This window comes from Melanotaenia boesemani, chromosome 21 (genome assembly GCF_017639745.1).
Source record: "Melanotaenia boesemani isolate fMelBoe1 chromosome 21, fMelBoe1.pri, whole genome shotgun sequence".
Taxonomy (NCBI): Eukaryota; Metazoa; Chordata; class Actinopteri; order Atheriniformes; family Melanotaeniidae; genus Melanotaenia; species Melanotaenia boesemani.
Genome location: NC_055702.1, coordinates 17,278,159 through 17,404,747, shown reverse-complemented (window position 1 = coordinate 17,404,747; position 126,589 = coordinate 17,278,159). Strand labels below are relative to the sequence as shown.

The 126,589-nt window shown below is 38.5% G+C and overlaps 7 protein-coding genes across 15 annotated transcripts; 5 read left to right on the top strand and 2 right to left on the bottom strand.

Moving 5' to 3' along the window:
- Positions 1-33,080: 33,080 nt before the first annotated feature.
- Positions 33,081-48,419, bottom strand: sbk1 (SH3 domain binding kinase 1). Of its 2 annotated transcripts, none has more exons than XM_041973835.1 (4): positions 47,713-48,419; positions 38,262-38,503; positions 37,487-37,689; positions 33,081-37,017 (listed from the first exon to the last, which is right to left on the bottom strand). In XM_041973835.1, exons 1-4 carry the CDS (start codon positions 47,748-47,750, stop codon positions 36,190-36,192), a joined length of 1,311 nt encoding a protein of 436 aa, XP_041829769.1. In that variant the 5' UTR covers positions 47,751-48,419; the 3' UTR covers positions 33,081-36,189. The 2 variants fall into 2 exon arrangements, with proteins under 2 accessions (XP_041829769.1, XP_041829767.1); XM_041973833.1 differs by lacking the exon at positions 47,713-48,419 and adding an exon at positions 41,045-41,107.
- A 2,062-nt stretch (positions 48,420-50,481) lies between these two features.
- Positions 50,482-56,112, top strand: LOC121632380 (retinol dehydrogenase 13-like). 2 transcript variants are annotated; one of them, XM_041973837.1, is made up of 8 exons: positions 50,482-50,643; positions 52,801-52,919; positions 53,011-53,166; positions 53,257-53,361; positions 53,505-53,717; positions 53,836-53,937; positions 54,973-55,160; positions 55,904-56,112. In XM_041973837.1, the coding sequence occupies exons 1-8, from the start codon at positions 50,579-50,581 to the stop codon at positions 55,928-55,930; spliced, it is 975 nt and encodes a 324-aa protein (XP_041829771.1). In that variant the 5' UTR covers positions 50,482-50,578; the 3' UTR covers positions 55,931-56,112. The 2 variants fall into 2 exon arrangements, with proteins under 2 accessions (XP_041829771.1, XP_041829770.1); XM_041973836.1 differs by lacking the exon at positions 55,904-56,112 and adding an exon at positions 55,340-55,768 and having other exon boundaries at positions 54,973-55,293.
- Positions 56,113-58,726: 2,614 nt separating this feature from the next.
- Positions 58,727-62,584, top strand: decr2 (2,4-dienoyl CoA reductase 2, peroxisomal). Of its 4 annotated transcripts, none has more exons than XM_041973841.1 (10): positions 58,727-58,903; positions 59,366-59,477; positions 59,582-59,650; positions 60,021-60,072; positions 60,166-60,301; positions 60,644-60,768; positions 61,425-61,518; positions 61,598-61,702; positions 61,860-62,112; positions 62,283-62,584. In XM_041973841.1, exons 2-9 carry the CDS (start codon positions 59,377-59,379, stop codon positions 62,078-62,080), a joined length of 903 nt encoding a protein of 300 aa, XP_041829775.1. In that variant the 5' UTR covers positions 58,727-58,903; positions 59,366-59,376; the 3' UTR covers positions 62,081-62,112; positions 62,283-62,584. The 4 variants fall into 4 exon arrangements, with proteins under 4 accessions (XP_041829775.1, XP_041829774.1, XP_041829773.1 ...); XM_041973840.1 differs by having other exon boundaries at positions 58,891-59,029; XM_041973839.1 differs by lacking the exon at positions 58,727-58,903 and adding an exon at positions 59,061-59,205 and having other exon boundaries at positions 61,860-62,048.
- A 2,582-nt stretch (positions 62,585-65,166) lies between these two features.
- rab11fip3 (RAB11 family interacting protein 3 (class II)) lies at positions 65,167-90,133 on the top strand. Of its 3 annotated transcripts, XM_041973418.1 has the most exons (15): positions 65,167-65,591; positions 65,628-66,307; positions 72,289-72,382; positions 75,166-75,242; positions 77,870-78,042; positions 81,180-81,380; positions 83,488-83,625; positions 84,588-84,623; positions 84,800-84,893; positions 84,990-85,234; positions 85,464-85,545; positions 85,671-85,808; positions 85,969-86,124; positions 86,243-86,383; positions 86,516-90,133. In XM_041973418.1, the coding sequence occupies exons 2-15, from the start codon at positions 65,831-65,833 to the stop codon at positions 86,627-86,629; spliced, it is 2,166 nt and encodes a 721-aa protein (XP_041829352.1). In that variant the 5' UTR covers positions 65,167-65,591; positions 65,628-65,830; the 3' UTR covers positions 86,630-90,133. The 3 variants fall into 3 exon arrangements, with proteins under 3 accessions (XP_041829352.1, XP_041829351.1, XP_041829353.1); XM_041973417.1 differs by having other exon boundaries at positions 65,167-66,307; XM_041973419.1 differs by lacking the exon at positions 83,488-83,625 and having other exon boundaries at positions 65,169-66,307.
- A 2,197-nt stretch (positions 90,134-92,330) lies between these two features.
- telo2 (TEL2, telomere maintenance 2, homolog (S. cerevisiae)) lies at positions 92,331-99,853 on the top strand. Its single transcript, XM_041974612.1, has 21 exons — positions 92,331-92,403; positions 92,661-93,031; positions 93,114-93,391; positions 93,495-93,563; positions 93,819-93,966; positions 94,074-94,176; positions 94,259-94,327; positions 94,421-94,562; positions 94,950-95,086; positions 95,221-95,312; positions 96,492-96,602; positions 96,722-96,810; positions 96,905-96,996; positions 97,093-97,209; positions 97,343-97,414; positions 97,510-97,680; positions 97,771-97,862; positions 97,941-98,040; positions 98,223-98,287; positions 98,467-98,582; positions 99,027-99,853. Exons 2-21 carry the CDS (start codon positions 92,691-92,693, stop codon positions 99,146-99,148), a joined length of 2,526 nt encoding a protein of 841 aa, XP_041830546.1. The 5' UTR covers positions 92,331-92,403; positions 92,661-92,690; the 3' UTR covers positions 99,149-99,853.
- A 1,030-nt stretch (positions 99,854-100,883) lies between these two features.
- ift140 (intraflagellar transport 140 homolog (Chlamydomonas)) lies at positions 100,884-126,331 on the top strand. Of its 2 annotated transcripts, none has more exons than XM_041973764.1 (30): positions 100,884-100,942; positions 101,479-101,640; positions 101,758-101,979; positions 102,179-102,300; positions 102,743-102,873; positions 103,293-103,468; positions 103,918-104,009; positions 104,132-104,238; positions 104,424-104,563; positions 105,707-105,910; positions 105,994-106,066; positions 106,170-106,261; positions 106,382-106,509; positions 106,627-106,744; positions 106,854-106,975; positions 107,100-107,235; positions 107,531-107,662; positions 108,306-108,517; positions 121,442-121,619; positions 122,002-122,192; positions 122,298-122,393; positions 122,474-122,606; positions 122,810-122,953; positions 123,038-123,166; positions 123,343-123,525; positions 123,618-123,821; positions 124,094-124,306; positions 124,608-124,774; positions 125,532-125,673; positions 125,873-126,331. In XM_041973764.1, exons 2-30 carry the CDS (start codon positions 101,494-101,496, stop codon positions 126,050-126,052), a joined length of 4,314 nt encoding a protein of 1,437 aa, XP_041829698.1. In that variant the 5' UTR covers positions 100,884-100,942; positions 101,479-101,493; the 3' UTR covers positions 126,053-126,331. The 2 variants fall into 2 exon arrangements, with proteins under 2 accessions (XP_041829698.1, XP_041829697.1); XM_041973763.1 differs by having other exon boundaries at positions 100,889-101,012.
- On the bottom strand, positions 113,180-120,676 carry tmem204 (transmembrane protein 204). The gene is made up of 3 exons (XM_041973765.1): positions 119,440-120,676; positions 118,516-118,671; positions 113,180-114,410 (listed from the first exon to the last, which is right to left on the bottom strand). The coding sequence occupies exons 1-3, from the start codon at positions 119,717-119,719 to the stop codon at positions 114,166-114,168; spliced, it is 681 nt and encodes a 226-aa protein (XP_041829699.1). The 5' UTR covers positions 119,720-120,676; the 3' UTR covers positions 113,180-114,165.
- Positions 126,332-126,589: the final 258 nt, after the last annotated feature.

Below are 126,589 nucleotides of genomic sequence, written 5' to 3'. Positions count from 1 at the left end.
CACTGATAAAATCAAACAGCCCACATCCTAATGTGCTTTCATCTTGGAGATGGGAATTTTCATTATATCATGCCATTAGTGATGTTTATAATATATCTTGCATGTAAAGAAAATCTCTTGTATGAGCAGATAGTGCACTCTAAAAAATGTCTCTGAAAAAAAAGGGTCAAATGTGCTGTAGAAAATTTAAAGAATTTTTCATTGTAATTTTTTTTTTTTTTTTTTTTTACAATAGTTTTATTTGTATTTTTTATTTATTATTTTTTGCACTGCATCTTGGGAACAATAACTCTTCTCAAATGCTGTGGAAGTACAGAATTTTCCATTTTAATTAATGGACGTATCTGTACAGTTAACAGTAAAATGTCCTGGTAATTTTCTGCCAGGCCTTGACACAGTTTTCAGTGGACATTTTTGCTAGAGTGTGTTTTCTGGAAACATCTGTGTTCTTTGGTGAAAACTGCCAGCAGTGGCGGTAAGTGTTTTGATGCTGGGCGTAGTAAGCCAAACAGATAAAGCTATTGGCCAACAACCCTCTCTGTGGCAGAAGACATTGCCATTTTTGTCTAGAACCCAAGATTATGTGTAATGTGTACATTTTGTACCACTACATGACCAGGCACCTGAATACATCAGGGATCTCCTACAGCTCTACATGCCCAGCAGGTCCCTGAGATCGAGTCATCAAGATCTGCTGGTTGTTAAGCCAACACGGCTGAAAACTAAGGGTGACAGAGCCTTTGCAGCAGTGGCTCCTGCCCTCTGGAACTCCCTTCCTCTAAGCCTGAGATCTGTGGACTCCATGATCTCTTTTAAAAAGCAGCTAAAAACACATCTTTTTAAACTTGCTTTTTCTTAGTTTTATTTGTTTTTATTCTCTCTGTATTACTGTTATTTAGTGTTTTGTCTCATTGTTAAGCACTTTGTGATTTTTATCTTGAAAGGTGCTATATAAATAAACATTTACTTACTTACTTACATTAAATATGTAGGTATTTTACATTTTTAACTAATGTAGATTGTGTACACACATTTCCGTGTGACCATAGTTATTGGTAATCATGTACAAAATAAAAAACAAAGAAAAAAAGATCATACATAAAACATGAGGACTTTGTGCATATGTAAAAATAAAAAAAAACAAAAAAAAAAACAAACAAACAAACAAACAAACAAAAACAAAACAAAACAAAGGTAAACTGCCTGCACTTGGAATAGCTCAAAAGATTCATATTACCTGTATGCATTGGCCTGGTATACATATAATACTTATACTTATAATACGTATCAAAAATGCACATATTGCACAAATGGTTTCTGATAATATGAAATCTAAAATGTCAACTACTTCTCAACAAACATAGCCATAGAGATATTTTTCACCAGTCAAAATGCATGGTGTTCGGTGGCATCCTCTGCTGATTTTGCAGCTGATAAGTACAAATGAGAGAAGACCTAAAAATATTCACAAAAGTTTCTTGGTTTGGATTTACCTTCAAGGAGACAGATGGCATTGAATTGCCGATGTGTGCCACATGTATTGCACTAAGAGCTTTTTTTTTAAATAAACTAGTCACATTTTTAAAGGATGTGACTCTACAAATGATTGGGATGCACCACATGGCACCACATGCTACATGGAGCCACTCGTTGACACAAGTGTTGAATTGTAAGATGTCATGGACTCGGTCATCAAAGGTGTCAGTAGAGTCAAGAAGAGTGCTTTGCAAATGAGTCTCTTCTGAAATGTTTGCTGAGAGAGAAAAAGACACTGTCCTACTGTACCACTCTGAGGTTTGATAGCTTCGTGTGAAACATCTCATGAGTGTAGGAATTGTGCATATCTATCTGGAAGTTTTTACTTTTTACAGAGCTGCTGCATAGTGACAATGCCTAACTCACCAAACTCACAAATTGCAACAACATTTTCACTGAGCTAAACAAACTTAACAGCAGTGTTGTGCTAGTTACTGAAAAAAAGTAACTAGTTACAGTTACTAGTTGGTCCATTCAAACAGTAACTCAATTACTTTGTTGATTACTTACACCAAAAAGTTATGTGTTACTGTTAAAAGTAACTTTTTGGTTACTTTTATGAAAGAACATTCTTAAAAATTTGCCCATTAATGTCCTTATAACTTAAAAATATTGTACGAAATATAAAACAAACTGAAACACAAAGTAATTTTTCAACACCAACTTATTTACGTCAGGACAGAAAATTATTTGAAAAAAAGGATGAAAAAAATAAATAAAAAGTTGCTCAAAAGTTAAATCTATGCTGCATGTTTAGCCTTCCAATGCACAATGCATATTTCTCCTACTCTTTACTATATCTACATGTTTTTGTTTACATATTTCCTTAGTTATTTGCTGGGATTGTCAGAAAGATGCTGCTGGATTGTCACTGTCCCTCTGTCAAGTGAAGTTGTGTATGTGTGTGTGGGTAGGGGTGTGCTGGTGTTACACCAAAATCTATGACTTTACTGTGCCTGCATTATAGTGAACCCAAAGAAATACAGATTGCAAATCCAGTCTTCAACCATAATAAATTAACCAGAACAACAGATGTATTATTGATGTTCTGACATCAATTGGTGAGCAAGCTCCACCCTCTGACAGCAGTGTGTAAATGTGTGTTTGCTTTGGGACACCATATTCCAGACTTACAAGGTTAAAAAATCACCCCTCTTATAGTCTGGACTCTTCTAACTTAATATGTGACAATCACATAGCCAGGATCACAGAGGTCACTATTTCTGACAGCTATCACAATGTATGACTTTACTGTACCTTCATTATAATGAACTCAGGCTTAAATACAAATGTTTTTAGGACTTTGCAGAAAAATGTACACTGTTGCTCCCTGTGGTCACAGACTCTGATGGGTCACAGATTTTGGTGTAACAACGGACCTTTGGAGTTACGTTATTTAAAGAGCAATGCTTTAGAGTATTAGTCACTGAGTAAAGTAACGGTGTTACAGTAACGTTACTAGTTACTTGTGTTAGTGCTGCACTGCTTAACAGTTGTATGCAAGGTCGCAGTATGCTAATTAGCTGGATAATAGTCCTTGTGCCTTTTGTTTAGTAGCTATCAGAAGTCCTTTATCCACAGACTTTCAGATAAACATATTACCACGATTAAGTGATATGACAGAGCTTTCAGGATACTTATTACTATTATGGTTTTGACGATTTGTAACAGTGCTACATTGTGCCACAAATAAACTGGTCACATAACGTTAGTTACATGTAGTTAGCTTGTTTTATAGAAGCTTAGCATTTAACTTCATATTGACTGAAAGTCTTTGCAGCTTTTTCATTTAAATATGAGCTGACATGCATGTATGAGAAAACCTGATGCAAATAAATCTCTACCACACTATCTTATCACTGACTTTGATTTCTGCCCGACTTTAGCAATAATTTCCCCTTGGCAGTGGTGGTTAAAACTACTGCTAAGACCAAATACTGTTTCGTAAGGTCATTAAAGTGAATTTTTTTGCTGTTGCTTTGATCAAACATCACTTGAGGCACAAATTACATGCAGTACATTTAAATGAAACAGTCTACATTTGCTCTAACTGCTTGTATGTACAGCTTATCCTGTTGGCAATAAGCACTCTAAAAATAATAAAACAAAATACACTGAACATAATAAAATAAATAATATACAAGCTTGAAAACTACTGTGATGGTTCTGTTTAAGTTTCTGGAGGCCATTTGTTGTTCATGAGCTACATGGTTAAGAGAACTTGTGACCATCTGTCTTCTTGATTGTTCCTCTTCTCTTTTCCCTGCATTTTCCTCACAAAATGTTCTCACTCCCACTGGGTGCACTGTAATCCAAAATAGCTGTTTCCCCTCTTCTTCATCATGCTCTTTTCCTCCTCTCTTTCTTCAATGTTTCATTGATTCTGCCTAGACAGGGCATGGGACAGTGTTTCCCCTGTGGGGCATTCTGGGTAATAAATCTAATTCCTGTCTACATCTGGAGGCTCATGGGAAGGTTCTGGCCTACTTTTCACCCAGACAAATATATCCACAAATGCAGGAAAGTGGGCCGAAAGAAAAAAGTAGCAAAAAAGTGCAACTAAATATATGAGTTTGCTTAAAACCATCCAAGTCCTTGGCCTGAGCTTCGACTCTACCAACAGCTGAACTTTGTGACTGTCTAACTTTCTAAAACTAAGAGCTTAGTCTAATTATATGGGTGTTGTTTTCACACTTATTTAAGATATTTTACTGCTCCTCCTCAAAACTGTGCTCTCACAATCAGTAAGGCCTGCATGCAAGTAAATTTGTTTTTCCCACCTAATAAAAAACCTAATTGTGTTTCTGCACTCAGATACTGTTGCGTGTCCAAATGTTTTGTTCCTGTTCCAGTTTGAGCCATTCTCCTTGCACTCAGGTTTCTTTCTGTGTGCTCACAAACTTTTACTCTTGGATTATTGCTTTCTTGTTCTTCGACTGCTGTGACACAACTCTGTCCACAATCCTGAAACCAATAAAAGGAGAGCCCTCAAAGTCCCCTCAGATCCCAATTTCCTTATTACTCTTATTACTCATGTTTTTGCCATGAAAACCAACTCATGAACTTCAATTCTTTCTTCATTTGGTGAGCTCTACTCACCAGCCTCTTTCAACTCTGCAAATTGCACTGTGCCATGTTCATATTGTAAACATCAAACAGCAATAAAACAATGATCAGGGCTTCAAACACTTACTCATTGAGCTCCAAAATCATGGTTTGATTGTATAGATCAATTATCTGCCCAGTTAAGAAACATGGTCTGGCCGCTAGCAACCCAGGAGCCACTCAGGTATCAGTAGCTACACATGTTTAGGTTGCAAGTCGATGTGCAGTTGCTTCTCCCAGATAAAACCCTCTTCCCTGTATTTTGCTGCTCCTTGTGCCATAGACACCATGTTTTTCCTGGCCTGGAAACATAGATGGTTTGTGGCTGGCTTCCAGTGGCACTGCTTGGGGCCTTTTCCCTTGCGGCATGAGTTGAGAATCAGTTGGGAACAGAGAAAACATGCCCTCTCATAATTGCAGTGTCTCTCAGATAAATGGCTGGGATAGTTAAAGTCTTTATAAGAGGTTTAATGGCAAACTCGCCTGTTTTATGGGTCGAATTCAGGTCTGGTGGAGAGAGGAGTCACTGCCCCACAAGAGAGCCATCTCTTCAAGGGGGGTAGACCATTTTGCATTGCTTTTACCTGGTCAATCAGACACAGGAACTCCGGTAAGTTGCATCTAGAAACAATGAATAAAAGTGGTTAATACCTATGTGGAAAGGCCTATGATTCTTGCACTTAGTGAATGAAAGTAAGCAGTCCTCATTATTTTATTAATGTTTGGTAGTTTTGGTGGACCCAGCAGCTACAACAGAATATCAGCAGGTCAAGGGGTATAAAAGATGTTTTCTTGATAGAAAACACATGAAAAGAAACAGACTTTTCAGACATGGCTGCTTGTGCTTGCATCTCAGATAAAAGATGGAAAAATACCTCACTATATAATTAGTTTAGTGGCAAAATCAAGTTATTTGTAAGTAAAATTAATGTAACAGCTAGCTTTATGAAACATGCAAACATGTGTCCTCTGGTCTTTTTGATGGGACACTACATGTCTCCAAATTAATTGAATGTATGTCTGTCATTGTTTAGCATGATTTGATAAAACATAAAAGCAAGTATCTGATTTGTGCCATCATAGGCATGAAAGCAACATGTCATCTCTGCCACTCTAACAACCAGAAGGAAACACACCAACTTGATTCTCCAACTACTTTGTAGGTGGAAAAATAAATATTTGCCAGCGCCCCACCTGCTGGGGATTAGTTGGTGCTGGTTCTTTCAGATATTTTACAAAGAAGATAGGCTGCCTGAATCAGGCTGAAGGTGGTGCTCAGCAGATACAAACCAGAAGTAGCCCTTTCAGTTCCCCTTCACAAAAATCTTCCAGCCTCATAAAACTATAGGATTAATAACTTTAAGAGTGCTGAATAATAAAAAGAAGAAAGAAAAATTCTAAAAGTGAGCTCATGTCTGGGCCTGGTCTGTCTTGTGTGACTTGTGTTTTCAGAGACCCCCTTCACCTCCTTCATTTTTATTCTTCATTAAAATAGAAAGTAAATGAGCCCTGTGCGCATTTCCTGGGAAAAAAAGAAAAATACAAAAAAACTAAATTTGCACATTTGTGCAGCTGTTGAGCTGCAATTAGGTCATGAGAATAAAGCCATGAAAATAATCGTGTCTTGTCACAGATTTGACGAACCGGATCTATTTGTGCAGCACTTACATGATCATGTGCAGCAGAACAACTCGTTTCTGTACAAATTATGTTGAACTGGTTGTAAAATCAGAGTGAAATGGAAGTGTATTTTTGTAAAGATGGGGGTAAAGACAAACCTCTGTCATATTCAGTTTAGTTTAAATAAAATGGTTGTTATATTTCTATTAAATCAGGGCTTTTGAAAAGGATTTTTCTTCATCTTATAGAATTATAGTTCACAAAAAACTGTCATAACAATTTACAGTATGTGTTGTCATATGTGTTGTTGTGGTTTTAGGCCATAATTTCTCATCTTCACCTTCACTGTCCCCTCTTCCAGGAACTGATTTAACATCTCATGCAGCTAAGCTGTGTGCAGTCCAGGGAATTTTTCTGCCTGACTGTGTCATCATAATTAAAGAAGGAATTTATAGTCACGAAGGCAACCATTTCTAAGGGTTCATTAAGTTTTAATGGTTTTCCTGAGTGGGAATTGGGGAGAAAATTACGTAAGATAAGACAGCGCATGGCACAAACAATGTTAGGTGACACTTGCAAAAAAGAAGGCTGTTCAGTTTCTAAGATTTTTTCATGTTATTTTCAAAAAATAAAATGCTGAGCACAAACTCTCCCTTGTTTTCATTTTATACACAGTTCACTTCCTCACAGCTGCCCACAGAGACAGTTTCTTCTGGCACAAAGTCTACAGATGCAGCAGAGTGCGTGCTGTTACACTATATATGGGAAGGGACCACAATCAGCCTGGAAAGCCTTCTTTCTCCCCAAAATCTCTTTGTTTTCATTCTTTCATCTTGTCATTTGCAAAATGAGCGAGTTATTTTTGACCTCCTCACTAATGATGACTACTTCTGGCTAAACAAATGAAGACAACCTTCTTTGTAGGAGTCTTTTGTTACCCTGAGCTGAAGGCAAGCTGCACCTGGATTAATTACAGTGGAACGCCTCCTTCCATTTGGAAAGATTTTTGCCTCATTGTTTCTCTACACTGTTGTTATTGTTTTCATCCAAAGAAATTGTGACAGTCAAGGCAACATGCAACCTACTTAAAAGTACAATGTGATTAATAGATATCATTATGTGGAGGGATTTCTGCATGCATAAATAGAGGCTTTTTAGAGAAATATGGCTGCAAATACAAAATATTGTCATAATCCTCAGAAGCATATAAATTGTTTATTTCTTTTAAAGTCACCATTTGTTATGGAAGAATCTAGCAGAAGCATTTCTTCTGTTATAATTATGTTCTGAACATGAAGAGAGTTTTGGTTTCTCTGCACTGTACTCAAATATCCACTAACACACAATACTGTCACAATCCTTTATTTAGTGACATCTGTGAGCATACAAAACACAAGAGAAGGCTAACCAAGGAGACTACAGAGAAATTATTTATGGATTTGTCACTGGCAAAGAAAGGAGGAAAAAAAAAACTAAACACAACTATCTTTACTTTAGCTTAATGTTGCAATAATGTTTTATTTTTTATTTGTTTTTGTCTTTGTTTTTTGTTTTTTTTATAAAAAAAAAAGAAAAAACTCAACCACCATAGAAATATATATCATACATTTGATACAAAAACTTACAATGGCATTCCTTCAACAGGACTTTTGCCCTAGGCTTTCAGACTGTCAGCAAAAGTGAATTGATTGTTAAGCCCAACGCTGCTGCTCTGATGACAGGAGTCCTGATTGGTCACCACTCTGGGAAATTGTTCACAGCTGCAGTTAGAACTGGCCGCCAGCTGTGCTGATAATGATCACAGTGGGTTCGGGATTATTGAAGGATGCTTTTTCTGAGTACGAAGCTCTCTGTCTGCAAGGTCACAGGCTCATAAGTCTCACTGTTTACCCGGCTGCATATTCAATAGCTGCTGCCTAATGAGTTGTATGAGTTTAATTTTGTTGAAGGTTGCTTAGTGTGCCATCAGGTCCTCATTAGTTTGAGGATGGGTCAACTCAATAAAGACACAAAGATTTAACCAAGCTAAAAAAGAAATTAGCTTGTGGATTAGGATAAACACAGGCATATGAATCACACACATCTCTTTGATTGCCATGTTTGTCGTTCCTTCGTCTGTGTGCATCCCTCTCCCTCCTGTCATGGGGTTTTAAGTTGCTTTTATGCAGCTGTGCATCTAAAGATGTAGAAGGAAATGGGTTCATATGTTTGTTTCACTACCAACAATAAAGGCTGAACCCCATTTTTATATTGTTCATGTTTAACCCAAACCTTTTCACAAATCTTACTGCATGGTGGTGCTGATTTCTTATTTAAAGGTTTGCTAAAAAAAAAAAAAAATTAAAAATTAATAAATAAAAAAATAATAAAAAAAAACAACAACAAAAGAAAACAAGCATTTATGACTGAGCACATGCAGTGTGCTGCATGAGTACCTATGAAGGGTAGCATTAAGAAAAAAACAACAAAAATGTCTAGTGTTGTTTGACAAATATGTGTTTTTCAATGCCAAAAACAGCAGTGATATTTACATTTGGGTTAACCAAAGTTTTCTGTTTGCATTTCATTATTTTCATTTATTTATTTTCCAGTTTGTGCTAGCATGAACCAGATTGTTAATTCCAAAGACACATACAAGCGCCTCCAAATCAAAATAGACATAATTCTCCACTCTTTCCTTCAAGAAGCCACAAAATATTAATGGTGGAGACATGGTGGTTGGCACAACAGAGTACAGCACTTTGAGTAAAGCAGAAGAAATCTTAATTTTTTGTCACATCACAGACAAATGTGTTCTTAACCACCTAGGCAAAAATGAATGATTAAAAAAAAATTAACAAGTAGATCAAATTAGGTCTCAAAATCAGGAAAATGATCAGTTCTCACTGCTCTGTCTCAATGTGACAATGACGATGAACAAGAACAACACATACATATTGAGTTGGTTAGTGGTGTAAAACTCCTGATCTCTGAGCTCCTGAGTGAGAACTCACTGGATCAAATCCTCTTCTGTACCACTCTTGACTTTTCGGATTGTGAAACTTTTATACTGTATGTGGACAAATGTTTCTGGTGAGACTGGGCTGAATTTTCAGGAGTTGAGCCATCTGGTGAATTAAAGTCTTGCCAAAACCAGTGAGAAGAAGAATGAAAACATGAAGAAATGTTCCCGTTTTTCTTCTGAACCTGACTGAGACTGACTTGTCTTTGTCAGTGGTTCTCAAATGTTTTTCAGTATTGTACCCCCTGTGGAGTAATTTCTCTGCTAAGTATCCCCTAAGCCAATCGTTTCCAACCTGGGGTCCGGGATCCCCCCAAGGGGGTCCCCCAAAGAGCCCAGGGGGTCCCTGAGGCTTTGAAAATTAAGAGTCATTCTGATTAATGTTCACACACTGACCCTATTTTAATAAAAAGAAAAAAATGTTAGTGTTAATTTAATTAACTTATTTGAACTTTTTCTTTATTGGAGGTTGACTACATTATTTATGGTGAGAATCTCACTTTTGAAAGGAAAATAGGTTTCAGCACGGTTGGGGCAGGGGGTCTGTAGCTTTTTAGTATATGCATGAAGGTCCCTGAGGAAAATAGGTTAGGAACCACTGCTCTAAGCAATGCAGAGCTTTTTGGGTTGGAAACACAGGTAAGTAATACTGTGCCATCAGTCACTAATATGCTGTCTAAATTCTCATCCCTAAAAGCGCAGACCATTTTCATAGAAAAGTGTGTTAACAACATTAAAGATTTCCCCTCCTGCTGTTTTCCCTTCAAGACTTTTGCAGAATAGAATATGTGTTAGTAAATATTGTCACTGTGAACATATCTAACAAAAGCCACAAGTTATGAATTTCCACTCACACCTATGGATTCATCTGGTTGGAGTGAAAATTAGTGTCCAAGTTTTCCCACAACTTGTTCAACAATGTCTGCTCTCATTTTATCTATCCTGGAGCAATTGTGACAAAGCACAGGTTTGAATTTTCCTGCCACATCATTTTGTCCAGAATCGCTTCTGCCAGAATATCTGCAGCAGGCAAGAGGTCTTTTTTTTTTGGCCATGAGCTAAAAACCCACATAAGAAGCCTCCAGGGAATTTAGTGATGTGGTGGAGACTTTTGATGTTGTGTCTTGTGAAGACTTAAATTCAGAAAATTTCCTCCTAAAAAAAATGCAAGCGTCTTACCAACAAGATTGGTGCACTTTCATGAAAAAATGCTGCTGAAGATGCATTGGTTTCTGCTGTTAGCTAGTTTCTCCCAACATAAGAAACATAATGTCTTAGGTGGGTTGTAGTTCATGCATGTAATTCCCAATAAAACATTTTCACCTTAAATACTGACAGAATTTTTCTGGCTCTATTTTTCTGCTTCTTTGGCACTTGCCTGAGTTTTCAGCAGCAACGCTACTACTCTTCAGCCATATTTCAAGTTTTTGGGCTGACATATGATTGAAAGGTGATGTTATTTGGCAAAGGTGCAGATGTGTCGGTAATCCTGGTATGTGGGGGATCTGGAGGTGTTACAAGGAATTAAACTAGTTACTGAATATAAATTTTAGTTTATAAGCTTACATTTATATTTTCTTGAAATATTTATCCTATTATTATTACATTTTACATGAACAATATTCTTGTTATTTTACTATTTATACTATTTATATAGAAGAAAAACTTGTAAAAGTCCAGCTTTCTTAAAGGCAATGGTGAGAATCTTGCAGAGGAGCAAATGTACAAAATTTTCACCATTTACCCTCAGATGGCTTTGTGACATAAAGAAAAGCATTAAATGTTTAAAATTTCAGTAGTTTAAGAGAATAAACCTAAAAAATCATACTCCACCCAGAGAAGCTTATCCTGGCTTAATATATATCTGCTCTGAACATGTAGAATCTCTAAGTAAATGGCAAAATATTGGGCTTGGGACGTTTTCTATTTTCTTTTTGTAATATATTTGTGGTCTGAGTAACTCTGACCAATCAATCATAAAAGGTTTTTGGCTGCATCAAAATAATCAAATAGATTGTCTGTTCATATCTCTAAATATGACCCATACAAGCATCCTCTAAACTAAAGTACCACCCTCATGTGTTGCAGGAGGAAAATACAAATCCTCTAAACTTCTACAGGTCAAAGCAAATATCCTTCTCAATTGTTTCCTATAACAAGCCACCTCTTAAGGAGAGAAGTGATGGTGGATTTTGTATTGTGCTTTTAATTGCGTCACATGAGTTTAACACCAGATGTGAAACCCGTTTTCACTTTTAAATAACATATTGTCTCCTTTTGGTTAGGGTTAGAGAATAACATTACTTAATGGTTAGTAAGTTGTCATGGTTTCCTTGGCAACATGTCAACTTGGTTTGGTTTAGGCATTGACATCACTTGCTTAGTGACAGAAATTAAAACTACATGGTTAGGGTTGAAAAAAAAAATAACATAATTGTTTAGAGTAAAATGTGTTCTATGTACAACACAGCCATTACCTTAATAGATGAATGAAACTTCACATGCAGCTGCTCCCCATGACCATTAAAGATTGTATATTCTTTGAACATAATTATAGGTCATTATTGCTGACATGAACGATTAAACCAGAGGGTTTTCTTTTAAGCAACTTGGGCAAACAAATGACTGAAATCTTTCTTTTTAAAAAGGTTTATTTTAGAGGTTTTTTCTTTGGTTTTATAAGTGTAATAACCTCAGGGGAAAAATGATGTTGCTCTACTGGAAGTACATTTATTTAACCTTGCAGCCTTTGGCAGCACATGACCATTCAGCTTTTCAAAAACAAGGCTTGATCTCCAGTGTTGATTCTTAAAACTTCTATTTCATTACTAACTTCTGCAGATGCTATCATACAAGGGTATATGAATGATGTGCACATCTACTCAACTCTTCCACCTAAATGGTAACCTCACTACAGATCTTGGTCTATCCACTCCTGGTCACATCTGGTTTATTCACTGTCTCAACAGAAATTGGGTCAGAGCAGGATGGAGAAGATAAACAGGGACGCTAAAAGACACAGCTGGCTCCAGTTTGCTGCTCAGACATGTAGATACACACACTCCTGCACTGAGGGATGAAGCTGCTCAGTGCATCAGGGGAATCAATTGTCCAGAACACTGAGCTGTAGATGAAGATCTGATCCTGACTGAGGAGTAGCGTGTGTCTCTGTGTGTTTTCATGTTAGCAAAAAGCTTAATGTTTAATGGGTACACAGCTCTGCTTTGAGGAGAAGTACAGTCCATTATAGCTAGCTCATCTTCTGGATTAAGTCTTAATCATCATCCTCTTTAGCTTCTCAATTAAGTTAATTCATCTGACTTCTCACAAGCTTCATTTGCATATGGTTCTTAAAATGTGCAGTCAATATTGACATTATTAGATTTGAAATGATACACAGTCACGTCATCCTTTTTAGTGTCTACAGACGTGTGTGTTTCCATCACATATGTCTTGATCATATTTATAGCAGCTTATCAGAATCGATGCCAGTGAGTCTGCCCATGACAGATGGCACTTCCTCAGTGAGCCACAGCTTTTTAGTAACAAACATGACATAAAGAGCACCGACTGTGAATGAAAGACACAAAGCTCAAATAAAAACATGGGATATAGAATATACAAACATTCTATAGAACCTAATAAAACACAATATTGTGAAAACAGAAAGAAAAAATGTCTCCTCTGAGCTTTATTTCCGCATATCTTCTGAATGAATCCTTTTTAAACCAGGCTCAACTGAATTTCCAATTCCCAGTTTAGATGTCTTGGCGAGTGTTCAGGGAGTATTTTTGGTTGTCTTTTAATAACTGATAGTAAAAATAAGATCCATAATTGGCAGAATGGGCCGACTGGGGCATCTCTGACGCTAATTATGATGTAATAGCTTCAGTGGCCTATGAGTGTGAGAGACCCAGCATCCTGACATTATTTATTTTTTTTTGTTTTATTATTCATTCATTCATTCATTCTCTGTACCGCTTGGTCCATTATGGGTCGCTGGTAAGCTGGAGCCTGTCTCAGCATTAACAGGTGAGAGGCAGGGTACACCCTGGACAGGTCGCCTGTCCATCGCAGGGCCAACAGATAGGGGAAAAAGAACCATTCACACTCGCAGGGAGAATTTTTTAGAGTAATCAATTAACCTAACATGCATGTCTTTGGACAGTGGGAGGAAGCTGGAGTTCTTGGAGAGAACCCACGCATACACGGGAAGAACATGCAAACTCCACACAGAAAGCCCACCACCCTCAAGGTTTGAATCTCCCCAGCCGAGATTTGAACCAGCGACCTTCTTGCTGTGAGGCTGCGGGGCTAACCACTATACCACCGTGTGGTTAAAACAAATAATTATGAAAAGAATAATTTTTGTTTGTTTGTTTTTGTTTTGTTTTTCTTTTCAGTGATAGGAAGGAAAAAACATTCAACTCCAGAAACGCATATATGGATGATCAGTGACAGATTTCCACAACATGCATCCCAATCCCATCTTTCATCTTTCACATTACAGAAAGATGGCAGAAAAATTATCAAGAGTATAACTTGCTTGAGGTCTTTGCATTATGACAAGTTAAATTACCTCAACATTTAGAGGCTACAGCTCCTCTGCTTTCTCTATTGCTTTCATTTTCCAATGAAGATAAGAGAGAGGCAATTAATAAGCGGTAAGTCCCACGGCAATAATAACAGACCATCTTTCTAAGTCAGTGCTAAGCTTCGCCTCTGCAAAAGGCCGCTTATGTGATGTCCTCCTAATGTCATCAGCTTCTGGGAACTGTGTAATGTTTTGCAACCTATTCATTTGAAGCATATTGCTTTAGGCAAGCATTAATGCAAATGCAGTCTGATAGACCATGCCTCCCCCTTTACCTTGGATTTGGATGTCTTGCTTGATTTTATCATAAATAACATACACATTAGGGACTCACCCAGATATGTCAATCTATTTACTCCTTACCAATGTTTGGACATCTAGTCAGGATCCACGGCATCAGTTTATTTGTGTTGGAGGCTCTGATGAGTAATGTTTCCCTAAACATAACCAAGTATTTTTATTTTTTACTTTTATTTTAAACATAACAAAACAGCAGATTTCTAGTAGGGCCTGACCAGTTCATCTATTTACCGATAGTATTAGCTAATATTGGTTATACATGTGTATCAGTATTATGAGCTTCTTGTGCAGAACAATAAGTTGAAAAAGTAACTTCATGAAATTTAGAAAACTTATCACAAATTTGTCCAAATTAGAGCCTCTGACTTCCTTAAAATTCTCCCTCTCAGCAAAGTTAATAGTCAGTGTAGTTGGTGTTTGCAGATGGTGTTTCGGAGTCAAGTGGCATCTTCATGTAGAGTAGAAAGTAGCTAGCTGGCTTTATGGTGTGATAGTTAGCACTGTTGTCTTCTGATCTGAACTTTGGCTTGGACTTGTGTGGATTCTCTCAGGGTACTCTAGCTTCCTTCCACCACCAAAAAGCAAACATATAAGGTTATTTGGTTATTCTATATTAACCTTGGGACTCAATGTGAGCATGTGTATGATTGTTTGAGATTAGGGCCTACAAAGGAAAGGGGACTTGTTCAAGGTTAAGTCCCATGTCATGCACCGTAATTGGAAGGTCAAAGATGCGCCCCATTGAATGGAAATTTATTATTTATATAAATACTACTGCACTTTCTACTGTAAAAAATGAAACTGTATTTTGCTTTATAAAAGTTGCAGATAGGCATCATAATAAGTGTTGACAGATGCACAATGTTGGATGACTGGTTAAAAAAAATAAAAGAAACAGTCTTGACAACCTTTCTTGATAGGGGCTGCACTATTTCCCAGAACAAAATAGAATAGATGTACAAATGTTGCAAGACATAAATCATGTTTACACACTTCATAAATATCATGCAACATTTTCAAGCCTTGGCTAAAACTCTCCATCTTTTTCCAGTTTCTACCTCCTTCTTAAAGGTTTCTCTTGCAGATTCTCTTCTCAACACAGTACATACCCATCCTGATGCATGAGAATGCATTACAAAAAAAATAATCTCCCCCCATACCCCCCCGGGATACTTAAGTAGGCCTGACGTAGCTGCATGGGAAGAATGACGCAGATGCGTTCATGTGAGTAGGTGGTGTATTCCTCGGGAGAGAAGCAGAGGGGGGATGTGGCAAAAGGGAACCGGGACTAAGGAAGGGAGCAGAGAGAGGAGCAAGAAATGAAGGAGGGCAAGAAAATGAGAGTGAAAAGAAGACGACAGTTGGAAACAGATGAAGAGGGGAATGTGACAGGGGGCTGATTGATGAACGCATGTTTGTGCATGCCACAGTGAGGCAAATGCCAATTTGCTATACCAAGCAAGTGTTTCAAATTGAAGTGATGTTTAAAAAGTGGCTTGAAGCGATTCATTTCTCCCTCCTTATTATCAGCTTCAAGTCCTGGTGCGTCTCAGAAACATCTAAATAAACCTTAACAATTAATTTAATCATTATCAAAGCCTGATTATGTGCATGATGCAAAACACAGGGTGTTAAGCTGTGTCAGTATAACAGCAATACAGCAATGAGCTTATGCATTAGCAGTTATACTTAGTGAGGGTGTTGGAGCTGAATAGCAGTCTCCTGCATACTGAAAGCTTTTGAGGTCTGCATTGATGAGGGATCTTTGTTGAAATGCATTATTTATTTATCTTTGTATTATGTTTATTTAATACAGAACTAACTGAAAGAACAGACTAAACTTCAAAGATAAAATTGGCTAAATACCATTTATTTAAGGTTTATCCAGGAACTAATTGTTTAATTAATTCACTTCTACCAAGTCTTCAAAAAGTTTAGATATCTGATCTCAGGGTCTTTAGTGGTAGCTAAAGCACTGAGTTTAAAAATGTTTTTTTTTAATATTGTGACAGAAAACATAACTTATCCTGCTTTACTTCCTCCAAAGTCATGCTGTTCTTACCCAATAGTGTTTGAAATATGCTCTTTGACAGTGTCCTGTATACGCATTTAGAAACACACATACAAGTGTGAATTTACTAGAACTCAGTTAGTCTCTTTTGATACCACAAAAGGTGACATTATAATATAGCTGGAAATCAACTACTGTCTGCTAAATTTTCTGTCATGCAACCACTACTTAAAAGGTTTAGGTGATAATGGAGAGCTTGATGTCACCGGAACACAGCAGCTTCACTCTTTCCTCAAAATGAGCCCACGGACTCTCATCAGGACAGCATGAAAACACAATTATCACATTTTCTGAAGTGTTCCAACTAAACAAGGCTAATCAGTGAAGCGGGAAACGACAAAAGGTTGTGTTTATGCACACTGCCACATGACTCACATGATGTTGTGCCATTTTAGATTGACAGTTGGGATTAAAAACTTAAGGCATGTGAAGGAAGGAGATAAGGAAAAATTTATGAAGATGGGGGTGTAGAGAATGCTAATGTGATCTTGCAGCTTTGGTGTGCTTCCTGCAGCTTTAGCAAGTTTTTTTTTGGTAAAGTCCTTTCTTTTCCCATGTGAAAATAAAGGGAAATTATCTAAATTGGAAGGGAAACAATACCTACTCAAAGTGAAAGGTATAAGGCTGGTATCTAACAACGCACATTAAATGAGAAAAACAATACAGAACATTACAGTGATTAATGAGATATGCTAATTCAATTTATCTTATCTGCAGAGTGTTTATTTATGAACTGAGCAACTTAAAACACACAAATCCAGAAGTTTAAGAGTTTACGTTTAAGAGTTCAACTGTAACAACTGTGGGACACTTGATAAGAAAATCTGGAGAAAGCACACAGATGCTATTAGTACAACAGGCTGCACTGTGGTTAGGATTAAAGTTGTGTGACTTGTACTGTCTGTGCAGTAGTGTTCTCTGGATTATCATTAGGGAAATGAATAGACATGAGAAGGACAGAGAGGTGTCTGCTCAAAGCAGACAATACTTTTGATCGTACTCACCATTTTCATCTTTACAAAACAGCGATGCCCACAGCAGCACAGCAGAGGGTTTTCTTAGGAGAACAGAGAGGAAGCCTATAGGCTACCTTTTGTGTGCTGCTAGGCAACCTTAACAGTAAAGCTGCTAATGGATGGTGTGTGTGCTTTGGGAGTGTGTTCACCCTTTCCCTCTTTTGGTGTTTCATAATGCCTAAAATGCACCTTCTGTCCAAACTATAAAAGCCATAAATGTTTACAGTCTAGCATGCTTTTCTCCTTGAAATTGCTCCCCTACATTGCTCCATCTGTTCAGATGCGGGCCAGCCTCGCCAGGACTCAGCAAGTGCGGCCAGACAGGCCAAAGTACTTTAAGAACGATTAAATTTTAAACTCTTACCCTGTTGCTTGCCACATTAGAACAGGCTACAACCCAGCTTTGACAATATGTGACTAAATTTAATTAAACACTAAGTGTATTGCATAACAAGCTAAAAGCAGCATTTCAAATCATATTTTGATTTTTATCTAGGGGATCTGATCCTGACATAAAAGACGTAATAAGTCGTTCCCTGAAATGGCTGAGGTTAAAGATTTTATTTTTATTGCACTCACTGAGTTTTTTTTTCCTCCTCCTGAGAACTGCAAACATACAGCTCTGGTCAGGTTGGTGTAGGAGGAGCTGCATCTTTTCCATAATGTCTGATGTAACTGGAAGCATTGAGATCTTATAAAATCAAGAGGTGTTTGAACCAGAAAATGTGTGTTATGGTAACCCTCTGCTTGTATACAGGTGTATTGATTATCTGGCGCATATAATCCATGTGTCTTTGCTGACAAATGGTGCACAAGAAGCAGAGAACAAATAAGATTTAGCAGCACAAACAGAATACCAAAGTCCAGCATTTGTGTTGTTGTTGTGCTGTTCAAGGGTGTAAACAGGGCTCAAGTGTACAAATGCAAGATGTCCTGATTGTGGCCAGAAGGGCCCAATTCACATTTATACAGACAGGATTTGCCTTGAGTTTCAAGAAAATTAAATTCTGGGGCCTATTTTCAAACCTGCATGGTTTCGTCTACCCAAAACTCTGTTACTGTGTAAACAAGAGGCCAGAACAAAAAAACTTTTATGTTTTACCATCTCAGCATCTCGTGTGAACAAGGCCTTATTTAGCATCTCTGACTTTGTCTCCATAACATCTAATATGTGCCGTTTCTATGATGTACTTATCCTTTCTATTCGTGTCCCTCCCAAAGAGAACTTCAACATTTTAATCTTCTACTTGCAGTTCTGCCTCCTGACTTTTCTTCAGGGCCACTGTCTCCAAACCATACAGCATCACTGATCTCACCACCGAATGTTACTGATATTCTTTTATCACACGTCACACCTGGAAACCACATATCTCATTATATTAGCATAATATTAAGAGAAACAGTGCAGCTTCCAGCTTTGTGGAGAAGTTTTCGGTTCTTAAATACTGTTTTTGCTCTTTTCTAACACAAAACTGAGTGTGGTCAACAAAAGCTGATATTTCTTATTTCAAAAGCAATTTACAAAGTGACTTTCAAATGCTTCTTACTGTAAAGCTGTATGCTGTTAATGATTGTTAAGGATTTAGACATTTAAGCATATTTTGGGTAGCTTCACTTAATTTTAAGATTATTCGCATTGATGTGACCTCAGGTTAGCTTCTCTATTGAAAGTAAACCTATACACTGATGAAAGTGAAAGTAAATCCTCTCGTGGAACAAAGTAACAGACTGGACACACTCTAACTTAGATTTTTAGCAATAACAAGCTTACTTAATCTCTTCTACAATTATATACACCTTTCAAATCAAGGGCAGCAAGTGAGACATGGTAAATGTTGTCATGAAGAGGAGGAGGAATTACTTTCCTTTCCTATTTAGCCAGAATAGCACAGATATGAAAGGATGAACCTTTTTTAAGGCACAAAATAAATCTGTATTTTTAGTGTTTGCAATCAGATTAACTTTTTTGACAGATGCATATATATATATATATATATATATATATATATATATATATATATATATATATATATATATATAGAATAGAATAGAATAAAAATACTTTATTAATCCCTTCAGAGAGCCCTCAGGGAAATTTGGGAAATATATATATATATATATATATATTCATAAAAATGAGTTTGCAGTTATCTTGACCTCCTGTTGCTTGGTATCTTCATCCATCCAGCTGTATTGTCCATGATCTCAGCAAACTCCCAGCTTGCTATGGTGTATGTGTTGGTAATTAACAAGTGGCCTTTGAACCCCCTTTAATTTTGGTGACAATACAGTTAATTGGAGGCTTTTTTGTTTGTTTTATTTTGCTCTGCTGATTTTGTGAGTGTGTCGTCAATCCATTTCCTTTTCTATTCTAAACACTAAATACTGAGATTGGCACTCTGAGGCAAAAAAAGAAGAAGAAGAAGAAAGAAAAAAAAACCTCCAAGCTGCTGCTTCTCCAAAGGATCTCATCTTTTTTCATGATGCATTATGACAAGGAATAGATGGCTCTCTCAGCAGGCATCCTGCTTGTTTCTTAAAAGCAGTTTCTCTGCTCTGCCGTTTTAACGACAAACAACACACATCCAGTCATATCCTGTCACCAACCATGCTGATTAATTGAGATTATCCTGGCAACAGAAGCGCATGTGTTTACACCAGATGCAAATCAGCCACTTCAGACTGCACTGAACTTGTTTTAATCACTTCTTTGAAACCAGCGCTGTATGCTGTCACCCCTGTCAAACTTTGCCTCTGCCTCACAGAATTAACACTGAGCTCGCAGGTTGTAACAAGAAGTGGTGTGAAGCTGTCGGAGGTGAAATCAGGGACTGTTTCATTTCTTTTCATTTCATTCACAGAGGTGAGCAGCACATGAGTCACACTGGGCTCCGAACATAACATATGTGTCTGACTTTTTTAAGCACCTTTTCTATTTTCAGCCACATGAACATCTGAATTCACCACAACTTCCACTCAGTGCTGCATGCACCAGTTTATAATGGTGAAGTCAATTGAAAAACGATGTATGTTGTGCTTTAATATGTATGATCATTAGAATTGGCTCACAAGCAATTATAACAACATGCAAGGAGACTGGGTTAACTTTCAGGCGAATTGTTATTTAACGGTTGCCACTCGTAAGGCAAACAATAACCATATGAAGTTACAGCTCACTAGAATTTAGTAAGAAAATATGATGAAATTAAAATACTGCCAGCATTTCTCTTTATTATTTCCAAATTATTAAAGCCATCAGTTGCTAAAATAATTTAAAATTATCATTATTATCATTAGAAGTATAACTAGAGACAAAGAGAAGCTAAAAAAAATCCTGCTCCATTAAGCTAAATATTCTTCTTTTTTTTTTTTTTTTTTATCTAGACTGCGTGACCACCTTTAGCTTTGATTATGGCCTGCATTCACCATCATCTCATTAAGCTTATGCATTATCATTAAGCTGCATTCATTTCTGTCTAATGCTGTAGTTTCTTGTATTGATAGGAGAGTCAAAATCATCTCCAGCACATCCCAAACATTCTCAGTGGGGTTAAAGTCTAGACCCTATCCATTTGTGAAAATTATGTCTCTTGATCCCTGAACCACTTTTTCACAGTTCAAACTAAATTAATCTCAGTATTTTTTTATTTTGGATTACATCCGTGTCATCACATAGGAAAAACATTACAGACTAAAAGAAAGAATCACATATATATCATATATATATATATATATCCAAAGGTTCAGTTTTCGAACCTAAGTCTTCAGCAGTTTGAAAATCATTTGATTCCAGCACCATCCCTCCTGGCTGTAATCGTCTTCCATAAGTGTGTCACACGGTAGCTGAAGTAGATTCATCCTCCCTCTGGCAGGAAGCAGGTGCTATCCTGGGCCATTGCTGGCTGAATTTCTGCTACAGATGGGAGGGGGCATATTCCCACAGCATCTCTGTTGCACACTCATCCATGGCTGATGGTGGGTGCTGATAGTGTGTGACGTCAAAGCTGAAATTTCTTCAATAACATTGCAGCAGAGGGAAGCTTCACAAACTAGCCACCAACATGCACCAGGAACGGACATTCGGTAGGAGTTAGTTAAATAATTTAGGAAAGAAGAAGGAAGCCAGCTGGATATATGAGTATACATTGTGGTGGCAGACCTTCTTTGTAGTTCTAAATCACTGCAGCTACATATATTGATTCAATGCAGCCTCAGGCAACACAAACAACAAGATAAAGAATATGTGTGCTGTTTTTCAGTTTGCTTTAGCATGCTGGGTTCCAGGTTCAGGAAAGAGAAAATCAATTACTTTTTTCAGGTGAAAAAAGTATATATAAAGGGGTCAAGAAAAGTGCATGTGGGGTCTCAGGACACAACATCGTATTATGGTGTGAGGATCCTTGCAACACAGATTTTATGTGGTGTATTGACATGATTTCATGTCCATTCTTGTATTTTCTTTGTCCATAGATTTCCATTCAGGGTTTCCATGTTGTGGTTCAGTAATATGAAGATTTGAAGAAGATTTTTTCTATAGCCTATAGATCTTAAACACTCAGTGGAGCCTCTGTCCTGCTCATCCTGCTGTTTATCTACACCTGAAGAATTGTTGGTGTTTCCTTCAAAAGCAGAGTTTGTACTGAACCCAATAAACTGGTACTGATGCTGGTACTCACTCTGGGTTACTGTAATCATATCAGCATCTTTAAAAATCATGAACTGTATATGGCACTAATGTATCTGCTGTAATGGTTGGTTGCCAAACACCAGTAATATTGTGTTCAGTTCTTAAACCTGATGAAATATAAAAAACACAAAGAAAGGACTAATGTGAGAGAAGCTGATTCTAGCTAATATTTCTTATTCTTGTTTGAAAATTAAAACAATGACAGAGAAAATAATGAATAATAACCACAACAATATTTGTCACCTGTAAAGTTTCCACCAACCATGTGCGAATAATAAAGTGAAAATTGGGAGCATCTTGTTTTTCTCTCCAGGGAGTGAAAGGAGCCCTGCAGAGGTCATCCAGACAGGATTTTGCTTGTTTAGTTAGAACCAGCAAGTAATAAGCAGCTATGCTGCAGCACTACAGACTTTCTTTTAATTTGTTTGTATTGAGTTTTTTCATCTCTGTTTGCCATTTTTGTTTTGTTTTTTTAACCACTTGTTTGAAATAAAGATATATTGATCAATTAAAAAAAAGATTAGACACTGGAATTATGTATAACCAATGTCAAGGTTACACAATGAAATAGTCCAAATCAGGGATGTTTGCAACTGTATTATCAGATCTGGCAAGGCATAAATGTAGAAAATATATGTTCGGTTTCTTTTTATATCATTGCAATGCAGTGAGGGGACTTTACTAAAGGCCCATTATGCTCGACGCAGAGGACGGATACGGAGACAGACAGACGGTTTTGTCCGTCTTCTGCGTCGGTTACGTGGTGCGTTTACAGGAAGCGTAGCTATCCGTCGCTTGATGCAGATGATAGAGCAATACTATCAAAAATCGCCGGGGGCGTGCTTAACAAACATGGCAATGCAAAACATGCATGGAGGTTTGAGGACGGCGACGCATGACAACATTTGAAAAGAAACACGCACAAAATTTAGCTTAAATGGGTCTTTTTAAGAGGGTCAGTTTACCCTGATCAACTGTATTCTAAAAAAATCTATAATCCTTCCTGGCAGGTGTTTGAATCTAGCTTCACAACAATCAGAAGACGGACTGGAGTTACCACACTGAACATGACTGTAAATGAAACCATTGGTGGGAATTGTTTCTTACTTTTTAGCTAGTTGTTAAATGTCAAAGCTATTATGTAGGGTAGCTTGAGCACTGGCTCCCTCAAGGAAGAAAAATCTTGCAAGGTTCTATTTATAATCTTTGGAAAGGATTCATCTCTGCTTGTCTCAGCTAAATAAGGAACCATTTAAATTATGCAGTTAAGGCAATGTAGGAAATCACCTCCTATGTCCAGCCAGAGATACAGGTCTGCTTTCTAGCTACCACGGGTATTTGTGGTACACATTAATTACCTCTACAGAGCCACTTGTTCTTGTGTCACAACTGCAGTTCTTATTCCTCCACTTTTTACAAAGACTCATTAGTGCATAATTGAAAGTAACGACACTGATAATGAGAAGCGCTTGAATTGCATCCTAGGGGTCTTTGCTATTTATGAGCAGGCAACAACATGCAAATGATGATCTTTACCACAATCCAACAGGAAGCTGTGCTGCTTACAGGCAGGACCTGGGTTTCTACATGTTTACTGCCATATCATCATTACACCAGCCTATAAGATGAGCAAATGATGAGTAAATCCTTCTCGCTTATCTAGCTTCTTTTTAACCTTACACAAAGTCTACACAAAGTGCTTTTCACTGTGTTTCAAACGCACACATACACACAAAAAGAAACAGATAGAAACAGGCAGGAAGTTAAACAACATGGACCATCATGGACAAAAACATAGAAGGTCTACAGAATGTAGAGAAGTGGAAAAATGTCCACTCACCAGCTGACAAGATATCAGTTTGCCGCAAGCAAAAATTTTGCTTGTTTTTGTTGGTGATGTAATAGATTAACCCAAAAAGGTCCAGTAATAACAAGGCAAAAGGGGCATACTACAAATATTGATGCATGTATAAGCAGATTTGGAAAAGCTTCAAGTAAAATTAGTTGCCACAGCTATACCAACATGAACAACTTTGAGTGCATCGTACAATAAAAAAATCAATGACATGGAACTAAATTATATATTTTGGTCTAAACTGTCAATTTTGTTTAGCTATTGATGCATGTATGAATTAATGAATTAATGTTTATCTGTTGATGATCTATTAAGTCTGATGTAATCACATGAATCCACATTGAGATCAACATTAGTTCATGATGAGCAACAAGAATTCACGATAGATCCTAACAATAATTAATGCATGAGTTATGCATTAGTTAAGTATAGGATTTGTACAATTATTGTAAAGTGTTACAAAATTAGTAAACAGACTTTCTTCTCATGCTTGTCCACTATAACAAGGAGAGCAGTTCAGTTGAATGATATGGTTAACCTGTAACTGTAACTAAATGTAACAGCACATGTACAATGTCTTGCCTAAAGGCACTTCTGCAGGTTTAGGGTCTTGAGATTAAACCTCCACTCCTTTAAATGGAAGTTAATTGCTCCACAACATGAACCATGACCACCAAGTGGATTTTGTTTTTTCACCTTGTTGTTTAATGGTGCCCTCACAAATTACCCAGGTTAAGTCAGTCTATGGCGGCATTATCATGCCAAAATCCCGCGAGAGTAAACGAGATCCCGCGCGAGAGGAATTGAGATCCGCGCGCGAGTTCCACGGGGCGTTGTGGAGATACGCGCGCGAATGAAGCAGTCCGAGCGCGCGTGCGCGCGCGATTTCTCCGCGCGCGCGGGCAGTATCTCCCCTCGCCTGAGTTTGCTTGCTTGCAGGGAATATCGGAGCCCTCGCGCGGACAATGTCTGCTCGCTGGCTCGTGCTGCTCACTCGCGGTAAAGTTTATTGGCAGTAGGTGGGCGGGGCCAGCAGGTTTTCTGTCATTACACACGATTGGCTACAGTCCCTGTCCTCTGTGATTGGCTGACTCACTTGGAAAAGAGGAAGACGAGGAAGCGGGAGTCGTCTCGGTGTCTCGGCCACATGGCAGATCATCGGGAGGTAAGTTATGCTGCATATTTTGCAACACTAATATTATTTTTGAAAAAGCTTATCATTTCTATAGCTCTTTATTTCGTTAAAATATACGAGGAACTTAATTTACATGGCGGCTGCTTTCTGCCAACAGCTTATAGTTGTAAAGTTGATGTAAGCTAATGCTAGCTGCCTTACCAGTCCTTGATTTGGTTTCGTCTGTTTGGTAGGAACAGTTGCAAGTCGCTGCCAAGCGGATTGTAGAATTACTTAAAACTGCCCTGGCTAACGAAGCAGACCCATCGTCACAAAATCGTAAGTGTATTGTCAATATTGTGTAAGATTATTTAGTAATGTCAGTCCATAAAGATTCCGTTTCATTGTTTTTAATGGTTTCACATTAAGCAGTCACTAATGCCTACTATCAGCCTGAAGAGCATCTCAAAAATAAAAGATCTGATGTCTCAGCAAAATCAGGAAAAAGTAGCCAATGCATTCATTTCCATGCTTCATTATTACAACAGTTTCTTTACTGGCTTCCCTAAAAAAAAAAGAAAAAACAGACAGCTGCAACTCATTCAGAATTCTGCTGCCTGACTTCTCACAAGGCCCAGAAGCCAGTTCTGAGGTCTGTCGCAGTCTGTCAGAGGATAGACTTTAAAGTTCTGTTGCTGGCCTATAAAGCACTGAAGGATTTAAGCTCTAAATACATCAATGACCTCCTGATCCAGTAGGAACCCACTAGACTCCATAGGTCATCTGGATCTGGTCTTTTCTTTTATCAGTTCCTGGAGTCAGAAACAGACATGAAATTGCGTTCAGCTTCTATGCCCCAAAGATCTGGAACTTTAGGGCTGGGTTTAAAAAATCAATCAATCAATTTAAGAATAAAAAAAAAAAATCAATCGATTCTGAAAATACCAAAATTGATTTTATTTTTTTTTTAAAGAAAGAGCATTCTTTTATTTGGCCATTCTTTTACTGTAGTGTTTCTGTTAACACTGTATTCTGTTTAACATGTGACGTTGATTATTTTCACAAATAAATGTTATGTATGTGACATGCCAGTGCTTCTGTACATGTTTTAATGGAAACCTGACTTACACACTGTTGAAAGGTTGCTTCAGCGTTTCATAAAAATTGCTATCTTCAAATGTCTAATATTCCAAGAAATATTGATGTGAAATGATTATCTGAAGATGAATTGATATTGAATCGAATCGAAATTAATCTAAGTCAAATAAATTTTTGCTCTTGTGAATCAAATTGATTCAGGAAATTTGGAGTGATCCCAGAAAGCCTCAGATCAGCTAAAACACTATTTAAATCCAGGTTATAGACCGCCTGTTCTAAGCTGCATTTACATAGATTTCATGTACTTGTTAAGATTTTAAATCATGCATTTTATTCTTTTACTTTTCATCATCCACTCCGCACAGAAGGAAACCGGAGTCCAGAGCAGATGTGGCAGATTGGACTGATGAACACAAATGTTGTTCAGCCTGACATACCAGAGGTATTGCTTAAACCTTTCACTACATGATAAGTTTGCTTGTGATTGTCTTTTAAGGTAGTTTAAAAAAAACAAACATGTACTGTTATTTGACTGAAATGTATTTATAAAGCACTTTTCATGCATACATAGCAAAAAGTGCTTTACATATTAAATTCAACAATGTTTTAATTAATTAAAAAATCTCTCACACAGTTATAAAAAAATAGTTGTGTATGTGTGAGTATCTTTTGGCTGTACAGGGGCAATTAAAGTACTGTTACCTTTACACTATAGAGGCTTTGCACTGAGAATGGAAAAAGAAAATAAAATTTTCTTTTATACAGTGGTAGGATATTAAAATTATTTAAACATTATAAAAAAAAACACTTCACTTTTTTGGCTTTCTAATTTCCAGTATTAAAACATGAATGTATTGTACTTCATATGTGCATGTTGCAGTCTATTTGCGCCTACACTGAGAGAGAATGGAAATTAAAAATAAACAACTCCTTGTTTAGGAGCCCGATGTTGACTGGGAAATGGCGGCAGACTACAATGGAGAAGATGAGGATGCAGGAATAGTTGTCCCTGAATTTGAGTGCCCTTTGACTCCAGAAGACCTGTCTGAAATTCAATCATTACTTGAGGAAACTGATCCAGAAACTCCAGTCAGGGAACTTTACCTTCTTTGTCGTGAGTATGTAGCTGCAAGATGTAGCTCTTAACAAGTCGACATGGAGGCAGTCAGCCTGTGACCTTGTTAAGGCATTATGGAAGTCTGTTTCTTTCTCTTAAAACTGCACAGAGGAACTGGTTTGCTAATTTGAAAGACATTCACACAACTGTATGTGAAAGGTAAATATGGCATTCAAGACTGATATTCTTGTTTGTTTTAAATCAGTTTGATTGTAATTCTTTCATGCTTTTTATGCTTGATGTTTTTTGTAAAGCACTTTCAATTGCTTAAACTGTGTGATTTGTAAGTAAATACTGGATTAAAATGAAACAGCTTAATACATCTTTGTTCAACTGCAATATTTAAATTTACATTTTTTTAACGTGGCATCAAAATCAGGTTTTAAAAGAATTAAGAACTTTGACATCTGCGGTCCTCCTTCATCTCTACTGCTGGTAACTGACTGCAGGTAATGTTGGAGTGGCTGATTTGTCTCAGCCATCAGTTTTTTCTTCCCAGTACAATGGCCAAACGCAGTATATGGGCTGTAGCTAATCAAAAGTAGACATGGAGGAAGCCAGTTTGTGGCAATGGAGCATTGTGGAGGTTCCTGTTGCTGCAAAAGCAGTAAAGTAAAAATATTCCATCACACTGATCATCAAATTAAAAATATTTATTACAAAGGGAAATTTAACAATAATGAGTGTAACACCACTTTTTTGTATACAAAAGATCTAAATTGGGCCATATTATGAATTAACTGCATTAGAAGCAAGGCCAAAGAGAAGACAGTTGAGTAAGAAATTGTTCAAAAACATAAAAACAAATGTACACACAATTCTTGTAACTTTCATTAACCTGCTACTGTATTGGACTTGTTAAACAATGATCAAACTGGGTGGTTTTTAAACTTTTAAACTTTAATGACGTTTTCCTTGTGGCATCTCCAACAAGTTATGAAAATGTCATCAAGACCTATCCATAACTCTTTGAGTCATGTTGCTTATTAACAAACGAAAACAAAGGTTGGGTAAAACTTCCTTCATGGAGAAAATAAATAACAAGGGGCGCATTGGAAGCCGCTGGTTTCTGGGCAGCAGCTTCTCTTTTTAAGTGAGAGCCAATCACAGAGGACGGGGACTGTAGCCAATCGTGTGTAATGACAGAAAACCCGCGGGCCCCGCCCACTTACTGCCAATAAACTTTACCGCGAGTGAGCAGCATGAGCCAGCGAGCAGACATTCTCCGCGCGAGGGCTCCGATATTCCCTGCAAGCAAGCAAACTCAGGCGAGGGGAGATACTGCCCGCGCGCGGAGAAATCGCGCGCGCACGCGCGCTCGGACTGCTTCATTCGCGCGCGTATCTCCACAACGCCCCGTGGAACTCGCGCGCGGATCTCAATTCCTCTCGCGCGGGATCTCGTTTACTCGCGGGATTTTGGCATGATAATGCCGCCATATCAGTCACTCAGTCAATGTCTGGTTTTAATCGCAAAGTATGCTGACACACACTTTTGTTTTTTGGAATTGGATATAGTGTTAATGACATATTGTAATTTAGAGAATTGGATCGTTAAATTCTTTACAAGTTATATTTATATGCATTGAGTTTTCAGGATTATTAAAGCAGCACTATTGAATTTTAGCAGATTTGGCTTAAAAACTTTAAAATTTCTGGCACCTAAAAGGTTAAAGTTCAGAAACTTATTTAGTGTTGCTTAATATTTTAAAAATATTTCCCCAGCTGTTCATGGAGTGGTCAAACCCTACCCTTTTCATCCTTCAAGACTGTCTCTGGGATGCTGTTTAAAGCTTGCATGATGAAATGTTCAGATGTACATGGAGACGTATTACACGGCTTCTGAAATCTTTTAAAAAATAAAATATTTCAAACCAGTGTCTTTGAATTATTTGTTCATTTTGGTTATTGTTTTTTGTCTCATTGATGTTCAGCTTAAATTTTATACATGATATAATCTGCGGACAGCTTAGGAAAGTATCAGTAATCTTTGGTATAAGCTGAAAATCGCAGATTGGTAATACACCCAAACATGGATTAGTCCTTTAAGCTGGGTGATAAGAGAGGAAATAACCACTGCATAAGATGACAGATGTTGGTGGGCAGCACTTGCAAATCTCATAACGGTACACAATCAGGTTTCAAAATTTGAGGAAGATTTCTGTCTTGAATAATAAAGATACAAATGTGAATGAAAAGGGAAAATCGAGGCTTGCAGGGTGCATCAACAAAGTTCTACAGCATGAATAAAAATGAAGTCTTCAAGACAGACAAACATTGCATTCAAGCAGAGAAACAGGAAACATATGGACAACATGAGTCCTGATTTGGTAAATTCACATGAACAGGACATTTTCTTAGAGTTATGTGTTCATTTTACCATGTTTTGTCTCTTGATTACATTAAACACCAGCTGTTTGCGCTTTGATTTTAAGATGTGTACATTCTAGGATCCATTAAACTGCATTGCAGCATGTTTCTATGGTTTATCTAAGAATAATCTGGAAATTATATTTAACACAGACAATTTGCTTTTGGGCTTTTAGATTTTGATAGATTATGGGTATGTTAAGGCCTCAGGGTGGCATTAGAATAACATTTGCTGTAGATGGCGGATGATGATGAAAGGTGTGATGTTTTCAACTTTGAACATACATGAATAATAACTTGACCTTCTAATTAGATTTAATATTTTATTTGCATACTTGGCCAGGAGCACAAATTTGATCCATATCTGTGGTGCTACAGGGAACACAAGTGGGTTATGTTAAATACTTACCAGACTCTGAGGTTCAGAATAAATTTTACGCAGAAACTTCTGCAGTAAAGTGTGATTCACAACTATTGGCACCCGGTATGTATTATATTTTGCAAAAAGACCGTGCTTGGTGCTTGACTGTGCAGAGGAGGCAAGTAATGTATATGCAGCACAAGCAGCAGACACCTTCCTGTTCAATGATCCCTCCACGCTGGAGACAATACACCCACTCCAACAAAGAGAACAAAATGTTTCCGTTTTGTAGACAAAAACAAAAATAGCCTACATAATAAGGCATTCAGTGAGTGCTCATACACATTCTCCACAGTAAAACTGTGAGGTTGGATTCTAAAACTAGGAGAAAATTTCACAGCTCTTCTAAATTGGGAACATCTCAGTTGCTATAGCAATAGTGGCAGACAACCATACAGAGTTTATGTCTTGCACCAACAACATTTTGTAAAATACATCAGTGAGTCTGCAAACAAATAGGTTTATGGTGACCTAAAAACATCCCAACAAATGTAGTACAGCCATAACCATGTTATATTAAAGATGACTAGATGAACACTGTCCTTATGTGACTTTCTCAAGCACACACAAGCACATTTGCCCCAGTTGACACATCCCCTCCTGCTTGTACTACAGGCTTCTCTCTGTTCTGACATTCTTTTCCTCCCTTGTCTTTTGTCTTCCACATCTGAGGGAGCAAGGAACATCACTTCCTTTTCAACTCCTGCTGACCGACTTTTCCAACTCACAAATTTTCTGCTGCTTTTCCAAAAGAAAGCCTGTGGCTGTTTTGTAATAAAAGGTATCAGGGACAAATGAACAGTTCTGCAACCAGTACTGCAGGAGTGATTCATCTGTAAGTGCAGAGGCAAGAAGCTGAGGTGACGCAGGAGGTTTAATATTGGACGATGCATGTGTATGTATATATATATATATACATATATAGTAACAAAGGATATGATCAAAGACCAGGTAAATCATCAGTAAGAAGATGACGATGGAGATAAAAACAGACGCCCTCCAGTAACAGGGTAATGACACTGAACACACCTTAAAAGCCATAAAACATTTCCTTAAAAGGACTGAGCTGAAGCTTTTGTAAACAGCTGACATAGTCCTCCCAATCTAAACATTACTGAAACTCTGTGGAAAGACTTGCAGAAATTTCCCAGAACTAGAAGCTTTTGCAGGAAGAATAAACAAAAATCTTTCAAATTAGAACAGAAAGACACAACAGAAGTTTCCAAGAAGATATTTACATCAGTTTTATGCACACTCCTTTTTGGTTACCAAAGGTTTGTACTGATTAATTGCCTTAAGGAAGAAGCTGGAATTAACTGGATTGTCTTCATGAGTTAATCTTTGTTTTTCATGATTTCGACTTTTCTGTTGATACAATTCACTTTAGTTTTTGCTTTGTGTTTTATCCCTGTAATTTGTTGATCCTCATGGAGTTCTTTTAATTTACTGGACTTAGTCGTTTGCTCATACTTCACCTGTTGTGATTGCACTAGCACTGCATGTTTTCTCTCGGTTGCTGATTAAACTTTGAATCTGTCTGGGTCCCACACCTCTTCACATCATCAAAAAAGGGTATTATCAAGTATGGATCAATCACCTCTGGACATTTTCCCTTATTCAAATTATGTGGAAACTATTATAAGAAAATGGAGGATTAAAAATCTTCCCAATAATAAAGCAATTAGTCTTTTACTGCTCTGGTTCACTAAAATTCACTAAGATATTCACAGAAACAAAAATATTTGAAATAATTTGTCAAATCATTGAAGGTTGTTCTCAAGAAGACGCATCAGCTGCACCTTGTTATTGTTCATCAGCAAGACAGTAATTATATGCCCATGGCCTCTATTAGTACAAGTGTGTCCTCATTTTCATCTGAGGAGGATACTTTATTTCAAGATTTTATGGGCTGTAAATGCATGATATGAGCAACTACCTGTATAATGTACCTTTAAATAGTGTTAAACCTTTCAGGTATACTTGGTGAAAAAGCCTTGGTGATTAATCAAGGATTTCTAGCTCCCAAACATGTCATGTCATCATAGCTAAAAAAAACAAATAAATAAATAAAATAAAAATAAAAAGGATATGAGACGGGTTTTTTTTTTTGTGATATGCTGACATGAATCACGCAAATCAGGACAGAGCGTGGTCTCCCCATCAGTCACAGTCACCTCCTGTTAGCAGCATCAGCCGTCGCTGAAAGAGCATAACTGAAGAGGATTTAACACTTGATCTCACAGAGACAGCTGCATCCAGAGAGATCACTTTCCAAGCGGTGCACTCTCATGGACCACCAACTGTAGGCTTAACATTCTGATTTCTCCAGTCCTGGGAAGCAATTTGGTTTAGTGGACAGAATTTTAAAAGCTTCAGCTAAGGAGTAATCCAGGACTGCAGAACCTTTAAAATGTCAGTTTAGACCAGCGAGAGAAATATTTTATTTTCCTGCTAAAACTTGTTGGTATATAGCCTTGCCGATGATTGTGGGGATTCTGATTTATTCTTTGTCAGGGAAAACCAGTGATAGGCAATTTGCTATTGAATAAAATTTCCTATGTTGTGAAACCTGCTTCATTGTTTTTGGCTCAGCCTGACCATTGCAGCCAGCACAAGGAGGACACTTTTGCCACCAGGCAATTGTAGCACTTTAAGGGCAGATAACAGGCTATCACAAAGGACAATCTTCCACTCTCTACACAAACATGGTGTGTCATGGTTGACCTTTCCTTTCTCTGGCACTGTCTGAACTGATTAGCTTTTCTCTGTGGCAGATTCACCACCGCTTGCTGCCACAGTCTAAACTCAACCAAAGCTCACTCTTCCTCTCTGACACATCAGCTGTGCCGCAGCATGAAAGTGTAGCATGGTGATAACTGTTCTCATTCTCAGTGCCATACTCCAACCGTCCTTGAACTCTTTTGCTCTTTGAGGACAGCAGATAGCTCCTATCTACTGATGTGTTAATTGGGCTCTTCAGACAGAAGCCGGGACATTAAAGTAGTCTGGGGGCTTGCTGGCAATCCAGACGAAAGGGAAATCACATGTGTTTCAAGCTGACCTTCATCTAATAGTCTGGGGACAGTCCAAAGCTGGACTGTATAAGCTGGGAAAAAAAAGTCAAACATGACTTTGAAAAACCACCCAGAAGCCATAAACTGTGGCGCATAAATTTATTTCAACATATATTCAAATTTTGTTTATTCATTTTTCATTTTGTTAAAGACACAGTACATACAATATTTACAATTAGGATCTAAAAGGACATTTGCTGGAAGGAAAAATGTTTATCATTGGATCAGGATAAAGTGTGTAAGAGGAAGGCTACGCTCTCTGGAGCTTAAATAAAACTTGATGCAATTTGACATCTAAACTTTACAATTCCCATCATAACAGTCTGTAAGAGACAAGAGTTCACATCTCAGCTGTTGACAGCAGACTAATGCTGGATTAATACTCGTGCATTGTCTGCATAAGGTTGGTTACAGCGTCACCAACGTATGCTCTGTGTAGGTCCGCAGATGCCTGATGCGCACCTCTTCCAGACCTGACATGCACCCATACTTGGAGCATGGTTACTCGGAAGTACTCCCTTCTGATTAGTCGGTATGTGATTAAGTGTTTCCAGATCTCTGCAGGTTCTTGCTGAATTTGTGCACTTACCCCGAAAGAGAAACCACAACACGACGCCAAACCCTACGCTCAAGTGCAAGTCCAGATTCAAATGGCTATGTAGAACAAAGCAGCAGCTGCTGAAGTTGTACCACATGATACAAAGTAAATTTTCAGTATATTATCTAAAACATTTTAGTTCTTACTGTAAATGATGTTGCATTTAGCTGCTGATAATATAATGCACTCAGGTGAGACACTACATGTAAATATATGTACATATGTAATTTCGGGTTATTTGGCTTCTATTCTAGGCCATTTTTCAGTTGGTAGAAAGAAAATCTATAGTTTAGACACATTCAGAAATCAGGCAACATAGTTGAATAATATCTCATTTTCATATAAACATTTTGAAAAACTGGTATCACAGACAAAATAACAACAATTGCCAAAATTCTGTACTGCATTAGTCAAACCGGCACATAGCAGTTTCCAACAATAAGGTTCCAATTGCACAAAACTTTCCACTTTTATTCTTACCTCCTCTGTATTCTTGAGGTTTTTGCAATATAGTTACTTATATAATCTTATTTATGGAATATTTAATTGCTTAAAACTTGAAAACTTGATGAAAACTGTTTTTATCTGGTTGTTGACAGAATTTTGAACCTGACTTTACCTAATGTATGTATTTTTGCTACAGAGATGTGTCCAAAATAAGTAATTTATTGGTAACATAGTGTCACAAAAACTTAAATAATTATGTAAGTATATGGGCTATGTGCGCATCATCTGAAGTTTGATCTTAGGAGTGTCCAGTTCTGTCACTATAGCAACAGAGGAGATGGGGTGTCAAGGTAAGAGAGGGGAAACAAGAATGACTAATGCAGATGCAAATGCACACACACATAACAGATTGAGATAGGACTAATACAAGAGAAAAACATTACAGCAACGAGCACACAGAGGAGCATTCACACCAAATATGCCTTCATAAGCAGCAGTACCTTAATAAAAGGCAAAGCTGTAGCTGTGCCCTGGTCATAATCAATCAGCATCTTTAAAAAACAAAATCTGCAGCTCACACAGCAGTCATCTTTCCACACAATAAGCACCTGGACCCTGCTATTCGAGATATACCTTTGGACGGAGGCTGTGTGATCAAATTAAAGTGAGCAAAGAGGTTGCAATAACACTTTCTGTTTAACTGGGATTATAAGGTGTTAACCTGCAAAGCACTCCTCATTAGCTTTAAGTGACTGATGAAGCTCTACTAATTGAAAAGCAGGGAGCATGGAGATTTTACACAGGGGAATAGATGTTCCTTATGATAAGGTTAGGCTCACAGGTCATTGCAGGAATTCTACTCAATGATTTGTATGTCATGACTGAGCAAAAAGACTTGATTTGGTTCAGATAACCCAAAACAGCAAAAGAAAAAAGGAAGGCATTAGCAGCTGCTACAATGTTTTACAATGTGACTAGCTTCAGATTGCACATCTATACATTTAATTTGTTGTGATAAACTGTACATAGTGTAATCTTCCTTTGCTACATACGGTGCATTGTCCCACCAGCAAGTGTAAAACCCTAACCACCCATTACCCGTTGTAGAAAATCAGTACAGCTACATAGTTAAACTACCTGATACTGTGGTGCACTCCTAGAAATATCAAGTAATGTACAACATAGTCATATTTTCCTAAGAGTTATCCTCCTATACAAAAATCTTGTGCTTTAGCATTTTAAACATAGTTACAGACACACACACTCACACCTGTGCACTCACACACAAGGGGTAGAAAAGTAACTGTAAAGAGAACATGATTTTGCCTCTTTGTTTTTTAACCTTTTTCAGTCAGAAAATGCACAACCCCATGTATCCTGTTGTGTTTCGCCATGAATTAATCTCACTGAGAGCTCTTCAGAAGGGCCAGATGTGTCTTCCAGTCAATATGTGGATTTCCATTAATGATTAAACAGGAAGAGATCCAGTGTAGTGTCCTGAGTTGATGCCTATCAGGAAGAATCTGTCTCCCAGTCTAGACACCTAAATGAAATTATGTCTCATAGAAACTGCTACATAGTTTTTTTCTTCTCTTTTTCCCTTCGTAATACTTTATCTCAGATAAGTCTTATACTGTTTTTATGCATTGTAAGTAGGCAAAAAGTCTAAGAAATGGCAGTTGAGGAAGTTGTCCTCTGATTGCCGGCCAACATCGCCTTGTGGGAGGAAGGTTTGGTGTTCCTGGAGCTAAAACTGAGATAAACACCGAAGCACAGAGACATAGAGTGAATCTAAGTATAGAATCATTAGCACCACCACAGTGTATGGGCAGAAAACACAAATGTTAGTTTAGCAGGAAGAGCAGCTTAAAGAAGCATCAAGCTAACTCTTAAACACTGCCTGCATGGCTTCTCTGCTTGGGAAGCAGTCTTTGGTCACAAATCAAAACTTAACTGGCATTGAATATTAGTAACAGGCTGTCCAAGTGTGTACCACTGATTGATGATGTCCATTTCCACAGCTTGGGATGGGATCCCAAGCTCCTCTTTCATTGTTTAAGTATGTCTCCTTTTTCCCTGGACTTTCTGTGGAAGTCACTGACACCTCTTCACTGCTTGTTTTTGCTGTGAAATGCCATCTTGTTTTCAGTGCTAACATCAGTGTGTTCACACACAGATTTCTATTGCAGTCGCCATCATCATCTGGCTTTTGTTCTTCTCTCGACCAGGAGACTGGTGCTGTCCAGACTCTTCTCTGGGTGATAGCGGGTCAGAAAGAACACTACGCTTGAGTGGTGCTGGACGCAGGCAGGATGTTCCTGGAGGGGTGGATGGCTCAGGGTGTCTGTGGGAGGAACGCGAAACAGTGGATGTTGAGGAGGAAGTGCAACTGCCAGTGCACACTCCTGAGCTTGACCTCTCACCTCTCTTTGCTCGGTAAGATGCCCTGCGCCTGAGCTCACTGACCAGCTCATACTTGATAAAGCAGAACACATCCTTGACTCCACAGCGTTTTTCTGGATCAGCAGCGAGCAGCCTCTGAAACATGCGCAAGGCATCATCAGTAAAGCGGCGCCACTGAGATGGGTACGTTCCCACTGGACACCCTGCTTTCTGCCAGCGGCGAAACTCTTCGTAGAAGGCATCAGTCTGCAACGCTGCCTCCCAGGGGAAATTGCCCGTCAACATGCAGAAGACTAGAACACCAAACGCCCACACATCCAGGCTGGTGGTCACAAGAAAGCCTTCTGCACGGTTAGCGCGGCACACCTCTGGTGCTGTGTAGGGGATGGTGCCACTCACCCGCTTCACACGGCAGCCCACGCGTCGGGTCATGCCAAAGTCAGCCAGCTTGATGCGGCGGCACTCACGGTCAAACAACAGCACATTCTCCGGTTTGACATCTCGATGCACTAGGCTCTTACTATGCATAAAGTCCAGGGCCAAGCCTAGTTGTTGCATGCAGCGTTTGACCATTTCCTCTGGCAGACCAACCTAAGAAAAGGGATAAAAACAAAAAGAGAACATTTCTACACTGTCTCAGGCATATCAGTGTGTAGAGAGGTGACAGTAAAGAGTTTTTGTTTTTGGACTAGGTTACAGTAGGCTACCATTAAAAAAAAACCAAAAAAAAAAAAAAACGTGTGGAGGTTTCAAAGTGCAGGATGAAAAATTATTTGCACCAAAATGGAAAACTAATATAGGAGACACAGCTCTAAATTCCACTGCAATCTTTTTTTAATGAGCCTGTGGAACATCCTTGAAGTCAAGCATCCTCAGCATCCCAGCTGGAATAACACAAAAGCAAAGTGAGAGCTTTGTGAAAAAAGAAAGGCTGGACAAGGACAAGACTCCAGTCCCTGGAGAACTTGTTAAAACGACCATATCTGAACATTTTGATAGACCAAAGTGACTCGGGTTGGGTGAGCATAGTGACTGACAGAGGAAAAGATGATGACTCTACCTGTGGTGGTATAATGTCGAAAAGGTCTCCAGCAGGGGCATATTCTTGCCCAAACACATAGCTGTCCTCTGTCTCAAAAAGCACATCCAGGACTTTGATGATGAAAGGGCTGCAGCTAAGTGAGCCTGTTAGACTGTATTCTCGCAGGAAACTTTTGAGCTTTGTCTTGTTCTTGGTAACAAACTTCAGCGCCAGTTTGGTGCCTAAAGAAATCAGATATTAGCATGAACAGGAAATGAGCAACTGGACATAATCTTGATTCTGGTAAGCTAAAGTAATAAACTGGATAAACACAGCAAGCATTTTACTGTCCAAATCCTCCCCAAAAAAAGAAAATCCCATAACATGAATTTAGAGGTGTTGCCTCAGCCTATTTGTGACAGCTGGCATGTTCACTCATATATGAATGTACTGTGAATAAATCTCACACAACCAGCTGTTCGCATTCACAGCTGGAGAGGCCCTGTCAGCCCCTTCTACCACTCAGTATCACTTTAGAGTGCTTATACCTTGTTAAATTACATTTTTTTATAGCAAAAATAAATGCTAAATCTAAAAAAATAATTTACAAATTCTTCAAACTGTGCTAAAATTAATTTCTCATTGAGGCTTTGAACAACACAGCATGCTGATCAGCCTCAGCTTGTTATACTCAACTCTGAGGCACCCTGGTGCAACATGGATGCTGAGATCACAACAATCTGCCTCAATTTTTCAGATTTATGCTTTATTAGATGGTTAAAAGTCAAGCCCAAAAACGCATTAGCTGGCTCACCCTGTGTCCTGTGGGCCACGAGGTCCACCTTGCCATACGTGCCCTTCCCCAGCTCACGGATGTGCTCGTACTGCTTGGCTACATCTGCTGCAGATAGAGAGGTGATGGCCAATGCCTGCATGTCTTCCACAGGCACCCCTCCACAGTAATCAATTTTGGATGTCGGGGAGTTTCCACCGCTACCTGCCCGTCCTGGCCCAGACGGAGAAAGAGACAGGCTCGCCTTGACACTGTGTGGCAGACTGATGAGAGAGGAGGATATGGTTAGAGCCTGGCTACTATAATGGCAGCAAGCAAAATAAGCAAAATCCAGGTTTTTAATTAAAAGCTTTTTAGTTTCAAAACATGATATAAAATAATCTCATTTTGCATTTTGTCATAATTTATTCACGCCAAAATGTAGATGTATTGTGTGGAAGTCTGGACACCCCATAATTAATATGTTTGACCTTTAGCAGCAAGAAGTAATTGTTTTCTGTATGAAGTTATACATCACATTGCTGTGGAGGAAACGTTGTCCACTATTCTTTACAATGTTAATCCCTGCAAGACCAAATCACCACCCTTCCACCACTGTGCTAGACAACCTGGTTTCAGGTGTGCATGCAGATATGCTGTGTTTGTTTTTGGGCCTATCTGTCCAAAATATATTGTTCCAGAAGACTTTTTGTTTGTTAAAAAAACACAAAAAAAACACCTTTGCAAAGATTTTAGTGAAGAGTTTTCAAGCCTTTCAAAGCCTTCTGAAAAGGCTTTTTAGAGAAGAAAAAAGAACTCTTCTGTTGTGAACTTTAACATATAACATATTGATTGAGGCCTGTAGAGTTTGAGATGTAACACTCGTTTCTTTGTTACTTGTCATGAATTGTTTATCTGAGGTTTTGTACACCTACTTTTAACACCTTTTACTTCATAATGTCCTAATATGGAAAACTTTAGATATGAAAGAGAGTGTACTTTCTTTTTCGCACGACTATACATTCTTGTCTGTATAGTGTGTCCCAAAGGATGGTTAAATCAGGAATTCTTTAATGGACCCTCATTTTCATCCAATCAATTCTGGGAAAGCATCAACAGGAGGAGAACTTTCAGTAAATGTATTGGACTTCCTGCTGCCTCTAGATCACTAAGAACAGCTCTCAGATGTGGCAGACCTCAGACAGCACTTACTGGCAGACAGCTATAGGAAAATCAATAGGTAAAGAGATTTACAAACAGCAACAAACTAAAAGCTGAGTCCTTTAAATGTTTCACATGTTGCTAAGACATGCCATACTGTAGATATACTGTGACCTATCTGAACTATGCATATATACATTTCTCACACAACAGAAATAGTGGAGCAACTAAGACGAGAGCTAATTTGTTGCCTTAAAATACATTTAGTTGGGCAGCTGGTTTCTCTGAGTATTTTGATCAGTTTGTTAAAGTACTGCAACACAAAGTTTGTTGAAAGTTTTAAATAGGTCAAATTTATTTAAAGAGGGTAAGAATGTTGTTTGTTTAATGACAAACACACACTCATTCAGGGATCTGTGTCTGGATGTCTATGTTAGTGTTTAAAGAAATAGCAGAAATGACAGAAAACGAACTACTGGAAAAAAAAATAAAGATTTATTAATAAATCATACTATTGATTTTACCCATGGTCTCTGTTTATCTTCAACTCCTCCTCCCTACACATGCAATCACATCAAGTCACGCATAACATGCAAGCACACACACACACACACATAATACCAACAGGCACCAAATAAGTACAAACCATTTTGCTAATGACCTTTTTCATCCATCATTCAAAGCCTAATGCTTTGCTCTTTGTCCTACTTCTTTCCCTGCAGCCAGTTTTATAGCACTGCCGCTATAAACCAGGTTCAAAGCATCTAAACAAGTGTATCATAAATATGTCTGTCACCTGCTGAACACATAAAAAAGCGAATTGATGCAGCATACAGCACGGTTCAGGAAGTTCTATTCAGACATTTGGAAGTGGGTGATTTGTGGGAAGAGTGTGATAAATATATCTATAAAATCTAAAACAAGATGCAGGCCTTTGCAGGCTTGTGTTCTTGGCTCAGCACAATTTTCTTTGGAAGAAAAAGAAATGGGACTGAAAATAAAGTCTCCTGTGCACCATATGTATCTCTGCAGATAACACTTTGTCTTTGATTTTATCATAACCACTTAGAATATTATATAAGACACTATGAATTTTGTAGCCAACTCATGCTGAGCCTGCTCACTGTAGCAGCCTTCAGCAAATCAACACAAAACTTGATCAATGTCCAGGCCAGTCAGTAGTCCAAGTTTGGTGATTAAACATTTAAAGAGGACAGGCAGATGAACTGGTTGCACATTTCTTCTGACTGCCCACCCTGCATGGCCCCAGAGCTCTGATCGGTGAGAACCGAGCACAGCACAGGGAACTCTTGTTTACTGGCAGGCACTCTTCCAGTCTGCTCCACCAGCAGAATGCACAGCACTCATGCACGGATCCTAATCACATTACTCAGCTCCTACATAGACAGCCCCCCTTCCTCCATTTCCTTTGCAGAACTGGATTAACAACCCTAAAATGTGGTAAGTGGTTGGTACTCTGAGAGGCCGCAATGTGAACTAGACAGTTCAGCATAGCACCTCGTAGGTGTGCTGATGAACTTAGGTGGTATCTGGGAGATGATTGTGTGCAATTGTTTCTATTAGTATTTGGGAGGGGAGGCAAGGGTGGTCTGGAATATCAGTGGCACAAGGACACTCTTATCAACAGTCCTTTGTGGTCTTACCTCTGAGAGGGAGCAGCTGTGAGCCTCAGCAGAGCTACAGGATTCATTCTCAACTGCACTGCCTCATGCCCCACTGATCTGCCACACTGCCCTCAGCTCCTCTTTTGTCCTCTCAGGCAGCAAAAAGACATGGTTACATTCACATGTTGCACATGCAGATGAGGATCTGGCTTGAAACACATTTTAATAAATCTTGTACTAATTTTCTGCTGGTCTTTGAAAATAAAATAGACCCTGGGCTTCAGCGTTATGTTATATGTTTGTGGGAAGAGCAAATAATCATCAGTAATTTTCATTTTGTTTCGTTTCATCAGAAAAGCTTGCTACATTTCAGAGACTGAAAATAAGCCAATTTTCCTGATTCCCAAAAAGGCGAGAAAAAGGCTTTCGCTCCAAAGCAACAATCTGACACTAATTTCCCCACATAAACACAAGGACAATCTCAGTCCATTTAGCAATAATTTCAACAGAAGGGATCATTTCAGTATTACCTAAAACATTACCTACAAAAGGCTGTTTCAACAAAAAGGAATATTTAATTTGCACATTATATGGGTCCCCTCACAACGAACTGTTTGAACCTGAGCCTTAAACAGTTCTACACTTCACAAGATGACACTTTTTTAAATAGTATCCTTTTCTGTCAGCAAACTGAGAGAAAGCAGTAACATATAGCTTTATTATCGTCAGCATACATTTGAACTCAAAGCATCACTGTGTATAGTTACGGTTAAAAAAGGCAATAATTAGTTCATAATATATATATATGTATATGTATATATACATATATATATATATATATATATATATATATACTTCATATATTTCTGTTGCAACATACATAGTTCACTATTCATAAGTTATTGGCCCTGCTTTTTTTTGCTTTTTTTTAAAGCAAAATAGCACTGTTTTTTAAAGCTGGTGGGAAACTGCCTGTTTTCCCACCAGTTTTGAGAGGAACAGCTGTAATCTGTGTTTTTCAGCAAAATCACTTCCCATCCTGTTGCTTCAAACTGTGCAATATGACAATGATGTTGTCAGAGTTAAAACAAATAAGACATTAAATCATTTGGTAGCAGATGAGATCCAGCTTTCCTGGCTCCAAACCAATTTATTTCTTTTTGACATGAGCCCCATGTAAATTATTCCATGTTGGTGGAGAAGGGGAGTGAGCATGGGATACAGTTAAGTTGGATTGTGACAGATGCATGGTTTAAGTTCCACATGCTCAGATAAAAGGCAATTAGACTTATTTTCCTGCTTCCTGAAGACGCTTCAACTCTCATTTGAAAAAATATTTGTCACTTCTGTGTGCTGGAAAGTTTCAGGTTTATAAACTGTTGCTCAGACATTCACACTTGTCACATGTGTGTCACTGACCCACCCACCATGTGGGTGGTTTGGTTTGTGGTGGTTGTTTATTCACCTGACCAACATGTGAGATGTTTCGTCACGCAGTTTGAGATGTGAATGGCTGTGAAACTACCTACGGAGGACAATTACAGCTGCACTTTAAGCATTAGACAGGTGATGTCTGAGGCCATCTATTAGTCTGAGGCTATTTAACGTTTTTCTTTCTTTTTTTTTCAATTTAAGATTTCTTTCATTCTTCTTTCTTTCACTGTCCTTGAAATATAGTTGAGCCACTGAGTCTTGATCTGAATAGCTGGATTTCCTATGTTGTATTGTTTTCTTATAAAGTGGTTCCTGAATTTGCACCATATTAAGTTCTCTGCACTGAACTGCATTTACCATAACACCACTCACACCATGTTTGTATGGTTCTCCTTTATTTAAGTTTATCAGACACTCGTGCCACATATGTAAGAGCATTTTATTTCTTTAATTTTAGAAGAACAAGATCAAGAATATTGGATGAAAAGCAAAACATCTTCAAGGACCAATAAGTCCAGTTGCCTTCTTTCTTAAAGCATGTAGCTTTACGAGGACATGGATGACAGAGAATCTATAACATTCATTCAGTGCTGAATTTGCACACTTTGGCAACAGGAGTTTTTATCAGTCATATGTTAATATACACAAAGAGGTGAGGTTGAATCAAAAGCTTTACATACTTCTCATTTCTCCTCTTTTCTTTCTCTTCTGTCTGTTCCTGCAAATGTAAACAAGAGACTAAAGAAAGAAATAAACAGACTGCAGAGCTTACCCCTTATCTTTACCTCTCACTATACTAATGGACTAGTTGCTTTGCTCTCTGCAAAAGAGTCATTATGGATTAGGACGGATCTCTTGTGTCCAATTTACTGACAAAATGCCTAACATGCCTTGCCTCTGGGTCACCGTGAAACAACTGAGTGAAATTAAATGTGACTGAAGCTGTTTCTTGCACTGTCTGTATGAAAACAGGATAACCGCATGCAATGGAAAAACATAACGACATAATATTTTTCTGTCTGCTTGTATTTGATCCCTTGTTGTTTTGGCCTGAATGAGTGGAATAAAAACACACGATTCAATCAAATGTAAATGGAATTAATCGTGACAATCGGTAGTAGATAAAACAGGGGAAAAAAATAAGAATCCCCTTCCTTAGAGGACATCAGACTTGTGGTCCTCAACACGTGGATGAAGAAATCTCCTGCTGTGTTGTGATAGGTGAAACATAGGCCAAGGCCACAGACTCTTACTTTGACAAATCACCTGCTCCCAGCTCTGCCGAGTTGCCCATATGGCCCCCTGCTGATCCCGAGTACTGTGTAACGTGCTCCTGACTCACCTTACCGCTACTCTGCTTCTCACATCTTTCTCACTACTGCTTGTCGTGAACCCAATGGTGCGACCTCAGCCTCACCACTGAAAGACTGGCAGAAATGTAGGCAGCCAGCTGCCTCCTGCTGGGATGACCTACAACCCAGAGAGGGACAACCTTGATGAAGTGTTCCCAAATTGAACTGAAAGTGGAGATAAACCATGTGCGATGACGCTTCAAGGACATTTAGCTTAAAGCTGACAATGAAAAACTACCAGCTTTGTGACAAAAAAAAAAACATCACCTGCACAATAATGACCTTCACAGAGAAGAATGGCGTAAACTTGTCTTGTGATGTCACAAAAAAGTCACAAAAATCAGACGTTTCCAAATACCATCCAAGCAAGCCCAACACATTTTGACAAGCCCTGACAAGACCCGTAGAGTAAATTGTTATTTGGTGTGTTTTATGGAAATAACACTTTTCTAACTGCTAAGGAATATAAGCTGAAGATATTTCCATGTGTAGTCACACAATTAAACATAATTTAAAAAACAAATGGCTCAAACTCAGCAGAAGACAGCATGCAAGCCTTTTGGGAAAAGAAGTGACAAAAACATCCCAAACAGGACCCCAAAGACTTTCAGCTGCTATAATGAATGTGCTACCTGCCACAGGCATCCAAACATTTGCCTAAAAACATTTTTTGAAAGAATAATAACTGAAATAAAAATTATAATAATATGGCTTAAAATGTTCAAGAAACAAAATTTGTAGCATTGTTTGATGTAAATAAAAACAGGATGCTATGATTTGCACATTTTATAAAACAATATTTAATTCATGGAACAGAAAACAACGCTGAAAGTGAAATATTTTAGATTACTAAATAGTTGGTATGGGGCAACAAAAGGCTTGAAAAGTATGTTATTCCGAAAAGATACAGCTAAGGAAAAATTTAAATTAATTATGTTAACTGGCAACAAATCAGTAACATGATTGGGTCTGAAAAAAGAGCACCTCAGAAAATCCCGGAGTAATTTTAGAAAGATGTGTCTCAACATAAAACTGTGAAGATTTTGAAATTGTCATCAGATACAGTACATGCTATCATGTAAAGATTCAGAGAACATAAGCACACCTCAGTGTGCAAGGGATATGAATCAATATTAGACGCCTGTAAACGGTGGGCCTTCAGGCAGCACTGCATTAAAAACAGAGACAGCCGTGTCATGGAAATCACTGCATGGGCTCAGAAACAATTCTAGAAATCAGTGTCTGTGAACACAGTTCACTGTGCCATCCACAAATGTAGGCTAAAGCTCAATCATGCAAACAAAGTGCCATAACATGATCAGAAACCCCTCTCCTGTCTACTCTGAACCAAAGCTCATTTAGAATTGATTTTAAAAAATATTTTGTTGTCAGACAATTGAATTTTAAATTTCTTTTTGGAAATCACGGACTCTGCATCCTCTGGTCTAAAGAAGAGAAAGACCATCTAGCCTATCATCGACATATTTGATGTATGGGGCTTCAGTCATATCTAGTGGAAGACTCAATGCTGAAAGATATGCACAGGTTTTAGAGCAACATATGCTCCATCCAGACCATATTTCAAAATTCAGCAAGACTATTTTAAACTGCATCAACTGCAACAGCATAGCTTTATAATAGAAGAGTCCAGCAGCTAGACTAGCCTGTCTGCAACACTGATCTTCAACAAAATAAAAATATTTGGTGCATCATGAAACATAAAAAAACAAAAAAGAAGCCTCAGGACTCTTGAGAGGCTAGAATCCTGTATCAGGCAAGAATGGAGCATCATTTCTTTCCCAAAGGTCCGATAACTGGTCCCCTTAGTTCCCAGATTGTTTATGGACTGTTGTTAAAAGAGGAGAGGAACAAGTGGTAAACATATAACCTATTGCTAACTTTTTGTTGTCAAGATGAGCTAATAATTTTTTATCAAATAGTAAAATGTGTAACTTTGAACATTCGATGTTTTCTATGTGCTACTGTGAAAAAAAATAGTTGGCTTATGAGTCACAAATCATTGAATTTTGTTTTTATTTACATTTCACACTGCATCCCAACATTTTGGGATATCGGTTTATACCTGCTTAGCTATTCAGAGTTACAGAGAATATTCCTGCGGTGTCCAATCCATTGCGTGCCACTGTTTATCCTCTAGCAGATTCCAGATTAAGGCTTTTGATGCAAACACCACCCTAGGCATCTGATTATGATTGCCAATCATAATCAATGTCACCATCACCCTCAGTGTGTTCTGCTGTAATGCAAAAAGCTACCCGTAGAACATACTGTACCTAACCCCCACTCCATTAAAATCTCACAACCCAGTAACCTCTAGTTATAATAAGGAGGCTTTGTGTGATAAAGATAAGAGGGAGAAAGAAGAACAAGGGAAATCCAGTGAGACAGAAACTAATACATCCCCTCTTTATGCCGCATAGACTATGTCCCTTTGATGTCAAATACATGGGGAAATCTGACTGTAATATGAGCTCAGTAAATGGGTGTAGCTAAATGATGCAACAGCAATAATTATGCTGCTCATGCACAATAGCCTCTAACCATAAAGTGACAAATGTTTATTGCTTAGACTGCATTCACCAAACCTCTATGTCCTTCTCTCAGACTAAACACCAGCTATGCTCTGACTTTAATTGTGTGTGTGTGTTTGTGTGTGTCTATAAATATGCAGGCTAGGTTTTCCACTGACAATCAACACGGAGCAAAACTGCCTGTAAAATGTCCCTTATGCAAAGGTCCAAATTCTAATTTCGGTTTGTCAGTGATCATCACAAACCTACATTTAATCATAACCATTTCTCTGTGTTTTGTGGCTTATATGTGAGGGGCAGATATTGTGTTTGGTCATGGCAGCTGGAGTGCATAATTTTCTCTCTCCGTTGTTTGATAAAGACTTATTTGCAGCTATCTAATTTGAAATGGAGATAGCTCTGAAATTGGGGCAGTTGTGTAAGGGTTTTCCAGAAAATGTGAGTGAATTCCAACATTTTTGTTACATTCAAGGCTACGAACTTCAGGCAAAGCACTGTTAGTTTATGAAGTAAGGTTATTTACTAGCTGAATGTTGTAGAATCTTGACAAGAATGTATAGATTCTTTTAATCATGGTGAAATAAACACACACAATAAACTTAATTATTTCTAAAGAATCTAGCAAATGGAGCCTTCTTTAAAAAAAGAACAGTCCTAAATTGTATTTAATTTATTTATTCGTTTACAAAACAGTTGTGCCAAACCCAAAATATCACTGCAACTCCCCAATAATGCTTATAACAAATGCAAACCCGTGCCTGCTGGTATTGTCTTTTTTGTTTAGAGTCCATTACTATTCTCTAGGTTTTGGGTTTTACAGGATTTGCAAACCAGTGGTTCATTTTAATGCATTAGGTAGCAATTTAGTATGACATATCACCGATCCACCCCAGCCAAAGTATTACTGGGCTATTAAAAAAGTGTAGTCTACCCTTGATGCCCTCACATCCATCAAGCCTAGACAGGATAACAAAAGCAGAGTGGGACTATGCTGAATTGAGGACAAACAATATCTCAACTGAATCAGCTACACTAGTTAGGATTAATCCCAGAATGATGCAAATTAATACTGCATAGTAATGACTTACACTGAGGATGCTTTGCTGTCTAATTTGAAAACAATTGTAGGTGAAAGTTCAGACCGCAAATGGTTACTGAGGAACCAGGGTTAATCAAAACATAAGAATTAGAATAAGAATATTTGATGGAAATTGTTAAGTTCCCAAAGAAATAAAAAATTATTTTAAAATTTAGATCCTCTCTATCAATCTTTCTTTCTCTCTCTCTCTCTCGCTCTCTCTCTCTCAGTATCATGTACACTGACCCAGTTTCGGGCACCTTGGGGTGCATCAAGGTGTTACTCACTCACCTGCTGGCGACCTGTCTCTCTCCCCCATGGTCCTGCATCCGATCGGTGAGCAGAGCTGCTGCGCTCTGCTCCGCACCGATGCTTCTGGTTCTGGGGGAATCTGACAGATGGATGTCCTCGCTGTTGTAGATCAAATTATTGACGTTTAAAGAACCGATCAGTTTTTTTTTTTTTTAATAAAATAAAATACAAGAGAGAAAAAAACCTTGCAGTTTCACGCTTGAATAGATTGGATTTGTTTTTGTGCTCTGCCTGCCGCTTGCCCAAGGCGACGCTCGCCCTGTTTCTGGAAAAGCTCTTCAGTTTGAGACTTTTTGTAGGTGGATGAAATCAAAGCCACATGTGAGATGAGGACACTGGATGGGGTCCCTCCTCTGAGCGCTCACCGTCTCAACCAGCCAAGCAGCGGCAGGAGGCTGCGTGTTTATCTTTTGCTCCTCCAGTAGTCCGCATGACCCATTTCAGTACCACACGCACTGAAAACCATCCCATTCATTCACATCCACGCTCAGCGGGAAGGCGCAGCAAAGCTCTGATCTCTGCAGCATGCATAAGCAAATCTTCATGCTCCCACACCGTCTGAACTAATCTCAGCCGTCAACGTCGGTCTGTGCGGTCCGTCGGTCCATTGGGACTCTGTAGAGTTGGGGATGGGAGTGTTTCAGATGTTGTATACCTCTGCTGGTCCTACCAGTCTGCTCCTTCATTGTTCACCGTCTCCACCCTCTGGCAAACTAAATACGCTCACGTGTCCTAGGTCCTAGCGCCGGGGTGCTCACATCCAACTAATATCCAACCAAAATGTGTCCTTTTATATTCAGGTTTTGAATCTTCAAGCTACCCCAGTCTTTAGATGTTCACCATCTTACAGCTACTAGCGTGCCCACGTAATATGATGAGTTTGCTAATTGTCATTATTAGGCAACAACAAGGTACATTTTCAATTAATTCACTGCCCTGGCGGCTCCTCCTTTACTGTACATGTTATCCACAGGCCTCCTGTCAGACATATTTGCCAACCAGAGCAGACTGGACTAAGCAAACAGCCTTGACATAACAGGGATAGTGTCAGTGCATCATCATTACCAACACACTGCTCATCAGATGGGTTAATTGTGTGTATTTTTAGAGCAGGGAAATATTATTTCCATAGAAAACCGACCTGATTGTGCCGATCAAGTTTTGATGCACTGATTCTTCTATATATCTTACTACAGACCTCACGTCAAAACAATGTAAAGCAATCTTATTCCATATTCATTTCGTCTTGCTTTTTTTATGTAGGCAAGCCAAGCAATGGTATGCAAGTCAGGCTTACAGGCTGGAGGATCAGAGCAAGGTTAGCAAGAGAGAAAAAGGGAAGCCCAGATGAAAGGCAGTAGAGGGTAATATGATCTCTGAGCTTCCTGAAACTAAATGATTTGACCTGGAGTGCTATCCTTGCAGAGGAGATGGGTGGATAGTGAATCACTGCATTCAGCTTTCCCACACCACAAACCAACATGTGATGAGGTGAAAGGGTTTCCTCCGGGTTTTTGCAGAAACAGATGTGTCATAATATATCATAGTGAAAGTCAGATGTTGCAGAGAGCACAAAAGATTGAACACATGGACAGACATACACACATATACACTTACACACACACACAGACACTTATGAACAAATAGAGCAGGACTGCACTCTCCCAGTCTTTTCTTTACTTAGAAACCAGATTCTTGTCCTAGATTCAACTTTTTGTGTCACCTTAAGTTTTCTACCTCTTGCAGAGGGATGGCCTTGTTTTTGCATTCTCAAATTTATCTTCGTGTTCTGTGTAACTTTGTGTCCCACCTACACTAAACTTTGGTGTCAAATATTGAAGGTATACTCACCCAGTGCATAGACTGAGGCCGAGTTTAAAAAGTGTTGACATGACAAATCAAAAGTGGATTTTCTTGTTGAAAATGATAGACACAGCAACCTCTGAGCTAAAGAAGAGGGGCACATCCAGTTTGGATGGATGGATGCATGGATGGATGGATGGATGGATGGATGGATGGATGGATGGATGGATGGATGGATGGGATTCATTTCCAGAAAAAGGCTTTGCTTATTTCAGCAAGACAATACAAAACCACAACCTGCTCACAATACAACTGCATGCCCAAACCTGTCTGTGTGGAAAATATTTGGGGCAATATGGAAAGAAAAACATCACTACATCTATTATTAGTTGTTAATCAGCTTAGATCAGAGGCAATAATTTAAAGATTTTTATTTTTTTACACTACTACAGCAGCGAGTTTTCCTTAATTGCAACTTTTTACTGGTTATTGTTTAATCTTGTGACTAAGCTTCCTTATTCCCTGGTCTTTGAGAGTTGACAAAACAGTAAAACTGCTCACATTGTGTGTAACAACTGCTTGTAACGAAAACCAGTCTAACAAATAAATTTATTATTATTATTATTATTATTATTATTATTATTATTATTATTATTATTATTATTATTATTATTATTATTATTATTCATAGTCACATTATACTTTCAAATCATAGAAAATTATCTGCTCAGCTCTCTTTCTTTCTACTAACGTGAACATTCAATTTTTTAAAAGTAGCCATTTTGTAGTGTGTTTTGTTTTTCTTTAAATTAAAATAAAAATTTTGCGTATTCTCCTACAAGCGACACTTGCTGTGGGGCGAAGGGAGACTACATTTCCCACAATGCCACCTTTGAGCTCTCGGTAGGTCAGGCATAGTTGATGACGCATATACAATGCGCGTAACCTTGTGGCGCTGTCTGTGCAGAAATGTTGTCAATAGAGAGACAGTGTTTAACTTTTTCTTCTTCTCAATGTGTGTAATTGTTAGTACTGCGGAGCAATGAGCAAATATATTTTACCAGTTTCCGTTTTTGGAACAGTGGCCGGATGTGCTGTTTTATTGAAGTAAGTTACTCATAATACTTCTGACTGTATGATGTAGTTGGTCGGGGACTATACTCGCTCACTGGACCTTCACTAAATTTCAGGCCAAGTACCACAAAACACCAAGGTTCACCTTCTATGAAGACTTTTGGGCTGAAATTTACGGTGTCTTTTTAGATACCAGTGAACCCCTTTCAACTAGTCAAAAGTGACCCATGTCGGAGCCTTTATTCATTCATGGCCCATCATCAGTTTCATAGCAGGTGTTTATGTTCTTGATTGGACCTCTCTTCAGGACTCTGTTGGCAGTACTCAAATGAGTGCTAAGATCGAATCAGGGCTATTGAAAACACTAGTGTAGGGCCATTAAGGCCTTAGTTATTTCAGTTAATATTCCGTTAGAACAGCACATTTATGAAGTTTTTAAATTAATTAGCCAATACAGTTTCATATAATGCATACAGTGCTAGATCACAGGTGTACTGTTATGTAACTTGAGCAATTCTTAGACTACTAATGCATTTGTTAAGGGTGAAAAACAGGGATGTTGTTCCTTCTAGCATCCTCCACAACAATGGTTGCAGCCTGCTTCTGTTTTGAACTATTATACATAGTCCTCCTTCTGCAACCAGAACTGGCTTGACACTCAACTTCACAAGACTTCTGTAGTAACAAGTATTAACATCCTATCACCATTTAAGTCCTTGAAATTATGACCTACAGCAGGGCTCTTCAACTCTGGTCCTTAAGGGCCTTCTTGCAGTTTTTAGATGTTTCCCTTCTTCTACTAAATGCATTAAAATGCACTTATGTTCATTTAACTACAATTGTATGAAATGTGGTGTGGTCTGAAAATGATGTCAAAGTAGCAACCTCATAATAAAGGTGATGAGCCTTTTTCCTATAGTGCATTGTTTCCCATTTTAGCCGTTGGACTGACATTTAACTGCATACACATGATTAGTATGAATGGGTTATTGTTAAAAATGGGTAGATGAAGCTTTGTGAAGCTTTTGAGACTTATTCCCAGTTGTTGAAAAATATTATTCAAAGCTTCAAATCCTCTAAGACAGACCATACGAATGACATCTAGTGGTCAGCTGCAGTTACAGCAGCCACAATCTTCCAAATGATTAACACAATTTAATTTTAGGAGTTTTCTTGTCAGATACAACTTAAACATTTTAACAGTATCACATTATACCATTCATTCATTTTCTGCAACCATTTAACTCTCGCAACGGTTGCAGGAAGACTATTAGCAAAACCATATTTTGTATTACAGTATAAAGCACCTACCTTTGAGGGTGACACAAGGTAAAAATATACCCATAGATGGGATTGTTTAATTTGCATTCTCCATCAGTATAGTTCTCTCACAACTGAAGGTTTCTCATAATGAATTAAACTGAACCAGTAATTTAAATCAGTAATCTCATTTGTGGGCTTTGATTAAAATGTATGAAGCCTCCAGCGTCTTTGGTCACATGATCACAGAGATTTGATACAAGCGTCAACACAATGGTTCAAACCACTCTGCCTCAGTAGAATAAAACAGGCTTTGGAGTCTTTCTGTCAAATGTCCCATCTCTAGTTATTATCATGTTTTTTTGCTAATTTTTTATTTCATAATTACAAGATCATGCTCTGTAATGTTGTTGTTGATCATGGAATGGGTATCTCTAGCTATCTACCAGTCTGGGGATATGAACCTCCAAACACAGATGGAATCTGCTTAATAAAATCCTTTCTATTATAGCCAGTATTGAGATCCGTCTAAATACTGGCATAGTCTCAAAACTGCATTCTGTTCACCAGCTATTCTTCTTTAGAAGATAATAGAAGCTGCCCACAAGCTCTTAACCAGTAATAAGCTACACGTCAAAGACTCACAGGTTGTTACATTTATTTTTGGCTGCTTTTAACAGGGAAATAAAGAAACCAATAAGCATGTGCCACCCTTTAACACATGCCATTTTAATGAGATACACACCTTCACTCTTCATTGATTTCATGTTGTGTCCAGCTGGCCTGTAGATCCAAGAGGACAAGACAGAAAAGAGAAGCAAGAGAGAAATATCTTTTTAATGTTTTGAACTGGACTGAGAGAAATCCACAACAACCGGTTGCCATTCCGAAATAAATAATACACACTAAACATTGTTTTAATTCCCATAGAAACTATGTGACTGGAGGACGGTGTCCCAGTAAGGCTAAAATTAATGGAAAGACTGTGGTGATAACCGGTGCCAACACAGGCATTGGAAAGGAGACGGCTCAAGAACTGGCCGAGAGAGGTGAGAAGTGTGAAAAGGTCCAATAATCTAAATTTGAAGAACTTATTTTGTTCTTACTTACAAAGTCCTATTCACATTCATACATTTTCAGGGGGTCGAATCATTATGGGATGCCGCAACATGGAGAAGTGCGAGGCAGCAGCAAAGGAGATAAGAGGGAACACCCTGAATCCTCACGTTTACGCGCATCACCTTGATCTGGCCTCCATAAAGTCCATCCGAGAGTTTGCAGAGAGAATCAAACAAGGTGACTGAAGCAGAGTACTGTTGCTTCTTTTTCCATTATAGAAATTATTCAAATTTAGTAAAAGTTTCTCAAATGTCATTTTTACTGCAGAAGAGGAGCGTGTGGATATACTGATAAACAATGCAGGGGTCATGAGATGTCCAGCATGGAAGACAGAGGATGGCTTCGATATGCAGTTTGGAGTTAATCACTTAGGTACTTACTTAATAGACAAGCACATTTTGGTTGCAGTCAAGTACTAAAACGAGAGAAGTTTCTGTGTTTATGAACTCTTTGCATTTCATTGAAGTTTCTCCTAACTAATCATTAACTGAATCCAAGTTTCTGACTTCCTCCAGGCCACTTCTTGTTGACGAATCTCCTGTTGGAGAAGTTAAAAGAGTCCGCCCCCAGCCGAGTGATCAACCTTACCTCACTCGCCCACATTATTGGAAAGATTGACTTTGAGGACTTGAACTGGGAGAAAAAGAAGTTTGATACCAAGCAGGCGTACTGTCAGAGCAAGCTTGCCAATGTTCTGTTCACCAGAGAACTCGCCAAGAGATTACAAGGCGAGTCTACTGTGGGCATGTGTGGGAGAGATAGGGCCGATGTTCTTGTTTGTGACTGGTCATTGGAATATATTTTTAAACAATAGCTTATATATGTGTGTGTGTGTGTATGTAACAGGCACAGGAGTCACAGTAAATGCTGTACACCCAGGGGTTGTTGCCACGGAGCTTGGCAGGCACACCGGTCTGCACCAATCACAGTTTTCAAACTCTGTGCTCAGTAAGTATCTCTGTTTGTTACTGGACAATGAATTTAGAGAAATCGATAAATGCTTACCTAATGCATATGGAACAATTAGATCAAGCTGTGTAGACTCTGATATCAGACCTCAGTTAATTTGATTTTCTTAACTTGTTTATTTACAAGCAAATATTTGCATTTTAAAGGGACTGTTTCTGTTCTGTTGTAATTTTTTTTTCTTTGTTTTTGACAAACAACATCACAACTGTGGAGGTGTATTTTTTTTTTTTTTTTTTGGATCCTTCATTTTGAAAATATCTTTATTCAAAGATCTGTTGGTAACAAAGAAACTTCCTTACAAATGTAATTGCACAGTAGAGGGTATATTCGGATTGAGAGCAAAATGTATTTTATTAAACATGCAAAGAGATTATGAAGAACTGGATTTTTCTATGTTGGTTGTTGTAACACTTCATTATTTGTCTGAAATGTAAAGAAAGTGGTAGGTTTTCCAGTAAAATGCGTGTATCAGTCAAATTTACAATAATATAATAATTCTAGAGAAGCAGCGGGTATATAGTGGGTTGACATGCAGAGGTATAAAGTGCCTCAGATTTGTCCTAAATGTAGTATATGAGTTACGTGGTCACTGCAAGGACGTGGAATACTTGACATGGAATCAATTTAGAGTAAAAATCTTTGAACTCATTGCAAAGGCATCCCTCCACAGTTAAAGTAATTCCAACCATTCAAAGAATCCTGAAACAGCCTGGAAATAATAGAAGACATTATGAAAAACAAACAACCACAAAAAAGGTATGTCTTTGTAAATAATTTAAATGTGTTATTTAACTGAACATAATGCACATAGAACATGGAAAAAGTAAAAATTGAGAAATATTATCAGTAAGAGTATCTTGAAAAGTTGAGACAGCAGCATATCTGCCTGTTTTTATATTTTGAAGATGCTGTGTCATTAATAAAAGGCACACTGAGGTGATGGGTTCATGTACATCCCGCACTGTGGGAAAAAAGTGTTTGGTGTTTTGTCTGAACTATGCGCTCCCTCTACAGGTCCTTTTTTCTCCCTGTTGGTAAAGAGCCCACAGCTCGGGGCCCAGCCCAGCATCTATCTGGCTGTGTCTGAGGAAATGGAGGGAGTGACGGGGCAGTACTATGATGTTATGACTGAAAAGGAACCAGCACCCCAGGCTCTAGATGATGAGACAGCTCGCAGGCTGTGGCAAGTCAGCAGCAGGCTGGTGGGTCTGGAGAAAGAAGGACAGCCCGATAGGTCAAACCTGCCAGCAGAAGACCAAACCAAAGCTGGACTAAAGGATCAGGCCCAGACACTCATGCAGAAACCAGAACAAGAAGTCAGCACTGTTGGCCCATAGGTGTGTTTGGTATTCTGGAACAACAGGAGATAATGGACCTTAATGACTCTCACTGTGCCTGGCTTATAGGAACAATTAACACTCTCAGATTATGACTGTAATTATCTGTATAATTACAGTCTACAGTCACTATGTCTTTATGGTCATGCATCAGGATCTTCTCTTCTGCTAAATAAACAATTCAACTTTCTCAATAATTAATAAATTGTGGAGAAAGTTAAATTTGACGAAAACACAATGCTGTTTTGATTGCTGCGGTACACTCAGGGAACCAGTATTACTAATTCATTGTGCTTCATCTTTGACCCTTCTCTGCTTGTTCTCATATTACTCAACAGGCTAGTGAAAGATCACATTGGTAACAGGATTGAACTGGTTAAACATGATACCCTGAATAGCAAATTAAAAATGTTTGCAGTATGGGAATATATTTGAATATATCCAGAATAGTGAATAAAATTAAAAATCTCCATTAAAAACATGTTGCTTAAACTTTTAATTCCTAAAGTGAAATCATGTGTTGGCAGATACTCTCACACAGAAGTTAGTAAATACAGTTTCAATTATTTTAAGTACATCCATCCATCCATTTTCCTCCGCTTATCCAGGGTCGGGTTGCTGGGGCAGCTGCCTAAGCAGGGAAGCTCGAACTTCCTTCTCCTTAGCCACTCCTTCCAGCTTATCTGTGGGAATCCCGAGGCATTCAGAACAGAAGGCAGAAGGCATCCTAACCAATGCCAGAGCCACCTCATCTGGCTCCTCTACCTTGAGCCCCTCCTGGATGACAGAGCATCTCACCCTGTCTCTAAGGGAGAGACCAGCCACCCTGCAGAGAAAATTAAGTACAGTGGATTTAAAAGTGTTTTTTTTTTACAAGAAATAACACAAAAACACACAAAGACAAAATAACGTCATGCATACGTTTCTACCCTCTGCTCAAATTCAGTACCTCATTGAATCCCCCTTTGTGCAAAGCATTGAGATTTCTGCCTGTTCCTCAAAGCGAAACTATTTCAGCATTTTCAAACTGAATGGGTTATACTGATGTACATCCTTCTAATGCCACAGATTCTCTTCCTGATTGAAGTCTGAGCTCTGACAAGGCGTTTAAATGTTTTTCCCTTGAATCACTCGAGTCTTGCTTTTGTGGTATGGCTAATGTCATTGTCGTTCTGAAGGTGACATCTCTAACAGCCTCAATTCTCTAAAAGACTGGAACAGATTTCCTCAGGAATTTGCCAGTACTTAGCACCATCATTCACTCACTTCTACACAATCACCCATGCCTTGACAATGAAAAACGTGCCCCCAGCAAAATGCAGTCAACACCATTCTTCCCTGTGGCCAGGGTGATGGGTTATAAGAGATGTTGGGTTTGAGCTACAGACAGCATTTTCCTTGGTGACCAAAAAGTTCTATTTTAGCCGTGTTTGAACAAAGTATCTTCTTCCACATAATTATATAGTCTCTCAGATGCTGTTTTGTACACTAGAAACATTCTTTCAAGCCCTTGTGGCATGTAAAACCCTGATCTCTGCTATGTAGTTTATGAGACTCCTTCAGGAGTTTGACCTCTTTTGACCTCTTAATAACGTCCTCCTTGCCTGGTCTGTGAGCATTTCTGGTCCTACCCTATAATCCGACCCTACTCTCCACTACTTGACCAGATCTTTGTCCCTGACCCGTTTGAAAAATTTTGTGATTTTCACTGTACTGGCTACTCAGTGATGCTGCAGACTCAGGGACCTTTCACCTCAGGTGTGTAAAGATACTGAGAACACTGAGAATTCTCAGGTGTACTTAATTGAAACAATTATGCAACGTCTGAGAGTAACTGGCAGCATGATGATGCAGTCTTGGGGCTTGACATTTAGAGCTATGTTTTATATTTTTTCTTTTTCTTTTTTTTTTTGTTGTATTGAGAATAAAATGTTGCTGTATACTGCCACCTGTCTGCTAAATATTGAAATGCACTTCTTTTTGTTACAAAGATAGTAGAGATATTGTTGATCATTCCTTCAGGGTGTGTTTTGGATTTTTTGATGTTTCTTTATCATAAACGTTACTGACTTCTGGGTCTTACTTGACTGGTCACATCACATCCAATTTGTGAGACTGTTGCGTTTTTACAGCCACTAGATTCAGATGGTGTAATGACAGCTGCTCTGCCACCAGGTTAGACTGCCACCTTTTAACCTTCAAGACGTTAATACAGTGGGTATGTATTTACATATAATAAAATTAATAGAAATATTTTTTCTAAGAAAAGTTATAAAAAGAAAAGTAAATGAAAAAAGTTTTTTGGTTCTTTAAAGTCCAGAGCCATCCAATAACATCAGCTGAGTTTGAGGACACAAGCCACTCTCTTTTAAGTGCACTTCTATTTTGGATGGCTCTCAAAAGAATAATCAAATTTAAAAAAAAAATCATATTACTTCTTGATCCTCTCAGACATGCAGCCTTGTGGAAAGTATAATTTGAGAGATCCATTGCATGGAACCTTTTTAAACAGTAAGTCCCAAAGCATCAATCAATATGGGGCAGTTTACACTAATGCAGACTGATTGACATCAGCTCTAAAACTGTAGCCCAGGATCGCTTCAGTCAGTGTTGGTTTACAGGTAGAGACCCTCACTGGTGCCGTTGTAGGAGCTGATAGTAATTGTAACTGAGCAACACCAAATATGTTTTTTTTCTTTTGTCCTCAAAATTGTTGCTGTCTAGTGAGCAGGAAGCTGTTTGAAATAGAGTCATTTTCAGACATGAGTTTAGTTGGTCTTGACTAATTTCTTCAATTTTAACTCTGTTATATTTGCATACTCTTTCTGTTATGACATGGTCCTGCAGTGGGAAGAAGAAAACTAACGAGAGAGCACTTTAAACTGGTATGGTTCTCTTATTAATCTGTTTCAGTTCTTCAAATGCAAATAAAAATGCTGTAGATTTAAATGAACTGGCTCATCAGATAGCTGCTAAACCGTGTAAATTTACCAGCCAAATTCATTTTTGATGGTCTGGAAAAAAAGCTTATGTGTCATTTGGCTTCAAAGTAATTACTTCATCATGTTATTGATATGAAAACTCATGTTTTCATTGATGCCGAGGAGCACCAGCTAAATTCAGATTTAGAATTTTATTCACTCGTTTGTTTATGAACCATCAGTGAATAACAATTTGTATTTTAACTCATTTTCTTCTGATGATAAATTCATTAACACACATGGTTGGAGTGCTCATTAAATTGTTCTAATCTGATTCATGGCAGAAATTATATGCTATATTAGCACTTGCTGTGTATTAGCTTTAGACCCTGAACAGAGATGCTAATATGACACTGAAATTAGGTATAATGGGTGATTCGCTATATTTCAAAAACTTTACAGTAAATAAATAAATAAATAAATAAATAAAAACTGTTTTCAAAAGAGACCTGAAGAGAACGTGAGGAACGATTTCATTTGCAGATGGAGCAATTTGTGATCTTGAACGTAACCCTGGAGGACTTCAATACCCACAATGCACCAGTGTAGGACGGTGAAAAAAAAGCAGTTCATGTCCAAGGTTCAAGTTGATTTTACCAACTAAAAACAAACTTCTACTGTGCAAGGGTAAGTTGTAAATGTAGACGTCCCTTGTCAACTCAGTATTAGCGCTTTGTTTTCAAGTTGTGTTTCAACACAGAGGAGTTGGTTTGTTCTTCCGGTGCTGCAAAACTAGCTTGCTTTCTTCAACAGGTAATGCACCCCAAGCCACAGGACAACAAAACTTTACTGAGCAAGGAAAGCTTGACGATTTACAGCGTTGTTTTACTGACTAACTGCGTGTTGTAGACAGTAGTTGACTAATAAAGTTATATAAATGTTAACCTGCTAGTCATAAAAGCCGTGCATCTGAATGAAAATCAAGCTAAGTGAGTTTAACTAATGTAGTTGGTTTTTTTATGGAACTTGCCATTAAGTAATAGCTGCATTTGCCTGAACTGACATACTGGCCTTCACTGTGCTTAATAGAATACTGCAAACACGTTAAAGCTGTACATTAAAGCCAGCGTGCCTGCATTTACTTTCCAGGCATAAACAGCATGGCAGGTCCAAAAAGAAAAGCTGAGCTGCTTCCCGAGGATATTGGAACAGATGACTGCTTGACTTCGTACACACACATCTACAGTCCTGATTTACTAAAGTCAGCATGAAAATATGTGTTTCTATATTTGTTTTCCATGACCATATTTGATCTGTTTACTTCAGTGCTTTACACACTAGAAGAGATGTTCACTATTTCCTCAGAGATCAAGTTGCTTTTGTCACAGGAGGTGGATCTGGAATTGGACTGCGTATAGCTGAGATCTTCATGAGGTAAGAAAGAATGCCTACATGTTTGTTTATAATATGCAAAGGTCGTGCAGTAATGTAAAAATTTAGCCAGATTTTAGTTTTCTTATGTTGTCATGTGTTAGAAATGTGCATCGTATAGCACATGAATAAATCTGTAACATGTACTTTAAAAATACTGTTGATAATCATGTTGCTTGTTCAGCTATTCTTGACATTACATTCCCTTCCTCCTGTCCCTTGCTGTCTGTCATACCTGCTTCACTTCCTCTGTTTCTCTGTCATCCTCATCAATTGAAGGATTACACATCCATTTTGTTATCAACACATTACACCATGTACCTCTGATTGTTTCTTTGTTTCTCCACAATGTTATAGTTTGCTCTTTTCTCAGGCATGGCTGTGACACAGTGATTGCCAGCAGGAATTTGGACAAGCTCAAAGAGGTTTTTGTCCCTATTGTTTCAGCTGTACAAAACCCATTAAGTGATAACGGAATGGCAATATTTGCCGCTTATATTGTGAACACTTCTCTCTAGGCAGCAAAGAAGCTGTCTGCTGCTTCAGGACGGCGCTGCCTTCCTTTGTGTATTGATGTGAGACAACCTGAGAGCATCAGTGCTGCTGTGGATGAGACACTGAAAGAGTTTGGCCGCATAGACATCCTTATCAACAGTATGTGTCGTTATGTGCACACACCTCTTAAGATCCCTGATCTCTAATGTTTCTTATGGAAGATTTTTCTTTCAGTGTCTCACCATTACATAATGCAATATATTGTTATAATGCAATACATGCAGATCCAAAAGGCCACATACATTTGCCTGTCTGACCGAATAAGTTCAAACGCAGTATGAACAAAGGTCAAGGGTGCAAGGTTTAATCATCAACCTCTCTCACAATCTTTATAATTTATCTTCACACCCTCATCACTTTTACAAGCCAGATAATTAGCTTTTGAATCTGTGTGACATCATTTTTGTCCCTGTTAGAATAACTTATTTCCATTTTGTTTAGATGCTGCAGGAAACTTCCTGTGCCCTGCTTCTGCACTCTCCTTCAATGCCTTTAAAACTGTCATTGAGATTGACACCATGGGTACATTCAACACCAGCAAAGTGGTTTATGACAAATGGTTCAAGGTACACAACTTCTTCTGCCTGCATGACTCAATTTTCTCAGTTCAAAGTAAAAAGTTGAAGTCTTAATTTAATTTTGACTGTTGCTCTGATATGCTAAATACTGTAATAGTTGACCAGACATAAAAAAAACAGTTTATAAAGCATAGCTAATAATAGAAAAGATACACATAGAAAATATATACACAATTCAGAAGAGTTTTTCTTAAAATCCACATACACACACACACACACACACATATGTATATATATATATATATACACTGAACATTACATGTCATGACATTTCAGAAAATACAAAAACCACAACAGAAAATGTAACATTCTGCAAACCATCAAAAAATGCTGCTATTTACAAAACAAGTAACATTATTTCACAAAAACTATCAAGGCATTTTTAGCCATATCAAAAATGTATTTTTCTATAATGTGACTTCCTTAAACAAAAAGGTTTCCTAATTTTTTGTTTGAGTGTTTTTCTCTATTTGCTGTTTAATGCGCCTCTGGCCACTGAGTTTATCAATCAGTAACTTTCTGTAGTTCACACTGTTCACCATTAGAGGGCGCTAAAGATAATAGTATTCCTCGTTGCTGTGAGACTGATGTAACTATTATCTCATGTCATAGATAAGGACTCTTTTATTGCTTTTTGTTTGTAGGATCATGGTGGAAACATAGTAAACATTTCTGCAACGCTTCCATACAGAGGACAGGCCCTCCAGGTGCATGCTGGCTCTGCAAAGGCAGCAAATGGTAAAAGAATTTTCTACTTTTTGTATAAAGATATCTAAATGAGAATCTAATGACTACATGTTGCGTGACATGTCTCCAGATGCTATGACCAAGCATCTGGCTGTCGAGTGGGGGCCCAATGGAGTGAGAGTTAATGCTGTGGCTCCAGGGCCAATCTCTGGAACAGAGGGCTACCGCAGACTGGGTAAAAATTTAACACTTTGATCTTATAAAACATAGTCTTTGGGGCAAGAGTTAAAAACTGAACATTTATGGCACAAGTGTGGGTAAAAATATAAGTAATCATACACAAGTAATTATACAAGTAATTATATCTTGGCTTTTCTTTTTAAAACTTACAGGTGGTACTAAAGCAGAAGCTGTTGGTACCTTTCAGTCAATTCCTTTGCAGCGAGCTGGCAACAAAACAGAAATGGCCCACTGCACTCTCTTCCTGGCCAGCCGAGCATCATCTTATATGACTGGGGCCATCCTGGTGTCAGATGGGGGAGCATGGCTGACATCGCCCAATGATGTCTCTACACTGTTGGGTATAGCCTCCTCTAAATCTGCTAAGCTCTGAACAAGGGCTCTCCTGTCCTCCTCCTGACTCAGGTGTGTAGGAGGAGGTACAGCTTGAGATCCGTGTGGAGATAAATTATGTCTTACAATGTGATTAAACTGATGTACCATTTCTGATTTACATTCTTTATGTCATACAAATTAATTAAAACCCTTTTATTTAGTATGAATCCAAATAAATACATTTTTCTGTCTTTTTTCAGGCTATTGGTCACCAACAAACAAATGAACAGGAAATTTTAGCTGCTATCTGGAGTACTGATGAGCTATATGTACAATAATTATAGTCACTAATTTCATCCTATGTTAAGTGGCTGGTATCCTAAAACACTAACATTCTAGATTTAATGCATAGTATTAATCTGTTAGTCAGTAATTGAATTCAAAAATGTTTTATCTGTTCCAGTGGTCAGTATTATAAAGCATTTTACATATTGTCATGTCTATTTTGTGACATTATGTTTTAATTTTTCATTTTTTAATAAACCTTTACTATCATATCTAACTCCAGCGGCCTTCAGCTTGTCTCCATTTTTGTCCAACTGTTGGGTGGTAGCTGCATCAATGAGCAAACAATTTTTAAGGCAGTGTTTTACAAATGTATTTGATCAATAGGACAAAGTCAACATAGCAATTTTTGAAATAATTTTGTAGTGTTTTAAACAAATGCATAGACTCTTATGACCTTTATATTTAAGAAATACTAGGTTGGTGAAAGAAAGAAAGAGTAACGTTTTGTGATACTTGTGGAAAATCTAGAGAAATCTCTGTATGGGGGAGTGTCTGAAAAAAGATTACTTGTTAAAAGGACACAAACCAAACATGTTTGACAACCTGTGGATTTAATTATAAACATACTATACTAAACTGCAGTACCGTTGAACGTCAGAAGGTGTCGCCAACACACTTAGATCCCGTGAACATGTTTTTTTTTTAGATGTCTTTCTTCTTCACAGTTGTAAAATACACTTAGTTTATTTTATTATATCAGCTTTTGAGTTATTATAGTTACCATAACAAACACAAATGGCTAGCGGTTTCACGAGCATCAAGACATCTGAAGTTTCACTGAGGAGGCCTCTTTAATCCTTTGGTAAAGCTTCACTGGTTAACCTCAAACTATAAGTACTGTGACCCATGCTTGAATCACCGCTGGGCATCCTTTACTGAAATGTGGCCAGTTTTGTAAAAAGCCAAATTTTGATAATTACAATGAGTATCGTGAACGAATTCAAATAAACTCCCATTTGACTATACCAGTGATACTGCGGGGTATTTTGTACGCTTGCGTGAAACGTCAATGGTATGTGAATGCGGCTGGAGGAGGAGGAGGCGGAGGAGGATAGGACACTGCTGATGCTGATGCGAGAGCTTTCGTCGTCAGCGATCAACATCGGTGGACAGACTCCCCAGTGATGGAGCTTCTTGGCCTTTTTTCACATCTTAATCGTTTCGTTATGGTTTTGGACGAGTGGCACTGAGACAAATCATAGTGTGAAACGAAGACAACACTGGAATTTGAAGAGGAAAAAGACAATTTCGACTCGTCGGTCGTCTGGCCTGTCTTGACTGACACAGGTGGATTGACGCTGGAAAGCGGCAACAAAATGAAGAAATAATGCTGAACTATGACTGACACGACAATTTATGTGATTGGCCTACCCCCTTAAAACGCAAAGCTTATAATTAATTTTATTTAATTAAGAAGGGGAACAACTGGACTGTTAATCCTGTTAGCTAGCTAGTGGGCTAATTTCGCCTGCTAGTCAGTTAGCAGCTGTTCCGACCAATGGCACGAGAGAGGCGAGATGCTCGAAGGAGGAGTTAACGTTAGTTGCTAGCATAAATACATTGGAAGTAAAGACGCTTGGCGTTGCATGTGGTTACTCGCTTTGTAATGAGACTGTAAACATCAACAGCTGGAGGTTGTTTCAAGTTCGAGCATCGCTGTCCACATAGTTTCCTCGCTGTACTGTCGGCTCATTAGCAAATTAGCTTGTGATGGATAAGATTAGATAATCCGATAAAAGAAAGTTAATGTTGACAAACACCCGTAGTCGTCTAAACGCGTTAATTCTTATTGTTATTGTTATAAATTGACTTGAGACAGAGCCTTAAATGTGTATTATGTCATAAGTCACCGCTTTAGCATCAATCGGACCAGAGTTAAGTATTTTAACGTTGGCTTTACCGAACCTGAAAAAACGACAACAAACAGGAGTGAACCTGCCATGACAGGAACGCAAATAGTGAGTTTTAACCAGTATACAAGCACACGATGATTTTCAGTCAAGCTCGTATATCATTACATCATTTCTATTAACGTACGTTATGGTGATTTTGCTTGTTATTGATGTTTGGCTTCCGCCTTACTGATGTCTTCGAAATTTATTTTGTCAAAGAAACTGGTAATACTTTCTATAGTTATCTTTAAAAATTTACCATTGTTTGGTTATTAATCCATGTACGAAACCATCACGCTTATTCAAACAATTAACTGGAGCTATATATATTGCCATATGAAGTCATGGCATTAAAGGGGAAGAACTGGACTTTGATGACTGCCGTCAGATAAAAAAGTTCCTGGAATTTTGGGATTTGTAAAGTGGAATAGCCAGAATAAATGGAGCCGACAGTTCTGTCTGGCCCTTTGGGGCACACACAGTGGGAGTCAGAACAGCCATTTCCTCTGGGATTTCAAACACTGGATTCAGACAATGAAGGTGTGCTCTGTCACAACAAGACTGGTCAGACAGGTTTTGATTTCAGGAAAGCTGATCAGGATAAAACCCTTCAACAAAGTGAGGAAGAAAACTGTTTTCTGGATGAGCCGGTAAAGTTTGACAACCTCATAAATGCATCTGCTTTTTCTTTGGAGGATTTGCAATTTGAGGATTCCACAGTTTCCCAAGCTTCTCTCCACAGTACTAAAATACAAGAAATGTCTTGCATGGACAAAATCGAAGGACTTGATGAAATCAGTGACTGCACCTTGTCGTGGCTCTTTTCTCCCAACTTTGCTGATGTGATTGGAAAAACGTCTGCCTTTAAGGAGCTGACTCTTTCAGAGGATTTCCCTTGTGGGGGCTCAAATGTCCTTAGTAGAGAGACTGAGCTAATCGACCTCCGTGTGCCATCCTCTTCCACAAGGAACTCTGAAACCAATGCAGGTGATCCATTTTTATTAGTAGATCTTCTCTCAGACGAGCACCCTTGTCTTACCCAGGAACTCTCAGGTGAGTCATACCCACAGGGTGTCACTGAGGAGCAGGCAGATCTCCCTCCCTTACAGAGAAGAGAGACGTTGTCACCTGAAACTGGAGACAAAAGTTTATTCCCTGATCAAGTGACCGATCTGCCCATAACCAGTAGCACTACCCTGCAAGGAGTACCTGAGAACTCCCTACTGTGTAACCACATTAGCAAACCACAGGAATGCTCAGAAGGATCTGTGCCTTTGTTGGACTTGGAAGTTCCAGATTTTGACAGCGGTTTGGGATTATGCCCTTCTAGTCTTTCCTCTGTTTCCTGCACAGATGCTCCATTAGCGTCGTCAGCAGAGGAATTGGAGGTGGCACATGCAGAAGCTACTTTAATTAGCAATTTTCCTGCACAGAAAGAAAGTAAGAATGACTCACTTGCTCTGGGTTTGTCAGACAAACTCTCCTCTCTGACACTGGTTGAAAATGGCTGCCTCGAGGGTGATCTCACCAGTGAGAGTAACTCTGTGGAGAATATTTCTAAGGATTTGATGGAAGAAAAAATTTGTTCTGAAGCCAAAAGTCAAGGAAATGAGGCAATGGCTTTGGATCCGTGTTTGACTGCTGAAGAGATCCACAGTGATGAATCTTGGGACCTCAAACCACAGGAGGGTGTGCATAATGAAAGTGTTTCCAGTATGAAAGTCAAGCAGAGGGAAGAAGAGAGGCTAAAGGACACTAACCAGCTTGAGGAATCAGACTATCATGAAGTGGCTTCTTTTGATTTTTCACTTCAGGATGTAAACAGTTCTTCTGAAGCTGGATGGGTTAGTGATCCAACTGTGGAGGCTGATTCTCTCTCTAAGATGGTGGTAGATGACTCGCTGCCAATGGTGTCAGCTGTGACTACGAGGGAGGAAGATGTCTCTCCACTCAAAGCTGTATTCGATGCTTTAGACCAAGATGGAGATGGCTTTGTCCGTATTGAGGAGTTTATGGAGTTTGCGGCTGCTTATGGGGCCGATCAGGTGAGATGCCTTTTTCTTGCACTCTCTGCTTTTTAGGGCCCCTCCTGCGAAATGCATGTTGAGTGAAATTCCATGTAAGGTGATACACAGCTCCATTCATTATTGATTTTCTGCATGACTCGAGAGCCTACAGCAAAAAGTCTGTTTAATACAATCAGTTGAAATCCATCCACTGATTTTAGTTTTGCAGCCAGTATTTCAGGTCATAAATAATCCAAATCTTTTTGGACTCATTATTGAATGAAGTTAAAATGATTAAAGCACCAAGATGCAATCATTTTGGCCATTAAGGTTTGTGTGAATGGCTGAATGTTTTATCTGAAGATTAACAATGCTGGTATACTGCATCTACTGGGTCGCAAGTTTAAATATCTTTATAAACGTCACTAGCTTAATGTTGCCCCAACACATACAGCAGTAAGATAACCCATGCTTGGGTGTTGGTGTGCTTCGCTGGAGCTCCCAACAATCAGTGTAAAACATTAATGTCAGTAGTGCAACATATAATATTACTCCTGAATTAGGATGTTATCTATCTTTTGAAGGGCATTCAGGAGCTTTAGATAAACCAGATAAACCTGTGAAGCATATTGTTTGTCATGAATTCTATCAGGCCGAAAACTCCTCCATATGTCAAATGAGGGAGGCTCATCTCTCAATTTGCATATCCTGTGGTTTGGGGTAATCTCTTGTGGTATGACTGGGGCTTGTTACTCCACCCCTGACCCTCACCCTTTTGTTTCTGCAGCATTTTTTTTAAACAGAAAGCAAAAGGCAATTGTTTAGTTTTAATCCTATGAAGTGTAAATCTTCAGGGCAACGTAGAGCACATTTAGGTGTTGGCATACTCTTCAGCAGAAACCATAAATATTTTACAGAGATCACACAATTCATACTTTAAACTACTTTAGTTTTATTTCTGATCATGCTTATGCTTACAAGAATCAAACCAAGGTTCATCAAGATTATCACTTGTTTGCAAATAGCTGTAAAAGGTAGACTCTACAGTACCATGGCCTAATAAGCTTTAGTGAACAGATATTAAAATGATCTTTTTACACTATAAACTACAGGATTTTGGTTAAAAAAAAACAAGATTAAAAGTTGTTGCACTTCATTTAACTTTTGCTAGCATCTTGAGAGCTTAGCTTGTTTTGCTTTCTCTCCAACATATTTGTGTTAACCAGATTTAGTTAAATTGTCAATTTAAAATATATTAACCAGCTTAAAACAATTTCACTCTTCACTTTTTGAACTGAGTATTCTGTCAGTGATCCACTCACTGAATGTGATGCTCCCTCACTAATGCTTTTTAATCCCTCCTCTCTCAGTTCAAAGCACCTTTGTTGCCCCTGATTTGTCCCATGTCTAGCCATAGGTATCTGTGCCTCCCCAGGCAGAGAATTGGGAAGGATTAAGAGTAAAATGTATTCTCCTGAGTCAGAGGGACTTCATGGTTTATTATCTGTCCACAAACTGTCACCAACCTTGTTTTGAGGGACAGAGGAGCAAAGCTTTAGTCATTTGTCTAATGTAAATCAGTTGGTCCTGTTGAGTTGCTAGGCTAGGGACTGTTAAGGTGATACAGTTATGTGACACTGTTTTTTTTTCCATTTCAAAGGTGTGGTCTGTTGTTCTACACCAGGGGTAGCCAACGTTGGTCCTCGAGGGCACCAATCCAGCAGGTTTTCCAGATTTCCGTGCTCCAACACACCTGACTTAAACTAATGAGTCATTGTGAAGATCCTTATAGGCTGTTGGATCTATTTAATTTGAGTCAGGTGTGCTGGAGCAGGAAAATCTGGAAAACCTGCCGGATTGGTGCCCTCAAGGACCGACTTTGGCTACCCCTGTTCTACACTATGTAGCTCATAAAAATAATTGGCCTCCTGCACATCAGTTCCAATTCCAAATTGTGCAGATTTCTTGTCTTCTGTGTGCTGGCTATCGAATATCTGGTTTCCAAGAGTTGTAGGAGCTCATATGCTTTTAAAGGAAACTTCTCAGTTTTCTGTTGTAAAATGGAGAAAAAGGGCATGCTTTTTATTTTTTTTCCAAATACATTAAGTAGACAACAGACAGACTCCACAGACTTTGTGGAATGCTTTATAATAAATATAATATTTCAGTGGATTCAGCAGCCAATATCTAGACCCAAGGATCTGTTAAAAAATGTCAGGTGTGGTCTAACAAGGTTAACACAGACACTTTTTGAGGTTGTCTCTGCTGAGCTAGTGAATGGTTCTCTTTTCAAATTATTTCAGAAAACATCTGAAGGTACTTTTCATATTTTGAATATGCTTTTCTGATATATGCTTTCATAACATCCATCATGAGATAAACAGGGTTTGAATAACCTCCCTGACCAAATCTGATCTGCCAAATTATACTTTGGGCAGTGGAAGCAGCACAAGTATTTTAGCAAGCAGTTGAGAAAGAGAGAGAAATTACTAATACTTGAGAGTTGTGTGTAAAACCAGTTACCCGTGGGGTTAAGGGTCCTGATGTCACAGTGATTTTTAAGAATGACTGTTAAAAAAACACGTGGTTTACCCATAAACTTCAAAATATTATTTTTTTCCTTGTGGGTTATTGTCCTTGCAACGCCATTATGTAGGAATTTTGTTCTAGTTTTTATGCTTAACATTTAAATGGGGCCATAGGAGAAGGATTTGCATTTGTGCTATCCTTTACCTCTTTGCAAATTTCCAAGCAACCTGTCAAAAACCAGGAAAGTATTCATAAGGTATTTGCATGAACGCCAGATTAGTGCTTGTATGTTAAGCATGCAAATGCTTCCTGCAGAATTATTGCAGGGTATGACAGGAACCATTTTTACATCACAGATACTGTATTGTGTATATGGTTTGAACATGATAATCATAATAAATGGTAGAGCAGGAGGCAAAAACACAGTTTATACTTATAGCTTCTTTGGGTAAGATTCAGGCTTGCTGATGAGTTAAATCAGATGTTCCACTGAAATCCCGCAGTGTGCCATTCAATATTTCCTACCTGGCTCTCACACATTTCTGGGTGAGACGCGTATTTCAGGAGGACAGTTGAGATAGGTTTGATTTGCAGCCTCTGTTGTTGATGTGAAGTTACACCATCTTCTTTAGTGTAGCTTTAGAGAACTATGTTGTCTTTGAACTATAGACTGTCCTTTTTAGACCCTCCTGAAGAATATGTAAACTCAAAAGGGGAAAATGTCGTGCAGACATGCATCAAATCAGTGAATTCAGTTATTGAAAATATCTTTCTAACCTCCAGTCACTCTGGTTTGACCTTGATTTAGCACAAAAGCTATACTGAACTGCATTGTGATGAGGTCTCTCTCATGAGTCGACACTGCCGACCCTACTTTGGCCAACAGCCTCTCTCCCCTCACCCTGTGCTTTTATGTACCGCCCCTCTAATCCACAATGGAATGTCCCATGGCCTAAAACATCTCCTCTCTTGAGTTTACTTTTGTGTGAAACATTCTGCTTTTAGATTGTTTTCTGTTTCAGGATCACTTTTTCCTTTCACATCAATTTTGCCAACCCATTGAGCTTATGATTGCGGTTATCAGTTTTGTTTAGGAACTATTGTGAAATCCCCTTTTGAGACAGACTCTAACTACAGGGTATTCTCCATGGGGTTATGCACAACAGAGGCCTGTGTGGAGGCGGTCAGGCGTGCCCCGGCACTGATTAGACACAAATGGAGGAAACAGAAAAACCACAGCTCCTTCGCTGCTCCGCTAAGCAGTGGAAATGACAGTTGCATTTGTGTTTTAGTTTTTACCTCAGTCTTAACTCATGTGTATATGGCTGTAACCCTTGGAAAGTTTAATCACATGTGTTATTGTGAAATACAATGTTGAATATGTAATGTATAAAATACATATCTAAAATGATAAAGATTTAATTAAATATAAAGTTAAACACAAAAATGCAAAACAAAACAAAGGCAGTCAGCAGATTTAATAAAGTTTAATTATTAGTCCATGACAATGATGAGACCACAATATTAGATTAAGTATCTTCTTAATAAGAACAGCTGACCTTGTAGTTACTGAGTTAACCCAGGACAATTTTCCATTTTATTCAGCTACAGAGGCTTTTCCAGTAGCAGCGCTTGGAATCACAACCACCTTTTCGTTTTTTAGGTTAAACCTAGGAATAGCCAACACACTCGGCTGGCAAGACCCCAGGGGCCTAGCACTGCTGTGGAGCCTCTGCACAGATGTAGGCCATGGATATATTTCACAGTATTGTAGCTTAAAACTGCTCCATTTGGCAGCTTGTTAAGGGATGAATTATAGGAGTAAACTATCCCTGTCTCTGACAGTTAGAAACTATTATGGATACCAGTTTCTTCATTATTGTAACAGGCACGCAAAGATGTAATCAGAACCCATTAGTTAATTCCCCAGTCACACCTCAGTTTTCTCACCTCACCCAGCAGAGGTGTTTCTGAACAGCTGCCTGGAGCAAAGTAATTTCCCGTAAAGTGTGATGCTCCATTGTGAGGTGAAACACCCACCACTGACCTCAGCTACATATTTCTTTGAACAGGTTCAACCCATTAGCCCAGAATATATAGCAAATCTACTTTATAGAGAAGGTAGCAGAGCAAAGAGAATTTTATTGGGTCTTGACCTTGCATTCTAAATCTAACGTGGTCTCTGTTAACCACCATTCAGTGAGATCAAGCACTCCCTCTTTTCTGACTACGGTACAGCTGGGCTTAATTCATCAACACCAGATCATAAGCCATGGGGGTTGTTGGAGTCAGTTTATTAGGATTTTCAGCGTTTCAGCCTCTTGAGTAAGAGCTAAGCGTTGCTAAGCAGATCAGCTTGTTTTTGTGTAACTGATATAAGAATCATAGAAGAGAGAAGCCACACGCATATTCAGAGTCTGTGTAAGATGGCCATGTTCACATAGTGAGTCGACTTTGAGGAATAAGTGAACCAAAACTTCACATGTAATGATCTCAGACTCTGTTGTGGCAACAGTTAATTTGTCAATGATACACACCTGACTATATGCTGTAACAATGGTTTAGTGGTTTTTTTTGAAGGACGTTTGACTTGGTTTATTGTGTGAAAATACTTTTATATACACAGATGATTTCACAGATACAGACTCATCTCTAAATTATAGGTCAGGTATCTTGGTTATTTATTTTTACATACATTTTAAAAAGTAGAACTTAAAGTGGTTGCCAAGGAACTGACTGTAGGAGGTGACAGCATGTAGGTGCACTTATATAACCCCATTTAACACTTAAGAGGAGCTTCTTTACACAACAAAAGCCACAGTGTGATGAATGTTATGAATTAGGTGACACAAAACTTAATATATTTACTCTTAGGGCTTGTTTGGGTTACTTGGCTAACCTTTTTGTTTTGTACTACTTGTTAGTTTTGCAAAGTGTCAGTGTGGCAGAATACCTGGTCTGCGGCTGTTAGATTTGGACTGTTTTTTCTTGCTATAATCCAATTACTTTAACAACTGTACCCTTTGTACACTGTAAAGTCCTTTTTAAACTTGCTATTGCACTAAATCCAATAAAGCAAATCACTTGACATGTGCAAAAGCTGATTTTCTCCTAGAGGTCAGAAATGTTTTATTGGTGATTTTCTGCTTTGTAATCAGCATAGATGTGGCGTTAACATAATTCTACATTTTTATTGCAGGGTGATTAAAATAATCTGAAGTGTAAGTTTAAAATATCTGAATTTACCCGGTGTTCAGATGAGATGCTTGGTGGTTTTTTTAAGTGGTGTGCTTTTCCATTGAGCTCAAAATTCAAATACCTTTGGAAAGTAGAGTAAAGTCCTCCCTTTTGTGGCTAACATCCGCTTACATCACTTATGTCATCTCAAAACTGCTAGGTAGAACAAACAATAGCTTCACGTGAAAGAGGTTTTCTTCTTCCATTTCCTTGGCAAATTTAGTTTTTTTTAAGATTGTGTTTGTTTCTTCCAGGTGAAAGATCTGACAAAGTTCTTGGATCCCAGTGGCCTCGGAGTCATCAGTTTTGAAGACTTCCACCGTGGAATTTCTGCAATTAGCAATGGAGGTGAGATCAATGCATTTCTTTCTGTCAATGATTTGTTCTCGTTGCAAGGGCTTTTTCTGATGATCCCATGTTTGTACCCTCTGATAGCCAGTTGTTTAGGACTAAAACATTTAGACAACCCAGATACAGGAAGCTCTCACTAGAAAGGTTTTAATATTTGTGTGATGATCTAATAAAATGCAATTCATGATGAATCTGAGTCTGATTATCATGTCAGATACCACTCCCTAATGGTTACAGGCTATGCTAAATTTATTTGGGCATGTACATGGACAGCCTTACTCTCTTAACATCTGGCCCCATCTCTACACATTACCCATGGTGCCAAATTTAGTTGTCGCTGCAACATGTTCACAATTATTGTTCAGCCAAGATGAAAGAGTTGAAGATCAAAGATAGAAGACTGACCCAAATGTGTTTTTTCAGGACACAGATGCTGGCCAGAACCATTTAGTTGCCCTCCCATTCATTTTATAGAAACTGTTTCACACATTTCCTGAGTACTTTAAATTTAAGCTATTTCCTGTGGTTGCAAGTGGATGTGATGGATTTAAAAAGTGTCAGTTTAAAACTGAAGTGACAAGATGTTTGACACAGTGTTCAGAGCACAATGTTACCACTGCAACAGTGCGTTTGCTGCCTCAGTCTATCCAGCTTATTGATTTCTAGTATCCCTGCCCCAGGCTTTCTGGGTTACACAGCTCCGGTTACTTGGATCATTAATAAGTAATGCAGTGGAAAGCATGAGATGCACAGACACATGGGCTGACTGGCGACGTTTCAGAGCAGGAGTGGCAGAGAGATGAGCTTTGGGCAGAGTGTCCTGTTCACTTTAATTATTTACTGTCCTTATCTCGGCCCTGTCCTGTCTGTTTTTCACTTATTATTCTCCTCCTAGTCAACCATTGTTGTAAAATCTCAGTGACAAGTAAACATACATTTACTGGTATGTGTTGACAAATTTATCCAGATGAAAGGAGCTTTTGTAGATATTAAAACTTCTATGGAAACATCTTTTCAACTTTTAGTAGCTTCTCCTTTATCTTAGTATTGTTGAGCCAGTTCACATCTCATGTAACTAGGATTTAGGTTTTTTATTTATTTTTTGGACTTTAGACACAAATCACTGTGTCTGATTCCCCTTTGCTTGCTGTCCTTTCCTCTGCTACTCCTCAGTATTTTGTTTTCAATAAGTCATGTTATGAATGAATAAAATATCTTCTGCCGGAGGAGTTTTTCCCCATTACCATGCAAAGATTAGATCTTTACTGTAACTTCCCAATTTGCTCACACACTGCTGACAGAATTCCAGTACACTTGTCACTTTTAAGCTAAACAGCTGATCATTACATCCACCCACCCCCCTTTTTAACCACACTTAATGTGAATAGAGGCCAAAACCTATTCCAGCCCGACGCCTCGTTTCAGTAACAATCTTATTGCACTCCCGCTTTTTTTCAATGTCAATGAAAAGCATACTTTTTTAATAAAGACATGTCTGCAGGCTGTGGAAATACCTGACACCCTGCAGAGACTTTGGCATGTCTGGAATAACAAAACTTAAAGAAAATATGTGTCCTTGGACAGTTGGACAAATTGCCAAAAGGCTGCATCATCTCCTAGCCTCAAAAAGCAAAGGGTTACATAAGACTCAGGGGCATTAAACCCCCCGGGTCTATTGGCACACTGGATTACTGTTTGTGTTCTTTTCTCTCAGTGAGGCGCTATTCACAGCTCTGTTTACTAGATACAGGAGCAGCAGTGGCTGATGGGACTCTCAAGGGTCCACCTCAGGTTACACTTCTAGTCTGCAGGTGCCTTCATTGGTGGGACTTTATTGACAAATATAAAAACTGGATATGGGTTGCTTCTCGTCTCATTTTGTAGATGTTTTGCCTGTCCTCTTATTCTTGGAGATTGTTGTTCCCTTGAAATGTGAGAGTAAAAGTTACAAGTTTACTGTCATGTCACACTGGGATTGCTGGCTGTAAATATACCAACACAGGATGGTTAGGGTGTGAACTGTTAAATGTGATTATACCGTACTTGACTAATCACATGAGAAAGGGAAATATTAGTTATGTACATTTGGGATTATCTTGATAATGATTTCACATTTATCCATTTGTAAAACAGTGTTCTTGTTTGTTTTCATCACAAACACCCAGTTTCATGATTTAAAGCATTTAAAATTTCAATAATAACTAATCACCAAACACTATTTTCAGTTACTATAACAAAAAAATGCGACTCTGACATTAGATTATCTCTAGAAGCCTAGCGGGCACTAAAGGTTTTCATGGGATGAAAAGACTTTAAAAGACCATTGTGTCAAATCTTCTGTATGAAGTCTGCAGACAGTTAATCAAAAGGAAAAGAATCTGCAATGTGAATAAAATAATGTACAAAACTACCATCTTATCAATGTCTTGTGTTTACCAGATAAAGATTCACACAGGCTCCTGAAATTTTGATGTTCTTGTTCACAGTGCACTTGCATGGTTTATATTTAAAATACATCCATGTTAAAAACTGGCTCTTGATTATCAGTTAAATAACATGAATGTGTTTACCTACACTACTTTTTTTCTATGGTACTTAAAAATATACTTTATTTTCTATAATCTTAAGGCACTTTACAACTCTCCTTACTACATATCAGCTGTCTGGACAACAATGTTTGTGCTTAAAACACACCAGTCTCATATTTGCTTAATTTTTTCTGCTGTTTGACTTTGTTTATTTTGCACACATTAAACCTGCCTTCTTACTCATATCTCCAGGCCCAGAGCCCCAGCTCTACAATGTAAACTACAATCCAGGGGATGGAGCTGTTGGCTGTCCAGAGGAGTACGATGAGGTGAGGAGCCAAACAAGAGGCTTAGCCTCTGTCTAGTTGTGTATGTGATCCACTTGTTGTGATTTCAGTTCCTATTTATGTGCACGGCAGCACAGTGTGAAGGCCATAGGCTGAACTCCCTGTGCACTCTCACTCTTCCCACTGTAATTCACCAAGTGGCTTGCAGAGTTATCATTACCACCATGTGAAAGCTCCACAGACTGAACACACTGGTTTGGCTGACACTAAATAGCATCTGGCTATGCAAGGCTTTTGCGTATTCGTTGACAAATATCAAATTGGCTTGAATCTTTGAGACTTTCTGAATGTGTGTAGACTTGTGTTTTTACAGTTGTGGTTGGCATATCTGGAATTCTTGTCTTCTCGTGTGCACAAAACTTGTATATTTAACCACCAGTACTGCTGGCCTCTGCAGGATTGAAAGGTTTGCTATTGTGGGCCCTTTTAATGTTGCTGGGCAGTGACTCTTGTTTTGTGGCTTCACATTAAATGTCAGCGCCCCCTCTTGCTGTGGTTTAGAAGTGCAGACCCATGTACAGAAAAGGCAGTAGTAATCATGTGCTCAATCCATTTAACTCCCTTTTATTATTTAAGAGTTTGCATGAGTTTATAATGCAATAAATTTATTAGCCATTCTGTTAAGATACTTTTTTCAGAAAATATATGAATGACATTATCTGCCTTTTCAGGTTTCTTAAAACAAAAAAAATCTCCTAAAATCAACTACAAAGCAGTATCTAATGTATTGTAGAATCTGGTAAGATCTTGTTATATATTGTGTGATGACAGATTTCTTTGAAAAATGGATGCCTATAGAATTAACAGTTTAAGACATTTGGAGTTGCATTACTTGCTTTCCTCCAAATATTCCCAAACCAAGGCTATATTACAAGCATGTGTATAATTTAGCCCTGGATTTGTTGTGTTTGAATTTCATACTGCTCAAAATCTTTTAGTATGTGCTATACTGCTCGCATAAATGTATTTAGATTTAGGGTAATTATCCTTGCGTGACTGGTTTTTAATGTGAATAATAGATACTGTTTTTGTGAGTGTCCTTTTTTTAGTTGCACATTTTAATGCAGTTGTTGCAGTTATTTTTCTACATACAACCAAATCTGAACAAATGAATGGAAATCAAGCTACAAAAGCTAGAAGATGCTAGTAAAAATGTGCAATTCGATGTGACTTTCAACAAACCATGTGATGCAGCCAGTTGTTTATAGTGTATCTTCTGCATCAGATATTTCCGCTGCTGTGGCTGCTGTTTACTGGAAGACATTCAGAGTTTTTGGGAAGTTTGTGAATGTTTGAAGTAGATGCCACACCTGTGACCATGGCCTTGTTTTTCCCTTGAGTTTCTGGCAGAAAAAGGGTTCCTCTCTCTCAATGGCTGTGCTGTTCTGTCCCTGTTTGCTTTCAAAACAGTCAAGGTGAGGGTGTTGAGCATTGCCCTGGCATAACAGAACTGCCCCTTCCAGCACATTTTCCCTTTAACGATTTGTTCCGTCTGTAACTTTCTAATTTATATTCCAAGTTTAACTGCTAGCATTTTTTGCATATCCATTTTTTTAATCCTTCTTCTAAAACATTGTTGCACACTTGCACTACCTCTGACAGAGTTTCTGCTTAGTGTGCTTAGTTATTAGTTGGTACACATTCAGACAGTTAAGACGGGTTGCTATGATGTATAGTCCTCCTTCACTGTGTAGCCGTAGGCATGTAGAACATGGCTTAATGATTTATACTGTTATTCAGCTGATCGTGTGACGTTTTCACTGAGGGTTGAGAGCTTGATTGAGCGTTACAGCTCTAACCTGTTACTCTTTGGACTTTGTTTCTGTCTCCTCCCCTCTGACCACCCAGTGGAGCTGAATGAGGTGTAACAGCATTTTCCATATTTTCCAACTTACTCCCTCTCTTGCTGTCTGACGGAAAGGTGAGGAAGCTTTAGTAGGACTTATTAGTGGGACTCTCGTGGCAGGCCAGCTTTCTAGGCAAAAAGAATGGTTTTGGAAATGGTGGATATTCATCTGGGCCCTGCTTCTTCTGACACTTCATGTAGACTGGTATGTTATGCTTTCCAACATGACTCACTTATGCTGCCTTCATGGACTCACAGCTCTGATACCTGATTGTGTCTCTAGTTGCTAATAGCTTCAGATGTTACTTTTTGGCAAGAGTCTGTGTTTGGCATTTGGTGTTTGTTTGGAAAGGTGTCAGCTTACTCAATCTGTTTCAACGTTTTGCCAAGAGGTGCTGGGGTTTTGCTTTAAAGTGCCATCAGAAAAGCAGCTGACTGTCTGAAGATGTCGTTAGCTGATTTATGTATTTAGTAAATGCACAAATGCGTCCTTTTTGGATTTATAAAGACCTGTAAAACAACTATGAATACTTTGTACTGCTGAACTGGAGCAGTGTGTGCATTTAAAACATTTATTAGGCCATTTTAATTAGGCCAGTAAAAGAGATGCAGTGTATATGCAAACTTATCTGCATATATCACATTCTCCTTATAAGTTTACCTTGCTACTACCTTTCAGTTATTCAGATTATCATGGATTTCTGAGTTTACTGATGGATGGACATATTGTGTTAATGATTTTATTTATTTTCTGTGATTGTAGCAAAATGAGGTAACAGACAGTGCATACCTGGGCTCTGAGAGCACATACAGTGAGTGTGAAACCTTCACTGATGAGGACACAGGGGCCCTTGTACCTCCTGAGATGCATGAGGATGTGGAGACGGACAGTGGCATTGAGGCCACCCTGCATGACCCTGAAGACAGTGGAAACAGGTCTGTATAGATTTTACTTCCATCCCATGTATTATATTGGTTTTGGAGTACATACTTCTATTTCCTGGATATACCGTTTATGCAGTAGATGAGTCCAAATGTTTTGACTGGTACTGTATGTAAAGCTGAACGATTTTTTTTTGCATCATTCATTGTAATCCTATTGTTCTTGTTGGGAACCAGATCACCATCAAGCTTTGTAATCACTCATGCCCACAGAATTTGCCAAAAATATGTTTTAAATCTCCGGCCAAGGGTTTGTACTCTGACTTCCCTGCACTGACCTTTCACACAGATCACATGGTTTACGAGCCTACATGTCCAGCGCTGGATCACTGGGGTTCTATTTGGGTCAACAGGCAGATTAAATGAAGGCAGTAGACTGCCACCACTATATTGACTTAATGCCTTTAATTCCCTTGTGTACACCAGTGTGTGTGTAGAATATCAACTGGACATATTGTGGCTTGTACTGTCTTTGCTTTTCTTTTTCTTCTTTCTTAATGGTCAGATAATCAGCTCTCACATGGATTTTGGGGTAAAACTTGACAAGAACAGCAGGGATTTTTACTGATGTAGTTTATTGTAAAGCTGAACCAGGGTAGGCCATGACTTGAAATCTGTAAACTTTGAACAGAGAGCCATTTTTACCCATGTTTATTGAATACAAGTGGATTTTTTAATTTATTTATCCTTACTTAAATAGAGGTTTAATAATTTTTAGCTCTCAGACTATAGCAGAAGCTGTTCATTTTGACAGTGAATGTTGTTAAATGCTATCCTTTCCAAATTCAGTCATTTTGGTTTTCATCTGTCTCTGTAATGATTTTTGGACTATTGTTTGTGGTTTTTTTTTTTACATTTAATGCTCTGGAATGTGCTAAGTCATCACAGTGTCCTATGCATTGTTCACCAAATAGCCAAAACTGTAAAAGTGAACCCCTCTTACTGTGTGTTATTGCGCTGCAGATGTCTAAAGTGATGGGTGTCTCATGCTGACACAAAACTGTCAATCCCTAAGTTGAATAAAGACTGAAGTCTATCATTTACCATTTAATAGTTTAATTTTGTGGAGCCGTTAAATGTTTCTGTGATACAAACACAGAAGTTAATTGATTTTGGTTTCCCTCTGTAGAAATGGCTGGTTTTGACAGGCAGCTCCTACAGACTAGATTTATAAGTCTACACAAGTGTTCTTGTTGAATTAGTGTTTAGGGCAAACACCAGAGAGGAAGTGCAGCGCTGGCTGTATCTGCTGACTGTGTGACCTGTCTGTCCAGCTTGATGACGGATTAGAGTGGTCTGTTTGACATAGATGTGTTTGGACTTCCCCATTCCGTGTGTAAGCCTTGAATTCCAGGAAGTGTTGATTTAGCCTTTTTCCCTTCTCTCCCCTACTTGTTTTCCCTTTTTTTTTTTTTTTTTTTTGGTCTTATTTTTGCAAATCAGGTTCTCCTCCTATTACTCATACCATCACTCTGTTCAGCCCGTTGACTGGAACTTAACTCTCAGACTAGATGACTCTGTAACCTTGATATGCTGTCATTTCAGCAGTGTGTTTACCAAACATTATAAAGTCAGCTTAGCAGAAAGTGCTCCCTTATATTAGGGGCTCCATCAGTTACAGCTTTGAACTGAGAATCGTTTCATGTTTTTTCCCAAAACATTGAAACAGTTTGCAGCTTATAGGGAAGACTAACTGGTAAATGAGACTAAATATACAATTTTCTAAGTAAACTCTGCCTTGCAGGTGTTGCTAGCTGTGCTAGCTTGAGCTAGAAGTTGCATGCAGAGTGATATTAGGAATAGAAGCATATGCACTGAGCTTGGGGATTAAGAATCTAACAGGATTAGTTTTCCCTCCCTCTTCTGTCCTAGCCTTGTGTCCCCACACACATTTGTCCCTTGGATAGTCAGCGGGACTGTCTGTTGGTTGCTGCTTAGCCTCAAATCTGATTAAGCCACTCAGAGTCAACCCTTTACCAGTTCAAATCTTTTGGGGGTGCAGTATCTAACGACAGGGGAGATTGGCAGCTCATTAGGAGCAGGGACGTGGCCATTTCCAAAAGGCTAGGACCCTTTTGTTTTCTCCAAACTGGAGAGTTGTGGTTTTGTTTTAAATCGTAAACTGTGAAACTTCAGGATTCCACTCTGGTTGTCAGGAGTTTTAACTCCAGTTGCCCCAAGGCTTTCACGCCAGGGCAGCGGAGGGCGTTTAAAGATGCGTTCTCGCTCTTCACCGTCCCTAAGTGTTAGGGACCTCAATATGGGGCCAAGTTGTAAGAGACTGAGTAAAGGGTAAGTGACTATAAATTGGCGATAAAACATTTAGTTCAGCTTAATGTTCTTTTTTTTTTCTTAATGTTTTCCTCCAAGAGACACTGAAGAGTGTTAAGAGTCATTAATGGACAGATTTTTGTCTATTATCAGGGACCGGGATGGTATTACTCATGTAAACAAGTAAAATGAGCTATGTCATCATGCTAACAAAGCAAGCTTCCTGCTGATTTAGACATCCTCATCCTGTGTGTGCTCAGTATATCTTAATGTGGATAACAGGAAAGTCTACATTTCCAGATTTCCTGTTTAATTAAGATCATAGTGTATCTTTGGTGACAATACCAATGTGGTGCAAAGACTTGCATACTCATAATTGTTTTTCTGGTTTGTGAAATAAATAACCAAATCTGAGAGCCAAAGTCACAACCTTTTCTTAAAGCTTGACCCACATTGAAGCTCATGAAGGCTCCTCTCACATGTGTCAAATGTTGCCACAGTGATTTTGTTACTAGTAAGGAACAAGACATGTTGTTACAGCCAAAGCAGCCTTTGGGATTAATGTGAATTAACAGATTACGTTTAAAGACGAGCGATTGAACTTGTCCAGATTGCTGCTCTTCAAGGGGTAAAGATTAATTGTACTTGTTGGGGTTTCTTGTTTTACAACATATAGCCAGATCCAAGTTTCTGGTTTTACTGTAGTTATGGTGTCTTATATTTATTATGTGCCTGGTTAAAAATAAACACCTACTTGGGTATTGAACTAATTGTACTTGAGTTGAAACTTAAGTTAACAATGTTGTTTTGTGTTCATACAAGTAAGCACACTCAGTAACACAATCATGTATGTTCCTCAGGTTTTCCCTGAACTCCGAGCTCCACAACCACTCCCTGGTGAGCGTAATCGGTGGAGAGGAGGAACACTTTGAGGACTTTGGGGAAAGTAATACCTCAGAGCTGCTACTGGAGAACAGCGTGGAAAGCTCAATGGGAGATGGTGACTCACCTCTCACACAGCCCCCTGAGCAGGTCAATGGCTCATCAGTTCTCTCTCCCAGGTATAAACTTGTCTTCCATACGCAACATTGGACTGTAAAAATGTTGTGGGTCCAGTTGTAACAAATTATAAGTGTACATTTTTTTCACAATTGTACCCCCTTTCTTCAGGATTGCTTACTATAGAAGCTGAGACAGCTCAAAGGTTATTTAACTGGCAAGAATATTGATATTTCACCACACTATCAAATCACAACTTTTTTTTTTTTTTCGTCAGCCCTTCCTGAAGAGGTGTGGCACTGTCACATTGTTGGCTAACTCTCCAACCTGGGATAATTTAATTAACATTCTTTGGAGAAAATATTTCTATTTCAACAAATATACTGATGTATGCCTTTGATAACATCTATCTGGAGACATCCCTCTCCCTCCGGTCTGCCTTCTTTTCTGGTCAAGGTCAAGATAACGTGGAAAGAACTTTGTATTCATGCCGTCAGGGCGTACTATTGCCTGTCTGGTGACTCTTGCAAAGATAGTGCAAAAAATGCTGAAAATGCAGATTTATGGCTTAATCCAGTCTTTTTTTTCTCTTGTTACCTTGTGATTTAAAGAAGCATCTGTTGCTAAATGCCTAAGGACAGACAGATGGATTCAGACTTTGAAGTCAGACATCTTGAAGGCTTAACTCCCCAGTTGTTGTAGCACAATAGGCTGACTTTAAGTCAAATGTCAATTAAAAACAAAAATACAGCAAATCACAAATGTATTCACACTTCCAAATTTTATGCATTTTAAATGTTGAGGTGGTCTTCTTCTAGCCTTTTTTTCTACTCATTTTTCTCCCTCATCTGTTTTTTTTTTCCCCCCTCCCCCTTAGGCAGTCTAAGCCGGATAATGCGTAATTCCCGCTTGGGTGATATTTCCTTGATTTGCCTTGCCAGGAAGCTTTTAACGGCTAACTGCTTAGTTTTTCTAAGTCTGTGACAATGTGAAAATAAAGCTATTGTTACTGGATTGGTGCTAATTGCACAGTTTCAGTTATCACTTCTAAAGACTCAAAGTACAGCCTCATTTGTAATTTCTACTTCTTTATTGAAGTGATTGTTACTGCCAAGCAGGTCTTGTAGAACTAAAAGTACTTCACTGGATAATTCCTGGATAGTAATTTGATTGATCCTCATGCTGAAGTTGTGCCATACAAGGATTTGTTCTAGGAGTAAATTGATAGATGTCGGTATTATTACATGTACTTTCTCTAGCAAGACGTGAAAGAATTTAAAGGAAATGAATTAGTAATGCACATATTGTATTTGTTTATTGTTAGTATTAAAAGCTGGATGTGAAACATTATTCCCCATGCAACTTGATCAGAATTCTGCCTGCTGGTTAGGCTAAAAAATACTCACAAAAAACTGCATCCCACAAACTTCACCCACTCGGTGTGAATGCGTCACCGTGTTTTGAGCCAGTCTGTTGGCGCATGTGGCAGTGCTGCCCACACACACACGCCCACACTTATCTATCTACATTACAGCACTGCTTGGTTACTTGTGTTCTGCACAAACAAACATCGCTGCAGACATGTTTTTTTGCTCAGTGTTCTTTCTCACCATTGGAAGAACATGGCTCAGTATGACGATGCATATGGCCATAAAGTGACTCTCAGTCTGTCCTGTAACAGTTTCTGCCTACATAAACAGAAATATGTGCCAGGTTGTTACATAACTCAGACCAGAGTCTCACCGAATGAACAATCAGCTCAAAGGAGTCATGTGAAGACATCTTACAGCTTCCAACAATTAAATAAACAACCAGGTGTTTAGAGTCTGTCGGTTTGATCATTTTAGCTTAATAGTGACTTTGTGTTGAAAGTTGAAGGTTACGTGAGCTGACTGCAAAGATGCCAATAGACAAGAGTTCAGAAAGAAACCTCTTTATCTGGGAAACATCTTGTGTCTGAACAGTATCCTAAATACAAATCCAGGCCACTCTGCAGTCTGCTTTACATCTTCCTTAAACTTTTAATCTTTTAAACTCTCATGTGGATTTCACTGATGCCTCCTGCAACCCCAGAGGTGTCCTGTCCCACCTGAATGCACCCCCCCTTTCCCTTTCTCGTCCGTCACTCACCACTACCTCCTCCTCTTCCCCCTTGTTTCCTCTTTCCAGTGCACCCGCTTCTCTCCCTGACTGCTTTCAAAGCTTCCTCAGGGAGGAGGCACTGGACTTTTTCTGTAGCCAGTGTCACAAACAAATAAGTCGTCTTGAGGACCTCTCCACTCGCCTCAATTTCCTAGAGATGACTAGGTAACACATCACCCACAACCTCTTCTGACAATAAGCTGTGTGTGTGTGCTTGCAGTGCTGATTAGATGCAGCATCACGCATGTCCTCATAATGTGTGCATGCTGTGCTGGACTAGCAGCAACATGGTGTTTGTTGTGATGGAATGTACTCGCTCACACATGTGAAATTGTGTGGGTCTGTCTTAAGCCCATCTAATCTCAGTGTTTCCACTCTTTCCTCATCTCCACCCTCTTGGTTTTTAGTTGCGGTGTCAGTGCATTGGGGGGGACTCACTTTCAGTGGCTACACTGCAGTTTTTAGATGCTGGTAGCCAATTTATTCCATTGCCATGTGTTCAAACTATGTTTTTCTTGTAACAGTGCTTGGTTTCACAGGTGAGTAGTGTGTGTATTGTTGCAAGCATTTACTTATTTTTTAGTTTTTACAAAATCCGTTTTTTTTTTTTTTTTTTTTTTATAGTTGGGTAAAACTGCCAAACGATTGGTTTTTATTGAAGCAGACTTGCTGATCCAGGATTAAAGACCTCTAGCCGTATTACAGATACTTAAGATCTCTGGTAATCAGATCAATTCGACTTCTGTTCCTGTAAATTTGAATCAGAGCACAGATTTGCATTTGATAATTCTTGACACTAATTTTAAACATTTGTACCTTTTTTTTTAAGTTTCTGTAATAGTCCAACAGGTCAATCAAAGCAAAACTGATCCAACATCAGTTCTTTCAACACATGCTTGTGTGTCTGTTAGGTTGCTGTGTGTTTGAATACATTTTAGCTTTAGTTTCTATAAAAATTCATGGCTTTATTAGCAAAACTGCCAGCATGACTGTATTATTTTTTTTTGTTTCCTGCTGTTAGAAAGAGAGATGGGGGGGTAGGAGAAATACCAGGAGATGGTGTCTCTTTCCTCTATCTTTTTCTCTTCCTGACCATTTTTCCTGTTGTTCTGTCTCTCCTCATCCAGTGCTGGCAAGAGGCTGTCCAGCAAGAAAGTGGCAAGGTAAGCAAAATAGTTTTGATTCCCACAGAACGGCAGCATAATTCTTGTGCTATTGCAAGAAAACGTTGTTTGAAATCTGTAGCTTAACAGCTTAAACACACACAGCGGGGATTAACTTTTTTATTTTGTTTGTTTCTGTTCTTTTTTTCTTTTTTTTTTCCCCTCCTCACATTCAGACACCTCCTCCAAAACAGCTCAATGACACTGGACACCATGAGTGACTTAACGCGGGACATCCTGGAACTTGCTGATAACGACATCACAGACAAGGTGACAAAAACGCCTTCATAGACATCTGGTTAAAAAGATTAACATCTGTAATTAGTCCATTTTTCTAACTGTGACACATTAATTTATGTTTTCCAGGTGCTGCTGCTGGAGCGTCGAGTGGCAGAGCTGGAGAAGGAATCTGAAGCATCGGGAGAGCAGCATGCACGGCTGCGACAGGAGAACCTTCACCTGGTGCATCGGGCTAATGCCCTGGAAGAGCAGCTGAAGGAGCAGGAGCTCCACGCTGATGAGCAACTACAGCAAGAGACTCGACGTCACAAGGAGGCCCTAAGCAAGCTGGAGAGGGAAAAGGGGCTGGAGCTGGAAAACTTGCAGGCCAGGTGAGGAGACCAGGAAACTCATTTATTAATAATTCTGGCAATAACTGTCATGTTAGTCAGGACAGTCATGGCTGTACACTGCCACCATCTGGCACTAATATTCCATTGAAGGAGTCTTCTATCTATTTCTGTGATGTACCATTAATCAGTAAACAGGGCAGATGTGTTATATGCTACTGTTTTTTTTTTGTGTGTGTGTGTGTATCTAAGATATTTGTTTGTTTTTTAGGCTGCAGCAGCTGGATGAAGAGAACAGTGAGTTGAGATCATGCGTTCCTTGTCTTCGAGCAAACATTGAGAGACTAGAGGAGGTAAAATCAATTATATTTGTTTTTTGTTTGTTTTTTACCTTATGTCTCATATCTTATTGGCTCCTTTTTTCATTTATTCTTTACACTCATCCTTTCATTCTTTGCTTTATTTCTTTTATTTCTAGGAGAAGAGAAAACTACAGGATGAGTCAGAAACAATGTCTGACAGGCTGCAGGAGGAGACAGAATCTCGTAGGAAGATGGGTGACAAGCTGAGTCATGAACGTCATCAAAACCAGAAGGAGAAAGAGAGTACTCAAGAGGTGGGAGTGTTTTGTTTATGTAGGGGAAAAAAACTCTTAATTTGTGTACAAATACATTGTCAATACTGTCAGTACTGAACAACCCTGTCTAAGTAAGGCTCTTTTCTCTCCCTGTAGTCCTCATTCCTGACTCTTCTTCTTTGTTCTCTTTGTACCTCAGCTTATTGAAGACCTGCGTAAACAACTTGAGCACCTACAGCTCTACAAGTTAGAAGCTGAAGCAAAGAGAGGACGCTCCCCTGGCGCAGGGCTGCAGGAGTATCAGACCCGCACCCGTGAAGCAGAGTTGGAACAGGAGATCAAACGGCTCAAACAGGTAGCAAGCACATTGCTATTTCTTTTAATTATTCTGCTTTTTCATTATCTACACACCAGGCTCCATTGTTTTATGCTGTCACAATTTGGCCTAATTATTTTTTTGTTGTTTTTTTCAGGACAACCGTACTCTGAAGGAGCAGAATGATGAGTTAAATGGCCAGATTATCAACCTGAGCATCCAAGGAGCCAAGAATTTAATGTCAGCCTCCTTCTCCGACTCTCTGGCAGCTGAGATTAACTCTGTGTCTCGCACAGAGGTAGGTTTACAAAACAGTGGAAGAAGTAGTAGAACACTATTTTTTTAGTTCACCTTTTGCTTTAATTGAAGTGTTGTTTGCCTACTCTGTTACTGCCTGTCTCTTCTGCTGACCTCTGTTTTCTGTTTCTAGCTAATGGAGGCTGTTCACAAACAGGAGGAGATCAACTACAGACTCCAGGATTATATCGATAAGATCATTGTGGCCATCATGGAGTCTAACCCTTCCATCCTGGAGGTCAAATAAACACCATACAGCCAGAGGCCACTTACAGTGACTCCACAGGCTGTTTAAAAAAAAAATAAACAAACAAAAAAGACATTGGAGACATGGCAAGAAGAAAACTTAATGAAGGAATGGGAATGAAAAAGATTAAACAAACATCAAATAATGCACTCAACTCACCTGACACCTCTGAAAGGAAGAATTATAGATTTCTAAGAAGTCATGGCTGTCAGTGGAAAAAGAATAAGCTTTTTTTTTTTTTTTTTTTGTGTGTGTTCTCTTTATTTGGATATCTCATGATTCTGTGTGTATTTGTATGTTAACCCTTCTGAAAGCACTTGGGTTCTGGTGACTTCCATGTATTTGGCTAGAGGGACCCGAGTCTCCCCTGTTGAGTGATTGTGTATGTAAGAAGTCAGTCTAAAGACTTGAACATTTTCCCATCCTTTTCCCCAAAACGATGTTTGATTGAACTAAAGAAAAAAGATCAGTTATGCCTAAAAGCCTTAAAAGAAAGGTGATCAAAGTATTCTACAAACTGAACCAAACATGCCTCAGATTCAGTCTGAACTGGGATGCTCTTGGTATGTGGGCTGATATCCCCTGAGCCATGCTGAATTGTGCTTTAATCACAAGCCGCATGAAGCCCTGGTCAGGGGGTGAGGACAGTGTGTCCTGAACATTTTTAAAGCTTGCCCATCAGGCCCTGCGCGTGTTCTGTCCTTTAACCAAGTTCAGCTGTCATTCCTGTGAACCCAAGTGAGGGGTATTTCTGCTGACTTGCAGATGAAAAATGCCTGGAGGGTTTTGTTTTGTGTGTGTGTGACGTGTTAAACATCTCCTCGTTTGCTCCGTGTTTTGGTTTTGAACCTGTATGGTGACACTAGATGGGCTGAAAAGGATGACATGGTCATTCATGTTAGCTTTGGTGTCACAAATGAAGAGTGGTTTATTTGCTTCATGGTTTATTTTTACAATGAAACAGGGTCCTGGGGCTCAGGTGGGCTGGGAAATAACTATGTTTCCAACACATCTCATTTGACTAGGTAATGCCTTTGACACGGAATTAACCTGCTCTCACACGTTGTTTTAAACTCACTCCAGACACTTGAATTAAGGGAAACTAATGAGTGATCCTGGAAACTGTAGCTTTTATTTTCTGCAGCCCACCTGATCCCAGCGTTCTCCGGCTGAGTGAAATAGGGAAGCTTATCCAACCTATTTTTCTGCACAAGTGATTTATTGTCAGTAAAAACTGGTATCGTGACTGAAATGCTGACATTCGAAGAGTCGTATGTGAAGAATCAAACGCTTCTACTTTGCACTGTTTTGATTTCATTATTGTTTTTTGTTAATAGTCTTAAACTTTATTGTAAAGAGTTGGAAGTCATGAATGAGGATCATTTTGCAACCTATTTGAATATGACAAACTGGGGGATTTTGTTACTACAGACATATCGGTACAGTTGAGACTGGTGTGGTCTGCACATACTCCCACTTATGCTTTAAAAAGAAACACTAATATAAGACCATATTTAATCAAACATATCCAATGTGGCAAACAATACTGCAGCCATGTCTTGAGATTAAGTTAATGTACATTTATATGCTGTATTTTTTTCAGTCCGTTTAGAAAGGCAAGTAGCAATAAAGCTTGGCAAGAAGATGGACTCTAATGGAGGAAGATACAACAAACCTGCTTTTCATTTCTTTTGCTAATAGAAGAGGATACATGGACTTACTGGTACTGAACATTTATGCTGATCTGGATATCGAACATTACTGTTGGATTTAGTTCATTTTGATAGTTTATAAAGTGGACTTTGGGGAGATTTTCAAACAGCATGACATTCTTCGCGAATTTGCTAAGAGTTTCTATTTTTCACTCTTTTCACCTCTATCTCACTGCTCTTCTTCACCTGCTGCTCCATGGAACAATGGCCTTGGATGTAAATGACTTGTACATGTAAAGTTTTTTCTACACTCATTCTAGATTATAGGTATTTTTATAGTCAAAGATTTTTTTTTTCTTGTCTTACACAAAGACAGCTGCCTGTATTCTTCTCTAGCATGTAGCGTGTACAGTACCTTTTTTTTTTCTTCTTTTTTTCTCGTTTTAAATCACATGCAGATATTTATTGACAACTCACACTCTGTGATCTGTTCTGCTGAAAATATGTTTGTACTTTTTTGAATTCACAAGGGGAGATTACTTCACATGATTGAATCTGTGGGGGAAATTTTTTTTTTTTTTCTAAATGAAGAGAGTTTAAAAATTTTAGCGTTGGTGAACGCGTCGCCGTCGTACGCCAGAAGCTTGAATGTGACGACTCAGAAGGTTTGTTGAGGTCTGTGCATTCTTCCATAATGCTGATGTTGCTTTGACCTCTCCAGGGTTACAGTTTCAGATATGTCAGAGTGTGCAGCTTTTTTGGTTGTCTTCCCAGATGGAGTAGGGTACTGCATGGATACACATATTTCTTATTATACATCTCTGATCCACATTTGACTTGTGTTTTGACTGACAAATAATACATTACAACATCCATCAGTGGAATTGCTGGATGTGTGACCTCATAATGTCTACATGACACCTGAAACCTCAGATCCAAGCTTGCTGAGTTCAGCTTTTTGCCCTTTAGTGGGACAGGATCTCTCCCCAACATATTTACTTGTTTCTTTATAATTCTAAGTTAAAAATGATTCTTGTACTTGATGACATTTAATATCCCTGATACATATACTGTTTATCATCTGTTCTCGACAGATAGTTTGACCAACATGGCTGGCAGCAGTACGATTAGACAGAGCTAACTAAATATTTGTTTTTGGCAGAGCTGAAGGTGATTGCACTTTAACCAGTTCCAATTTCTCCATCCTAAATCCTGCTTCAAAATGACCAAAGATGTTTAGACTTACACGGACACTTTATCCATCAGGGTCCGTGACCACTTTCGTTAACACTTTTTCCTGTTATGAATCAACAGGCTCTCGGCTTGCCCTGAAGTAAAGTCAGAAACTGACCTGCTAGTCTAAACACTGTGCCTCTGTGTCTCAAACTTTGCCTCTAAACTAACCTGAAAATGAGCCCTGGGTGAAGCACTGACCATGTGACTGTCAGTTCGTTAAATTATAACAATGAACCCTGAACTGTAAATATGAATTGTCATTTTGTGGACTTTTCTGTTTTTTTTTTCTTGCTCACACTCACTTCCAGTGTCCAAAGAAAGTTTGCTTAAGGCACAAACATCACTACTGGGGTAGTGCATGGCTTGCCATTATGTGACATGGGAAGATAAAAAGAATATTGTAGAAAAGAGAATCTGTAAAACTTAAATTTGTTCCTATTTTTGAAGATAAATGTATAAATTAAACAGTATTGAGTACAGCTGTATATTATTTTTAAAGCTCCCCTAAATTATCTAATCTTAATTGTAACTGGGGAAGAATAATGTCATTGTAAAAAGAGAAAATTTAAAGGTAAGCAGTGAAAGTAAGATTAGAAAAATAAATGGAATTAAAGGACCTGTGTTTGGATGCTTCTTTTTTTGTGTGTTGATTTATGACTTTTTTTTTATAGCCTCACTTACTGCAGAGTCATTGACCTATCAGCCCCACCTACTGTTTGATAGCATGTACTACATCAATCCTAAAAGCCCTACTTCTTCCTCCTGACTCTGACACTTTATTTTAACCATTTCAACTTGCAGATCTTTAAGGAATAAAGTCCATCTAAAAACTAATTTTATAAGTACAGAGGAGCAATAATGAAATTATGTTAAGTGTATTTTGTGATGGAAGTCCAGAAGTTATTTGTTCTTGTCAGTTGGTTCACATTTGATTGACTTAATTGAAATAAGATATGGTGATAAATTGTAAAGCCGTTCAAGTTTTAGATTTTCTACAATGTTTTAACTTGTGTGGCAAATACTCAGCTGTTCTTCAGCTGTTAATTAAATTTATATCAGTATAGTTAATGTGTCCCTGAGCCCAAATTAGAACTGGTTATTAAAAAAAAAAAAAAACAATGCTCAACTTGTGTGTCAAACCTGGACAGAAAAACTGTAACATGTTCTGTGACTGGGATTAGGCTCTGATTTCCATCCATCCATTGTCTATACAAGGGATGGGCAGCTCCGGTCCTCAAGGGTCACTAGCCTGTAGGTTTAAGATGTCTCCATGCTCACACACACCTAACTAAACTAAAATAAGTCTAATAGCTTATGTTCTGCGCAATGACACATTAATTTTTATCAGGTGTGTTGAAGCAGAGAAGTGTCTAAAATCTGCAGGACAGCGGCCCTTGATACCAGAGTTGCTCACCCCCGGTCTATACACAGTTCTAGTTTAGGGCTGTGGAGGGGCTGGAGCCTATCCCAGCTGCTGTCAAACAGGAGGCAGGGTACACCCAGATCACCAGTCCATCACAAGGTCCTCATCTTGTATACTGAAATACAGTTTGAAGAGTGCAAATTAGCTTGTAATATTACTAAATGTTCAATTATCATATCAGGTGTTTGAAAGACTGTGCCCTCAAAGCAAGAAGGTCGCTGGTTTGAGCCTCAGCTGGGGGGAGGTTGGAAAAATGGCCTTTCTGTGTGGAATTTGCATGTTCTTCCTGTGTATGCGTGGGTTCTCCCTAGGAACTTCAATTTCGTCCCACCGTCCAAAGACATGCATGTTGGGTTAATTGGTCACTCTAAATTCTCCCTATAGTGAGTGTGAGCGTGAATAGTTGTTTGTGTCTCTATGTTGACCCTGCAATGGACTGGCGACCTGTCCAGGGTGTACCCTGCCTCTCGCCTGCTAATTGCTGGGATAGGCTTCGGCTGTCCCGTAACCCTGTATTGGACGAAGAGGTATAGAAAATGGATGGATGGAGGTGTTTTGATATTAAGATAAGTTCTTAATGCTTATATTCTAATATTAGGTTAGGTTATACCTAGCTATAAAGATTGCTTATCAAGCTTTCCAGTGATGGCACGACACCAATAGGTATTTTTAAAAGGGCAAAATAGTCAACCTGGGACAATTTATATGTGTGTGTAAATTTAAGGCTCACCTGTTGTGGTAAATATTTGAGGAAACAAATTGATAATAGGATTTTAGGATTAATTTATTAGACCCCCAGATTTTATTTTATTTTATATTATATTATTTTATTTTATTTTATTTTGCCATATAGGACTAAAGCTGATGAATAGAACAAACATTTAGGACACCATAAAATCTGGACAGGTAAAGGAGAGAAGGGTATCAGATAAGTCAATATTCTATCAATTTTATCACGATTAAAAATCAACTCTTGTTACACAATAGAAGGTTAAACTCCTACACTTGAGCTGATAAGTAAAGAAAAAAAATTAAAAGCATCCAATAGCATATGGCTGTCATTAATGTCAAGGCTCTAATTTCCACTTAATATGAATTTGGATATATATGGTTATATCATGGGCTGGAGGTCTTAAGTAAACGGGCTTTAAAAAAGACTGTTGATCACTGGCATTTATAGTATGTCGAGGGCTCATTAGTCTTATTTTTGGCCACTTTATTGCGCGATATAAAATAAGACATTATAGATATACTTGAGCAAATAATACTGTTTGCAAGGTAAGAGTACGCTGAGATGTTACATTACTGAAAGCGTTGGTTTCTTGAACGCAACACCGGAAGGACATGTCCGGAACTGATATAGTCGTATTTGCTCCGCCCGGTATTATTTTGGTGAAGTACCAAGACGGCCCGTGCGGCAAAGTTGTTGTGGGGCTGTCATTTTTCGCAGCATATTTCAACAGGTAACGACATGCTACGATATGACTAACGTTATTTCGGCAAAAGCTTAAGAATGTTCTTCATTTTTATTTGGTAATATTGAACACGTGCTTGTATATTTAAGCAGGCCAACAAATTAAACAAATTGCTCAATTCACGGGACTTCATTCTTCATGGTACAGAGGCTTGCCAAAGAAATGTCACCCAAACACTTGGTCATCTTTTATTTCTGTTATGGTGGGTTGCGTTTTCTTACTATTTTTGTTTTTGTTTTGTGCAGGAGGTCGTGTTGGATGCTATTTATATAAAAATGGACTCAGTTTTGACAAATACTGAAGTTCGACTAACGGTGGCCCAGTGCTTCCGCACACTCTCAACATCCACGGATTGTACAGACATTATCAGCGCTCTTCAGACTTTCCATTCTTATTTGAATGAAGGACCGGAGAGCAAAAAAACTTCAGCTGAGCAGGCAGAATTCAGGAGAGCTCACTACAGTCGTACTCTTCAGTTTCTTGTCAGCAACATCCAGGCTGACTGGTTGCACAGCCTTTCAGCTGCACACCGCATAAAGTTATGGGACGGGCTGTTCCTCAGAGGCCCTCCAGAGCAAGCATTGTTGGTGCTGATGGAGGCAATAGGACAACTGAAGTGGGTGTCTGTGGGCAGTAAAATAATATTATATATTGTTTAATCTCATAATAATATTAATTATATATTGTCTCCTATTCAGACCCTCCACAAGCCTCAACCACCTTGTCAGCATCATTGAGAAGTTCCTTCAAAGTGGTCGTCTCGCTGACCTGCTGTGGTCCTACTGTCTGCAGACAGCTCCCTCAGACTCCCCTCAGTTTAGAGAGACTTTAGTGGGTCGTATAATTGCGCTGCCAGACATCACAGCCAACAAATTACATCCAAACAACAGACCCCTTTTTCTTCCTCAGGAGTACTACCCACTGCTAGCAAAAGACATGGTCATTGCTCTGGAGAGGACCTGTCAGGCACTCAGAGGTTACATCACTGACATTATGTTATGATTTAATCCTATACAGGACATTTGTCATTCGATCTGGGTTTGTGTGTTTGTTTTGTAAATTGTATTTTTCATTCACAGATGGGACAGACTGTTCTTTGACTTTTGTGGCTCAAACGCTCGGAAAAGTGTGTATCCATGGTCACAGTGGTGAGTTTATTGATGGCTATTTAAAAAAAATAGAGTTTTAGTAATTTGTTTAGTCCTCCTTTCCATAATGTTACAACATTCACACTGCAGGTATTTTGGTAACTGCTTATTTTTTCTAACTGATGATAATAATGTGATGAGCTTTAAATATGTAAAACTTTGCAGTGTTAACTTTTGCAGTGTGTGGTTATTTGCAGTGAACATTGTAATACAGAATCTTGTTCAGCCACCTATGACATTCTTGTCTTTCTATAGTCTCGGTCCTTGCAGTGATGGCTCCTCGGCTGTCTTTGTGCACTCGCTCAGACATGGTGTGGCAGAGGGTCTGCTGGAAGCTGATGGAGAACGTTCCTCAGGGATGGATGGAAAGTGTTCTCAATGGACTTGTCCAGGCTGTCAGTGGGTGAGGTGTTCAAACTGGGCTTTGCCTTAGTCACTAAATCAAAAATCAGTTTTGTGCGTGCCTTTAAAAAATATAATAATAATTTTATTTTTACTATTTCCCTTCAGGCCTGATGCTTTGGGGAGGATCATTGGAAATCTAGTGTTAACAAATAAAAAAGCTCAGTTTGTCATGACCCACAAACTTCTCTTACTGCAATATAAATACAAGGTAACAGAATAACTTACCTCATGGCAGCGAATCATATTTGCTGTACATATGAGTGATATGATTTATATCACGTTTTTTGCAGACCCAAGTCTTGAGAACTATTTTGGGCTACCTGGCTGCAGACAAAGATCGAAGGCCACTTCTCATGCAGGTTTTTGCATTAAATCAAATATTATATAAATATAGTGATATTTGACTTGCAGTTTGTTAAGGATTTTGACATTAACTTTATTTGTGTTATCAGGTTTTACGGTCTGTATTGCAGGCCTGGGCAAACCCCAGTGCAGTGAAGCACACCCCTTTAGAGCAACAGCTCTACGTGAGCAAAGCTTTACTGTTGAGTGTGAGTCTGCTGAAGGACTCTGAGCTACAGGAACTTCGCTCAGGTACAACTCTACCATCTGTAATGCAATTATGATGGCAGGCTTACTTTCTGGTAATATAACACGTTAGGATGACAATCTTATTATGTGTGTTTTAAGGACTAGGAAGATCTGTCAATCTTTATCCATTTATATGACCCATTATATAGTAACAGTTTGAAAGCATTCACTTGATCTTCATCAGATAATAGTTTACACAAAATTTCCAGTGTTCAAAACTAGTATTGTATTTGGAGACTTAAAGTACAGCTCATTCATTTGGAAATAATGGATCTGTTTGGCTGTGACTGCAACTCCTAAGTAGCTGTGTAGCTGCAGAAGCATCCCAAGTAATGCTGTTAAAACTAACCTATGTTTAGTTTGCTGTAACTGTTTTGTGCCTTTTCTTAGAGCTACTTCAGTGTATGCTGAGTGGTATGCAGAGCCATCTGGACAGCAGTGTGGTGCGTATCAGAAATATGGGCATGGTGGTAGGAGAGTGCCTGAGTTCCCGCATGGATATCAATGGAGCCAAGCTCAAATTTGAGGTACAATCAGTACATAACTGAAGGAAGTCAAGATGCCCCTTCTGAGTTTTAATGAGTTTTTTCATTTGGCTTCATAACATTTTATCAGTAAGCTCACTGAATTGTGTCTGAGTTTGTTTTGTGTTGTGTTTCAGTACAATCAGGATGAAGAAACTCATGAGCTCCTTTCTCTTATGAATCCCAGCACATGTGATGAGCCAGATTCCGAGCCTGAGCCTGTGAATGGGTAGGTCTGAGATGTTGATCAGTGTATTTGTTAAATGAGAACAAATAAACAATTACACCAATTATACCTTGAAAAGTGATTTATGCAAGAACACAACAAAGCTCTGGGATTCTGAGTTTGGAGTCTCACAGTGACAGGGTGGATGATGCCTCATAAAGTTGTCTAGATAGCAGAGGATGGCGCGTAAACTCCAGCCAAGTGTGTGTGAAGCTGTGGTAACATTGATACATTGATTAAATGCATTTTTTTCCAACGACACTTACAGTTAGGAGCACAGGATAGTTATTTACACTGACAAAAAGTTTGTGATTGGCTTATAGTTCAGAGGAGTTCAAATATCAGGTGGCAGTGATCATAACAACTCTGCTGCCTCTGAGGATAAACAAAAATTTGTATGTAAATTCAGACTCATGCTCATGTTTTCATTAGTCGTGTTCATGTCTGATCTGTGTGCATAAATATCCATAATTTATGTTATAAATTGTGAGCTGGAATTTGAGGAAGAAGGAAATGTGTTAGTGTGTGTACAGCTGTGCAGTTGTTACGCCCACAGGTAACAAGTCTTACCAATCAATGCTCTGTGGGTGTTTCAGCATCATCATATGGTATTGGCTTTACATGCTTGGAACCATATAATACTGGTTCAATATACTGGAAACCAAAAAGAAAGCAAGCCGTACCTTACCATGTAAGGGACAAGCACCAATGGTGATGTCAGCAGTGTGGCACAAGATGTTGTTGAGAAAAGCTGAAAACTAACTGACTTTTGACACCCTCTATTTTCCTATATATATTTTCTCCTTCTGGTGTGTTATCCTTTAATTTCTGCAGGGATGTTTTGTATAAATTATTAACAGTTAAAAACAAAAACAGGTTGTGTAGCACACAGAGACGGTGAATGCACTCATGCCATTAATTTCCCTCTATATTATGGAAAAATGTTCTTTATACAACCAAAAGCTTAGTAGTCCTGGTGCAACATCATGTTAATGTTAAGTTTTTATTGGATTTTAATTAAATTTGTATTGCTGCAACAGGGAAATGGAAAAGAAAGATATTCTAAGCCCTCATACTGTTCTGTCGCTAATCTTAGTTTCTGTACTTATAGTATCCATGAGTGTTTACTTGTAATCATGTCAGAGGGCACTGACTGTATTTAATGTAATCTGTTGTCTGCAGACTTCATTCTTCTGAGACCAATGAAGCGGTACCACCCACGCAGAATGTGTTATCACAAAACAAATCAGGATCTCAGCCATCAAAATCGAATGCAGACTCAGACCTTGACAGGTAAAAATTCACTCAGTTATACAGTCAGAAATGTCATCAACCTTTGAATTTCTTACAGTTTTATGTCATGAAGGGGTTGTAAAAATCTGTTGTTCACCTCACCCCTGCTATCAATCCAGTGATGATGAGCTCACCCCGTATGATATGTCTGGAGATCAGGAGATGAGTCAGGCATCCTCTCCTCGCTACCTCCGGGACTGTCTGGAAAGTATGACTCCATTAATCTCTGTTCTTTGTCTCAGGTGACGCATTAATGCAGTTGTTCACAATGGTAATATTTTCCTGTATGTCAACCATTCCAGCTTTAATATCTTCTGAGGATCCAGAGCGTTTGGAGCTTAGTTTGAGAGTTGCTGAGAGTTTGGTACGGAAGAATGTCTTTGCAGCAAGGGAGGTATAATGAGATTTCTTCAGGATGTCACTTAATCATGAAATAAATTTTTTCTATAGATTGTTCTTGAAATTGCAGTTCATGTTTATTTGTTTTCAGATCAGTGTCCAGATGACCAAAGTGCTTCTTCACATGGAAGATAAACACAGCATTAATGGCTTTCTTGGTCTCAGACAGGCAACTATGGTGGCTCTCACTGTCACTGACACTATTCCTGTATGATTCTACAATTAATTTACCTGCTGTCATCAAAATGAGTGTTTTTTACACCAAACTGTCAATGCTTTAAACATCAATCCAGTCTTTTTTTTTAAAACCAAAATAGTATTTTTTGTGTTTTTTCTGTTAGGTTACTCAGTATTTGACAACAGAATTTTACTCCTTGAACTACAGTCTCCGCCAGCGGCTTGACATGTTGGAGGTGAAAATAATAGTTTTACCCCAAAGTTTAAGCTCAGTCATTGCCGTACACCTTATAATTATAATCGTAATACTGACCTTGTTCTGGTATGGTAGGTCCTTGCTTTGGCAGCTCAGGAGCTCTCTAAACCAAACACTGACAAAATAGCTCCATCCACTGGCACTGCTACCACCACTGAGCTCGCTTCATACCCAGGTGACAACCCTGTTCACTGGCAACAAGTAGTAGAAAAGCGGATTCAAAGCAAGACTAGACGCATCTCTAAGGTACCTAAAGATTGATATTTCTATCTTCCATTTGAGTAAATGGAATGATCCTCCTGTTCTCTTCATTAAATTTCTGCCTTGTTTCTGCAGGGTGCCACGCAACCTGCATCTAAGGCCTCCCCGAACCGTTTTGCCCCTGTAGCTGGATATTTCTTCTTTCCTCTACTCAGGAATTATGACAAGTATTAACTTTATGCAGCAAATTTAATAACTACAGGATCATACTTTGTATGATTAAGTGTTCCTACATTTTTTGCCAGGCCCCAGGTGACCTTTGACTTACTGGGGAGTGACCACCTGGTCCTGGGCAGGTTGATCCACACTCTGGGCCTCTTTATGCACCTGGCAGCCAATGCACCGGTAGTATCACCATTTATCTAGTGTAGCATATTCTCACTGTACAGCTGAATATTATTTTTGTTATATTTAGATGGTCAAGTAGTGCTGCAAAACTCTAGCTTAGATACTGTGGCTTTCAGGTATATATACATTTTGTAGAAATGCTGTACATCAAGCTAACCCTTCTTTTTTTCTTTTTTCAGATAGCTGCACAGATGGGTTGTGCTTTGCTTGACTTTGTGTGGGCAGTTCGGTATCATGTTGACCAGTATGTCTTATCCATATTTGTCTCTGTGTAAATTAAGTGAAGAACTAACAATACTGTAGAGTATGGCTCCTACTGTGTGGATGCAGCCCTCTTCTGGCATGTTTGCACTGTTAGGAAAAAAGGACATTAAAGCTGAATTATCTCCTTTAAGTCTGTAACGTTAATTCTGTTTGTTACAGGATGGTGAGACGAGGCATCCTCTTTGCTGTCTGTTCTGTATTTCTGAGCATGCCCAGTCAAAACCTACTGGTGGACCTTGGTGATCAGCTGTTTGAGACTAGAACATGGCTTGCAGGTAAAAAAAAAGAAAAAAGAGTTTCCAATTTCATGGGTAACTACCATTTAATGTCCCTTGTCCGTATAAATAAATATAGATAAGACTATTCTTTTATGGGATGCAGCTGCACCTGCATCATGTAAGTCTGTCAGCAATATCGCTTCCGCAACACACCTTTATGTACAAACGCATACACATACAGCTGGACTGAGCATTTCTGGGAAGCAGATGAAAAACAAGGATTTCCTGTACTACTTGACTAAATATGACGTGATTGGCTAAACAGCTGGGTTTTCATTTATTTATTTTTATCCCTCAGGAGGTGAAAAGGCATATTACATTCAAGTAGCATAGTGCTGAGTGACACTGTGTTAAGGGCATGCCTCACTTTTCACAGACTCTAAATTTTGCATCACGGGTGAAAGCTGTTTCTAATCCTTTTTGCATTGTTTCTGTTCACAGATGTCGCTGAAGGAGACACTGATGGAGATTGCCGGAGTTTAGCCGTGCAGAGTTTGGTGCTGCTGGATAAGAGCTTAAAAAAGCAGCTACAAGATTCACAAGCACTGAATCCGGAGTCGTGATCATAACATCAACAGTGAGAAACTTAAATTCCAAACGTAAGGAAAAATACACGTGAAGAGAAGGACTTGTACTTCCACCCACTCACCTGTCCTTGCCGAGACTGGAGTACAATGGTTGGTGGAAATTGTGTCCCAGATGTTTACTGGCACAGGGCGCCAGCCTGCCGGATATGGATGATCCCGATGATCTGCTGAAGGATGTCCTTTTAGCTCAAAGGCTACTATTGCAGGTGTTTCACTATTATTCCTTTTTCTTTTTCTTTTTTACATCCCGGAACATTCAGCCAAACCAAGGGGAAAAAAGAACACATTTTGGATGACTGTACAAATACAAACATTATACATATAAATCTGTATAATGGATTTGGATAGTGTAAAATTCCTGGACCATATGAAACATGGACCGGATTGAACAGTTAGTTCCAACTTTTGTCCTTGTCACGTCATTGTTGTATTAAAATCTTGTATTGTGAGGATGTCCCTTTCAGTGTCTTTCCTGTACAAGTACTACTCTCTGCACTGAGTCTGTTGCCACAGGACATCCTGTGAATATTCCTGTGCATACATACATGTGCAAATAATGGAAATACTACTACTACTTCCTGTGGTCACTGTCAGTAGAATGTATGTTCATCTTTGTGTTCTGAAACAATGAAGCTTTTAAATATATGGTTTGCACAGATTTAACCATTAAAATCTGCTTTTTTTTTATAAAAAAAAAAAGGAAAGAAAACAGAAAATGTTTACTTTTCAGCTTCTGATATAACTAGACATGAAATAAAATAAACATCTGATGGTTCAGAAATACTTTTAATATAAATTATTGGCTTTGACCTGGTGTTTATTATTGTCTTTTCTACACATAATTATTTGTATCAGAAATATGTGACAAGTTGCAAATGCAACACATGAAAAGTAAAACCATATCAATGTTGCTTTAGATTAAAATAAGTTAAATGCTAATTTAGTTTCTTTTATTCAATCCAAACCTTTAGTTATTATCAGCTAGCTGTTCTGGTGATTCACGTGTATTTTTCCATGGCAAAGCTTTACTGTGACTTAAATATTTCTGACCGTATTCTGAAAAGTTTTTATTTAATTAAATAATTAGAGCAACATGGTTATGTTTAACTTTTTAAATTACTGATATAAAGTGATTGGATAAATGATTAGTCTTTTTTTTATTACTTAAAAAACTGAATATGTAAACAATAGTTGAAAAAGACAAAACTGGCTAACAAAGTGCGACAAAATAATAGATATGTTTGCATAAGGGAGGATAAAACACAGTAACTGCAGTTGTGTGGTTTGAGGTTGCATGTTATGTCCTGTGCAGTTTAAAAAATAAATATTGCACTTTGTGAGGGACCGACACCAAAAATGAAGAGAGCACAGCAGGTTTTTTTTAAAGAAAAAGTCTTTGACATTTAATTTTACAAAAAAAAGAAATAAATAGAATACAAATTCCAAAGTAAAAGTTCTGGGCCCATAAAAGACTTCAAATAAACAGAACATCAACATAAGGAACTGAAAACTAACTGACCTAACAAACTGACCACAAGGGAAACTATATACACTGGCTGATTAGACCATTTTGACACAAGAGGGAAATACATAACATAACCATCTTCAGTTAACTTAATAAACTTAATTCACAACTACTACAATCTTCGGAAACAAATCGGGGCTGGTCGTTTTTTTCCGTAACTCCGCCTTCAATGTTGTCAGGGGCAACTGAGAGAGACGCTTTTTTTTACCCACACAGGAGGCTACACAACAGCACTTGAAGTAACGGTGCGTGTCTTTATCTTCTCCGAGATTTTACAGAAAAGACTGTTGTTGATTTGAAGATAGTGGCACTGAGGTAAATCTCTTACAACTTAACAGAATGGTTTACTTAGTTTTATGTCAGCGACGACCATCCACAAATGCTAACTTTGGCTAGCAATGCTAATGCTAGTAGGTAGTTGAAACGAAATGTTAAAGTCCTTTCTCGCAAAACGTTAATGCGGTTAATGATAGATGAATTATGTAATTATTGCAGTATAATCGTAGTGTCATTATAATATATCAATTTTAAGAAACCGTTAAACCAGCCCCCAACAAACTAAATAACCTTGATTTTGAACCATTAGGCTAGTTTTGGATTTGATTTGTAAATAGCAACCTTTTAGAACATGAATTAGCCAAATGGCCCAGTAGCTGTTACAGAATTTTAATCTATACAACAAACATATAAACATCAGTTTAAATATTACATATACTAATGACCATTTTGGATATTCTACCTAACTCCTATCACCTTCTTATGACTTTTCCCTGATGTTTAGACACAAACTGGGGAGATGGCGGTGTATTTTGACCACCGTATTGAGGCTCCTGAAAACAGCGATGTACCCTCTCAGTTGACATGGCACTCGACTCTTCCTTTACTGGCTGTGGCATCAAACAGCCTCACTACTGGAGGCAATGTAGACATCTACCTACAACAGGTAAACACAGGGCTCAGAAGCATGCACTTTGAGAGAGCAGGGAGGGGATTTTTCTGCTCTCTTGCATTCACCCTGTTAAAGTCTTGCATGCTGATAACCAGCCCTGTCCATATTTAGGGAGAGTATGTGGAGAGTTGCCATATAGAACGCCCTCACCAGCCTACTGTACTGCGCTGGCATCCCTCAAAGTCGGTGTTGGCACTGGGCTGGGAGAATGGAGAGGTACTGCTGCTCACAATCCCCTCTGGAGAAAAGACTGTACTGTCCAACGTTCATACAGCCAGCATCACACTGCTGGAGTGGAGTAGCTTTGGTAGCCGCTTGGTAACTGGAGATCAGGTATGTGGAATACAACACTGACAGTCTGCTACATTTGTGCATTTCTATGTAGTGATTATTTTGAAATCAGTAAGCTAATTTTTGATAGGTGATTTTCACAGGCTTTAGTTGGGTAAGCATGATCTGAATTATTTATGTGTAAACTGAAAACTTTACATATTTTCAATATTTTGGATATACTGTTATTATCTGTTGACAGGCTGGAGTTCTAGCAGTTTGGAAATTAGATGCCAGAGGGAGACTTCAAGGAAACCATCAAGTAAAACATGAATACAGCAAACCTTTAACATGCTGCATCTTTAGACCTGCCTTACCTGGCATGTAAGAAGCTGATCGTTCTTCTTTAATTATGTTTGACCTATAAGATTAAATTTTTGTTTAAAAAAGGTAAAATCACTATGTAATAATAAAACACTGCAATTTTTCAGCCTGAGCCTTATTTCTCCTTAAATTACTGACCTATCCCTTTCAGTGGGTGTGTTATTTGCAGGTCTGTCATCACAAACAGAGAAGTCACACACAGATTCTAATGACACCTGAACATTTATTTTAGTGATGATGGTCTCAGACATTAGGTACCTGCTACCAGTATATTATATATATTGTCTGGCATTACTCACCCTGGACAAAATGCTGACTGAAAATATGATGGTCTGTAATGTGCCATACAAAAATTAAATGAAAATTGGAGACCAGGCTGAAAAATATTGAAAATTGCATTTAATTTGAGCGCTCGGTTGCTAATAGTAAGCCCTCTTAACAGTGATGTGGCAAAGCTAGCTCGAGCATCAGTGAGTGGTGATGAGAGTGCTTTGGACATGTTCAGTTGGAAAGGAGCTCCTCTGAAGATGGGACCTCAGGAAGGACTTATCTTCTATGTGAGCACTGCAGATGGTAAGTTTATTCTGTTGGGGCTTGGAAATTTTCAAATAAAGTCTTGTTTTTAAATGATTATTGTTTGAGCATGTTTTCTTTAAGATATATTTCTTTTGAAATCCGTTCACTGTGACCAACCAGTGAAAATAAAGGTAGCTCTTTGTAGCTTGTATGTCTCATAATGATGATAATCATAGGACTCTGCTCTATTGTTGAGCAGTAACATAAAAGTTGGAAGTATTTTCAAGATGAATTTCTAGAGTCCACGAAGAATCTTATGTGTACCAATGCATTTTTTCTATGCCTAATGAAGAAGACAGTTTTGAAAGGAACTATGAAATCATCTTTAAAACCTTTGAAGTCCACTTGTGTGAAAATAGGAACATTTAACTAATATTCTGTTAATTTATTCTTATGTCTGTATCCCTTATACAAAGGTAAAGTCCATAGTGTGGATGAGCATTGTAAGACAAATACACTTCTCAGTGTGGAAGGTTCCATCAAGAAACTTTTCTTCCTTCAGAAGAGAGAGGCCCTCGCAGTGGTCACAGAGACCCTCATGCTGTCACAGTACACACTGGGACCTGAAGGTGGAGCACAGGAGTTTATGAAGGTATACCAATATAATTTAAAGAATCATATAATTATCACATTTTTAAATTAATTAATAAAGTATCATATATGAATACTTAACACTGTTAAACCCAGTGAAAAGATTCACATACTACAGATAAGACTAGAGCTGTGATTGAGGTGTGTTTTCAGTGCTGTTTGTTTGTTGACTGTTTGACATTGAAATTTACATTAAAACTACAAAGCCAATGCAAAGGCATTTGATTAACAAGGGATTAGTCTCCACGTGTCTTTCTAGTTTAAAAATGCAAATTGGAAAATAAATAATTTGAAACAATATCATAAGCTCATAAAAACCTATTTGTAGAAACATAATTATATCCTTTCTAAGTAAGCAAACCAATAACATCAACATTGATCCAATGGTCAGTGTCACAACTAAGGTTAACAAATACATAACCTGGTTAGTGAACATGTTTTTTGTGGCAGGTTAAGTTGAGCAGCAAACCTGGGCAGAGTGTGGATATTATTTGGACAGAAAGCAGCCTCCTCATCACAGCGACAGGAGAACAGATCATCAGGTCAGTTTTCACATAATGTCTTTTTATGGTTTTATGCTTCATGAAGCATCCTGCAGGTACTATTTTTTTATCTTGTGTTACAATGATTTTCATTGATTTTCTGCCATTTTTTTTTTATTTAGACTGTGGGACCTGGAAAGAGATGACAACTATATTTTGTCTCTTGATGAGACTCTGGGGTTTGATAGGGGAGAGATGATCAATTGTGTTTCCTACTGTGCAGCAAAAGGTAATTGTGAAATATCTGATGGACACACAACACATGAGAAATGAGACCCATGAGACAATGCCACCAACCCCCCCCCCCCCCCCCCCCCCCCCCAAACACACACACACACACACACACACACACCTACCCAAATGTTAATTGGGATGTGCAGATCTCAGAAAATCTCTGTATTGTGAAATCCCTAGAAATCCTAGCAGCTGGTACATCCCAGGGGCGCATAGCAATGTGGAAGACGGTGGTGCAGCCAAACATCAGAGTGGACACCAAGACCCTGTGGAAATTACAGACACCCACTGAAATAGCGGGAAATGTCACTCAGCTACAGGTACTCTATAGATCAGCATTTGAATTTCCAAATTATATTATGAATAATAGTAATGACTCTCTGATACTCTTAGTAAGATACACTGGCCAAAAAAATGGTCACACAAATTTTTTTTGGACCACCTTCAGCTTTAATTACGGCACGCATTCGCTGTGACATTGTTTAAAAAAATCTTCTGCAATGTCACAAGATTTAATTTCATCCACAGTTCCATTAATTTTTCACAGAGATCTTGTATTGATGATGGGACAGTCCAACCACTGTGCAAAACCTTCTCCAGCACATCCCAAAGATTCTCAATGGGGTTCAGGCCTGGAGTCTGAGTTGGTCAATCCATGTGTGAAAATGATATCTCATGCTACCTGAACCACTCTTTCAGAACTTGACCCTGATGACTCCTTGCATTGTCATCTTAGAATATGACCATGCTACCAGGGAAGAAAAAATCCATTGAAAGAATAACCCGATTATTCAGTATATTCAGGTTGTCAGCTGACTTTATTCTTTGGGCACATAATGCTGCTGAACCTAGACCTGCAGCAACCCCAGATCATAACACTGCCCCGACAGGCTTGTTCAGTAGGCACTAGGCATGATGGCTGCATCACTTCATCTGCCTCTCTTCTAACCCTCATGCACCCATCACTCTGAAACAGGGTAAATCTGGACTCATCCCACCACATGTCATTCTTTCATTGCTCCAGAGTCCAATCTTTATGCTCCCTAACAAATTGAAGCTTTATTCTCCGGTTAGTCTCAATGATTAGTCCCTGAGTACTTCTGGTGTTTTTTTTCGATTTGATTTCACCACATTCCTTCCTGGAAGACAATGGTTCACCACTGTCCTTCCAGTTTTAATAATGCATTGGACTGGTCTTAACCCAATTTTAGTAATTTCTGCAATCTCTTTTCCACGACCACAGAACGTGTGTTTTCATATGGTTGTTTAAGAAATGAAAAACTGCTCATTGCATCAGTTGGAGTTAAAATAACTTGTTGCCAGCTCAAATGGAACCCATGGAGCAATTATCCAATAGGAGGCTTGCATCTATTTGCTTAGTTAAATCCAGGTGCGACTTTTTACTTGGCCAGACAATGTATGAATAGTTCTGCTCAGAAGTTCAGTCAGACCTTTTGTTTCAGTGGGGCTCCAGCCAGAATCTGTTGGCAGCGAACAATTCAAAGACCGTGCTGATCCTTTGTGAGCATGTGATGTCCGCCCACTTCAGTCAGCAGGTGGCAGCAGTGCAGCTTACCCCAACACAACTCACCATCACTCAGTTCACCACAGGAGTGCACCTTGCTCTGCAGTCTGACATGCACATCAAAGGAGTCTGTGTTAACAAAGTAAGTGAAGAGAGGAAGGCCTTTACAATATTTTGCTCAGTATTTCTATTAACATGACTTGTTTTTTTTTATCATAACCACAGGATTCAGTGACTGTCTGGAATGGCAAAGTTGTCACTGTATATGAGCTTTCAGGGACAGTTTTGCGCAATACAGGTACAGTACACAACACAACATGCTGCAGATTTACAATGAATTTTTCTTCTTCCTTTCAAATTATTATTAGTTGGTTGCCTTAACTTACCTCCTGATTTTCTAGGATCATTTCCTTGTGATTCCCATGAAGTAGCAATGCACGGTGAGAACCTCTACACTGTGGAACCTAACAGGGTACAGATTCGAACTCCACAGGTCTGTTTGCTCAGCTTTTAACCCACTATCCCATGCTCAATGATTTCAAAAGTAAAACATACATTCACATACACACAATCTATCCATGCTTGAGCACTGTATCCTATCTCTTTCCTTCAGGGCACAGTAAAGCAACTTTTAACTTTCTCAAAGTCAGAGGGCAACCCTGTGTTACTCAATGTGTGCCAGTCTTACCTGGTAGTAGGTACAGACACAGCACACATCAGAGTGTTTGACCTCTCTAGAAGGTACAATGTTTAAGTGGATCATTTTTCCTAGTTCAAACAAAGATCTAAAGAGCATGTTAGCTATGTGTTTGGTATCTTAATATCTTTGTGTACATTTTCTGGATTACTTTTCTTTAGAGATGCCAAAGCTCACTGTGGTGCTAAGAATTTGGCTGATGAGATTGCCAATCTGGGAGCTCTGAGGTCGGTTAAGTGTAATGCCAATGGCAGCCAAGTCAGCATCTTAATTTCTCAGGTGAATTGATAACATACAGTCACACTTTCCTATCTAGAATCCTGATAGAAAGACATGGTTATTTTTTCTGTTTACCTCAGCTGAGCTAAATGTAACCCTTTCCTATAAGGTTAATGGACGACCTGATCACAAAGTGTACTTTTATGACGTTGAGATGGACACTGTGACACACTTTGACTTCTTCACCGGAAGACCGTCTAGTGGTATCTCACAGCAAGAAGAAAGTGAAAAGTAACTGTAGTTGATTTTGGCTGTCTTTATTGAGATTTTGCAGATTTTATTTATTTATTTATTTATTTATTTATTTTTTCTTTACATCTCATACAGTTGCATTCACATATCCTCTGTTTTTCAGGCAGCAGTTTCAGGAAACAGAACTTAGTGGTCGCTGTCCAGTGTCTCACTTCTGGGATGAGAGTGAACCACGCCTTTTTGTTTGCGAGACAGTGCCAGTCAGCTCCGAATCCTCATCAAATAGTTTTGCAGATATGGTAAATGCCAATGCTATCACTTAGAAAGTCACATACAACGGAACCACCTTTGCTGGTGGTAAAATTGATAACTTACAAGTTTATTCAAGCATTTTTTCATGTATATACAGCACTAATTAAAAGTTTAAACACACATATTCATTCAAAGTTAATGAGTAGGTATTCAGACTTTTGACTAGTAACAAATATTGTTTATTTGAGTATTTACTGACATTAATCATGATTTTTACACTACACAATTTTGAAAGAAGTATTGTAATTAAAAACGATGGTAATGTCATGCCTTCCCTCTTAGGTGGATGTATCGGTGGTGACACTGTTCTGTACACAAGAGCACGGACTCCTTCTACAAGACTGCTACCCCAAACCTACAGGCCTGCAAGCCCTCCTCGCTCTGGATGTGCCCTACTATTATTTTAGCTGCAAGGTAAAGACAGAGAACACTCTGCTTTTCTGTGTGTTGTCTTTTCAGAGTGGCAAATAAGGTTTTTCTTATGTTCCGGCTGTGATGTTTCTCTGTGAAAAGTAACAGGTTGATTATATGGTTTCTTGACATTTTTTATTTATTTTTTTTATAAAAACACATTTGCTGTTTTTTTGTTGACACCCATCATTATTCTTACACAAAGCTTTGTGTTTGATCTAATACATCCCAGTTGTTATATCGGAAAGGTGATGTCTTTCGACCTGAAGTAAGTGTCTTTCCACGACAGTTTGTTTCGAAGGCTTTAGTGTTGTTGTCTCCCAACTTCTAGCAGCTGTGATTGTGTGTTCCTTGTGCTGCTTTTTATCAAAAAGAAAATGGTGACTCCCAAAGAAATCAGCACAAGTGCATCCATTACATACCCGAAGCTCACTCTCAGCATCCACTTCTTAATGCGCTTGTTTTGGTGAATAGATTTGTAAAATGATGCTCTTTTGTTTGTTCAACCCACCCACCCATTCCCAGATATTCCTCCTGGATTCTCCATTTTACATTTGTTTTGTTGTGATCCCACTTCAACATATTTAGCACTAACTCATGTTGTTACTACTTATAAAACCCTATCTTCCTTCCTTCCATTCCACAGCCAGGTGAGAGGGATCCAGGTTTAATAGAGGCTTCTTCGACAAGAGGGGCACCTTCCCAATTCCCTCATATGGTGTCCAGGCGGGCTCTTAGAGATTTTGTGGGCCTGGAGAACTGTGAGAAATCCACTCGTGATGCCATGCTTAACTTCAGCTTCTTCCTGACTATTGGGGACATGGATGAAGCTTTTAAGTCTATCAAGCTCATCAAGAGGTAGGATGTCAAGATTCAAAATCATTTATGGACTCAGTCATGTTTGTAGAGAAGGCAAGGCTGGTTTATTTGTATAGCACATTTCATGTACAGGACAATTCAATGTGCTTTACATAAAACATTAAAAGCATTACAGAAAAAGAATAAAAGTAATTAAATAGAATAATAAAAAGCTAAGATAGCATAAATAATAAGAAACATGTCACAGTATGAGGAATTAACCGTTGTTTTTGGTAAATGACAGCAGAAAATAGAAAAGTTTTTAACCTTGATTTGAACCAGCTAAGAGTTTCAGCAGACCTGCAGTTTTCTGTGAATTTCTTGCAGATGTGAGGAGCATAAAAACTAAATACTGTATCTCAGTGTTAAGTTCTGACTCTTGAAACAGAAAGTAGACATGACGTTGATTACCTGAGGAGTCTTACTGGTTCATAAAGAACCAGAAGATCCTAAATGTCTTTTGGCTCTAGACCATGGAAGGATTTTGAAGTAAATTCTTTGACAGACAGGAAGCCAGTGTAAAGATCTGAGGCCTGGAAATATGTGATCCATTTTCTTGGTCTTACTGAGGACTTGAGTAGGAGCATTCTAGCTGCAGTTATCTGATGGACTTTTTAGGGAGACCTGTAAGGACAGCATTACAGCAGTCCAGTTTACTAAAGATAAATACATGGACAAGTTTTTCTAAATCCAGCTGAGACACCAGTCTTTTAATCCTGAATATATTCTTTAAGTGATAATAAAGAAAGGAGTCATGTGTATTTGTTCACTCACAAGGGGTCTCGTTCTATTTGATTGCTGCCATTATATTTGTATTAATATTTTCAACAGGATTTTTAATTAAAAGATTAACCAGTTCACACGGGGGTGGTGTTGTTCCTACAGCCTTGACTTTTCTCAAAATACTATACTGCTGTTTGCAGTTGGAAAGCTTTGAATAATTTCTTTTAACTTGTTTAAAAATCATACGCTTTACTTTTATAGCAACAGAGTATATTTCATCTTGTCTCTCAGCAATAAGAAAATTTAAATTGAGACACTTGATGAGTCAGTGAAAAACACATCGTACTATGATGTTATAGTCAAATTAAAACCACCAAAGCCAAACCTTTGTTTATTTAGGTAAATGAAATAGATTTTTTAAACACAGGACATGATTAAGGACTTTGTGTATATCTGATTTGAAGGAAGGAACTCCTCAATGTGTATATATGTGACTGCTTTTGTTAGTGTGCGGGTGTGTTCTGAGGGGATGTACTTTTCTAAACACATTCAGAGGCACACAGAGGAGGTCGCCCTGCCAGTTTGGTTCTAAAGCAGCAGCTTTTTCATTAAATCATGTCAGCAAAAGGATGAGTTTGGTCATTCCTGGGTGGGTCTGGTGTATGAGTGGGTGTGTGTGTGTGTGTCTTAAAAAAACATATATATGATCTAACCAGTGATCTGATACTATCTTCAGGAGAATACGTGATTCAGGGCATGCAGTTTGAATCCTGCAGTACAGTTGTTTTCACACGTACAAACATTACGCAAATGGGAAAATGGCATAGAAACAAACAAATGGGAGAACAGTATAATTCACAGGCCGGATATTCCAAAGGTTTTAATAGGCCTGATGACAGTTTTACTAAGTTCCTCACCGATGGTTATTTTTATAGCTACTTCTATTCCCCCCCCCCCCCCCCCCCCCTTTTTTTTTTTAGATTGGTATTGTGTTCGATTCCTGTATATCTCCACCCACAGGAGTCTGCATTTCATTCAACAGTAACCTGTACCTTCTGGGACTTGCCTTGAAGAAGCAGACCTTTTCATATGAAGTCTGAGTTTAGCTTTTCAGTACTAAGACTGTCTAATATCAGTATGTGAGGTCATACAGTAAGATATCAATTGCAAACAATGGGGAAGATACAATATAGACATTCTATATATTTAATTTTCAAAGGTCATTTCACTAAAGTCACAGATGTGTGGGTAAGCTACAAGTATATCTTTTACAACATCCATTGATGATTATGTGAATGGGTAGTACCAAGAAACTATATTACAATAGGATCTAGTGGCCAATTTCTTCTTGTTATTGGGGGATTCATTCAACTTCATAGCTCAAGTTTCTGAGTCAAGTTGAGATTATTATAAAAAATAAAGTACTTTACTGTACTTTACAGGGACAGCTAATGTGGTCTTCCTTCATTGGTGGCTTAATCCCCAGCTCTTTCATGAACACTGAACCCCCAATAGGGTCCTTTCTGTGGGAGAAAAACACTATTTAAATATTTTTAGAGCATAGAAAAGGTTAAAAGGAACTATATAAATGCGGACGTAATCCACCCAAACATCACATGAGATACAAATTTGATTGTCTAATTACATTCATTCATGACATGCTGCAGAGGCATCTGGCCACATAACAGGAGCTTTGTCTTCCCTTCTAAACCACTTATAATAACTTATAATGTACCTCTTCTTGAGTGTTGTCTATTTGTCATAGAAAAGAATTAAATGATCTAAATGAAACTGTTATAGTTCCCTCCCCTCTGATTATCCAATATTCTTCAAAGAAACTAATAGCATAATTTCCAAAAGTAAACATTAGAATTAGTTTTAGTACGCAATGTAGATATAAATCACCGTGGATGTGGTGAGACTGATGTGTCACATCTGACGTGGCAGGTTAACATTTATTATCATATTTTTATTAACACTGTTGCCATTTACTTTTTATCTCTTAATTGTGCCTAGCAATTAGACCTAATTTCCAAGCGGTATGATGTTAAAAATAGCACAATTTCTTTGATATTTGAAGCATATTAGCTTTTCTGTCACTTTTAACTTTTACAGTCTCAAAATCACAATAAAACAAAAAGATCGACGTGATGATTTGGACATCTCCATTTACAATGTAACACTGTCTTAGCCTCTGTTCTTTCTGTGCAAGGCTTCTGCTTGTGGTCTATCTGCAGAAATCAAAGGCTGCTTAGGTCAAGGGAGTGTGGGGGCCATGGTGAATTCTTCAGGTTGTGCCTCTTCATGTTGTTTGTTGATTTTTGTGGTGTGTTAAGGAACACTTGTAGAAGCTGTCGTCTTTACACTCTGTGTTTTAACAGATGGTGTGATGTTTGCTTTGAATATAGGAATTTGATTAAATCCGTTCCACTTAGAGGCTTGAGTGTATTTCGAATGTTAAATAGCTCTGATTTAGTCTATATGGACCATATAAAAGATATTTACCATATCCATGTTTGTTAAATTCTTTTTCACCTTCTACTAACCTACTAACCTACCATTTTATGACAAAATCATCAACTCCAAATTGAACAAATTTGTAAAAAAGTATCAGCTGATTCAACCACTTTTTTCTGTGACAAATGATGAAAAATTAGAAATTTATAAAAAAAATTTTTTAAATAAATAAATAATAAAAAAAAAAAATCCAGTGCCTGCCCTTCCCATTCCATCCCAGTTTTACACTCATATACAGTAAATTATTTTGTACTATCAAAGTGAAAAGGTTACATTTCTGATTTTATATGGTCTTTCAAAGTCAAACAAAAACTGAGAGAGTTTCACTTCATCACCTTTAAGTGAAGCTGACACCTACGTTCCAAATGACCTCTTTTATTTTGTTATGGCGCTTTGAAGATCAAAATTGATCTGATCACACTGGTGTGATTGTAGACCCCAAAGACTTAAGTGAAATGCTGAATGTGTTCCTGGCTGCAACACAAGTTTAGAGTGGGATCAATCCATTCTTCACAGTGCAGAAACATTCTTTTAATGAATTTTTGCTTTCTTTGTCTTTTTTAATACTCATCTTTCATTCATTACAATAACAAAACAAGCCTCTTTAAATGGAAACACAACCTGTGTTTCCACAGCCTTCTCCATGAAAGTCACAGTTGTTCCTGCACAGTAGAACACAACACCACCCTACAGAGTCTGTTAAGCCTTCTTGCAGGTCATTTGCAGTGTCTCAGCAGTATTAATTTAACTTCCTGACCATCTTACAAGGAGTTTCATTAGCTTTATTGATCTTGACTTCACCTCCAACATTCCTATATTATATAAATGCGGATAAATGTTTCCCTCCATGTCTTAATCACACATCAAACAAAAGAAACAACATTCTTCCACTTTGTGGGCTTTAGGTATTTTAATCTTTTAGAGTGCTATACAGCTGCTTTGCTTGGAGGAGCAAATGGCTCTCAGTTGTTGGGGCATGCCTTGAATAATCACAACATTCGTGAAATTGAATTTTGAATCACTTTGTGGTGCCTAACAGTGATTTTAAATTTCATCTTATTTATTATCATTCTAAAACTGCATAAATAAAAAATGAACCACTAATATTGTTTGCAGAATTGTAAACAATGTTTCAACTTGAATAATATTCTTTTTAGGGAAAAAATGATCTTCTAGTTATGAAAGTGTTTATAGTAAAATAAGTGTTGATAAGGTGTGCTCTTTGCATACCACTGAATGTTGTTTTAGGTGGTGAAGTGCCCTACAAATAACCAGGAAACAAATGATGATGATGCTGAATATCACAAATTTTGTCTAAAAAAAACCTGGACTCTTCACATTTATCTTTTTATAACTTGTTTTCTTATGTCCATTTATCAGGTTTGCTGATAGACACAAACAGCAGTAACAACAACCAATATATGAATATTAAGCAATACATTTATTGAATTTACATGATAATATCATTATTTCCATGTGCCCCTTTGTTCAATACTGTGGAAACCCACATATAACTTAGAGTTCTTTGCAGAACTATGATATGGTCCAAATATACCACTTACAATGATAGCACTATTCTATTTGTGTATATTAATGTAAGTATACGGTATGTACCGCAAGCAAGCAGAGCTTCATATGGAAAGCATCATGAAAAATTAATTGAAGCAGTGTAAGCAATGTTTATCTCATTTCTAATTGCTATACATCTGCAAAATAGTCACTGGCAGTCCAACAGAATAATTGTGTAAAAATTCAATTAATTCATAGTTATTGATCATTAACTGGTTTATTTATTGTATCACTGTTGAGTGACAGCTTTAAAGTTAAATGTGGTTACTGATTTGGACAAGCACAATTAAAGTTTGTTGAACTTGACCAACTCTTCTGCCTTTGCCTTGTTAGTTTACCAACTCACTTTCAGTTTGTCATCAATACTAATATGGACTTAAATTTAAATAAGCGTAAAATGATGGACACAACTATGAGATAACCTAGTATTTTAATTTCATTAGTTCCAATTTATAACTGTGCAGCGAACCATTAATAAGTGCAGTTTTAACAAAATAGGTCAAGTTCCAGCTTGATCTAATGAAGATGGATTATGAATATAAGTCCTCAATTTTATACCAGCTCCCAGTTAGTTCCCCAAGTGTGAATACATAAATTATCATACTGTGTGTGGATATTTTGGGAACTTTAGAGCTGACTTTAAATGAAAGTTTTAGTTAAATATAGGGGCAGGAGTAAGAGAAACTGTGGAGTGGTTGACAAATATTTGTCCAGCTGTTGTGAAGCCACAGAAATGTAATTTTCTCATGAGAGTCCCATTACAGTCATTTTGATGAGAACACAGTCTTGTCACTTTTTGTGATTGCTCCTTAATGACTTTGCTTGTGAGGCCTCATGGCTCAACAAGGCGACTCCACATAGTCGTTGTCTAGACGTGGGTGAAAAGGGGATGCAAGTGAGCGACTGATGATTATAACCCGAGGTGCAAGGCAGTCATCCCTTCGGTGTAAAATGTTCCAAATGAGCATAGCTGCAGCCATTGTGGCCAGAAGGCAAGCCACTATGTCCACATAGCAGGAATAGGACAGGTGTGTGTAGGGCCCGATCCTGTAAAACGTGACAAGTCCGATCACGAGCACAAAACCTACACAAGAGCAGAAAGAGAAAAAAAAGATGAAGGTTAAAAATTGATTAATTCATTTTACATTTACATTTACATTTTAATGTAAAGTAGAAACAGTGTTTTTTTTTATTATTTTATGTTATCTTAGGGAAGGGACTGGGGAACAGATCTAAATGTAGCCTCACTACCAACAAAGTTAAAAAAATGAAAAAAGATATAAAAATAGTCCCCTGCCTTTTTTTTTCCAATTTTTATCCAAGTTTTTGCTGTTCATAATTTTGCTCCACGCAAAGAAATCTGAGGTATGTTTTGTTTCCTGTGATTGTGCAGGTATTTATCTCTATTCCTTGCATAGTAAAAAAAAAAGAACAGTTTAAGGTTCAAGTACATTAAAAAACACATTTTACTCGAGTGGTTCCAAGGTGTAAGTGTAGTGGTGGCTTTTTAAAAATCCTACATGCTCCATGTACATACACATCCCCATTATCCTGTATTTCACTGTTGGGCTGGAGCTCTGTATGTGGCCTTTGAATTAGGAAATCCGTTTCCTCTTTAGATTAACTTCTTAGATCTCAGATTAAAGTCCTCAAAAGCATAAAAATATCACAGTGGAGAACGTATGCTCTGAAAACCCTTTATGTTTTATCTCTTGATTTCTTTGATTCACAGAGGCATAACTCATGCAACAAGGAACTCCTGTTTTCATGCAAAGCTAGAAAGCCACAGCCTTCAGTTTCATGCTGTTTCTTTGATCTTCACTTTGTTTTATTCTTTATTCATAGCACGCACTTTTTGCCCTTGCCATTAAAGATGGCTTTAAAGAAGTGCTTTTTAAATATTGACTCCTTTCAGTGCATTCAGTGTAATTGGCCAGAATAATTTATGTCTGAAAACTTGCCCATCAAGAGTGGCATGAATACAAGGGGCCAAAAATAATGAGTGGAAATAGGGATGTTAGTGCTTTAGGATATGAATTGGTACATTTCCTGAAGCAGTCAGTGGGACGTGTGGGGGAAATTCATTTATATTTCTTTGTGTGCTTCTACAGTAAGATGGCTGTCATTGTTTTGAGTGAGGATGTGGGTAATTGTGTCTGTATATCATTGCATGTCTACCACTGTGTGTACACATAAGAATGCAACTGTTTGCTCAATCTGCTCATGTTTAACCTGTCTGGCTCCTTATCCAAGATAATGAATAATCTCCTGTCCATGTTCCAGCCAGTTCAGGCTGTGTGAACCTCTTTTTTGGCACAGACTTATCTCTTAGACTTCCTTCCCCTTCTTCCTCTTTCCATCCTTCCTTCCTTCCCTCCTTGCCACACCCTAAGCTGAGGTTAATAAATTTGCTGGACATTTGACATGGACATCTCAATAACTCCTGTGTTACAGCTGCATCTTGTAAACATATTTGTCTCCTCAAATTTTATTTTCTACTTACTTGTGCCTTGGTATAACAAAATAACATACAATTGCTCATATTTATTGCCACCCCTGCCCCCACTTGCCCTTCAATTACTCCAAATGAAAATATATAATAGCCTGCATTTCAGAGGGCAATGATCTGCGCAGACGTTTATGTCTACTTAGAAAACAGATTCCAGTTGTAGCTTTGTCTACATGGATGATGAGGCCAGTTCTGTGCCTTGTAGTCTCGACCAGCTAACACTGCTTAGATGTCACTCTGTGGAGCTTAATTCTGTTATTCAACACTCTCACACTTGACGCATAATTCAAGAGTATTTTGGCACGTCTAAAAATGAAAACATTCCAGAGAAAGAGAGCGATGGGTAAAAATATCTCCATTCATTCAGAGCTGTAAGCCCATTCACTGACTCACCAGGGGAGGGCTAAAGTAGAAACAGGGACTGGATTGCTGAATGGAAGCAGTTTGTGCAGCTATCTTAATCAGAATATTTAACCCATTTTACTAGATTGGGAATTTAGTAAACTAAATCCTTTTCCCCATGTTTTTCAGCCTTTATTTTCAGGAATTAGGCCTGTATAACTGTGATTTTAATTACAGATACATCGCATAACGGTGTCAATCTGATTTTTTAAAAAGAAATTTCCTACAGATGGCATTGATACACAAAGTATGAACTGCTATTATGTGTGTAGTACGCTGACTATGCAGCTTTAATCAGTGAAATGTTTAAAGAGAGCGCTCCAATCTTACTCTAATTGCTCTTGTTTACTTTTATACAAGATAAAATATAAGGTAACAAACTCCTTTAAGCATCTGCATGTTTACATGAACACTATGTGCATAACTGTCATTTAAATCAACTCAAAGTACAACTGCTCCTATGAGGCACAAAAATATAAAAAAAATATTTTCATGTTTTTAAATTAATTTGGATTCCTGCTCTGTGTTGGTCAGCGTGAGAAACACCAAAGTGTGTTCTTGACCTTAACATAGCACTGTTAGCCCCTGTAAACCCAACAATTTTTTCTAAGGTATAGTAGAAACTAAACGAGAAACACACTCAACATCAGAAAAAGATATGATCTGTAAGTGACCTAAAGTTCTTGAAGAACTTCATTAGCACCATGACATTAATTTCTTTCATTGCTCATATTTAGCTCTATAGATTATTAAAAATGACAAAGATATTTTAAAATGTAAATTGAGAAAACCCAAGTCAGTAATGTTTGTAGGATGACTGTCATCAGAGACATAGTTTTATTTAGTGTAACTTAAATTGTGCACATATGACCTAACTTCTGATTTACTCAATGTTCTATTTTTATGTATTCTGCAATAAGTATATTCTATTTTTGATTGGGAACATCCTGTTTGCTAAGAAATGCGTTGTCTTGTTACTCATCGTTGATAATGACCATAAATGGTGACAACAGTAACTATATTTAGTTGCTTAGGAAATAGGTGTGTGCCATTTATTTCTTTTTAGACAAAGGTTTCTTTTTTTTATTTGTCACAGCCTATTAATCATTCTTTTGTTCTTGGCAACTGAAGCTGGGTTGGTAGGATCTTAATCCTACCAAAGGGTTTGGATCAAAGTCATCTCCCTGCAGTAATGTGAGCTGAATACACTAATGATAAAAAGGATAATTTATTTGCTGTTACTCTTGAATATTCTGTGAACACAGACATGAAAGATAGCCCTGCTTATCTATATCAAGGCAATTCCCCACCCTGTTGTCATGTGTACAGCAGGACATTTCTCTACCAAAATACACAATCACAACACACACAATCATATATGCACATAATCCCGCACGCAAGTACACACACAAACACACAGTCCCTGTTGAAAACCGTCTTTCCCGTTCATTCCCCCTCCCCTATTTTTCCTTCTTCAGCTCAGGGGTTTGCATAACAGGTAGTCACAGACATTTCCTCGTCCTGAGCAGGGATATCCTGGCGCCCGACAGTCGCTCCCTGGTTCGCTGCAGCTCTGGCCCACGGACTCTGGGCTAGGACTAAATTTAGACCCAGAGCAGACCCCTTCATGCTGCTCCAATACCATGCAGCTGAGTGACCACACAACACACTTCCTCAGCAGGGGCGCTGGGACAGCCATGCCAACTTATTCAATGTCACACATTGAATTGGAAGGATGGATGGTTGCTAGTGGTTAAAGAGGAGTTTCATTTTAAGAATTGATCAAACTTATGTCTGATAATGATGAATCCAAAGAATGCCTCTTTATGATTTATGGCCTCCTAGTGGTTCTTGTATCAACTCTGTTTGGTTGGTTTTACTGGAGTTTTAACACTTAATTTTATTTATTTGAAAATGATTGTGGATAGGTATACAGTCAGTCAAAGCCATTTTTATTTCAATTATTGTAGTGTACTTTATCTTTTTACACATTTTTATCACATTTTCTGCATTTGATAAGGACTTAAGCGCAAAATATCTACGACAAGGGTTGAATTTTTACAAGCCAAACACAAAGCAATAGTGCTGAAGTGTTGCGGGGACTGTGGGATCTAACAGTGTTCACTGTAACTTTATACACTATTTGAGGTCGATTTCTTGCATACAGCCTCTCTAAATCTCTTAGAAGACGCTTTTTTTTTCTCTCTGTCTCAAATGATAATATTAAAACTATGCGTTAGATAGTCGCTCTCAAATTGTGCTGCAAGCTGAAACTTACTTGCGAGCTGGAAGAGTGCAGCAATGGCCTCCTCCCACCACTGAGATTCCTGTGTGATGAAGGGCAGCTCCATCAGGCCTAGAAGGAAGATTAGCTGACCGGCAGTCAGGGCCACTGTCGCCATCAGGTTGCAGGCTCTCATCATGTTAAACTGCACTTTAGGGAACCAGAAGAAAAGTTGTGTCATATCTGTGGCTCTGTGTTGTCAGTGTGTTGGCTCTGTATGTACCACTAGCAAGATCAAGCCTTACTAAAATATAAAAAATGTAGAAATATTCAAACACTGAACATGTAGTGCACAATTGTAGCATGGCAGTGTTGATATAGTTTCTCCATTTTCATGAATGGTGAGGTAACACGTTGCTTAACATTTGTAAACAGAAATGCATTGTTTCTAGTAAAGCTTGCCAGTGGAAGTTCAGTATTTCCCAGAGTTATTCTTGAATGGCAATTTCTCAATGGGGCTTAATTTAGGAAAGCACATAAATCTATCACAGCGCTGTGAATGTTTACTTAAATACTCAAAGTCACTGGGCAAAGTGAAAGCCAACAAAAGACCTGGACTTTTACATAATAGACATTCTGTAAATTCTTGGCTTGCATCCATGGCTTTCTGCTTTGAATACGTTAGATAAACCTCAAGACAAGAACATAGGTTCCATTTTTGGGCATTTATCAAGTTGCCTTGGTGGTTCCCCTGTTAGGGAAATTATTCTGCAGAAGGTTTTCATATGGAAACAATGACCACAAAGCATGAGGCACAGAGATGCCTCAGCATTGCCTTGGCTTCCTCTGCATTCAAAGTGAACCAGTCAACAAATTCAGAAAAAGACTGAATGGTTGTTTTCTAATAAGTTCTTTTGCAAAGCATAGCCTAAATAACATTGTTACATCAAGCTTATCCAAAGTGCAGTAAAAACTTACATTTAACAGTGCTGCGGGATTCTTGGTAGCCTGCATACTCAGAGCCCCATCCAAGGCTTTCACACTGCCTTTGTGTCCCTTGCACCTTACTACCTGCTTGGAGGTCATCACGGCCCTTTTCCCCTGCACTGGGACACATTCGCCACAGCCCCACGCTCCGTTTACGTCCATCCTCCAGGGCCTGAAGGACCCAGCTTGGGGTGAAAGCTGCAACATTGTTTAGGACCAGGGACAGCAGGGCTACCACCACCGCTGCGGCCACCAGCCTCTGCACGGCCATGCGACGCCTGGCGCCTGCCACCTCTTCCCCTCCGTGGTGTCCCTCCTGCAGCTCCTGTTCTTCTTCAGTGTGCTGCTCACTCCTCTCCTCTGGGCCAGAGGCACTAGCAGTGCTCTGGGCCCCCTGACTGGTCTCCACAACTTCCTCTTCTTCCAGCTGACTAGTGTTGTTCCAGCTCACACAGATTAATTGATTTAAGACTTAACTAAAGAACATCTCCATTCATCCTCATTCAGGAGTTGGTTGTCGTTGCAGCAGATCCTCAGCCCTCCTCCTCAGACAGCAGTGTGGGTACCTGGGGATTAATCCAACTGACACCTGGGTCCATTCCACTGGCTCTGGCTGGCTGCAGCTTGACTCTTGGATCTCAGTCCTTGCTTTGTACTTTATCTTCTCCTTTTTTCTTTCTTTTCTTCAGTACTTTGCTAAATGCACGTGTCTGACTTCAGTGTGTGCAGCTTGTTTCTCCGTGTAGGGAGTAGTTTTTCTTTTTTTTTTTCTTTTCTCTTCAGCTGCGCCACATTGCGTTCAAAGAATAGATGAAAAACGATGGATTCTTCAGACAGCGTTGCTAGGAGCTGACTTGTTTGTGGCTTGCATAGGGTAGCCAGTGCTGTATTAAATTAGAGTGCCCCTGCTGCCCGACTGGAACAAGAAGTTCTCTAGCCCACCTCCTGCTGCTTCTTTCTGTCTTGCTCCCCCCTCTCTATCTTTCTTTTTCTCACTCGCAGTTTCTCTGCAAATGCTCAAGGTCAGAGTTGAAATGTGTGGGAGCTGCTGTTCATCATAGTCCGAGACAACAGTTCGCAGCTGTAGCTAACTTTAAACAGGCAGTGCCCTCCTTCATGGTCACTTTAAATATACACGTGTATGTGTGTAAGTATGGCTATGCGAGTGTCCAAAAGACCCCTTCTTAGACGTCACCGTTTGGTGTATTCTTTTGTCTGGAGACCAGGGGGCGTTTGCTAAAGTCCTCCCTCTTGTGTGCAACAAACACACTGGCCGCCACAGTCTGCCAGCAACAGGATGTGTTTCCTGAGAGGAAAAGAGGATGGGAAGAGGGGCCAAATGTAGACCTGTTTCTTCTCTTGTCTTTCCTTTTCTGGTTCTCTAGACCTTGCTGCTTTGTGTGTAGCGAGCATGACTTTTCTCAGTGTATTCCATGACCATTCTGAGTAAGATTTTGGCTGACATTTATTGCTCTTGCTTTTTTATATTTCACTTGGCCTGTGTTTCTCCTCTTACAGCAGGGCCCCTAAAGATTTGGGGTATTTCCTGTTGCCTAACATTCAATAAACAACCCACATCTGTATCTGCTAAAGCAAAGAAGAGGGAGTGGATGCAAATAGAGACCAGATGGCTGTGGAATCTCAAATTTGTAGCTGAAACTAAAATAAAAGGGTCTATGAGTCAATTTACGTCAGCAAGGCAAAAGTAAAAAAAGAAAAAAAAGTCATTTGTTCAAGTAAAGCTTTTGCCCTTGAGGCTCTGGATTATTTAAATATTTCAATCAAATTTGTCACAATTTATACAGGAAGTAAACCACAAATAAGTGGAAAAACACCATGCAGCCACATTGTATGATTTTCCCAAGTAGGAAATCTCTTATCTGATGTACGTAAATAAGTACAACCGTTTTCACTGTTATATTTGAATAATAAAATACCATTGGAATGAGCAACACATTACCCTTGCAGACAGCCATTTCTCTTTTCTTTGTAGTAAGGCAGTATGGGAAAACATGGCACGGATGTGTGTGAAAACTCGCCGGCTGGATGTAGCACGCGTGTGCCTTGGGAATATGGGGAATGCCAGGGCAGCAAAAGCGCTGAAGGAAGCCGAAGCAGAGCCTGAACCAGAAGCCCAAGTGGCGATGTTGGCCATTCAACTCGGCATGCTGGTGAGATATTTAAAATATTTGAGTGTAAATGGCCTTCCTGATGGGTTACTTTATAGAAAATACAGAATTTTATTAATATTTTGATTTAGGATAACCATTCGTCATTTCTTAAAAATAATGCATTTAAAAACAGAAAATGTGAAAGGAAAAACAAAGACATGCCAACTTCTCACTTTCACAGCTTATTATATCAATCTAAATGTGAAATATTTTCTTTTATATTTTTCATACATGACCTGCTGTCCAACATAAAATAAAGCCACATCCTTTGGCTACAAATAACGCATCCTCTTTTTAGGTCCAAGCATGTCACCACAAAATAAAGGGACTTTCCTGACTGAAAGCATTTATCTTTCCATCATCTTTTCCTGTTCTCCAACAGGAAGATGCAGAAAAGTTGTACAAAAGCTGTCAACGCCATGACCTGCTGAATACTTTCTATCAGGCCTCAGGCCAATGGCAGCAAGCTTTGGAGACAGCTGAAATTCACGACCGCATCCATCTGCGTACCACCTACTACAATTACGCCAAGTACTTGGAGTCCATGGGAGACAAGACTCTGGCCCTTGCTTAGTAAAAGACTGAATGCATTGTTTAATGACAGTGATATAGTAGTTTGTAAGGCTGTATGTTTACCATGAAAACAAAACATGATTATGAGCCTTTTTTTTGTTACAGCTATGAAAAATCAGACACACACAGGGTTGAGGTGCCCAGGATGCTCCAGGATGACACATCATCTCTAGAGATTTATGTTAACAGAATGAAAGACAAGTGAGTACAGACTGCAGTGAGTATCCTAAAATGAAGGCTGTGCATGCACTAATATCGGCCTCATCATCTTGTCAAACCAGGAGCATCTATAAGTGGTGGGCCCAGTACCTGGAGAGCCAGTCAGACATGGACTCAGCACTGCTATTTTATGACCTTGCTCAGGATTACCTGTCTCTGGTTCGAGTCCACTGCTACATGGGGAACATTCAGGAGGTAGTTATGTAACAGTGTTTTATTGAAAACAATTTTATGTTGAGGACACAGTTTTACTTTTTTTTTTATTTTGTATGTTATGCCACTTAGAAAAGTATTATATTAGTGCAGTTTATTTAACTTATTTAGCAGTGTAACTTTCCTTTCATTAAAACAGTAATGATATTGTATGCAAATGTAATATGTTTTCATTTATCTACCAGGCATCTCAGATAGCCAATGATACAGGAGACAGAGCAGCATCGTACCACCTGGCCAGACATTATGAGGGTCATGATGATATCAAACAAGCAGTTCATTTCTACACACGAGCCCAGGCCTACAACAATGCCATCCGGCTTTGTAAGGTAGAGTATTCCACTGTGTACCTGCCAGTTGATATATTTTAGTGTTTTTCTGAGCAGTTTATTGACTTGTGTGTGTCTGACCAGGAGAACGGCCTTGATGACCAGCTCATGAACCTCGCTCTGCTTAGTAACCCAGAAGACATGATGGAGGCTGCCTGTTACTACGAGGAGAAAGGCACCCACATGGATCGAGCTGTTTCACTCTACCATAAGGTCAATCACAGCTGTCACTAGATAAACGTTTGGACTGATGTAGTCTAAATCCTTCCACAAGGGGGCACCAATGCAACATATATTAAACCTCAGCAAAGTCTAAATTGAAACGGTAATAAATTAGCTGAAACGTGAACCAGAGCTTTAGCTGTATATTTTTCTGTGCTCTTTTTTAGGCTGGATATGTCTCCAAAGCTCTAGAGCTGGCCTTTGCCACCGAGCAGTTCTCTGCACTTATGCTCATTGCAGAAGATCTGAATGAGAACTCTGATCCAGCCCTCCTAGCCCGCTGCTCTGACTTCTTCATCACCCATTCCCAGTATGAGAAATCAGTGGAGTTACTGGTTGCAGCTAAGAAGGTACCTGTGTGATGCAGTTTCACCTTCCTAGAATTTTTTTATCATGTGTGTGATACTTACATGGATGTATCCTCATATTCATGCACCCATAGTACCATCAAGCCCTGGAGCTGTGCTTGACCCAGAACATGACAATCACAGAGGAACTGGCTGAAAGAATGACTGTAACAGACTCAAAAGACATGTCTGAAGAGGCTCGCAGGGGACTGCTGGAGAAGATAGCTGACTGCTGCATGCGACAGGGAAACTACCACTTGGCTACTAAGAAATACACACAGGCAGGCAACAAACCCAAGGTAATGATTTGACCTGTTATATGAATATTCTTTAAACTCAAAACATCTTTTAGTGATTAAACTAGAGACACCTTAAAACAATCTGGTCTGCCAGTCTGATGCACCATATGTAGTGGACACACACTAACACAAACACATGAAATATAGGATTTTTTTTTTTTTTCTAAGTAGCTTTATTTGGATTTTTAAGCTGTTTTGAGCTGTACTTGTTTTCTGTATGTCCACATTGTATAGCTTAAAATATATATTCTCTGTGTGTTTCTTTTTAACAGGCAATGAGGGCACTCCTCAAGTCAGGTGACACAGAGAAAATTATTTTCTTTGCCAATGTGTGTCGTCAGAAGGAGCTTTTCATCATGGCTGCCAACTATCTCCAGTCTCTGGACTGGCGTAAAAACCCAGAGATCTTAAAGACAATCATTGGTTTTTACACTAAAGGCAGGGTACCAGACCTTCTTGCTGGTTTCTATGAAGCTTGTGCTCAGGTAGGGCGACACTCCTTACATAATATCAGTTATTTGAATTAATTTAGGTTATTGTTAAATTTTGTCTGATTATGAAATGGAACAGTTTTAGGGGAGTTTTCAAGTTTTGTTAATAGTTTGTTTGGCTTCAGTATTTAGTAGTTTCTTCAAATACATTTATAAACAAAAAGTAAATGAATCCAAGTGCTTATTGTCTATTAATGGTTTTCAATGTCTGCTCATAGAAAAAGGAACTGTTGGAAAGTATGAAAAGAAAATATGATGATTTGAGGGAAAGTAGTTAAAATTTTTTTTGTATTAGGTGGAGATTGATGATTACCAAAACTATGAAAAGGCCCTGGATGCACTGACTGAGGCATTCAAGTGTCTTTCGAAAGCAAAGGACACTTCAGGTGGACAGCAAGAAGCAAGACTAGCTGACCTGCAGCATAAGATCACACTCATCAAGAAGTTTGTCCACATACGCAGGTAAGATTAAAAAGTATTACAATGCATGGAATTTATTAGCTTCTTGACACATTTGGACAAGAAAACACTGCTCTCACACAAACTCTTAAGTAAAATTGTGTTTCATTCTTTATAACACAACTATCAAGAGCTGCAAAGTACTTTGCCTGTTGTTATTCCCTCCAAAGGATTTCAATGGGAATCAAATCTGGTTTACTTAGGTTTTTCATATTTCTCCATTTTTTCTTTCCAAACCATTTCTTGGTGGATTTGTTAGTTTGCTCCAAGACTTAATCCGCTCATTGTCTCACACTGTCTTCCAGCATTCTTTGGTATGATGAAAAATTCCTTACTGAGTAAGTGAATAAAAAAAACAAAAAAACAATAATTGTTAAACTATTAAATTCCTCTCCAGACTCTGAGATATCCTGAAGTTTTCAGGTCTTGACATTATAGCACCACAGGTTCCACCTGTCAGTTCATTATGAGCTTCTAAACATTTGCACCAAATCCGGATGCCCAGACTGACCAAACCGGACATTTCTATGGATTTGAAAATGTAATAAATGTCGGAATGTGCTTACGTAGTCATGTTGCTTTTCCAAATGCATCACATTTAAGGCCAGCAAATTTATCATTTACATGTTTACATGGAAGTAGCTCAATTTCTTGTTTTTCTCCAACACAACAGAAAGTTTACAGGCAGGTTTTTTTTTTTTTTTTTTTTTTGCTTAGCTCTTAACTTTATAAGATTAAAATCTTTCTTGTTTGTCTGCAGACTGTATGCTGAGGATGCAGACGAAGCGGTGAGGTTGTGTGAAGCTCTGCTGGACGAGCCAACGTTGGAACCTGCTGTCAGGATCGGAGATGCATTTGGTTTCCTTGTTGAGCACCACTGTCAGCAAGGCAACTTCCAAGTGGTGACTGTTATCTCTTTTTCTAAGTGTTTCAATTAATTTAGTTCATTATATATTTAAGAATTAAACATAAATTAAATTTATGTTAGCTGTTATTTATCAATCAAAAAATCGATTTAGTTAAATTATGGAAATAAAAATTCTAATGAGTCCTTTAATGCTCAGCTGTCTTTGTTTGTTTGTTTCCTTTCTCTCTCTCCAGGCCTACCATAAGCTGGAGGAGCTCCAGAAGCTGCTGCCATCCCAGAACGTCAGGTACTACCTTAGCCAAGCCAGCTTAGAGGCCCTTCAGAAGAAGATGGGTATACCTATGGAACCTGCTGACCATAGAAACAGTGTGAGGGAAGAGGATGAAGTGGAGGAAGACTTGAATATCTCTTAACTGTGTCTCAGTGAAATTATTTTTTGTTTTTTTGTTTATGGGGGTTTTTTGTACATACGGTCTCTTACAGGCTCTTTTTTAGACCGGTAACGACTGTGTAGCTGTTTCTGTGTAAAACAGCATCAAACAGACACAAAAACAGGTTGCAATAAAAGGTTACTAAGAGCACTGAGGAGCATACAAAACAATGAAGGGTGAAGGCTGCACCAAGAGCACATCAAGTTGAACACAGACTGTTTTAAGTTTGTCCTCACGTCTGTCTTTGTGGTTTACAAGCATTTGGTACAATGTATTTTTTAAACTTGGCTGATGTAAGCACATTAAATGTGGCAAAACTTCTGTATTTTGCAGCTATTTTTGATAACCTGTAAGGCCACCTCCATTAGTATATGACATTTGTCTCTTTACATTGCAAAGTTCTTATAATAAAACACTTTTAGACTAAAACCAGATGTTTTTTGTCAGTAGTGGTATTTATAGACCTGCAGGAAACTATAATAGACCAAGTAAATTTGTTTAACTGGTAAATTTAAACCT

Coding starts and splice junctions, on each gene's coding strand:
- rab11fip3 (XM_041973418.1), top strand. CDS start 65,831: ATGGAAGAAAAAATTTGTTCTGAAGCCAAAAGTCAAGGAAATGAGGCA. Junction 66,308..72,288: donor CTGCTTATGGGGCCGATCAG/GTGAGATGCCTT, acceptor TGTTTCTTCCAG/GTGAAAGATCTGACAAAGTT. Junction 83,626..84,587: donor AATTTCCTAGAGATGACTAG/GTAACACATCAC, acceptor CTCCTCATCCAG/TGCTGGCAAGAGGCTGTCCA.
- tmem204 (XM_041973765.1), bottom strand. CDS start 119,719: ATGGCCGTGCAGAGGCTGGTGGCCGCAGCGGTGGTGGTAGCCCTGCTG. Junction 118,672..119,439: donor ATCCCGCAGCACTGTTAAAT/GTAAGTTTTTAC, acceptor GGTTCCCTAAAG/TGCAGTTTAACATGATGAGA. Junction 114,411..118,515: donor TGCACTCTTCCAGCTCGCAA/GTAAGTTTCAGC, acceptor GCTCTTGTGTAG/GTTTTGTGCTCGTGATCGGA.
- LOC121632380 (XM_041973836.1), top strand. CDS start 50,579: ATGAGCAAATATATTTTACCAGTTTCCGTTTTTGGAACAGTGGCCGGA. Junction 53,167..53,256: donor TGCAGAGAGAATCAAACAAG/GTGACTGAAGCA, acceptor TTTTTACTGCAG/AAGAGGAGCGTGTGGATATA. Junction 53,718..53,835: donor ACTCGCCAAGAGATTACAAG/GCGAGTCTACTG, acceptor TGTATGTAACAG/GCACAGGAGTCACAGTAAAT.
- decr2 (XM_041973838.1), top strand. Junction 59,478..59,581: donor TACAGTCCTGATTTACTAAA/GTCAGCATGAAA, acceptor CTATTTCCTCAG/AGATCAAGTTGCTTTTGTCA. Junction 61,519..61,597: donor CTCTGCAAAGGCAGCAAATG/GTAAAAGAATTT, acceptor ACATGTCTCCAG/ATGCTATGACCAAGCATCTG.
- ift140 (XM_041973764.1), top strand. CDS start 101,494: ATGGCGGTGTATTTTGACCACCGTATTGAGGCTCCTGAAAACAGCGAT. Junction 104,239..104,423: donor TTCCTACTGTGCAGCAAAAG/GTAATTGTGAAA, acceptor TGAAATCCCTAG/AAATCCTAGCAGCTGGTACA. Junction 123,822..124,093: donor AGGCAGGCAACAAACCCAAG/GTAATGATTTGA, acceptor TCTTTTTAACAG/GCAATGAGGGCACTCCTCAA.
- sbk1 (XM_041973833.1), bottom strand. CDS start 41,091: ATGAATCCTGTAGCTCTGCTGAGGCTCACAGCTGCTCCCTCTCAGAG. Junction 37,690..38,261: donor CGTGGCCCACAGGACACAGG/GTGAGCCAGCTA, acceptor TGATTTCTTTAG/GCACCAAACTGGCGCTGAAG. Junction 37,018..37,486: donor TCGACATTATACCACCACAG/GTAGAGTCATCA, acceptor CCCTTTTCTTAG/GTTGGTCTGCCAGAGGAAAT.
- telo2 (XM_041974612.1), top strand. CDS start 92,691: ATGGACTCAGTTTTGACAAATACTGAAGTTCGACTAACGGTGGCCCAG. Junction 93,967..94,073: donor CTTGTCCAGGCTGTCAGTGG/GTGAGGTGTTCA, acceptor ATTTCCCTTCAG/GCCTGATGCTTTGGGGAGGA. Junction 96,811..96,904: donor CCTCCGGGACTGTCTGGAAA/GTATGACTCCAT, acceptor CAACCATTCCAG/CTTTAATATCTTCTGAGGAT.